This window comes from Chroicocephalus ridibundus, chromosome 8 (assembly GCF_963924245.1).
Source record: "Chroicocephalus ridibundus chromosome 8, bChrRid1.1, whole genome shotgun sequence".
NCBI lineage: Eukaryota > Metazoa > Chordata > Aves > Charadriiformes > Laridae > Chroicocephalus > Chroicocephalus ridibundus.
Genome location: NC_086291.1, coordinates 39,692,624 through 39,818,521, shown reverse-complemented (window position 1 = coordinate 39,818,521; position 125,898 = coordinate 39,692,624). Strand labels below are relative to the sequence as shown.

At 54.2% G+C, this 125,898-nt stretch overlaps 3 protein-coding genes and 1 long non-coding RNA gene across 16 annotated transcripts; 2 read left to right on the top strand and 2 right to left on the bottom strand.

The window, feature by feature from the left end:
• The first annotated feature begins 4,365 nt into the window (after positions 1–4,365).
• Positions 4,366–33,080, top strand: PPL (periplakin). Its single transcript, XM_063344291.1, has 22 exons — positions 4,366–4,509; positions 15,616–15,715; positions 16,284–16,438; positions 16,842–16,965; positions 17,763–17,888; positions 18,154–18,195; positions 18,315–18,476; positions 18,944–19,051; positions 19,559–19,654; positions 20,686–20,808; positions 21,708–21,854; positions 22,678–22,829; positions 23,364–23,461; positions 23,673–23,830; positions 24,749–24,927; positions 25,019–25,157; positions 25,947–26,140; positions 26,481–26,631; positions 26,910–26,993; positions 28,002–28,118; positions 28,902–28,994; positions 29,489–33,080. Exons 1-22 carry the CDS (start codon positions 4,448–4,450, stop codon positions 32,171–32,173), a joined length of 5,295 nt encoding a protein of 1,764 aa, XP_063200361.1. The 5' UTR covers positions 4,366–4,447; the 3' UTR covers positions 32,174–33,080.
• Positions 33,081–33,786: 706 nt separating this feature from the next.
• On the bottom strand, positions 33,787–61,165 carry UBN1 (ubinuclein 1). Of its 7 annotated transcripts, none has more exons than XM_063343759.1 (18): positions 60,112–61,165; positions 59,128–59,557; positions 57,229–57,315; positions 55,631–55,726; positions 54,768–54,902; positions 54,298–54,401; positions 52,704–53,142; positions 49,894–49,964; positions 48,444–48,573; positions 48,101–48,219; positions 47,487–47,615; positions 46,422–46,565; positions 43,109–43,159; positions 41,910–41,952; positions 40,366–41,592; positions 39,143–39,395; positions 38,726–38,815; positions 33,787–36,180 (listed from the first exon to the last, which is right to left on the bottom strand). In XM_063343759.1, exons 2-18 carry the CDS (start codon positions 59,365–59,367, stop codon positions 36,128–36,130), a joined length of 3,411 nt encoding a protein of 1,136 aa, XP_063199829.1. In that variant the 5' UTR covers positions 59,368–59,557; positions 60,112–61,165; the 3' UTR covers positions 33,787–36,127. The 7 variants fall into 7 exon arrangements, with proteins under 7 accessions (XP_063199829.1, XP_063199832.1, XP_063199831.1 ...); XM_063343762.1 differs by lacking the exon at positions 60,112–61,165 and adding an exon at positions 57,458–57,581 and having other exon boundaries at positions 59,128–59,200; XM_063343761.1 differs by lacking the exon at positions 38,726–38,815.
• A 1,399-nt stretch (positions 61,166–62,564) lies between these two features.
• On the bottom strand, positions 62,565–72,824 carry LOC134519452 (nucleoside diphosphate kinase 3-like). 7 transcript variants are annotated; one of them, XM_063343671.1, is made up of 9 exons: positions 72,445–72,824; positions 71,768–71,898; positions 71,040–71,141; positions 70,612–70,724; positions 70,020–70,152; positions 67,306–67,697; positions 66,132–66,516; positions 65,700–65,846; positions 62,565–65,338 (listed from the first exon to the last, which is right to left on the bottom strand). In XM_063343671.1, exons 1-5 carry the CDS (start codon positions 72,488–72,490, stop codon positions 70,035–70,037), a joined length of 510 nt encoding a protein of 169 aa, XP_063199741.1. In that variant the 5' UTR covers positions 72,491–72,824; the 3' UTR covers positions 62,565–65,338; positions 65,700–65,846; positions 66,132–66,516; positions 67,306–67,697; positions 70,020–70,034. The 7 variants fall into 7 exon arrangements, with proteins under 7 accessions (XP_063199741.1, XP_063199744.1, XP_063199740.1 ...); XM_063343674.1 differs by having other exon boundaries at positions 62,588–65,338; positions 66,132–66,315; positions 66,430–66,516; positions 67,306–70,152; positions 72,445–72,821; XM_063343672.1 differs by having other exon boundaries at positions 62,599–65,338; positions 66,132–66,226; positions 66,430–66,516; positions 67,306–70,152; positions 72,445–72,821.
• Positions 72,825–72,994: 170 nt separating this feature from the next.
• LOC134519455 (uncharacterized) lies at positions 72,995–74,145 on the top strand. The gene is made up of 2 exons (XR_010072223.1): positions 72,995–73,122; positions 73,266–74,145. It is a non-coding gene; the product is annotated as an uncharacterized LOC134519455 (long non-coding RNA).
• The last annotated feature ends 51,753 nt before the right edge of the window (positions 74,146–125,898 follow it).

Sequence of the window (125,898 nt, the reverse complement as noted above, 5' to 3'; positions counted from 1 at the left end):
AGCCACCGCATCCCACAAGACCCGTTTAAAGCTACGGGGCCTGGCAGGGGCTGCGGGATGGGGCCGGAGCACCCGGGCTGGCTGCTGATTTTGGAGCAAAAACCAGCCTTAAACGGAGCTGAGTGAAGTTTCACCCGGTGCAGGACCAGTTAGGAACGAGCAGGGCTGCATTCCTGCGCACGTGGGAGCTGGCGAGAAGGAAGCAGCAGGCAGAGGTGTTTCGGTGCCCTGCTTTCCTGTGCCGTGCCGTGCTGACCGGGAACAGGAACTCCCTTCCCACCCCGACAGCCAGCAAACCCCCGGCACGGGAGTAAGTGGTTCAGCCAGCCCCTCTGAGGGCTGTCAAAAAGTCCCACCCGGAAAATAAATGAGGTTTTTGGCCAACCCGCTGTTGGTTTGTGTTCCACCGAGTCTCTCAGGGGCAAAAAAATTTGGAAATTTCTTCCAAAAGCTATTTCCCAATCCAAAGCTAAAATTGGGAAATGCTGCTGAGAAGCCCCCAGGGCTGACCATCCCCTCTGCTGCAACGGGTCCCCAAAACCCCTCGGCACCACAGGACATCGGGGTCTTTTTGGGGAGCATGGGGAGGGGGATGCTGCTGCCGTGATGCTGCCTTGATCCCCCCTGCCAAGCCCCGATGCCTTCCCGAATTGGGATGGGCTTGCGTGGGGTGGGACAGCGGGACGCAGTGGGACGGTGAAGCCTGTCATGGAGGTGTCAGCATGGAGCCAGACACCGGCAGCTGGTGGCCATCCCGCAGCGCTGGGCAGCAGGGCCGGTGGCGGCAGGGAGGGCGCAGGGTGGAGCTTGGCAGGGTGCGGGATGCCAGCCAAGAGCTCGCCGGCGGAACGCGATCTCGTTGCGTAAAACGTGCTCCTCTCCCAACTCCCCTCCCGCGGCAGCGGCTCGAGAGCTTCTCACCCAGGTTAAGTCAATATTGCCACATTGCTGCCTCTGTCGAGGTGCTCACCACCCCACCTCCCCCCAAGAAGGGGCTCGATGGGTGTTTTCAGGGCTGGAGAGGAGTCACGGGAGCGTGGCTGGACTGGGAGTCCTGGTGGGCTCCAGCATGGCTTCTCAGGGTCCCTGTGAGCAGCACCCCTGGGGCTTGACATCTCCCCCACAAGCTCCTGGCTGCCCCACAGAGAGGTCCAGCCCCACTCAGCAGCTCCCCAGGCACAGGAGGGGTTGTTCAGCCTGGAGAAGAGAAGGCTCCGGGGAGACCTTGGAGCCCCTTCCAGTCCCTAAAGGGGCTCCAGGAAAGCTGGGGAGGGACTCTGGAGCAGGGAGGGGAGCCATGGGATGCAGGGGAATGGTTTTACACTGCAAGAGGGGAGACTGAGATGAGATCTGAGGAAGAAATTGTTTGCTGTGAGGGTGGTGAGCCCCTGTCCCAGGTTGCCCAGAGAAGCTGTGGCTGCCCCATCCCTGGAGGTGTTCAAGGGCAGGTTGGAGGGGGCTTGGAGCAACCTGGTGTGGTGGGAGGTGTCCCTGCCCAGGGCAGGGGGTGGCACTGGGTGATCTTCAAGGTCCCTTCAAACCCAAACCGTTCTATGATTCTATAAAACCCTCCCCCCAGCACAGGGACACCCCAACCTCCCGTTGCTCAAGAGACTTCAGAGGAGCCAGTGGCACCGGCTCTGGGTACCAGCATGGGGTGCATCGGGTCCAGCAGTGGGGCACAGAGTGCAGCCAGGACCAGCTGCATCAGTAAAGCTGCTGAAAGGCTCATTTGCAAAAAAAACACTGCAAATAAAACAATCCCTTCCCATCTCTGTGGCTCTGACAGACGCGAGCTGGGGAGGAAACCTCAGCACTGGGGTGTCTGGTGCTTTGGGGAGCACCGGAGCTCCTCTGCGAGCTGCCAACACCCCCAAACCATGGCCCCCCAGGTCCCCAAAAGCACATTTAGTGCAGCACTTCTGATCCCAAGCCAACATAAAGGCAAAAATACCTGGGCAGTTTACATAAGGCATAGCTTTCCACTACGACGGAGTTTCTCACGGCCCGGCGTTTCACCCAGCAGCTGCAATTTTGCAGCTCTCAAGGGCATTCGCACACAAAAATGAGCCACGCCAGAGATGCGGGGAGATTAGAAGGATTAAGGCTGCAGAGCTGGCGCAGGAGAAGATGTAATGCCAAAACCCTCCAGTAGGCAAAGGCATTTCATCCCTATAACCTGGCCTCTGCTCACCTTCGCAAAAGGTTTAAGTAACCAGGGGGGCTCTGGGATGGACAAAACTTAGATGGAAGAGGAGCGACCGGTCCCCTGAGCACCCGGGAAGGCGTTGCTGCTAGGTATTGGGGGGGGAAACAAGAGCACAAAAAGCAGAAAGTGTTTCTAGAGCGAATAAAGGCACGCAGAACTTCACGTGGTAAAATGAGAAGAGGTGGGTTGGGTTTTTCCCTCTTCGCCTCCCCTTGTTTCGGGATCGGAGCCAGCGCACACTGCCCTGGGGCGGGGAAGATGGGGATGCAGGTGCTTCCATGATGAGCAGCCCCTGAATGAACCGCAGCATGGAGCAAATCCTTTCTCCCCCTCGCCAAAAAATAGGGAAAGCCTGGTCTCGTCCTTGGCCCAGGCAGGATCCTGGCCATGGCGGGGGACATGCCAGCCACCCAGCACTGCTGGCCTGCGGGGATTAACTGGTACCAGGGGATAGGATGAACGGTTCTTCCCAAGGGGATTCTCACCAACTGAATCCATTTAGAAGCAAAAATTGAAGCTGGGCGCCCCGAAGACAAAGCTGTAACCACAGTTATAGCTAAACTGGAGTCGTCACGGCTAATAATGGTTAAAGCGCAGAAACTCAGCCCCAGCGAGCACGGGGTCAGGCCAGCAGCCCCAGTTTGGGGTGGGTGTGGGAGGGCTGCCGCTGTGGGGCTGCTCCAGCCTCAACCCGTCGCCCCCAGCCGTGGTCAGGGTATGAGTTTTTGCACGGTTTCACCCCACGGGAGGCTCGATCCCGGCAGGACCCTGCCACCCCTGCCAGGACACAGCACCACCACACCAGGCTTCGGCACAGCAGCCTTGGGCACCTGCGAGCGTGTCAAATATGTCTCTGCTCGCCCAAGGCTTGAAGACGTGTGGGTGGATGGGGCTGTGAATACCCAAAGCATTGCTGTTTTGCAGGGAGGTAGCCCGGCTCTGGATGGGGTCAAGGCTCCGTGGGGCATCGGCTGTGGGTCCCAGCTTCGCAGGCGAGCTGGTTTCTGATGACTAATTCACCCCCGAGAAGCATCTGGCAAAGCTGGGGAGCATGGCTGGACCACCCCAGCACCACGGAGTCTCCACCCACCCCCCTGCTGTGTGCCGATGCGCTCAGCCCCATGAGAAAACCACCTCTCGCCCCCCCAAAAAGCAGCCAGGAGGACAACCCGCGCCAAACCAGGATGGAGAAAACTCTCTTACAAACACATACACACACACTTGCCTTGCGCTGTCGCCGCCGGGACCCGCAGACACCCCGCACCCCAAGCGGGCGAAGCTGGAGCCGCGCAGGAGCGTCTCGCTGGCTGGAGGGCTCTGGGCTCTCTAATGGCGCTGGGGATGAGCCACCCCGGAGCAGAGGCGATCTGATGTACGCAGGGGATCGGGATCAATAGGTCACAGCATGCACTGACTTGCCCCCAAAATGAAAATCAGCAGAGGATTTGGGGCTGGTGGGGAAGCTACAATCAGGCCTTTAATCCCACATGGGCACAAAATCCTGGGATAAAAAGGCCAGAGCTGGTCCTAATTGCTGACTGCTGTGTGCTTGTGTGTGTGTGAGCAAAATCTCTTAGGCTGCAGTGGGCCTGGGGCAGGCATCCCATTGCCTTCTTGCTGCCTGTATGACTGAGAGCCCCCCCAGGAGGAAGAGACACCCCCCTTCCCCCTTTGTTGGGGGGATCTGCCCCAGCCCATGCAAGGGCAGTGCTGCCTCCAGCTTCCCAAGTGGCTGCAGGCCCTGGGGAAGGATGTACCTGCTTGGAGCTGTGATGCTCAGCACACTGCTCCCCCCTAAAGAGATAAAACACCTGGGGGGTGCCGGGGAGGGGGCAGCCCCCTTGGCTGCCCATCCCTGCCTGTACCCCAAGCCATCACCCCTGGCCTGGGGCCCACCCCAGCTGCTCCCCACATCCCCCCTGACCCTGGGGGGGGGGGGGCTGTCACAGTTGACCCTGGGTGGGGGGAAGGGGGGGTCCAGCCCCACCGGAGACTCTTTCAGGCAGGGCTGGAACTGGGAGCGCTGGGCTTCACCAAACCCCCTCCTGGAAGCCGGGGAGCGCCGGGGGAGGATGCTGCGGGGCGGGCCGGGCGGAGGCAGGCAGGAGGCAGGCGGGGGGCGGTGCGGCCCCGTCCCCGCCTCCCCGGCGGGGCCCGGGCGCGGTGGCGGCGCAGAGGCTGCGGGCGGCGGCGGGGGAAGAGCCGGCGGAGCGCGGCGGGAGCCGGGCCGGGGACGCCATGCACTCGCTCTTCAGGAAACGCAACAAAGGGAAATACAGCCCCTCCGTGCAGAAGAAGAGGTGAGTGTCCCGGCCCCGGGTACCCCCCCGCTCCCCATCCCCCGGGACAGGCAGCGCCGCCATCCCGGGCATCCCGTCGCGGAGCATCCCCTCCCGGCGGCGGGGCTGGGCACCCCCCGGGCTGCGGGAACCCGCGGGGTGTCAGCTCCTCTCCGAGCTGGGTCCGCGTCTCTGGTGCCCGGTGAAGGCACCGAGGTGGTTTTTTGCCCCAGTCCCCCTCGCATCGCAGCTCCGGGCAGCAGTTTCCTTTGCTTCCCAGGCGTGCGCCGGATTAGACCTTAAGGAAAAAAGTCTGGCTGTTCCTCAGCCTCCAGCCACTTGTTCCGTCAGGACCAAGTATTCAGTCGCTCGTCTTTTTCTCATCTCTTTCTGATGGGGTGGGGACATGTTTCAGTTGAACTGGTCATAAAAAAAAAAAGTGCAGCATGTTGAATGCGCCCTGTGAAAGGTCACTGTTAAAAGGGAAAAGATGTAAAAGTTTCCCTTCCGAGAAGGCTTGGCCCCTCTCCGGGCTCAGGCCGCATTGCCGCAGGAGGGGGGCTGGAGAGGGGGCAGCCCCTAGCCCTTGCCGGCGCAGGGCGGGTGGCACAGGGGACGTTTTCCCAAAGAGGTGGATGTTCGGGTCGATACGGAAGCATGTCTTGCCTTTCCCGGGAGAGCTGCAGGTGCTCTGGAGCATGGGGAGCAGGATGGCTGGTGGAGATCGGAGCCCATGGCTTGTTCATCCTCCTCCAGAGGCACCTGCCCTGGCCGGGGGGCTCAGAGCAGCCTCCCTGTTCCCAAAAATCCTCCTTTGCAAGGAAACTGGGGACCCTGCACAGAGGCTGCGGTGGCTTCGGGAACCCAGAAAGGGACCAGTCAGCCCAGAAAGCGCCAACACCTTCCAAGCTGGGGGACCCCCTTGCTGCTCCCCACCCGCGGGTGCGGTGCTGTGGCACGTAGGAGGGGTGTTCCCCGAGAGGGGAGGGTGCTGCCCTGGCACGGAGGGTGCTCAGCCTTTGGTATTCCCTGAGCTCCCTCCATTCATGCCGAGCCCTGGGGACGGGCTCTCCCGGCAGCCCGGCTGGCTCAGCAGGGCCACCCAGGCTCCTGCTCCCAAAGCCCGGGGCATGCCCTGCTGCCAGCTCCTGCCCTGGGGAGGGCTGACGGGAGGAGATGGGGCAGCACAGAGCCCTCTGAGGCTCAGCATCTGCCTCCCTGATGGCCCCAGCCCCAGCGTTCCCATGGTCGAAGGACGGTGTAAATACCTGGTGGCATTTCTAGTCTTCGGGGCTGTTAGTGGAAGGCTTGAAAATGAGAAACGCCACACCTGGGTTGACAGCTCAGGACTCTGAGCAGCATCAGGATGCTGGGAGGCAGGAGGAGACGGATCTCCTCCGCACTGGGTACCCCCTCTCTGACCCCCACCCTGGGGCTGTGGCCAGGGCTCCCCCCTGCTGCGCTCCGAGCCCTACCAGCGCCGGGTACCCATCATCCAAGGGCGGATGGGGCTCGGGAAGACGGTCTTCCCTCCGCCGCCCTGCCCGCGAGCCCAGCCGGCTCTGGGCAGGTGCCAAAGCACCTCTGAAGGCTGCGGGCCAGGCTGAAATCTTTATTTTTCTGGCTGGCTGGTGGCAGCTGAGGAAGCAGCACCGGGCTTGTGGCCTCGGGCCACCCTCCCTCCCTGCACCCCGGCTGTCCGTGCACACCTCGGGGAGGGCTGTGCTCATTAGCCCCAATTTGTTAATTCCTGCGTTGGAGTTTACAAACATCTGTGAATCCAGGGAACACTCCCACCGTGTGGAAACAGCCCCACCATCAAGACGGGGAAGCCGGTGCCGGACCGGTTAAGCAACTTGCTGGAGAAGGATTGCGAAGAAGCAGGAGCAGCAGCGAGGAGCTCCTGCCGCCCCGTCCCCTGCTCCAGGCGCTGCCAGGCTCCCAGCCGGCTCCCGCCCAGTTTTGTTGCTAGAAAAACACAGCAACACTGCTAAAATCAACCAACCGCCCCCGCCGTAAACAGGGACGGAGATTTCCACACCACCTACAGCCCGGCCTCATCCTGCGCCTCGGCCAGGCTACGTAGGGGCTGCACCATAGGTGAGGGCTTAGTGCCAAGGTGCCGCTGGTGACCAAACCTTCAAAGCGCAGCGGTGACAGGGCGATAGCCAAGCACCGGTTTGGCAAGCCTGTGAGGGCGCCAGAACGTTTGCTGCTAGGAGCTCAGCTGATTTAGTTAGGGGTTGCCCAGGGAGCGCCATCCTCCAGCAGGTCTTAGCCTGATGAGGAGCCGCTGTGAGCCTTGGTGGCTTCTTCAGCCTTGGGATGAGCCCTTCCTATGATGGGGGAATCTTGATGAGCGGCACCGGAGACTCAAGGTCTCAGTGAGTCTGTGCAGCTCAAGCCAGGCGCTGTAATCTGCTTAACGAGCAACACTCTTTGTCCCCCTGGATGCAGCCAGCCACCCTTCCCCAACCCCAAATTGTCCCTTCAGCCTCCCATCCAAAGCACCTCGAAGCGTATGTGCGTCGAGCATCTCCCCTGCCTCTCCCCGAGCTGCCCGCAGCCTGCCCGGGACCCAGGGGCTGAGAGGTTGGGGTGGGCAGGGACGGGTTTCCCCACTCCGTCCCTGCTGATGGGCCAGGGATGCTGGTCCCCACAGGAGCCGAACCCCTCTCTGAACAAGGAAGGAGACATTTGTGGCAACCACCTCTGCGTCTCAAGGCCGGTCGGCCCCAAACTGGCATTATTAAGGAGGAAAGCCAGCCTGCTTTGAAGCTCTAATAGCGGGGAAAGAACAGGAGTGACATTAAATCCTGCAAAGCCGTGATGGTTGGAAGATGAATTAGCGCCGGGTCCTCTGGCCTGCTGTGGTATGTCTGTCCTTGGCAACACCAGTCGAGTCATGGAGCGCATTGGCCACATGGTGTGGCTTGGCTGGAGGAAACCCATGGCAATGCCCTGTGCCGAGCCCCCTGGACCGCATCTCCCTCCATGCACCTCCTTTCTTTACCCCTAGTGTGGAGGTGATGCTCCTCAATGCCTCCCTGTGGTTGTTTTGGTTTTTTTTTTTCCTGACGCCCAAATTAGCAGGACCAGGGTCCAAGTCTCTCCTTAGGACTATCTGCTGCAGCTGGGGCCTGGGCTTGTGGTCTCCAGGCTCAGCAGCCAGCCCCATCCAACCCTGGGCACGTCAGTAGGTGTGGGGGCATCTCCCTGCCTTGCCTGGGGAATGTGGATGGTGACGACATTTCTTTTGTCTTCGCGGACTTAGTTGCTTTGTGCTCTTCTCGCACACCCCATCCCAGTAGCATAAGGCTCTGGGATTCATCTGGGACTGGCCATGACTACTGTGGTGTTAGCACATCATTCATATATATATATATATATATATGTAAAAAGATATATATATAAAGCGTGTCCCTAGAAGGGAAGGCAGAAGCCTCGAATAGGGACGTAGTATGGGGGAAAAACATCACCCACCTTCCCATTATCTCCAAACCCAGTGGAGGGTTGGTTTCTCTCTTAGAAAGTCTGAGCTTGGGAGGCAGAAAAAGCAGCTCAGCCTTGAGAAGCTGCTGCTGAAACTCACCCTCCTGCCAGCAGGAAAGATGTTCATCCTTGGGTTCCCCTGGGGAGAGCATCCATCCAGGGTGTCACAGGAGACCCACTCCCCATCTAAGAGGGGGTGCAGGCGGCTGGGGCAGAAGCCGGGAGGGCTGGCACCCATTTCCAGAGGCTGTTTGGTAGGGCTGGACTCAGCACGAAGGGCCAGACAGCAGGTGAGTCAGGAGAGCTGCTCTGTATTTACGGTGGAGCAAACCTCGCCATCGCCTGGCCTATTTCTGCTTTAATTTCCATGCCCATTACAATAATATATCACACCATTACGACGAGGGAAGATAAATATAATTGAAACGAGCTGGAGTAAGCGCAGCAGCCCCGCCGTCCAGCTACGCCCTAACGTGGGCAGCTTGACGGCACGCTGCTCCGGAGGTTTGAGCCAGATCTTAATCTCCCCCCAAACCTGAATTACAGTAGCCATAGCCCAGCCCTTGTGTCCTCTGCTCTGCCACGGTTTCATTCTGGTGTCGTTAGACTCATAGAATGTGTTGGGTAGGAAGGGACCTCTAAAGGCCATCTAGTCCAACCCCCCTGCAGCGAGCAGGGACACCTTCAACGAGATCAGGTTGCTCAGAGCCTCATCCAGCCTGGCCTTGGGTGTCGCCAGGGATGGGGCCTCCACCACCTCTCTGGGCACAAAGGAATCTCACGCAGTGCTAGCTGTGGCTTGAGGAGCTTGAAGGGCTTTTATAGTTCTGTGCCTTCTGGTGGATTCGTGCACTTTAAATCCCTCCCAAAGTCCAGTCTCCAGCAGCATCGCTCACATAAGTATGTTTTCTATCCGTATAAATGGAAATTAAATGGAGATGGGATTGAGAGCAGCAGTAGGTGGTCACTGCCTGATGCACCCCCCATGCATCCCCGTATAGGATGTGGTAAGCAGGACCAGGACTCCATCCTCAACCGACTCGCTGGTCCCTGGCTGAGCGGTCCCACCTGCGGAGGAGCTCCTGGTGTGGGAAGGTTTCCCAGCAGGAGAGCAGGGGCACGGCCAGTCGCTGAGCTGGGGGACAGAGCCGGACAGAGCCTGTCCCATTAAACCTCCCAGCAAGTGTCTGGTTCATGGGACAAGCTCCCAGCAGGAGCTTTCCCAGGCACCGCGGTCAGCTGGAGCAGCCAAAACTCCAGGAGTATCTATCCGAACATCCCCACAAGGAGGGATAGCCTCCTTGTTTGGGGAAAAAGGAGATGGAGAAATCAAAGGGATTCCCTACCACCTGCCAGCAAGCGCAAAGCCAAGGTGCCAACCAGCGGGAATCCCGGAGATGCCGCCCTCAGGGAAGCTTGCTCCAATACATGCTCTTAGCAGGAAAGGGAGGGGAGCAAAAAAACCTAGGAATAGAGGGGAAAAAAAGTCCAGTTTTTAGCAGCAAAGTTTCCATGTCACAGTAATTACCATCACATCTGTCTTTTGAGAACCTCTCTTCAAAAAAAAAAAAAAAAAAAAAAAAATCAAAAAACCCCCAAACCCAAAGAAAACCCCCAAACCCAAAGAAACAGAACATCACCTGAAGTCAGGATTGTGGTACATGGGTGAAGTGAAGTCTGCCGCAGAGCAGCTGCCTCCTCCTGCCTCTCCAGCTGGGAGAAACCTGAATAAAACCCTCCCGTTCCTCCTGGGAATAATCTCAGGTCCTTCGCACCAGCCAGGAGATGCTACAGCTGCTCCAGGTGGCGTTGAAAAGAAAGGACGCTTTTAAAAGCCCAGCGCAGCTTTTCATCAGTGATATAATTTTTTCCTTCCAGCTCAGAAAATGTTAAAAGTTCTCCAGAAACGGCAAAGCCAGTTTTTTCCAGGCTTTTATTTATTCTAATTTTTTTTTTTTTCCTTCATCTATTCAAACAAAGACTTATCCATTGTAGCGGGAAAGCCTCGCGTTTCCCTTCCCTCTGCCGCAGCCTCGCGAGGGCTGTGCTCTGGGCATCTTTGCTCCTGCCCTTCCCAGCTGGGCAATGGCCAAATCCTGCCTTTCTCCCTCCCCAGCGCCGCTCTACGCTCCAACCACCGCCCCTGCCCTCCCCAACTCCTGCCTGTTTTTTGGCCCCGGCAGCCCTTTGCCTTACCCTGCCAGCAGCTCCGAAACCCAGATGCACCCACAGCTCTTCCCAGCAGCTTCCCGAAAGAGCCGTCTCTTGCCAATCCCACCCCTCACGCCTTTCCCGGGCCGGCCGAGGATTCCTCACCGCTTCACCCATCACCTTCTGCTTCTCCTGCATCTTCCTCCCCTCGGCAGATGAAGGGCAGGGGGAGGCCCACCTCCTCCATCCCAGAGATTTCGGCCAGGCTTCAGCTTTCCCTCCGGCACCCTGCTTGACATCCAGAAGGATGCAGGGACCGCGCTTGTCCTCGTGGTTTATTAACACGGACCCAACCATGGCGGGGGGGTGTCAGGCAGATAGGGGCGATGATGTCCTATCAGTAATGTCCAAGTTGGTCAATTTAAGGGGCACAGAAGCGATGAGTACGCAGGGGAAAAAAATACAGAAATGAGAGCCATCTTCAAATCTCTCTCCTATTTCTGTATTCATTGCTCCACACTTATTAATTCTGCATTTCGAACAGCAGTGGGGGCGAGCTGGAGCAGGCACCAACCCCCCGGCGTTCAGCAGAGGATGGGGTGCAGAGGATCGGCTCCCCCAAAGCTGCAGTGGCTCTTTTGAGATCCAGCTCCCATGGGAGCTTTTTATTAGATTTCCCTGTCTCAAAACCTCCGCTGGGGACAGCCACCAGCTCCGTGGGTGACTGGCGTAAACTGCAGAGGTGGAGAGAGCAACCAGCTCTCCTTGCGTGCCTCAGGAACGCCGAGGCTGAGCAGCAGAGCCGTGCCCACATTACACCCGAGCATGTCCTTGCTTGCTCCAAGCAACCGCGGCGTCTTCTCTTCCCTGGTCACCCAGATACTGCACATCGAAGCAGTAGGTTCTGAATTACTGAGCAAACTGTCCTCTCTGACACGGGGAAACGCCATCCTGAGGTGTTCCATCTAGAGGGACCGGGACAGGCTGGAGAGGTGGGACTGTGTGAACCTCATGAGGTTCAACAAGGCCAAGTACGGGTCCAGCACCTGGGTTGGAGCAAACCCCAGTAGCCGCACAGGCTGGGGATGGAGGGATGGAGGGCAGCCCTGAGGAGAAGGGCTTGGGGGTGCTGGTGGACGAGAAGCTCAATACAACCCAGCGATGTGCGCTGGCAGCCCAGAACCCCCCTGCAGCCTGGGCTGCATCCCCAGCAGCGTGGGCAGCAGGACGAGGGGGGGATTCTGCCCCTCTGCTCCGCTCTGTGAGACCCCCCTGCAGTGCTGCCTCCAGCTGTGGGGCACCAACAGCAGAAGGACAGGGAGCTGTTGGAGCGGGGCCAGAGGAGGCCCCGGAGATGCTGGGAGGGCTGGAGCCCCTCTGCTGTGAGGACAGGCTGAGAGAGCTGGGGGGGTTCGGCCTGGAGAAGAGAAGGCTCCGGGGAGACCTTGGAGCCCCTTCCAGTCCCTAACGGGGCTCCAGGAAAGCTGGGGAGGGACTCTGGAGCAGGGAGGGGAGCCATGGGATGAGGGGGAATGGTTTTACACTGCAAGAGGGGAGACTGAGATGAGATCTGAGGATGAAATTCTTGGCTGTGAGGGTGGTGAGCCCCTGTCCCAGGTTGCCCAGAGAAGCTGTGGCTGCCCCATCCCTGGAGGTGTTCAAGGCCAGGTTGGACAGGGCTTGGAGCAACCTGGTGTGGTGGGAGGTGTCCCTGCCCAGGGCAGGGGGTGGCACTGGGTGCTCTTTAAGGTCCCTTTCCAACCCGAACTATTCTATGATCCTCTGCCCTCCCTATTTCCCCAGTCCCGAAACCTGCATCTGCTCCCTGCAGCGATGGAGAAGGGTCTGTCACACCCCAGGTAGCACCAGGGCTGGGGGCAGAGGGTGGCTCTGCCCCTGGCACTGGGTGCCCTGAGTCACGGTGAGGGTGGGGAGGAATGTCCAGGGGCAGCGCCACCAGCTTGGGAACCGGCTGGCAGTGCACAAGCAGCCCCACCTCGGTGGCAGGGTGATTAACGGGGGTGATTAGAGCCCATGGCTCAGACCCAGGGGAAGAGCGGGGAGAAGGGGACAAAGGGCACATCCTCACCTGGACACGTCATCCCCATCCCAAACCGGCCTGGCTGTTCCAGCAGCAGCAGCGCGGCCACGGAGGATGCTCCGGGCAAAGCCGGTCCCTGAGTAAGAGGGTCAGGGCCAGGTGTTGCACTCCCTGGTTCCCGGTACTGGAGATGAGTTTTGCTGATGCAGAGGAGCACAAAGGCTGGGCAGAGTCTCCAGGCTCAGCTCTCTCAGATCACATCAGCAGCAACAGCTTGGGAAACCGTGCCTGAAACGCAGCATTGCCACTGATCTCAGATGACCCCCCAGCTTAATTTTATTTCCCCCATACAATCAGTCAAAACCAGAACTGGAAAAGCCCCAGACCTCCTCCTTTTTGGGATGGTTTGTCCGTCCATGCTATAGATCCCCTGGGACCCTGAAGATTCGTCCTTGGGCTTGCTGGAAAACACCAAGACCAAGGTAGGGAACGCGGAGAGGAGCCGGCAAGCCCTTCCAGCTCTTCCCAAGCCCCGCTCAGTGCCCACCCGGCTATCACCCCGAAGCATCCCAAGCTCCCACCTCGATAATGAGCTTCTCCCACCCTCAAAGCTCAGGTGGACTCCAGTTCATGGGTGAGAGTTGAAGAAGGCTCCTTGGTGGTTGTGAACTCTCTCAGGATGCAGGAGATGGGGCCAGCTCTGAGGAACCATCACCTGAAGACACAAAAATGCGTGCAGCACATTTTAGTTGCCCCAGCTTCAAACCAGTTCCTCTCCACTAATTCCATTGCACTTTTCCCTGGTTTACATGGGATGATGCGGATTAGAAGAAACCCCAAAGTGTATTTTGAAGAGCTGCTTCTGCCGTTGCAGCAGGATCCAGCCACCCGCGTCCATCTCCTGGTGACCCCCGTGCCCTCCAGCTGCGATTATTTAAGGGAAAACAAGACTCGCCCTTGCAGTTATTGCAACCAGCCACCCGACTCGCAACAACCACTTCGTTTGCTGCTCTGCTCGGAAATGCCCGCTTGGTTCATTCCTGCTGATGCGAGAGGGCCCTTAATTATGGTAATTCCTCTGCTCATCAGGAGGTGCCAGGCAGACAGCAGCAGCGATGACAGACACAAACCACCAGCCTTGCCGAGTACCGTCCTGATGATGCAGCTTCTATAAAAAGAAAAAAAAAAAAAGTAAAAAAAAAATCAGTGTAAATCCTGCCCACGCCAGAACTTCCCGGGCAGCATGAACTTCAGTGGAGCTGTCAGATGCTACGAGGCTCCTGCAGCCCAGGGCAGGGTTCGAGGTGGGGAGGAACAAGCCCAGAGCTGGGTTTTGGTTGGTTCTGCTCCATTGAAGGCAATAGCAGGCATGGCAGGCAGGAACGTGTCCTGCAGCCCAGCAGCAGTGCCAGGAAGGGGGCTGGCCAGACCCGGGCTGGCCAAGCTCTTCCCCCCTGGTGCCCGCACTGGAAAGGCAGTGAGCTGAGACGTCCCCACTGAGGTGCACAGGGCTGATGAGGCCACGTTCTGCTCTTACCTGCTGGCAGTTGAGCACTGGTACATGTCCAGGGAAGCCACTGCAAAGCCCTGGAAGACGACTGCCTTGGTCAACAAGCCATGTCCACTCTCAGCTTTGGCCCACCATGCTGTGGAAGACAGGAGGACACGCCTCGTGCTGTCCTGGAGAAGCTCACGTGGCTGATTCCTGCCCAGTGATGGACCTCGGTGCTGCAGGACCCCTTGGAGCTGGGCTGACAAAGCTGCTGGATGAGGCTGTCCACCTGGGGACCTCCACACCATGTTTGGGGTGCTGGTGCTCCACCAGACAAGGCTGCACTCCCCCAGCCTGCCCCACTGCCCTTCCGCCTTTGCAGGAGACACACAACTCACCTTCTGGCAGCTATAACAGCAATTAACACCTCCAAGCCCCATATAATGATTAATTCTACCACCATCTGACCTTATAATGAGGTCATTAAGGCTCATTATCCCCGCTCTATGGGTGGTTGGGATTTGGAGTGAGCCAGCCCTTAGCTTAAACCCACATGGGAAAGCGGCACAGCTGGGACAGGAGTCCCAGCCCTGCCACCAGCCTCAGCTCTAGGAACCTTCCAGCTGCAGGGACCGTGGGGGAGCACACCCTGCTTTCTGCCTCCACTCCACAGCAGGAGCCGCGGGCATCGCCTGGCACACGGTCCTCCGGAGCTGGCCCTGGCACGCCGCAACCTCTCCTTGCAGCCAAAGGGACAGCAAGAAGACAAAAATGTTTAAAATAACTCCGGCCATGCAAAAGCTGCGTCACGGGTTGTTCTGGCTCTGCTCTAGCTCAGCCGTCGCTGCAGCTCAGCCTGGAGAAGAGAAGGCTCCGGGGAGACCTTACAGCAGCTTTCCAGTATCTGAAGGGACCTACAAGAAAGCTGGGGAGGGACTTTTTACAAGGGCATGTAGCAATAGGACGAGGGGTAATGGCTTCAAACTGGAAGAGGGGAGATTTAGGTGAGATATTGGGAAGAAATTGTTTGCTGTGAGGGTGGTGAGCCCCTGGCCCAGGTTGCCCAGAGAAGCTGTGGCTGCCCCATCCCTGGAGGTGTTCAAGGGCAGGTTGGAGGGGGCTTGGAGCAACCTGGTGTGGTGGGAGGTGTCCCTGCCCAGGGCAGGGGGGGTTGGAACCTCTTCAAGCTCCCTTCCAACCCAAACCATTCTGTGATTCTATGAATATTTGGGCTGCTCTGCACCCTGCTAGCCTGGCTGCAAACGGAGGGGCTGGGACCAACTTCACCCTGGGACCAGCATCGCCCTGGGCGCAAAAACCAGTGGCTAGCAAGAGACAAAGCGCCGAGAGATAAATGCGACGTGTGCTGTCCCGGCCCTTTATTGTGAATAATTGTGTTTCGATTGTGAATAACTCGTTCCAGAGCAAGGAAGCCCTGACCGTGGCACAGAGGACACGCAGCAGGGGCTCCAAGGCAGGGCTGTGCCCCAAAGTGGGGTGGGCACAGGGCTGCAGGAGGGGCTGCCCAGGGGATGCGACAGCCTCAAACGGGCCATGTCGCCTGCGTGCGTGGGGTCCGGCTCCTCTCTTTTGCTCAGGCCACCCCCCCATTTCTCCTTGTCCCCTGCAAACGGCTCTTTCCTTCCTCGCTCCCGAAGCCAAGGGAGGCGCAGGCTCGCTTATGGCATCGCTCCCATTTCCAGCGTGCGGGAGATAGTGAGTCCCGGCCCCGCCGCCCCCCCTTCCTGGCAGAGCAGCCGAGTATTTTGGAAAGTGTTAGAAAGGCAGCAGTGAGTCAGATGCAGCTGCAGGCCCTGGCAGGCTGGGCTGGCCCCTGGCCACCCCCCGGGTCACGGCACCCCGAGGGCAGCCCCGGCAGCAGCTCCGGGCTGTGGGGTGACGGGTCTCTCTCTCCCTCTCTCTCCCCCCACCCCCGCATCTTTCTCCCCAGCATCTCCAGCAAAGAGCTGACCGAGCTCATAGAACGCTTGCAGAAAAATGCCGACCAGGTGGAGAAAAACATCGTGGAGACCGACTCCCGGATGCAAAATGTGAGTGAGCCGTGCCCTCCCCCCCCCCCACCCCAAGCAGCCATGTCCCCCCACAGCCCTTCCCGCTCTGCTGGGGTCTCACCTCCTCTCCCAGGGCATGGCTGCATGGCTGCCCTGCCCTGCGGCGGGTACCCGGGCTGCGACGATCTCTAAGGGAGGGATGCACAGGTTCCCCGGGGTTGTGGGAAGAAGGCGGGAGGGTGTAAGAGGCGATGGGGCGCCAAAATTCCTCCCTGGGCCTGGTAGCAGTGTGCAGAGCGGGGCTGTGCACCCCTGGACGTGCATCCCAGCAGGCAGCTGGGGTGGAGGAGAAGGGGCCTGAACCACACTCCTCTCCCCAAAGCGTCCCCAAAGGATGCATCCCGAGGCAACGTAGCCCCCCAGCCCTTCCTCGGGGCTAAGATAGGCGAGGGGGAAGCAAAACACATCCCTGGGAGGACAGGGGATGGCAGAGCTCCTGCCCAGCTCTGGTGCGCAGGGGCAGCGCGGCAGGAGGACGTTGCTCAGCCCCCTTGGATACGTTTCTTTTCCCCTGGTGACCCTTCCTCCCCGCTCTCTGCCTGCCCAGGACTTGCACAAGATCAAGGCATGCCAGCTAGCGCAGTACAAGGACCTGACGGCTCAGAAACTCACCGAGTCCGACAAGCTGCTCTACGTGCTCGATGGGGACGCAGCCATCGCCCGGCACATGAAGCACCCCCAGGGTGACATGATCACAGAAGAGTGAGTACGGTGGGGGCGCGGGTGGTGGTGGGGAAAAACTGTCGCCAGAGCCTTGCAGGGGGGGAAGGACGCTTCTCCAGGGGCTCTGCCTGCAGCTGGGGGGTCACCGTGGGCTCCTCTGTATCCCAATTCACATTAAGGTGCATAACCCGCAGCTGGCAGATGCACTGAGCAGCCCTTGGCAGAGGGATGGGTGCAAGGGGGAACCTCTGCCTTCTCCCTCCCCAGCCGATTGCCCAACGCGGCTGCTGCCAGCCTGCCTGGCAGCGCTGGGCTCACCGAGGTCCCCGAAGGACGGTCCCCCCTCCGCAGTGGGGCTGGGAGAGGACCAGTACAGCTACCGATGCTAATGCTGGCCCGTGCCCACATCCTGCATCCCACCCTCCTCTTTTCCTTCCCGCAGCATCCGGCAGCTGAAGGAACGAGTGGCAAACTTGCGTGTGAAACATGACCAGATCTACAACTTCCCCCTGCAGCAGCATATTGAGCCCCAGGTCAACTGGTCAACAGTGATTGAGGAGAAACAGGTACCAAGGGGACCACCAGTGCCACTGCCCAGCCAGCACCACCAGCTGGGGACAGGCAGGACCTCGTGCATCTCCCCACGGAGAAACAGGCTCCTGGAAGCCTTCTTGGCTGCTTGGTACTGGGAGCAGCATGGGAAGGAGGTGGGGAGCTGGAGGGGATGGGACAAGGCCACCTGCTGTGGCACCAGGAATCGGTGCTTGAAGCGTCACCGCTGGCCCCTCCTGGATGAGCTTGGGCAAACTTCTGTCCTTCTCCATGCGAGGATGGAGATCGCACTCCTCCTCCAAGCAACGTGCTCCAGCACCCCACTGTCCTAAGAGTGAAAAAGCTTCTCCTTATACCCAGTCTGTGCTTCCCCCATTTCAATTTACACCTGTCGTCTCTTGCCCTCCTACCGTGCACCACTTCACAGAGCCTTGGATCTGATTTCTCAGCCTGATAGAGGATGATCTTAGGTGCCCCCAAAGCCTTCTCCTCCCCAAGCTGAACAAGCCTCAGCTTCTGCTCTGGGGTCCTTGCCTTGGCATCCCCAGTCAGCACCTGCTTTGGGCTCTACTCCATGGCCCTTACTCTTTATTTTAGCCCACTTCCTGCACTCTTCCAGCCAGAAAAGGGTTAAAACTCCCAAAGTTGCTTTCCCATGGCCACCGTCTGGCATAGCCGATTTCACCCACATGCTGCCAACACCAGAACCCATCCAAGCCCAGCTCGATGTCCACCTCTAAGTGGTGTTTCCCAGGTCTTAGCTGCCACATCCCGTTCCCCCGTCACTAACCTCAACTCCTGTGCGCCGCAGGACACATTGAACTGCAAGGGCTTCGGGACCGACCTGCCGCTGGTCAACAGCCAAGTAGAGGAGCACAACATCTTCCACAACGAGGTCATGGCCATCGGCCCACACATCGTCAAGGAAGGCAACAAGGTCAGCTCTCCCGCCCCTCTCCCTGCTGCCCCACACGGTCGGCCCCATCCCAAGCCACTGATGGTGGTGAGGGCATCCCACCATGTTTGGTGGGTGCCCAGATCTGTGCCTAGCCTTGGAGCCCAGCATCCTACACCAACTCTAGCTTTACAATGAGGCAAATCCTGTGAAACCCTACATCCCCCTCCCTCATCCAGCCCCCATCACACCACCGCTCTCCGGAGACACGCTCCTAACTCTTGCCTCGCTTCTCCTCTGTCACCAGGAATACACGAGCGAGTTCCAAGCCAAATACCAGAAGCTGCTGGTAAGAGACCTCCAAGATTCCAGGGGCAGACCCCTTGGCAGGGGTCCCTCGCTGGGGTGGCCCAAGGAGGCCGGTGGAGAGGAGTTTTGGGCTGAGCTCTCCCCTCCGACCCTTCCCAGGCCGGCTCCCAGCAGCGGCAGCAGGATCTGAACTCCCTGCAGGACTACATGCAGCGCTGCACCAACAAGCTCTACTGGCTGGATCAGCAGGCAAAGGACAGGACCCATTATGACTGGAGCGACCACAACCTGGACTACCCCAGCCGGCGCCGCCAGTACGAGGTCCGTGGGCTCTCACCAGCACCTGGCCCCGTGCCGGTCGGGGGCTTTGTGGCAAGGGAGGTGGGCACGGAGCCAGGGGAACGGGCTGTGGGTCGGATGGGAGGCAGGAATCGTGCCTTCCCCCATGCCTCAGTTTCCCCCACTCCATCATGGAGCGCTTTGAGATGGTACAGATGAGAGCATGGTGGATGGTGAGGTTTAGTCCTTGCCTCCTGCCAGAAACAGAGCAATGAGGAAGCTTGAGAGCTTCCTCATTCTCCTCCCCCTTATCTCAGCATTCACTCGGCGAAAGTCACACCTTTAACAACGTCTGCAAGGGAAGGAAAAGCGAGAGCTGCAGTGGGGGAACATCACACCTTCTGGCTTGTGGAGCTGTTCAGGCCCTTTCAGAGTAGCTCAGTCACAGGACGCAGCCAGGGTTCCCTCTCTTTGCATGGGGGGTCAGTATCTCGCCTCTCTCCATCTAGAACTTCATCCACCGGAAGCTGGAGGAGAAGGAGGAGGCCATCAACAAGCTGCATGCGGATGGAGATCAGCTGCTTGCCCAGAACCACCCTGGGAAGAATGCCATCGAGGTGAGCATCAGGGACGGGCTCCAGCTTCCCCATCTGCCCTCGTGCTCGTGCCCAGTCCTTTCTCCAGCACGGGACGTGGTGCCAACACGACTCTTGACTTTACTTCCCGGGATGCCAAGTGGGAAAAAGCCTCCTTCACCTGCAAGTGTGTAAATACCATTGGAGGAGCTGAGATAAACCTAAGGACCTCTTCCCGCTTCCCTCATTCCTGTGGCCATTACCCTGTGCCTGCCTACAAAGGATGAATTATGGTGGCAGATGCCACCTTTGATGGGAAGGTGGACATAAGGCCGCCGGTTTTACCACCTCCATATAGCCATCCCCACGTTCCCATGGGAGCATCCTAGCTTTGGACTTGCTCTCCAGTATGGCCATCTCTGAGCATCCAGGTGGCTTCAGAGGCAGCCAAGGAGTTGTTTGCTCGAGATGGAAATGGGCACTTTCTGGTGGACAGCCCAGGGTCACCTTTAGCGTGGGGTGTCCTGCTAATGTCCACCTGTGTTGCAGGCTCACATCGAGGCGGTGCACGCCGACTGGAAGGAGTACCTCAACCTGCTGATCTGCGAGGAGAGCCACCTGAAGTTCATGGAGGACTTCCACAAGGTACCAGATCCCTCAGGGGCAGCGAGGCACCGCTTGCTCCGCACTGCCCAGAAAGGAGGTGCTGGGCTGCAGGAGACCCCAGCAAGCATACAGGCTCCTGCTGCTCTGGAAACAGGGTAGAAAAGATTTAGTCCTCTAGTCTACGGGGCTTTTAAGGCTAGGAGAGCCACTTTGAGCTGATAACGCAAGTCATGATTGCTCAAGCGCCAAACGCAGTAATTGCTTGGCCAAAAAACCATAACTTGCAGAAAGCGTCCGCTCCGATGCCGAGGTTCAAGAGCCACAGTCCCACGTCGGCATCCTTGTCCACAGGACAGCAGAGATATCTCACGGAGGGACCTCACCCCATGAGGAGACCTTGCCTTCTCCTCTTGGAAGCAGAACAGGTCTGAGTGGGGAAATTACACCTGCAGAAAGCCGAGCTGCCCCCCACGGGGAGCCCTGTGCCAGGGCTCAGCACCCCAGCTGAGCTCAGCAGACAGATGTCTGCTGGATAAATTGCATCCGACAGCCAGGGAGGCTCTGCAGGGGAGCAGGTCAGGCTGGATTCCTCTCCCACAGCCTGGGCGTGTTGACGACGTGATGAGTCTGTTGCCAAAGCTGAACCACGGTGCCCAGCCCAGGCAGTGCCTTTTGTGGGTATCTGCCAGAATAACTGCCCCGGGGGGTGGTTTGTGTGTGGAAGGGCTTGGCTCTGCCTTCTCCTTGGCGCTGGCAATGGAGACGCCACACATCGTCGTGATGTCCAAGTGACACAAAATTGAGGGCAGGGAAAGGTGGGATTTAACAACTCTGCAGGAGAAGACCATGGAATAAACTGCCCCTTGTTGTCTTTCCCCTAGCTTTGTTGTCCCAAGCATGGGAAATAGCCATTCCTCACCTTCCTCCGTGCACTTCTGAGTGCTCAGCTGCCCATCACAGCTCCTGGGGGCTGTCCCTGCTCTAGGCAGCGCGAAGACCAGGGTGCCAGGTTGGGTCTGCTCCATGTTTCAGCTGGACCCTTTCTCACAAGAAACTTTGCCTTTCTGCAGTTTCAGAAAGACACTAAGGACGCCCAGGAGCTCTTGAAGAAGGTGGATACAGACCTGGACCAAAAATTCAGCCCAGAGTTCAAGGACAGATACCAGCTCGAGTCTCTCCTCCGGGAGCTGGATGTGAGTATTGGTGCAGGGAGGACCAAAAGGGGATGCAGGAGCCAGTGTCCCTACGACACCGCTGGAGGGACATCCCTGCCGGAGCAGGCATCTAGCCCAGCTTTCTCCATAGCGAGCAGCAGGACTGCTGTCTCCCTTTGCTCAGCCTTCATCCGACTCTTCCTTCCCCTCTAGCTAGAGATTGCCTCTCCCATAGCAACGTAATTGCTCACTGGGCTGGTTTTTATTTGTTCTCTCATTGAGTTAGCGTTCATTAAGGGCGGGAGCATAATTAGACCCGCTGCCAGAAGAGGTTGTGGAACTCGCTGTGCTGCCTAGAGCCGGGATGGGAGATCGCCCACTTGGGAAGGGCTGTGCTGAGCCCAGCCACTGGCCCAGCCCAAGCGTGCTGCAGCAGGCCCAGATGATGCACGTGTGCTGGGACAGCTGATCGCTCTTCCAAGAGCTCTCCTCCTCCTGCGTGCTCCATCCCACTCAACACTGTGGGATACCCACCTGCACAGCTAGAATTAGAGCAACTGATAGAGAGCCTTTTCACAGGGCTCTAATTAGAGGCAACAGCTGGGAATGGGGCTGTCCATCAACATGCAGATGTGGACCATACACCAGGGAATGCCTGTTACTGGCCAGTGACTAGTGCCAAGGCCTGGCAACCTCACGGGCACAGTCCCAGTCCTCAGCCTGGCTGCAGAAGCAGGCAGGAGAGTGCAGGAACACTTGGTGTAGGAACACAACCGCTGCCGAGCAGGACCCAGGAGTCGTTTTCACAAGCAGAAGCAAAAGAGAAGCCACAATCTCTATCCTGGCAGCGTTGGTACGAGCTCCTCCCCAGCCAGTGGAGTCTAGGAGCTCGTTCTTCCCACGCTTCCTTACTGGTTTTGGTTGTTACCCTGTGCTAGGACCAGGAGAAGGCCTTGGACAAGTACGAGGAGGTGGTGAAGTCCCTGCAGGAGCGCAGCCAGCACGTCCTGCCCCTGCGGTACCGCCGTGAGACGCCGCCCCAGCCCGTCCCCGTGGAGGCTCTCTGCGAGTACGATGGCGAGCAGGTAACATCTCCCTCGTCCCGTGAGCGATGCCGAGGTGCTGCTGGGAACCGTCTCCTTCGGGGACGCCGGGGATGGAAAAGGTACCTGGGGAAGGAGCAGTTTTTGCCAGCACCTAAGTGGCGATGTCTCCCACAGCGGGGACAAGGCGAAGGTCGCGCTCGCCCCGGTGGGAAAGCAGGTTTTGCAGCTCAGGAGGAGCAGCACAGGAGGGGTCCGGGCGAAACGCAGCCTCTGTCCGCCCTGCGGACAGCGTGCCTATCACACACCCTTCAGGAGGTTGCGACAGCCCGGCTCCGTCACGTTCCCACGCTCCCTGCGCTGGGACGGTGGAGATGCCTATGCACGTTTCTGATCCAAGAAACTCACCCCACTGTCACCGGCACAGTCCTGGCGGGCACATTGGCATCCCCACCGTCAGGGTATCAGTCTGTGCAGGATGGATGGCTGACCGAAGGGATGGGACAGCAAAGCCGGCAGACACCAGGGGCCTGGAATGGAGCGAGCAGCTCCGGCTGACTCAGCTGCCTGCCTCTCCAAAAAGGAAAACCACAGCACAGCCTCGGAAACGCCTTCTCCTCTCTGCCCTAGTGGGAATTTGCTTGCCGGGGCTGTTGCAAGAAGAGGAATGGCTTCATACCTGGAGGCTGAGGGGAGGGAGGAGCAGGCACACGAGATTTCTGCAAAGCGAGAGGGTGCCAAGAGAAGGGATTGGGGTTTATGCTGGCCCTGCCTCCCTGCAAGTGCAGCTCCCCGGGGCTGCCGGCGTGGAGCAGGGCAGGTGGTGTTTCCTGACCTGCTGCTGTGACCGGTTCCTGTCCCCCAGGGCCAGATAAGCCGAGGAGCCCACTACACCCTGCAGAAGAACAGCGGAGACATTTGGGAGGTGGCAGACAGCTCGGGAGACAAGATCAGCGCCCCGGGGGTCTGCTTCATGATCCCCCCGCCTGACCCAGAAGCAATAGCGCTGGCAGACCAGTACGTGTCCCCCCAGCTTGCCATGCCAGCCCCTCCTGCAGCCCCAGCAGCCCTTGCCCTTGCCCTCCCCAGCCCCAGGCCACCCCACCAGCGCTGATATGGGGGGGGCTCCTGCCCCAATTCCTGCAGCGAAGCCGTGCCTGCTTGAAGCCTCAGGCTTCCTCCAGGAGGGATTCCTGCACCCTCCTGCTTGCACCCAAGATGCCTGCTGGCAAAGTGGGACCAGCTCAGAGCCGTCCAGGTCCCCCCTCCTCTGGCGGGCCATTACAGCCGGGGGGGAGCTGCCCATCCCTCCCTTCAGCAGGCAGGTACCTGCCTTTGCTGCCTTTCCCCTGCCCTCACCCCTCCGGTGAAGACATTCCTCCACTCCTTTGCCAGCATGGGGTGAAGGTGCCTCTCCCCCACTTGCTTCATGGCTGCTGTGAGGGGCCAGGTCCCACCTCCTTCCTGGAGCCGCAGCGGGATGGGAGATGGGGCGATGGAGGGGCCGGGGGCCCGACTCTGACCTCGTGCCCATGACGTCCTGTTTTGCAGAATTACCGATCACTACGTGACCGTGAAGGAGAAGACGGCCAACTGCAAGAACATCCTCCAGCAGCGCTACGAGGGGCTGAAGGCAGACAGCATTGGAGGTGAGGCTTTGCCCCTTCCCAGGCACAAAAAGGCAGCTGTAGCCTTCAACTTAAGGTGGTGGCCCACCTTAAGGGGGACGTCACCAAGAGCTTCCCATCTCCTAAGGGTCCAGGGCCAGGGCTTGGGGAGCAGAGGGGGATGCGCATTTTGCACTCCCCAGTGGGACTGAGCCTAGACCTGGCTTTAACTTGATCCCCCCTCACTATCCAGATGCTGCATCGGTTCGGGGGCGCCAGCTTCTGGCAGGGCTGGAGAAAGTGAACAGCGACCTGGACAAGCAGGAGAAAGCAATAACAGCAAACCTCCGTCCGCCGCTGGAGCAGAGTCGGGCCGTGCAGGACAGCACCGAGCGCTCCAAAGACCTCAAGGTATGGGGCTGTGGAAGCAGACCGACGGTGCTGTACAGGGACTGTGCTCCCAGGGGGTGCCTACGGTGGTCCTCAGTATGCTGGGTGCTGCAAGCGCTCCCTGAGCCCAGGGGCATGCGGGCACGGAGCAATGCTTACAGCTGGCTGCTGCTTCCAGTGGAGCAGCCCTTTGAGGAGCCTTGGAAACCAAAGCCTTTTCCCTGCTCTTGGCCCAGCTCAGGCACAGGAAGGTTGAACAGGGAAGAGGTGATGGCTGCAGAGAGGGGAACCCTCAAGTTTTGATCCTGCCCCTATTCTGAGCACAGCAGGGACGTTAACTTTGCCACCACCATCACCAGCTCAGGAAGGAACAGGAAAACACTTCTGGTCCAGGGCCCTGTTTCTCCTTGTGACCCTGCCCTGCTAGGCTCCGGTGCATCCTGCTCTTTTCCTCTCCTTCAGCCCCCTAATTAAGCCAGGCTCCGTGCCACAAACCTCCCTTGGTTTAGGAGGAAGTTCAGGTCCCGGTTACATCACCTGCCGAGGGCTGTGTCAGAATTCAAGTGCCACCACAAGTGAAAGGAAATTGCTCCAACTGCCTGCAGCGCTTTGATGTCCAGGCAAGAATTCATCCATAGGGATGCGGAGCCAAACGGTCAGATGAGTCCAGCACGTTTCTGACAGAGCTAGAGCTGGTGGGAACCGCTCCCCAGCCAGAGTTTCCTTGCTAAGGGCCTACCCCAGAAGAGATACAAGTCAACAGAAAGTCAACAGAAAATATCCTTTTGTCACCTACAGGGCTGAAAGGCATCTGCCATCAAACAAGCCCTCAGCCCTGACCTCCCTTCTCACCCTGGACAGCCAAGGGTCAGCTGCTTTGTAGCCATAAGGTCCTAGTTCAGTTGCTAGAAAGGCTTTGTTGCTTTACTCCTGCTGCAGAACATCACCAATGAAGTCCGTCGCATTGAACCTGAGAAAACAAGGAAGATCCAGGAGTGCGAGGTCTTCATCGAATCCGTGCCGAACACTGGCAGTGCTACCTTGGTAAAGAACAAGGTGGAGAATACCAACAAGAAGTACGACCGTGTGGTCCAGCTGCTCAGTGCTGCCCAAGAGAAGTAAGTCATGGCTTGAGCCTGGCATAACGTAGGATCCTGCAGGAGATAGATGCAGGCGTGCTGAAACACCTTTCCTCTTGTGTCCGTACAGAGTTGAGGTGGCCACAAACCTTGAGAGGAGCCTCCAACAAGGCCGAGACCTGCTGTCTACCTATGAGAACAAACTGGTCATAGATGACACGGTACCGGAGGATTTGCGGGTGGTAGACCGTAAGAAAGAAGAACTGCTGGTGAGCGTTGTCTCCAGCCAGTTTTCTACCCTATTGATATGCTCCACATATAAAACCCCTTTCCAGAAGCTGGGGTGGTTGCTGCTCAACTCACAAGCGTGAATCAGTTGGCAAAGAGATGGCCTCCCCCAGCTGGAGATGAGACTTCATGTTAACTGCAGTGATCCCCACCTGCTTTAAATGCAAATCATTCCCATCCCCAACCCAGAAATCAAATGCCAGTTTGAATACTTGTGATTTCACGGAAGGACTAATGGAGAAGTGAAAGATAAAATGGTCTGGGGAAGGCAACACAGAGGCCTGATACTTGAAAGAGATGGACCTAGCAAGGCTTTGAGAACAGTTATCCCTACCGACCAAAATTAGCAACCCTTCTGCTGTAGAAAGGCCAAGAACTAGCTAGGCCAGAATTTTGTGTCCTTCCTCAGCTTTTCCATCAAGTTCCCAAGTTCAGACTAGCATGCAAAAGCTTTCACGGCTCCTTTTGGAGTTGTTGCACTGGTAGGAGCAGGGTTTAAGGCTTGCATGAGGAGCACCAAATATTTTGCACACAGTATTCTTGCTTTTAAAGATGAATAGGTAGAGAAGGGAGGAAGAGCTTTCCTCCCCATCGGGTTTACCAGGTGGCTCTGCTTACAATGCAGGCCTCTAACTTTTCTCCACAACTCGTAGCACTACTGCAGCTCAGCCGTTCCTTAGCATCCTCTGTAGCTCCAGTGCAGTGGATGGAGTTGATGGGAACAGTGAAAAAAAGCCCAGAGAATCCCTCTCCCCTGTTTTTTTCCACAGGCCATGGGCACCGAGCTCCAGTCCAAAAGGTTCCTGCTCAATGAAGCAGAGCAGAACTTGCTAAGGACGAAGACGTGCTCCAACACCTTGGCCAGCAAGTTCCAGGAGCACTGCCCTGACATCGAACGGCAAGAAGCTGAGCTCTACAAACTCAACCAGCGCTTCAACAACCTCAGCAAGCAAATCGATCACAGGTAAGAGAGAGGACAGGATCTAGCTAGGACTGGGGAGCCGGAGTATTTACTGTGGAGTTGGAACCACGCTGAATCTGGAAGAGGCATAACACCATCATGGGCATGAGCAGTTGCAGAAGGGCTTTGGAGGAAGAGTGAGAGGTTCCTGGCATGAACTGGCTGGGAAGATCTGGGCAGCCCTTAGAGCTCTTGCAACAGATATGGGGGACTTTGGCAAGAGAACAACTCTGGCTCAGATCTGTGTCTTTAGGGAGCAGGGGAAGCAGGGATGGGTTAAGAGGTGTTTGCAGAAGACACAGGAGATGCGATAGTACTGAAGCTGAGCTGATTTCCCCCACAGAACGCAGACCCTGCAGAAAGCGAAAAGTGCCTATTCCAACTACCGCGCCAACTACGACAAAGTCAACCAGTTCCTGTGCAACATACCTAACTACGAGCCGCAGGAGACCGACAACATCCAGCAAGTGGAAATGAAGCTGAAGAACCAAGCGGTAATTATTCTGAGAGCACTCTGGGCTCCATGGGGAGAGAAGGAACAACACTAAAAGATAAGGAATAGAGTTCAGATAGCTCCTCAACATAAACATAAAGACTTATTAGCTTTATTTATTTTTACACTATAAGGTCTCTGTGCCTTGTTTACACGTAGCAGAGCAGCTCGTGAAGGCTGTTATTATCAGCGTTGTAATTTCGGTAGCAGCCCTCACAAAGGCTGAACAATGCGGTTGGATTTTGCGTTCCCTTTGACATGTGTCTCTGTGCATGGCAGGCACTCCTCAGCGACATCGTGAGCAAGGAACAGGAGGTGCAGAAGGTCTCTGCCACAGCTCAGCAATACCAGCAGGCAGTGAAGGTAAGGACTGCAATTTTGCTGGTGGGAGAACTTAAACACAGAATCATAAGAGTAGTTTGGGTTAGAAGGGACCTTTAAAGGCCACCTAGATCAACATCCCCTGCCCTGGGCAGGGACATCTTCAACTAGACCAGATTGCTCAGAGCCCCGTCCAGCCTGACCTTGAATGTTTCCAGGAATGGGGCATTGACCACCTCTCTGGGCAACTTGGGCCAGTGCCCCACCACCCTTACAGGAAATAATTTCTTCCTTATATCTAGTCTGAATCTCCCCTCTTTTAGTTTGAAACCATCACCCCTTGTCCTATCACTACAGGCCCTTGTAGAAAGTCCCTCCCCATCTTTCTTATAAGACTCTTTTGGGGAGGGTGGGGGGGCAGGGCATGGAAAGGCCACAATGAGGTCTCCCCAGCGACTTCTCCAGGCTGAACCCCCCCAACTCTCTCAGCCTGTCCTCACAGCAAAGGGGCTCCAGCCCTCCCAGCATCTCCGGGGCCTCCTCTGGCCTGGCTCCAACAGCTCTGCGTCCTTCTGCTGTTGGTGCCCCAGAGCTGGAGGCAGCACTGCAGGGGGGTCTCCCCAGAGCGGAGCAGAGGGGCAGAACCACCTACATCCTACAGGGAGCCACCTAAAGAAAGCCTAGTGTCCTTGCTCAGTCAACTGGTGAGCTAAAACCAGGTTATAGCTGCTCTGATGTTGACACCATGTGGCCATTAGCATGGCAACTGGCCCAGATCTATTGTTATGAAAGGACACCCCAAGCCCACCATCGATAAGGTAACTGGAAGGTCAGCACATGCCTGCTTATGTGCTGCTATGGTCACAGGGCAGTACCTGACTCAGAACCTGCTGGGAGGTCCTGCAAAAGTGCTCTGGGTCCCACCATCCTCAGCAACTCGCCCAAAACACAGGTCAAGGGAAGAAGTCACTAAAGCCAGGGTTTAGGAAGGACCTGCGCATGAAGGAGAGCCAGTAATCTCACTTCCCTCCTGGGAACTTCTTCCCACAGGACTATGAGTTGGAAGCAGAGAAGCTACGGTCCATCCTCGACCTAGAGAACGGCCGGAACGAGTACACGAGCAAGAAGCCCAGGCTCCAGTCTCCAGCTGCAAAAGTGAAAGAGGAGGTAAATAAGAGGTGGCCTGCAGAGAGCTAAAGCAGATGAAGGTGGGAGGTGTCCCTGCCCAGGGCAGGGGGTTGGAACTAGATGATCTTTAAGGTCCTTTCCAACCCGAACCATTTTGTGATTCTATGAAAGCTTATGGGACCCACAGGGATTTTGCAAACAGTTATATTTACTGTTGGCAACCTTGGTCCCAGAGGGGACTGCTGGGGAGGGCAGAGAATCAGGGGAGGAAGGGATTTTTCATCATTCTTTTGATCACCCATCATTTTTTTTGGGGCTGGGCTGGCCAGAATGAGTGAGGGAAAATGCTGGATTTAGCACTTTCTGAAAGGGCAAAGGAGGGAGAAAAGCCAAAACCCTGAAAGTTTTTCCCCTCTCCAGCCTTTCAAACATTTCACAACCAAAAACTCCCATGCTAGAGAGAAAGCCACAAGCTACTTATTTATGCAGGATCTGTTTGCTGCCTGCCTCAAACTCATCCTGCCTATTGAGGCAGGCAGAAGCGTCCACCCGTGCAGCGTGTCCTCAGTCTGCATCTCTTTTTGCATCTCTTGAGTAGGAAACACACAGCATCACCTCTTGAGTAGGAAACACACAGCATCACCATGAGCGTGTCTGTGTGCACGAGAATCATTCTTCCTACTCCAGAGCTTGGCAGATCACTGCTTTTAGAAGAGCACCCAAGGTCACTTCTTTACGACCTGGCCCTTGTTTCTATTCAGCAAGCCTTGCCCAAGCACCCCTGGTTCCACCAGCCTCACTCAATGCATTTTTGTTCCGCAGGAAGCTGTTCTGGCGGCCAAGTTCACCGAAGTAAATGCTGTGAACAAACAGAGGCTGCAGAATCTGGAGTTTGCGCAGAGCCTCCTGCGGCAGGTAAGCGATCATCAGGAGCAGCGCGATATTGAAAGGAGAGGCGTGTAAATAATATGCATGTGTGCCTTTGCTATTACAAGAAGATGAACTGGAAACAAATCTAGCTAGTGTTTCATGCCCCAAAATCATTCATGAGCGACACTTAAATCAGATAGAAAAACCCCTCAGTGTTTCCCAGTCCCATCTCCCAGTCATCCAAGGAAGCTCCCACATCATTTTTAACACTTCTTTTGCCAAGCCCATGCTAGAATTAGTGTCCCTCGTGGCTAAAAGCTTTGTTCTGACAGCAACAGCCACTGCAGAAAGCATTTCTCAGTCTGGGAATCCACAGAGCAGTTGAAGAGCAGCCTGTTTGCAAATACCCGCTCCCAACAGGCAACCGCCATTAACCAACCTCAGCATCCTCCTGTCGTTTTGTCACAGGAGGCACTGAAGCACCAGAAGTATGATTATTTGGGGGGGGTTTTGACTACACATTCTTTTTTCAACAATAGCAACCAGAGGTTCAACTGACGCAAGACTCTGTCCAGACCAAAACATCCGTAAGGCCCATGGAAGAAGTCTGGAAGTTGAAGAAAGAGCTTGAGGATGAGACTCAGCGTCGGCAACAGCTAGAAGCGGAGATCAAAGCCATTCAGAACAACATTGTCCACCTGCAAAACCAGAAGCCCCAAGAAACTGTTGTTAAGAAAGAACTGCTGAAGAAAGTGCCTGACCCTCAGCTGGAAGAGAGCTTCCACAAACTGCAGCAAAACCTAGCAGAAGAGCAACGCAAGAACCAGGTGCTCCAGGATGAGTTGGAGGCTCTTAAAATCAGGCTGCGCGTTTTGGAGCACGAGAAGAGGGAAGGAGGACAGGAGTACATAGTGAAAGAGGTACTGCGGATTGAACAAGACAAAGCTCAAGCTGATGAAATCCTGAAGCTCAAAGAAGAATTGGAAGAGCTCAGGAGGCAGGAAGGAACCCGAGAGAACGAAGTCAACCTTTTACGCCAACAAATTGCTGTGCTGTCCAGCGAGAAGAACAAAGAGCAGGAGAAGGTAACGGAGAAGGAGGTGCTGAAGCTGCAGAACGATCCCCAGCTGGAGATGGAATTCCGGATGTTGCAAGAGAACAAGCAGAGAGAGAGCGCCCTTCGGCAGAAGCATGAGGAAGAGCTCAGCTTCCTCCAGGACAAGCTCAAACGTCTTGAGAAGGAACGGGCCATCGCCGAGGGCAAAATTACTGTCAAGGAGGTGCTGAAGGTAGAGAAAGACTTAGCCATTGAGAGGGAGGTGAATGAGCTCCGGCGCCAGTATGAAGATGAGAAGTCCAAGGGTCGTTCCAACGAGCGGGAAAAGGCTGAGCTGCTCAGGAAGATCCAGCTGCTGGAGGAAGAGAACGCCAAAGTGGTCGTCCAGGAGAAAGTGCGTGAGATTGTGCGCCCAGATCCCAAGGCTGAAAATGAAGTTGCCAATCTTCGTTTGGAGCTGGTAGAGCAGGAGAGGAGATACCGAGGCGGTGATGAACAGCTGAAGAGCTGCCAGAATGAGTTGGCTGCTCTGAGGAACAGAGGGCCACTGGTAGAAGTCAAAGAAGTCATTAAGGAGGTCATTAAGTACAAGAATGACCCAGAAACTGAAAAGGAGCTACAGCGACTCCGGGAGGAAATCATAGAGAGGACAGGAGCAATTGAAAGAGCTGACCTTGAGATCTACCAGCTGAAACAAGAGATACAAGCTTTGAAAGATACCAAACCTCAAGTGCATATGAAGGAAGTTGTTCAAGAAATTCTGCAGTTTCGGGAAGACCCCAAGACTAGAGAGGAGGTAGAGTCTCTGAGGGTGCAGCTAGCAGATGAACAGATGAAACACGTTGACCTGGAGAGGGAGCGGCTACTCGAAGAAGAGAGAGTAAGACAGAAGGAGGAAGAACTTTCCCAGGTGAAGGAGAAAGTGGTCCAACAGGAAGTAGTGAAGTATGAGCAAGACCCTGCCTTGAAAGCTGAAGTCAACTCCTTCTCTCAGAGCATTGAGAGCGAGCTGAAGCAAATTGACTGCCTCCGTGAAGAACTCCGCAAGCTGCAGAGGAGGCGGTCTGAGCTCGAGCGTCAGCTAGAAGAACTTGAGAAAGAGAGACAGGCCCGCAGAGAGGCTGAACTGGAGGTGCAGAGGCTGAAGATTAGGTTGAACGAGTTGGAAGAACAGGAGAGGGAGACAACAGAACGAGTGACTGTGAAACAGAAAGTGATCCTTCAGCAAGATCCCCAGCAAGAGAAGGAGCACTCCCTCCTCAAGCTGGAGCTAGAAGAAGAGAAGCACCGAAGACAAGTCTTGCAAACTGAATTAGAAGCCCTGAGAAAGAAGCTCCTTTCTTTGGAGAAGATGGAGGTCAAAGAGAAGGTGGTCTTTTCAGAGAGCGTCCAAGTGGACAAAGGAGACACGGAGTACGAGATTCAAAAGCTGAAGAGCAATCTGGAGGAAGAAAGTAGGCGTAAGAGGGAGCTAGATGCAGATATCAACCGCCTCGAAACCAGGCTGTCCGAGGTGGAATTCAACAACTCCAAATCATCCAAGGAGCTAGACTTATTAAGGGAGGAAAACCACAAACTACATCTTGAGAAACAGAACCTGCTGATGGAAACAAGGAGACTGCAGTCAGAGATTGAACTCACAGCAACAGAAGCTCGGGATTTAAGAAACATGACCCACATGGACAGCGGAATAAACCTGGACTCCAGATTCCAAGCTTTGGAAAGGGAGTTAGATGATCTGAAGCAGTTATCCAGAGAAAAAGACGCAGAGATCGAGCAACTCCAGAATCGCCTCAAGACAGTGGCGATCAAGCGGGAACAAAGAGAGAACCACCTGAGGCGCTCCATTGTGGTCATTGACCCCGACACAGGAAAAGAAATGTCTCCAGAGGAAGCTCATGTGCTTGGCCTCATTGAATGGAGCTTGTTTGTCAAACTGAAGAGTCAGGAATGTGACTGGGAGGAGATCTCAATAAAGGGTCCCAATGGGGAATCATCTGTGATCCTCGACAGAAAGTCTGGTAGAGAGTTCTCAATTGAGGATGCTTTGAAGAGCGGAAGGCTAACCATGGCTCAGTACAACAGTTACCTCAACAAGGAAATGTCGATCCAGGAGTTGGCGGTCTTGGTGTCTGGAAGTAATTACACAGCGCTCCCTCCACTTTAGAAACTTTTCTTAAGAGCAGCTAGTCAGAGCTGCACCACTCGTTAGACTACCGGATCACTGCAAATCCTTGCCCTCCTTTGCGTCTTCCAAAATGCTAGAGCCTCTGCCCCAGCCATGCTACGAAGCCACACTGCTTGCTGTCACACACTGCAGAAAAGCACCACCGGTAGTGGAAAACACATTTGTCAGGACTACAGCAAAAACTTCTCCCCCTCTGCATCCCTACCTAATCACTCAACCTAAAAAAACCAAGCCTCAGGACAGTGAAGTACCTGAAGTCCAAAGACTCGGCAGAACCTGCAGTTTCCTCCGCGTATACTCACGTAGTCGCATAAAAAGCTGCATACGGCAGTCATTAGAGAGACTGAAGGTCAAGATGACACCGAGGTGACCAGCAGGAGCTGGTTAGGTCAGCTGCATGTTGGTAAGCCAGACAGTTTCCTCATGGACAACTGAGTAAATGATGGGATCGTCCTCTGAGAAAAACCAGCTCTGTAAAACCAAAGGTGTGCTACACATCTCAATTGGGTGTCACCACGTGAATACCTGAACACCATCGTTTTGTTCACCTACGTGCCTATGCTGCTGGGGAAGAGGGAAGCAGATGGAATTTGATGGCGTCAGCCGTAGATCCAGGAGGAGCATTCCTAAACCACAGAGGTCACCGAGAAGTACATGAAGAGATGGCAGCACTGCCAAACACAAGAGGGTAGTGTAAAGCATGCAACTGTAACCAAGCGCAGAGTGCCTTCCAAACAGTTAGCTTACCTCATGGCTAAAAGCCGTTTGTGCTGGTATTTTACTGGATGGAGTTACATGCAGCTACATGTTTCATTTACTTGTGTAAGGGAATGGGAAATAGAGGGGAATTCTATTTATAGTACAAAATAAAAATGCAGTGGTTCCAATCCGAAGTTGGCTTTTCTTTATTAATTATGGCAGTCTCTTCATCTTTGGCTTTCCAGAAGGATGTCATTTCAGAGTCAAAATTTAAAAAAAAAGATTGTTCATTTTAGCTGTTGACTCTTTTCCAAGAGGGAAATTGCTGGAGCAGCATTAGAGCTAGGACTAATTAGCAGCATTAGATGGGAATGCAACAAATGGGACTGCAGCTACGGGAAAACAGGGAATTACACTGGGATGGTACCAGGGGCTCCCATATCTAGAGTACCTTCATTAACTTTTTCCACAAATTTCAGCTAATACCCAAACCCCAGTAAACTCTGCCATCAATAAAAGCAGCCCCAAGCATTCCCTGCACATCCATCCTGGCTTTGGGGATTAACACCGGTATTTTACCTGTGTGAATGAAAGATCATGCAGGATTCACACTGTTGCTCTGGGGTCCGAACCCCACGTATTCTTTCCAGCAGATGTGAAATTCAAGGATCAGCAGGAGCACATTGATAGAGAACATGCAATTCTACCACCACACTGGCTAGAAACAGAGCTGGAATTTACTTACCACCTAAGAGACTTTAGTTAAAAAGGTAAAGAATTCATTACTCAAGACACAAGATGATCAAGAGGCGATCATTTAAGCTGAAAGATAAATTCTTGAAAACCAAAGTCATGAAACTAGAGGTAAGGAGATGGAAAAAAAAGCATTTTGGAAACTTTGAAACAATTTATTCAGTTGTTCTGTACAAGATTAACAGTTTTCATACCACCCCCGCTATCTTCAGCAAGACAGTCCCAACACACACCAAAAAAAAAAAAAAATAATATAATAGTAAACTGCAGCTCTTACACCCGAAAGGAACTGCCATACTAAGTAAGTGCCACAAAAGCGTTGCAAGTTGCCTCGTCAAGGCAGAGATGCCGGACTCCTGGCTCCCCATCAGCTGTCGGGTCTCGGCGTGGTTCTGCCTTGCTGCGACCCTGCTCCATCCCATTCACTCATTCATTATAGCATGTAAAGGAAAAAAAAAAAATCCCACAGAATTTCCACCAAATAAACATTTCCCTGAGGCAAGAGGCTTCGCTAAATTCCTAGAAGGAGGGCATTCTGCTCTGGCCACACACACGGGGGCTTCCCAGCAGAAGCATTCAAGTGAAAGCAAAGAGAGGGAGTAGAACTAGTACCTCGAGTCACTCGCTGAGAGTCCCTTATCCTGCCAGGTGTTGGAACGCTCTTTCAGCTCCCATGGGAAGTTGAAGGTGCAAAGTACCTCTCAGGATTAGGCCTTCAACGGGAACCATGCGACATCCACTGCTCAGAGTCCATCCACCACTGCTGTGCTTAGTTTTAATAACACAAGTTCTGTCTTTGGCTCTTTTGCTACAACCTAGGTATTTTCTGTAAACAAATTTTAAATCTGAGCTGCATTATTTTTTTTTATTTTTTTTTTTAAATACAAACAATGCACTGATCTTGGGAAATTACGTATCAGCTCAAATTGAAAACAGTCCGTCTTGGACCTTACGAAAAATGGGGAAAACTAAAGCAGATATTTGCTGGTACACTCAGAGTCAGCATCCTTCCCCAAAGCTCAAGAAGGAAGGCTGCAAGCTTTTGTTTGAAATACCAGTAAAGTCTAGACGGATCAGCGCTACTACTGCACGAATCAGATGTGGCTGTGGGGGCCTGAGAAGAGGCAGAACTGGGGGAAGAGCAGAAAATCACAACCCATAAAGCTCAGGTGGAACTGCAGCCTGCCCTTAGCTACGCACAGAACGAAAGGGCGTGCTCAGGAGAAGTATTTAGATCAAAGAGTTAAAAAAATTAAAAAGACACACCCCAATTCTAGATGGTCCCCGTTCCTGCAGCTGTGACAAGCACATGATCCTAGTGCAGAAATCCTCGAAGAGAGCAATATTATTCTCTGGAATTCATTTGACTACTCGTGACCTCGGCTAACCTAGATCATTCCCTCTGCCCACCAAAGAGATGGTAACTGTCGACCCTAGGAAAGAATGGCTTTAGGGGAGGGTCTGGAACCCGCTTGCACAAACTCAGATAAGAACTGGTGCTCTTGCTGGATTTGGTACTGTGTTCACAGTCACCAAGACACCACTGAAGTCCAGACAGTGCAGCTTTTTTTTTTGATGTGCAACCATAAAAAGCTCTATTAAATAAAACAGAATACATTTTAAATACAGAATGATTAAAAAAGGGTTGAGGAGCACACAAAATAGGGCTGAAATGTGTGTCACTAGTCCATTCTTGCTCCACCATAAAAGGCACTGGAATTATGTCTTCCTATACATGTGACATGCTGAGAAGTGTCCCATTCAATCCAATGCATTCGATGGTAATGAGGATAAAACTGAGCAGGAGGAAAAAAATCCGAAATCCAAAAGAAGTAGAATTCTCGAAGTCAATGACTGCATCTAAAAATGTCTCTCTAAAGAGTCTTCCTTCTCCTCCAGAGGGGAACATCAGGCGGCTCATTAGATTCGCCACACAGGAAATGTTAAGTCCTCCAATTAACTGTAGCACAGTTTTATAGTACAATTGAAAAGTTAGTCAAACGTCTTCAGAAAGCACTGGCAGTGCTAGAATTATCCAAGTAAATCCAAAGCAGAAGAAAGAAGCACCTTTCATACCCTCCACTGGGAGCCCATGGAGGTAACTGGACTTGGAGGTACTTGGCAGATACAGACACAGGTGGATGGGGACCTGCTGGGAGAAAGCTGAGCCACCCGTGTCTCCCTGCGAGTTCTAGCTCCTGCCAGTGCCAGGGAATGCGTCAAGGGCAGCAGCAATAAAACAGTGCTACAAAATGCTTCTCTCATTAGGGCATGGCTCAAGGTGGCCCTCTGAGTGGGGCTTAGCTCCAAAAGCCTCTGAGCAAACGCACCAATGAGTTCCTCATCGCAGTTCAGTCTCTCCAGTTGTTGTGAGGAAAAAAAACAAACAAAAAACAACACAACAAAAAAAAGACACAGCCGGTATCCAAAGTTCCTCTTGGTTTTATCCTATGTGTGCTCTAGCTCCCCTCCTTGCAGATGTCACAACTTGCGCTGCTGTGCATTGGACCCTTTGCCATGAAGCTGAGAAGCATCTGAAAGAGAATAAAAGCAAGTGGGAAGGGGGTTCGGCACCAGCTCCACGGAGCTGTGTGCAGCTGAGGCAGCCAGGTCGCCCCGCACAGAAAGACCTACTTTTCCCTTCCAGCACTAAGGAATCAGGGGGTAAGAGGGTGCGCTCCGAGACATCTCACAACTGGGAGCAGCCCAGTTGTGCCTCTGCACATGAGTAAGGGTCAGGGGGAAGCACTGAGGGTCTCCTGCGGCTTCCCAGTAAAACCACCATGCCATAGATTCAGGTTGCTGGTTGACTAGCTAGCCTACGCTCTTCTCTAAAAGCCACCCTACCATGTCTCCCCATCTAGGAAATCAGAAATACATGGTACTTGCTGCCTGGCATCTAAAGGTGGTTTGAAATAACAACGTTAGTACACCTTTGCCATTGCAATAAAGGCTTCAGGTGCCCACTGATAGCAACAGAAACCACAGGAATCTAACCACTGAAGTAAGAGAAAGGAGCAGACGCGGAGGGAAAAGAGAAAAGGCACTGAAGAGAGAAAAAGGAAGGAAGTTTAAGGAAGCAGAAACTTTCCAGGAGCAATTAGAGCTACCATCAGACTACGATGAAGAAATGAGTGTACTGAGATGCGCAGTAAAGCAGCAGCAGCACCGAGCAGCATAGCAACAGCTTCTTCTCCAGGACAAGGACACTTCATTCCATGCAGGAGCCCAGTCCCAGCATGTTGTGTTTCCAAAAGCGAGCAGTTAGAACCATGGCCACAGCACCAGCACGCAGGCACCTCCACTGGCAAACGCAGCAGTGACAACACACAAGCAAGTACTGGATGCGCCTTGCTCAGACGCTTTGTGATGAATGCTGGTATAAGCACTTTTACTTAAGACATCGATGTTTTCTTGCATTTGTAGCAACCTCCCAACACACCAGAGTCCTCGCAGCTTTCAGACAGCAATGCAGCTGCGGCCGTCTGCTTATACAGCCAGCCCCAGTTGATGCCACAAAACAACTTAATACATTTTAAGATTATGGTGCTCACTTAAATATCTACTGTTGTCTTCTACAAAACACCGTAACTGGTACCATTCCCAGGCTCAATCTCCAATCTTTATGTGAAAACACCAAGTGAGGAAGCAGGTCCCTGCTGAAGCTGGTCAGTTTTTCTTCACTTATTCCTAGTCCTCTTTTGTCTGCTCACAGCTTCTGGCACTACGTCCTGCTTAAGAGCAGCAATCCATCAAAACATTCTTTTCTTATAAGCCCTAAAAGCAACAGTGAAGTAACCCGCTCTAAATTCCCTCAAGTAACAGGACAGAGAGCTCCTTCTCAGTGACACAGAATGCATTTCACAACCCATGTTGAAACCGAAATCAATCATCTTGCTCTTCATTAACTGTGAATTTACAAACAGGAAGAGTCTGTCACACCAGCAATCACTGCTAGTACTTTCTTCTTCGGCTCTAACACATTGGGATGGCATAACAGCCCCGCACAGACAAACTTCAGCAAAAGCAGCAAAGACAACAAATTCTTTGAATTTTCACTTTCTGCAGCAAACGAGCACTGTGCTCAACAGCTAAGGGCATTTTACCCCACAACTGCTACAGGAAGCCCCAAGAAGATGTGCAGATAACCTGCTGGAGTAACGGCCTCGGCACCACAACATCAGGGTAGCACATCCTCTCCTAAATCAGGCTCGTATTGCCTAGTATGGCAATGACAACAGGAGCAGGAACTAAGACAGTGACACCGCACCGCACCGAAGTACTAAAGAAAGCAGAAATAACCATTACCAATGGGATGAGGAACTCCCTGAAGCAGAGAAGCCCCATCTGCTGGCCCTGCATTTCAATTTTCTGAATGCTGCATGGATCCCCCTTACTTCTCTCCTTCCTCCACAGCGCTACCATATTTACATACGCTCACAGCCCATCAGGCAGGACTCCATTTACGAGCAGAGAAGGCGTTCTTCAGAAATCTCTTCATTTATGCATTGCTTCTGCCCGCATCAAACTGGGGCAGGAACAGGCTTAACTGCAAAATCATCACGTTGTCAACACCAAGCAAAGCAGTCTCTATTTATCCTACAAACTTGTCGTGAAGGAGATGCAGGCAATTAGCTCAGTGCCCCAGACGCAAGACATTCTGGTTTGACACATTTTATATAGGTCACACCAGTAACAAAACTCCACAGAGCCCAGAATATTCATTCCTGGGCAGTCCTGGTAGACTCTGCATAAACACGCACAGCTTTAATCCTGGCAGGATAATTCTTCACCACGACGCAAGCAGCCAAGCTGAGCACCTCCAGGAACCAACACTTGCTATAAGCACCGAGGGCTCATCATTCCAGAAACGCGCAAGTTTGGCCTGGCTAAACTAAACAGGAAAGGACACAGAGCTACGCCTCGCTTTGTACCTCAGGGAGGCTGCGGGCTGTGGTGATGACCGCACCGGTCAGACAACGTGGACAACCATTTTGCTTTCGCCCCTAGAGGAAGTATCTGCTGAGCTACAGGATGAGTCAGGACGCAGGAGACAAACATGACCGTCTGACAAGTTACCTGGCAAACTTTGCGGTAAATGAGTGGACAGGGCAGAATGTGGGAGTGGCGCTGCATGGTGGGGGCTGGAGTGCAAGCCAGCTAGAAGACCTAGAGAGAAAAACAAAGAAAGGAGAGGGGGGAAAAAAAAAAAAAAGAACAAATACACATCGAAGACAGAAACAAGCAGAGGAGCTGCAGCAGTTAGCCTATAGCTCAGCTTCCAACCATTGGGACTTCTGGGCTGGCTATAGGGATGTGCCCAAGGTTCTCCAAATGCAACTGCTGGAGATATAAATGCATGAACTATAGCACAAAGCAATAGCAAGAGAGATGGGTTGGTCTGCAATGGGTTAACACAGCAGAGCATTGGTGTTCTTGTTATCTGACAGCACAGGCACAAGTAACACACACATGCGTGACCAGGAGGATACTCACTGTGGCCAAGGCCATGGTGGAAAGTTCCTGGAGCAGGTCCCGTAACTATTGCATCCTTTGATACTCCTGCTTTTGGGGAGGAGTCTGAAGTGAAGGAGATGACATGAAGAGGGAAAGAATGAATAGGAGAGATAATACCTAATGGGGTGGTGCTCAGGGCAGCTGGCAGCTTTGGATTGCTGGACTTGTAGGAAGGAGCCAGTACACTTAAGGAGGAAGAATTCGTTAGCAGCACAGCTCCACTAGTTCCTTTCTGAAAAGCAAGAGAAAAGGTCGGTCAGGAGTATGAAAACCAAGGCAGAGCATCATTCATACGTAAAGAAGAACTGCAAAACATGGAGTGCTCAAGAATTCCTCCAGCAAAAAGTGCCCTCCCAGCCAGGGCCCAAGAGCTGCCAACTCCTGAGGTCATCTGGAGGTGCCCAGGACGCTAACAATCCTGCTGCTGGATGCTACACTCTTCTAAATGTGACCGTACTGACTTTCCCTCTGTTGTTCCCTTACCCTGGAACTGTGCCTCCATTAGGCGGAGGAACAGCTTACACCTTGCCTGTCAGTTCCAGGCAGGACGCTTCCTACTCGCTTCTAGCAGCATATCGCTGCTGACAACTCAAGCACTAAGGTTTGCTGCATCCCTGCGCCCAAGAATGTTATTTGAGATCTCTCTCGTGGAGGGAGACACCACTGGGGAATGCTTTTCAGCTCTATGTCTCAGTAACACACAAGGTACAACGGGCTGAAGCAGTACATGTCTTTCAGGCCCGTTTAAATATACTCATTTAATTGCCCAGCTCTTTCCGCATGCCACAAAAGGCAGCAGGTATGAGCAGCCAGCAACAAATTAACACAACAGCGTTAGGAACAATTACTTTTTTGCTAGAGATTACAATTAAGGCCCTTATACCGTTAAGTACAATAGCTGAATAATACAAGTCTGTATAGGTAACCCAGGAGTCCTTCATGAGACGTTATATCCCAATGAACTGTTTTGCTTAGTTGTTACTTTAAGCTGAAAATGAAAGCTTGGATTCTGGAGTGCAAGCCCATGGCAAAAGCCAGGACTTCCTAGCCTAAGCAGCCAAGATCCAGACAGTCATTCAAGAATTTCAGGAAATTCTTTTGAAGTCATCACTTTACAGCAGGTCTGCACTAGTCAGGAGATAGCCTGACACAGTGCTCTGCATTCTCCTGGCTTTAGGGTAGGCCAGCACAGCCCTGCTTACCGGCACAGAGGTAGAAGATGCGGTGCTGCTAACAACAGCTGGCTTTAGGGAGGAGGTCAGCAATTTGGCCACCCCTTGAGTGCCCCCACTAGAATCTCCGTTTGAACCTCCAGGAGGTGCCACCAGAGTCAACTTCTGTGAAACGGGCGTCTTCTTCACCGAGGAGCTTGAGGACGGGCGGCTGGACGCCTGGCCCGAGGAAGGGGTCTGCACACTGGGCAGCAAGCTCCCAGAGGAGCAGCCCTGGTTTGCAGAAGCTCCAGACGAGGAGCTGCTGGAAGAAGCCCCATGTTTGGAGAGGGATCCAGAAACGAAGGGCGATTTGTAAGATTGTCCTGAAGAGCTAGAGCCGCTCGAGTGCTTTCCTGTGTAGCTGAGAGATGACGAGGATGAGCCTGGGCTCTTGTGGGAGCTGCCAGAGTTTTGGGTGCTGCCAGGTGATGCAGAGGAATGGAAGCTCTGAGCTTTGGTTGATGACTTGACCTGCTGGAGGAGGGAGCGTTGGGGCAGTGGGGAGGACGACTTGGGATTCTGCAGTTTGACAAACGGAGCCGGGGAGGAGAAAGTTTTCTGTATCTGGCTGCCTGAGTGAAAGACCTTCACCTGAGAACCCGGTGCTGGGGTGGAGGTCTGAGGCCCATGGCTTGGCCGGACCAGGCCGTGGTGTTTCTGTTTAGCCTGGTGCGTATCAGGAAGGATTTTGCTGGGGGAGGCTTGGCAGGAGAGCTCTTTGTAATTAGAGTTCTCTGTCTTTTTGTCTTGAGAAGGCTGGCCCAATGCCAGGGCCTGCTCAGCCAGGAAATTTAGAGGAGACTGGAGGGAACCAGAGGATGATGTAGGGGAAGGGTTGGACTTTGGAAATGTCCTCTTCTCCTCTGAGGATGCAAGAGTTGGGATCTTCTCTGGTGGAGCTTTTGGAGCTCCAGGAAGAGTAAAGTCAGGGCTCCCTCCTGCTCTGCTGTTCAGCACAGCCAGTTCCTTAGAGACGGCTTCGAGGGAGGAAGTGGGGTTATGAATTAAGTCTTCATCCAAAGAGTCATCCATGAAGGTAGCAGGAGTGCCAGTGCTGCTGGCTGCTTGGGCTGTCCCAAGGGACAAGAGTTCTCTGGTTTGGGCACTGATGCCCAGAGCTCCTCCCTGGGGCTCCGAAGACAGAGCTAAGGTGCTGCTTGAGTGCATCGAAGGAACAGAAACCGACACCTTTTTATCTGGCTTGCAGGAAGATTCCTGGAACAAAAAATCACAGGAGGAGGCAGAGTCAGAACAGAATCAGGGTTTACTGCTGAAAAGGGAAGGTTCTTGATTTGGGCATAAAAGGCAGAATAGGCATGTTCTGTGCCTGCCGACCCTCCGACTGCCACTGCCATCAATTTTAGCTGCTGTTGTAGTTGTTTTTTCAAGCCCAGTACTGACTAGAGCTATTTCACAGTACAACTTCCTTATACCTAATGTATAGATACAAGGCTCAAATATAGGATTTAAAATGGCAGACACTTGACTCTTGGCATATGTCAAACACAAGAAACAGAAAACAATGAACTCACCTTCACTTTCACCTTAGTAGGAGCTATAACTTTCTTCTTCGCCCTGTTTTGAGGGAGACAAAAGAAACATAGCTCACTGAATGCCCACAGGGAAGCATCCAATTAGGGAGCACACTTGGGCCCTGTTAATGATGATCCACTGAGTCTTTTGCAAAGAACTGAGGGAACAGAGGCAGCATCGCAGGTTGCTAGGATTCAAAACTGTATGACATTTGGTTGCTGCTCTAGGAAGCCCCGACTCCCACACAGGGGAATGAATTAGGGAGCGGAGCAGAGTCCTGAAATGGTAGCAGAGCAGTGAAAGCACCAAACAGACACATGCTGCGCTGGCTGCAGGGCCAGGAGCTACAGGAACCCACTACTGACCTAACTACCGCAATACCCAGAGAGAAACTGATACCGAGACTGTTTGGGAGAAAAGTTACACATTTATTTTCCCAGAAGAAGTCAAGGATGCAAAAGCATCTGACAAATTCACTGCAAATAGATCATTTGGTCCAGTCAGATGCAACCTCTGGTACAAGACATCCCTGAACTGCCAGAACGGCTGAGGGAAGGATGACTCTACACTCTGTTTCATATTCTTTCTCGCACTTCCCCTCGCTTATCCAGTGCCAAGATCGGGACTGTCTGTCAAACAGACATCAGCCTAAGTCCATCTGTTATAGACTGCCAGCAAGATCCATGAGACCCTTTGGCATTAAAGCACCTGCCCAGCTGGATTCCGATGGCTCTCTTGGTTTGCCACCCACCAGCCTGTTTCACCCGTCTTCACTAGCCTGAGCTCATTGTACCCCTCCTTTAACCAGGCAACAAGAAAGAGGGAATCCAGAATCCAGTAAGGACCGACTGAACAGGCAGCAATAATCACAGGGCTGGCATTACACTCCATTTTACCTTGATCTGCCTCCCAGGGACTAGCACAGAGGCCTGACTCCAGTCTGTTGAACAAGGCCAGGAGGCAACCTGGAAAAGTTCTTATCTTTGAGCTTGCTGTAAGGCTAAAGCACCTCAGGAAGGCTGTCAGGGGGAGATGTCACACACAAACAACTACTTCTCCCTAGACCTCCCCAAATGAAGCAGCGCCAAACTATCTGATGGGAGCCAAGCAAGCTCAGGAGCTCCTGCACGATCCACCCAGGCCCCAGGGAACGGAGTTCACCAGTTATCACTCCAAAGGAATGCTGCACGATACTCACAGGACTGATGTGAGGTGTCCGTGTACACGCCTGCTCTCCTTAAACAGTGTCCTAAGAAGGGAAGAGAGCAATGAGAAGTGATATCCAGCAAGACCCAGTAGAGCAGCTGGGATCACTGGAGACAGAGCTGCACAGTACAGCAGGGGACTTAGTGAAATTAAAACCACAGAGAGAAAACAAGTATTCATCCCTTTTCCAGGATGTATTCATCCCTTTTCCAAGTATTCATCCCTTTTCCCTGATTCCCCCACACAATTCCCTCTCTGGGGAGCTATGCTTGTAGGCGCTGGAAAGGCCATTAAGGCAGTTGTTGGACAACAACCAAGGAAAAAGCTCTGTCAGCTTAAAAAGCTGACAGCCAACTGGAGAGGCAATACAATCACTCAAGCTGGGCGTTACTGCTGCCACAGATCATCCAAGAGCTGGCAGATCACCCAAGAGCTCTTCACCAACTTCAAGAGAGAAAGGTTACCTTCCCCTGCCTCGACGCAGCAATATGGATGAGGAGCTTCACGCGTTGCATGTCCCTGTTGCCTTTGCATCCCCAGCAAATAGCTGAGGTGACTTCTTAAATCAGCACAACCATTTCTGTAACGGTTGATGAACCACAACCAATAAGTAGAGCTTCATCCAAAACACTTTACTACTGAGGCTACATAAACCAGAATCTCACACAAACACTATTTCACCTAAAACAGCTGCCACTCAGCTGCCTGCTTAGATGTGAGAAGCTTATAAATACACCTTCATGCTACTGGCACATGGAATATGCTTCCCACCTGCTATTAACAGCCTGACAAAGACTTGCCATCCTTTTTCTTTTAAAAAGCAAGGTTAAAATAACCTTATATTCTGTTATGGGAATGGATCTAAACTAGAGATGGGACGATTCAGACTGGACGTTAGGAAGAAGTTCTTCATCATGAGGGTGGTGAGACACTGGAACAGGTTGCCCAGAGAGGTGGTGGAAGCCCCATCCCTGGAAGTTTTTAAGGCCAGGCTGGACAGGGCTCTGAGCAACCTGATATAGTGGGAGGTGTCCCTGCCCACAGCAGGGGGGTTGGAACTAGATGATTTTTAGGGTCCCTTCCAACCCTAACAATTCTATGATTCTGTGATAATCACCATCTAGCTCTAACTGAGAAAACAGAATCATGGTAGGGCCTCTCTGAACTCCTACACAAAGTTGCTACTCTGTCCATCTTCAAGTTCCCCGTAAAGATGAACTTCTGTGATCATGATGACAGTGAATAAGCTGACCTGTCCATAAAATTGTTGACAGTTCTCCTAGTGTTGCCAATCCCTCCCCTCCCCTTCTGTGTAGCTGATAATCAGAGAATATCTCAAGTTGTAAGGGACCCATAAGGATCAAGTCCAACTCCATCAAGTCCCAGCAGGAGAAACCATTGCCCTTGAGCCATTGGAAAGCAACCAGGAAAACTGCTTTTATTCAGTCATTCCATAGTTAACTTGACTGGAAGGCCCTCCTACACTGAGTCTGAAAATCTGTATGCCTAAGAACAGTTTCTCCAACAAACTAGGGGGAAAAGATCTTAATTTCCTTTTATTCAAAGAAAAGGGTTTTCCATCATTCAGCTTCCATACACTAAAACAACACACTACAACCATGCACATCACTGTACTTCACGTGCATGTGCAACTGCAGGAAATAGCCATGGACTTTTCCAAAGGGATCTGTAACGTGCTATTCGTACTTACTGCTCTTAAGAACTGGTACCTACCTCTTCCTTTATCCCCTACGAAACCCAAAAAGCAAATTCAGCAGAGAGAAGACAACAACGCTGCCCAGCTCTTTAAATGCAAGGAGAGAGAGATTCCAGCAGTAAGACTGTACAGTTGTCCTTTCTTTAAAACTATTGAGCAAAACAAAGCAGGCCAGAAGCTGATGACAGTCCCAGCAGAACAACCCTCTGCAATTTGTATGCCTCTCTGCAATTGCCAGCTCAATGGCACGGATGATGGAGGGCGTGAAACAGCAGGAAACAGCAGTGAAGACACCAGTTAGGGTAAAGAAAACCACACCAAATTCCTACTTACTCTGCTCTCTGATGTGTCCTGTGCAAGTCCAAAGCCCCTAAAACTTTCTGCTTTGCTTTCTTTGGGAATACTCTAGGGTCTAGGGAAGAATTCCCAAAGTGTCTGAAAAATGTATCCTTCCTGAGACAGATTACAAAGTGATCCTTTGTAATACAGATTCAAGAAACCACAGGCCAGTCAGAGTCAGCTTCACCTCAGTCCCAGTTCTACCCTGCAACTTATCACAGCCAGTGGCGTCCATCAGAGGTCAATACGGGGGCCAAGACTACTCAGCATTCTCATTTACAACCTGGACTGCGCAGCACGGACTGCGCTCTCAGTAAGTTTGAGGGTGATACAAAAACGGAGGGAAGCAGGAGAATACGTTAGAGGGCAGGGCTGCCATTCACAGGGACCTGGACAGGCTGGAGAAAGGAGCCAACAGAAACCTCATGAAGTTCAACAAAGACAAAATGCAAAGTCCTGCAGCTGGGATGGAATAACCTCACACAGCAACGCAGGCTGGGGGCCAATGGGCTATATGTATGTAGCAGCCTTGCGGAAAAGGACTTGGGGGTCCTGGTGGACAACGTGAACATGAGCCATTGCTGCAAGGGTGTACTGCTGAGAGCTAACCATATACTGGCAGGTATTAGCAAGAGCACAGCCAGCAGTTCAAAGGCTTATTCCCCTCTGTTTAGCATTTGTGAGGTCACATCTGGATAGAGCACCCAGCTTCAGTGTCCCCACAATACAAGAGAGATGTTGACAAACTGGAGACAGTCCAGAGCCACTAAGAGGGCTGAGGAACAGGGACACATGACATACAAGGAGAGGAGGAGGGAACTGGATTTGCTTAGCCTGGAAAATTAGAAGACCAAGAAGGGATCTAATGGCAACTTTCCACTAACTAAAGAGTTGGGGGGGGCGGGGGGGGGGGGAGCAGGAAGCCACGAAGAAGATGGAGCCAGACCTTTCTCAAAGGTGCACAGTAAAAAGCAAAAAGAGGGAACATTCAGTTCAGTGCAGCAAGGGGAATTCTGATTGGATATAAGGAGAAAAGATTTCATGAAGAGTGATTAAGTACCAGAACAGGGGCCCAGAGATGCTGTGGTAATCTCCATCCTTGGAGATGTCCAAAACTCCACAGGACAAGGCCCTGAGCACTCTCAGCTAACTTAGAAGCTGGCCGTTCTTTGAGCAGGGACAGGACTAATGACCTTCCGAGGTCCCTTAGGACAAGGAATCCCTGGAGTACAACTCGATGCTTGCTCACCTGGCCTGCATCCAGCCTTTTGGCCAAAGGGGCTTCACCTCTCCATCTAGGAAGGTCTTCACATAATCCTCTAGAGACTGAGCCTTATTCTTGTCAAGGTCATAACCATCCAACTTAATCTTCACCAAGTGGCAAAGCAGCTCCCTGAAGAACAGGAAGATTTCAAATACAGTTACGTGGATTAACTTTCCTGGTTGGAGGTCATTCTGTTTATCCGGGGATGGATAAATACGCCAAGACACGCCTGGCTCTGTGTAACACCTCGCTAATAAAACTGACCCTGCGCTGCCTCTGCAAGAAAGAGGAAGGGAAAGGCACGTTCCTCGCTCTGTGTGTGCATGCACATGTATGCGCAAGGGGAGAAAAGCCTTGTTACCCCTTCCCATTTCAACTTCCTGACACAGCAGCAGTACTAAACCAGTGCCAGAATTACAGGCATTGTTAACAACTGCAGAACTGAACCTCTCTGCAGACCTTTGTGCCGAGCGGCAACGAGATGGCAGGAAGTAAAGCTTGCTTTGTCCTAAATGAATCAGCTGTCTACGGAGCAGCACCCCAGTTTGATACAGAATAAGATGAAGACAACAGTGTGACTGATTCTCATTTTATCCTTTGTCCCTCTCCCCTTCACCCAGCACTCTCTTTCTCCGTCAGACCCCTGGGTGCCAGGGCCAGCAATCCCCATTTCCTGTAACTGCTTTCACAGCCAGAATCTGGTCTCATTAAGAGCCTAGTCTGCAGGATTTCAGCAATTCAGCCGAGTTCCTCTTTTCCCAAAGATCTGTCCCTCTCTTTTGGCCTCTGCACAGAGGCTTCTTTGCCCTTCTCTCACAGCTGGCCTGTGCCTGAGATCAGCTTAGTTTTGCAATTTATATAAGGGTGAGATTAATAAATGCAATAGTGGCTTCGATAAACAGCAAATTGTGCTGCAATCCTCCAAGCTGACTTTTACTACAGATGATCAGCACTGCTCTGAAAACAAGACACAAATACTGAAATGCTTCACTTCCAACTGTATAGAATAAGACAAGTCACAGGTTCACTTAATTTCTAAATTATGCAAACCTGATTTCATCATTCCACTGAAATTTCTTGCGTGGTCCCATGACGCGCTTCCCTCCCTTTTCTTCATCCTCATCATCATCAGAACAAACTCGATCTCGCTGTTCTTTGTCTTTTTCCTCCTCCAGAATCCTAAAATGGAAGCAGAGATAAGGTGGAAGTTATTGTCATGGAGATTCAATGATAGGATTAAGTATCTCTGAACAACACCGTTCAGAGGTCTCAATAGTCAGTGATAACACACGCATGGCATGAGGAAATCTCTTGCTTTGGGTGCAAGCTGATCTAAGTGCTCAAGATTAAGAAATCTCCCAATATTGTCTGATAGAGACCACAGGACTAATCGAGCCTGACTGTTCTCAGACTGCCATGTTCCTAAACACATGCCCACACAGAAGTGAAACACTTCAGCCAAGTTCTGGTCCCACCAATGCTGCTGTAGTTGGCATCGCCATAGACAGCACAAAGAACACACACAGTTGAATCAGGCCAATTAACGCCTGCCAGCAATTTTTGGCTACAGAACAAAACTAGGTGATAAAAGAGAGCAGTATACAGGTCACAGAGAGCCTGCTGAAAAGAGCTACAGATGCCTAACAAGCAAACAAGGAGCTTACTTGGCAAACTTGGCCTGAGTGTGGACTTGGCATTCATCCTGGTACTTGGCCATCTGCTCTGGCATGGCCTTTCCAATGGCTTCCTTCAGCTTCTGTAGCGGTTCCTTCAATCGGCCACCCTGGAGCACAGCACAGAACAGACTCAAGTTCCACATGGTGTCTTCCAGCTGAGATGCCCAAATCTGTCAGGTCGAGACCTGGCCAGTTCCGAATCCACACCACCAGATGTGGTGCCTGAACCATGCTCAGTGGAGGACACCACCACGTTAGGGACAATACCCGTGCTCTGGAGATCAGGGGTAACATGCACAGGAGACAGGGCTGTGCTGCCAGGTTCACTCACCTGCTCGTAGAGATAAAGCTTACGGGCTCGCTTGACCAGAGTGTCCTTACTGCAGGGGAAGAAAGCAGCCAGGTGGGCGTACACCCCTGACCGCATTTGGTTGTTCAGCTCCCGGGTCTGCAGCTCGATGCTGAGGAACAAGACAAACACAGCGTTGGCCACGGACCTGCCAGGGGTTCTCCAAGCAACATAAACGCAACTCTGATGCCACCCGGGAGCTGGAGGCAGGCAGAGAGGGACAAAGTACCAGCCAAACTACATGATGGTTCTTTAGATTTTTAGAATCAACAGACTCAAGCCCTTTATCCCAAACTACGCCTTTTAATCTAGTTTCAGAATGTCTGGAAAAGGAGAAAAAGGATGTCAGCAGTCCCATTAATTCTGCAGTTCTTCCTGGCAGTTGAAGCGCAGCAGTGTCAGGCAATGAAATGAGAGGTACACACTGCTTACGTCAGAGACTATGGCAGTCAAAGACAGGATAATATAGAATCATACTTTATTCCTTGGGCTTGAACTTGCTTCCCAGTGAGTTGGTTAGAGAGGTCAGTGTGTGCCAAACCCATCTACGCAGTTATATATAACTTAAGAGATCAGCTTTTTAAGCCACATCTCAGTGTCAATAAGAAGTGTAAAAACCCCTAACTGATTCTACAGCAAAGTCATACAAATCTATTTAAATCACTTCTTGACGTGGTTAAAGTTATCAGCTTGACAACAGATTAGCACTGTTTGTGCAGTCAGCACTGGAATACTGAAAGGTGGTAATCACCACTCAAAACGAGAGGAAAACAGACTCCTAAACTTCCCCTCAGCAATTCCCTTCAAGTGCCTTCATAAACCTTAATGAAATTAAAGCCTCTGTGTCAGTATTATTACACTGCGATGATCACAAAGCTGTGTGCATTCATCAGCCTTCTCCAGGCACTTGAAGAAGAATGAAGCCATTATCAACAGCTGTGTGAAGCAACACTGGCATTCAGTAATGGGGGGACTCAAAAACACAGAGCAGTAATGGAGTTCCTCCAGTTTGCAAAGAAAACCAATTGAACACAGCAGCCTTATCCCAGTTATAAAATATTCCATGTAGCATACAACTTAAATAGCAAAGAACACACCTGACATCTCTGACAGGGAAAGACTTACTGTTCTTGTATCAAGCTACAATCATGGGTCAAGTGGCCAAATTTAAGTACACAGGTATCAAGCATCATTTTGAGAACAGGAGGCCTGGACACATCCCTTCCAATCTTATCCTACCTTAGTTATATACATCATATTTCAACTGAAAGGCATTTCTAGGAGACTTTCGTGTTATCCTAGGCATGTTCTGCATTGAGGATCTGTATAAGGACAGCCCCCCTCCAACTCCTGCTAAACCTGCCCCTGAATTCAGCAAAAATGCTCTGCCTAATATTCTCCTTTCCCACTCTTCTCTCCTGGAGGCACTTACTCCAGTATGATGTTGTTGATATCCTGAGTGAAGAATCTCTGTTTGCCTTCTCCCTCTGCAGCTCTGGCAGCCTGGGAATGAGCAAATATCACAAGTCATCATCAGTTCACAGATACAGACCGGCACAAGCAATCAGGTTGTTTTTTTTTTTTTTTAAACCACTTCAGAAATACCCTAAAACAAGGCACAGGTTTATTCCACCAAACTCTGCACCAGCTACCTGCTGTAGACAGGCTAAAAGCTGCCACGATTGACAGAGAGAAGGGAGACTGTGTCCTCTCCTCTTACACATCCTCAGTTCAACTCCAACCCTGCCTTCTGAACTGGTACCATCATGTCCTGCCCACAGACCTTCCCATTCTGGATTCACCTGTCCAGATGTACTAGAGTTACCGCTCTGGAGTGAAGATTCCTCCATTTCACGGGACAGAGGAGATGGCTTGGTGGCAACTGGCTTCTTTGGCATGGGGAGAAGGGACAGTTGTAGGGCATGGTTTTAGCTTCACAGCAGAGCTGTTAGATTGAGCAATATGAGCATAGAGCTTGTCGCTGGAACCAGAAAGGTCATCCTAGTCACATTTAATGAGGGTCAGGGATACTTATCACCAGGCTTTGTAGACCAATCTGGACACTAAACCAAGAAACCAATAGAAAAAGTAGCAGCCACAGGGAATATGTTATTTCCAGTCAACACCGTGGAAACTAAAAAAAATTAAAAAAAAAAAATCCTGTCCAGGAAGCTTCCTGAGCTATGACTACAGCACACACAACACTGCCCAAAAATCACACCCATGAAAAATATGTCCAGCGGGAAAATAATTCCAAGAGATGAACAAGATAGTAGAAAATTGCCAAGAGCTTTCAGTCTCTTCTGAGTGGGGATGTAAACAAAACTGGGACTTACCACAAGGCACCACATCAACTTAGTGATTCCTTGCATGGAAAAGGAGACCAGGAGAGAAAGGCATGATTTTGAAATACCCTGATTTAACACTCCAAGGTTGAGGCGATTAATTTATGCCCAGAAGGTGTACATTCCTCCCTGTCAGCAGCAGGTCACAGACAGCTGGAAATATCAAATAAGGCAGCTCAATGCTAAATAGAATCCTCAACAGGAAAATTCTTTTAGGAAGGAGAGAGCTAAAGTCAGATCTGTTCAAGTAGAAGAGGAAATGCCTGGAGGCTCCATTTAACCCAGGAGATGCTCCACCTGCTGGGATGGAAGAGACCTGGCTCCCAGGCAGAGGTATAGCACCTCTCGATTCCCACCTGCAACAGAGTTCATGTCCCAAAATCCTAACTGACCCAGAGGCTTCAATTTCTTAAATCTTGTATTTCTCCTCCTTGGTTTCTTTTCTTAACGTACACAGTCCAGCAACAAGAGACACAGCAGCAGGAAAATCTAAGCAGGAAAATCTGTGGGGAGTCTGCTATTACAGACTACAGACTACAACAGAGATTGCAGCAACATAACAATTCACTTGGTATCATGGGAGCCTCCATAATAATCTCCTTTACTTCAGATATAGTTCAGAAACAGCTGTTTCAGTGTTTTCTGTTAACAGCCTCAATAGAAAATAGAAACATCCATGAAGAGCCCATTCCTTTTATCAGCTGTAGCAATACTTTCCTCAGCTCCTCCTGCACTTCCATCTGCTCACCATCACTAGACACACTTAAAATTTCTCAGCAGAACAGAGTTATCTTTAACAGCAGCTTATCTTTAGAAACAGGAGTTATTAAGAGATGCTTAAGTAACAGGTGCTCTAAATTGATGCACCCCAGCAGGCAGAACACACATCACTGCAGAAGTCTAAGAACACTGTTTCCAACTTAAAATCAGTGTTTAAAAACAAGACTAGTAGCAGAAACAAAACACCTCAGCATTTACCAACAGGCTGGTGGTGACGGCCCTCAGCCCAGAGGAACCCCACAGCCAGTCTGAGAGCGCATTTCTCTGCCAGGCCAGGAGAGGGATCCTGACCAGCACCTGACACTTTCCCAAGGCATCTCCAGAACAGACCGACCCAAAGCGCATCCCAACATTTGGGAGAAGATGGGCGAGTTCCACAGGAGTCCAGCTGCAGGAGCAGCTACTGCTGAAAAGACCTGCGATCACCCTTCTAGAAATTAATATATTCCGCTCCCTAAATGGTGCCCAACACTGAGATGTTAAAGACAGGTAAAGAAACCAAATCACCAGTGATGCAGCTCCAATGTGGGAGATGCCAAATTGTACCCATGCTTCAGTGAAGGCATCTGCCTGTGTGTGACATGGGAAACCGTTCTAACAAATCCTCAGGCTCCATCTACAGAGCTTTACCTGCCTTCTCACGCTGTAGAACAGGTGATGCTTTCCAGCTTATTTTACACAGTGCATGCCACTTCCCAGATGCTGTCCTTGACCATCACAGCACATTAAAAGGATTATGGTGGAATTTGTCCTTCAGCCTTATTAGTTCACATTTTAAGTTCATTCATCTTAAGTTAACTTTGGAAATCACCTCTTGCATCAGGTCCACACTTTGCCAAGAGAAGTAAAGGAGCCGTACTGACAGGGCTGATACTGAGTGTTACATTCAGCAGGTAACAAGGCCAAGGACTTTGACACTACCTGACATCCGTCCCTTCAAGAAAGCGACTTGGCCATAAGGGAAAACTGGGTGACCCAAAGGGTTGGCCCCACGTGGCACCCCAAAACTCCCCCACTAGAGACTGCTCAGTCTCTGGGAGAAGCCGCACAATCCCTGCAGAGCTGTCCCCCCTCCGGGAATCACACAATCCTCCTGCCCTGCAAGGAACTGCCGTACCTGAGCCAGTTCTTTGATGCGTTTCTCCAAAGGGGCTGGCAGGCCTTCAGGAAGGGATGGTGGCTGCTTGAAATCCTGCTCCAAGCCCATCCCAAGGGGATCACTCCCATCCTCCACCTCAGGAAAGGGACTGCCTTCCGGGGATTCGCTCAGGAGCCGCTCCAGGTCCAGGTCCGTTAATGAGTCCATGGCTGTCGCTGCCTGGAGCAGGTCATTATCACTGGCGTGGCCAAAGAGCGAGAGCAAAGGGTCAGTCATCGCCTCCGCCTCCCGTGGGGCTGGAGCTTCTGACGGTGAAGGAGTCGCTGCTTTCTGCTCTTCATCTTTTTTCTTCTGAGCATCCTTCTCCTTTTGAAACTTCTTCAGCATCTCCTTGACACTAAGAGCTCCAGAGTATTTCTTCTTCTTTTTCTCTTTACTTGCATTTAATGCTGTAAAGCTGTAAACAAAGTACGGAGAAGGAAATGGAACTGGAGTGAATACAAAATGAAGGGGAAGGGAGGAGGATGCCTTCATCCCAGCTCACTTCAGCCATATGCACCAATCCCCTGGAAACTCTTAGTGCTTTCAACAATTGCACCAGGAAAAATATTCTATTGCCTCTCAACGTCCTGCTGCTTCTTCAGCTTGCAGAAGAGAAGGCTGTTCCTCCCTCACTGCAGGGAGATGACAGAGCTTAAACTGTCTCCACCGAGCCATGCTCTTATTTACCTATGTGCATTATTCCAACAAGGAAGACTGGGAAACACACGAAGTGTGGAGACACTGAAACAAGAGAGAGTTTGCGTGACAGCACCTTGACGCTTTTTGCCTATTACAATCAGGAGAGCAAATGCCTCTTCCTTACTTGCTATGATGGAATCATACACTGACAGTACCATGTCAGGCATGTGGTTTGGAATTGCTCAAAAGCAACGCAGGAAAAAGGAAATCCAGAAGAGCACATACAGGAAGAAGGAAAAAAGTAGGAGGAAAAATGTAGGAAAAGAGACAGAGGCAACAGATACATTGAAACAGAGAGGCCAGGCAGTCCAAAGCAAGGACAGAGCAACAGAACAAGAAGAATAACCACCCAGGTTTACAGCCCAAAGGGAGAGAAGCTATAAAAAAACCTGAGCACTCACCCAAGAAATACGTTGGGCAGGAGCACAAACAATTCCCCAGCAAGTTCACTCACAGCCTTCTAACCTCTTCCTCCCTGCCAGCCTGACACTCATACAGCTCTGAGTTCACATCCTTCCTGCCTGCCTTTCCTCCCCCAACTTTGCCCCAAGGGTCGTTATCCTTCTCTTCAGCCTCTCCAATATCTTCCAAACCACCAGTGACTCACCAGAGCACCAAGAAACACCAACATTTCAGCTCGCTCTGCCCCTCTCTGCTCGGACACTCTTGCTGTGGAGCTCTGATCCTGCCCTCATCGTCAGCCACCTTTTTACCTCCCACTTTGGAAGGAACAGGCTTTTACCCGGTGGTGTTTATGCAGCACACTCTCAAGCCACTCCCCACTGCAACAGGTACTACTGCAGCAAAACAAATGCCACCTATAACCCTGAAGCAAGGAGCCGAGCAGTAAGCATTCCCTCCCGCTCCTTACCCAGCTTTTGGGAACTTGGACTTCTTGGATTTCTTTTCCTTGTCGTAAGAATCATCTTTCTTCTTCTTCTTCAGTTTTTCACCTCCATCTTTCAACTTCCGCTTCTGGAGAGGGTTTAAAGCAAGTCAGAATCAAAGCGTCTCCTGCTTACGGACAATGGGAGGTGAAGGGATGCCCAGTGCTCCTGCTCTTTCCCCTTTCAGCTCCCTTTATGAAAATGGACCGTTGGGTGACAAGGGGCTGCTGTCACCTCTACTCGAGGAACAAGGCAGCCCCAGCAGTCTCATCCATGCCAGACGTGCTTCATTTTACTATCAAATACGAGGACAGCACGGGATCTCAAGTGCTCATCCCCATTTTGTCCACACCAATTCACAAATCTCTCCCTACTTTGAATGCCAATACATTTTCCTGCAGCAAACCCCCCGAGCTCTAACAGAGGAAATCATCAAGAAAGCTGCCTTGCTGACCTTGGGACACTTCTTCTTCTTCTCTTTAACATAGTCATCTTCCGATTCAGATGCTTGCCGGAATTGCAGTGTTCCTGAGTTGATGTAAAACCCTCCATACTTTGTAGTAAGAGAAGCTGGAACAAGCTCATCGTACTGGAAATAACAGAGGATACTCTATTGGCACTGTAAGCTTTCTTACTTTAGTCTGTAGCTGAGCTGCCTGGGGAATGGAGTGGGACTTGTGGTCCCCCAAGAACAGACGGGGCTGCGCACTCGCCTGCTAACCAGCCTTCTCCTGCCATGCAGTTCATAGAATGGTTTCAGTTGGAAGGGACCTTGAAGATCAGCTCATTCCACACCCCCTGCCCTGGGCAGGGACACCTCCCACCACACCAGGTTGCTTCAAGCCCCCTCCAACCTGCCCTTGACCACCTCCAGGGATGGGGCAGCCACAGCTTCTCTGGGCAACCTGGGCCAGGGGCTCACCACCCTCACAGCAAAGAACTTCTTCCTCAGATCTCATCTCAATCTCCCCTCTTTCAGTTTAAAACCATTACCCCTCATCCTACCACTACATGCCCTTGTAAAAAGTCCCTCCCCAACTTCCCTGTAGCCCCCTTCAGATACTGGAAGGGGCTCTAAGGTCTCCCCGGAGCCTTCTCTTCTCCAGGCTGAACAACCCAAATGCTCTCAGCCTGTCATCATAGGAAAGGTGCTCCAGCCCTCTGGTCCTCTTTGTGGCCCTAAGGTTGCCCTAGGAGCTCTCGTTCCCCAGCCCTGGTACACTCCTGGCTCACACCCACTTCAGGTGCTCCCCAAGTGCCAGATCAGCCCCCCCGGCAGCTGCCTGCCACCACCCTCACTCCTGCCCCAGTACTCACCGCTTCAGAATTATCGATGAAGGAGTCAGACTCGTCGTATCCATACCCCATGTCAATCAAGTCCTGAATACGGTCCTTTCTACGTCTCTTGCCACCCTAAACAATAGAAGATTGACAGTGTGTTCATCTTTCTTTTCCAGTTACCACGGGGATGGCCCCAATACAGGACACTGACATTGGCTCCACTACAGAAAAGAGAATGAGATCTTTTTTGCTGCTACCAGCAGCAGAACCAAACTAGTGTTAGCTCCCAGCAGACTGTAATCTCAGGATATTGTTTTAAGCCTCGTCACATGGAACCAAAAACGGTGCAGCCAAATGAAACAAAGCGCTGACCTGCCAGACAGGCTGACTTTGTGCCAGTAGATGTTACGTTGAATTGGGTCTGCACCCCTTCAACATTCCTGCCAGTGCAGAGAGGGTTTGTTCTTCCACACCTTCTACACAGTCAGTACAAACTCGGTACTACACACAACAAACATAGATGCAGTGCATTAAGGTGACCCATAGGTGACTTCTATCACAAGACAATACAGCAACTCGCTCTCCGAAAGTGCTAATTGTCAAACATAATGTAGTTTTATTGCCATCTACAGAAGTAAAGTGAAAAGAAGAACAGAAAGGAAATGGGTAAGACAGATCTGCGCCTCTCATGTTAACCCAGCACGTTACCCAATACTGTCCTCAGGGCAGCAGACTCACTACTGCACCGTACTTAGAGACTTGACAGATTACATTGTGCCACAGCCACAAGGCCTAGAAATCAGTTTTTGCTTAAGAAAATTAAATTTTCTAAGTGCTGTGGTTTAACCCCAGCCAGCAACTAGGGGCATGCAGCCGCTCTCTCACTCCCTGCTCCCCCAGCAGGGTGGGGAAAGAAGAAGGAGAAAGGGAGTAAAGGAAAAAACCTTGTGGGTCGAGATACAGACAGCTTAATAGAACAATATCAGAAAAGGAAAATAACAATAATAATAATAATAATAATGGTAAGAGAATATACAAAATAAAGTGATACAACACAAGCCACTCACACCACCCCATGATGGATTGCCCGTCCCATCCCAAGCAGCGATTGTAGATCCCTGCCCCTCAGCAAACCCCCATTTATACACTAAGCGTGATGTGTGCGATACAGAATATTCCGTTGCCCAGCTTGTCACGTCTGTGCTCCCTCTCAGCTTCTACTGGAAGCTGAAAAAGTCCTTGACTAATGTAAACATCACTTAGCAGCAACTAAGCCAATACATGTTATCAGCGTTATTCTCATACTAAATCCAAACCACAGCAGCTACTAGAAAGAAAATTAGCGCTATCCCAGCTGAAACTGGGACAATAAATTACAGTAAGTTATTTGCCACTACAAGTGAGAACGCAATTCACTTTAATGAGACTCATCTGATTTAAGAACGTATCTGAACTATTTTTGTGAACCACAGCCCTGAGACAGAAAAGGAACATTGAAAACAGCACCTTCCAGCCAAGATAAAGGACTGCAGGAGAATAGGAAAATAAGAGCCAATGACCATTAAATACTACTGGTTGAGAGCTGAACAGCATTACCCGTTCTAAGGTATAACATAATATAAAGAAAAACTTACATATTTTTCTTCAAACTTCCTAGCAAGGGCCTCCACTTTATGCCTTTCCTTTTCGTCATCATTAAAGGGATCAGCAGGGTCTCTCTTCTGTAGTAATAAAAGAGACAAAAACATCAGAATCAATTTTTCACGTTGCCACCAAACCCCCACGCATGAAACCTATCAGGACAGGCAGAAGCTCAGAGGAATCAACCTTTAGTACAGCATTTAGTACAGTGCTGTTCAATACCTTCATCAATGACACAGGCAGTGGGATCAAGGGTACCCTCAGCAAGTCTGTGGATGATACCAAGCTGAATGGTGCAGTTGACACACCTGAGGGATGGGATGTCATCCAGAGGGACCTGGACAGGCTGGAGAAGTGGGTCTGAGTGAACTTCATGAGGTTCAACAAGGCCAAGTGCAGGATTCTACTCCTGGGTCATGTCAACCCCTGGTCCCAGCACAGGCTGGGGATGAAGGGATGGAGAGCAGCCCTGAGGAGAAGGGGTTGGGGGTGTTGGTGGACGAGAAGCTCAACACGAGCTGGCAATGCGCGCTGGCAGCCCAGAAACCCCCCGCAGCCTGGGCTGCATCCCCAGCAGCGTGGGCAGCAGGGTGAGGGGGGGATTCTGCCCCTCTGCTCCGCTCTGGGAGACCCCCCTGCAGTGCTGCCTCCAGCTGTGGGGCACCAACAGCAGAAGGACAGGGAGCTGTTGGAGCGGGGCCAGAGGAGGCCCCGGAGATGCTGGGAGGGCTGGAGCCCCTCTGCTGTGAAGACAAGCTGAGAGAGTTGGGGGGGTTCAGCCTGGAGAAGAGAAGGCTCCGGGGAGACTTTATTGTGCCTTTTCAATACTTAAAGGGGCCTTATAAGAAAGATGGGGAGGAACTTTTTAGGAGGGCCTCTTGCAGGCCCCCAGGACAAGGGGGAAGGGTTCTAAATTAAAAGAGGGGAGATTTAGATTAGATATAAGGAAGAAACTGTTTACGCTGAGGGGAGTGAAACACTGGCCCAGGTTGTCCACAAAGATGTTGGATGCTCCATCCCTGGACACATTCAAGATCAGGTTGAATAGGGCTCTGAGCAACCTGGTCTAGTTGAAGATGTCCCTTCCCATGGCAGGGGACGTTGGTCTGGATGGCCTTTAAAGGTCCCTTCCAACCCAAACCATTCTGTGATTCTGAGATTGTCTCTAGGTTTTGGGTGCTCTCGCAGCTAGTTCTGGACCTGTCTCTGCTTCTCCCAACTCTCAAAACAAAAAACACCAAACCCCAAAAAGCAGCATGAACTGCTAAACAGTTCTAGAGAGCAACAGGAAAAATGAGAATAATCCAATCAACTTTCTTTTCATAGAAAAACACCCATAATACAAAGTCTAGATGCTACACAAGTTTGAATGCCATTTTATCCTGAGAAATGGCTTTCAACAGGTAAACAGAATTGCCAGGCAACACCTGGAAGTACACAAGAAGTATCCCAAGCACTAAGGTGGAAATAGTCACCTGCAGTAGAGCAGGGTCCCCAAAAAGATGCAGCCACATATCGTAGAAGCATCCCTCCTTTTGATGCTCTTTGGAAAAGAGCTGCTCGCAGCTGCTAGCCTAAGCCAGGGACCAGAAATCCCTTTAGATCAAGCAATTCAGAACTAAACAGGCATTACATCCTACATTCTGCCACCAAAAGAGTGGCACATCACCCTTCTGACGTGAAATTCAAGCCAAGGCAAAGGAGTGCAACAGTGTGGTCCAACAACCAGAACCCCTGCCTGGATGACTGTTCTCCTGCCTGCGGGACGCCTGACCACGCTCCTTCCGCCCCTCGACAACTCACAGCAAACACAGAGCCACCTCTCAAAACAGCAACACTGAAAAAGCCTTTGAAATCTTCAGATACGACACAGGCCACGAGAACACGCTTACCTTGTCTCCGGAAGAACCACCTTTTACTTTCCCTCGACAGCTCTTCAGAAGATCTGGGTAGAAAAATTCTGGACAACGTTTGTGATCTGGCTCGAAGAGAGTGAGTGTGATTCGAACAGCTGTGGCAGCTGGTTCAGAGTCCTGGGGCTGTTCTCCATCGTCTTTCCGAGACCTTTTCAAGAAGCTGCTGCTCAGTGGACCATGGAGAGTGGTGAACGAAACCCTGTGGGGCTCGGTCATGGCGACGGCCAAGTCTTACCAGTCCTCATGGCATAGTTCCCATTGCATCAGAAGAGGTCTGCCCCAGCAGCACAGATTTCACCAGCTGGTTAAGGAGAACCGAGGACGTTGGCAGTGGAACAAGTCATTTGATTCTGAAGTTTTCCTGGGAAATGACAAAGGCCTGTGCTGCTAGCACTCGCTGCAATCACTAAAGAAAGACAAAAAGAAGTCAATCCTTGAGACAGAATTCCCTCCAACCTTGGCAGCTTCCCCCCAGTTTCACTTCTGCCAACCCCCAGGTCTCCATCTTCACCCCACACCACCCCATTCCTAACGGCTGAAAGAAACGCCGCCGGCGAGGACACCAAACGGCTGCACCAGACCTGCTGCTTGCAGCTTCCCCGCTGCAGGGAGGCCCGGACACCCCCGTCCCTGTGAGAGCCACCCGGCACCCACGGGGGGCTGAGGGGAGCCCGGGGGCTGGCTGCGCCGCCGGAGGGACCGCAGAGCTGAGGGGGGACCGATCCAGCGGGGCTCGGGGGGGGAACCCAGGCCCTGGGGCTGAGGGGGGGCGGTGGCCGACGGGGCTGAGCGGGAACGGGCCGCGGGGCTGAGGGAACCGGGGCGCCTGCACTAAGGGGGAGCGGGCCGCGGGGTTGAGGGGAGACCGGGGCCCTGGTGCCGCGGGAGGCCACCAGGCGCGCGGGGGCGGCAGCAGAGCGGCGGAGCCGTGGGGGGAGCGGGCCGGACCCCCGCACTCACCACCGCCGCCGCCGCCGCCGCGGCGGGACGCGGCCACCGCCGCCGCCGACTGACTCCCGGGCCCGACTCCGAGCCCCGCTCCCGAGTCACGTGCCGGGGGCGCTGCCCTCGCGCTGAAGCCGCGCACCCCACACCCAATCGGCGGCCACTATCGCGGTCACGCCTCGGAGGAACGGCGCCCTGACAGCTGGACCCACCCACGTGACGAGGGCGGACCTATTCCCGCCGCCGGTACCGCCCCGTCCCAGCAGGCCCCGCGCGGCGGCGAGAAGACGGACGAAGATGGTGGAGGCTACCGGCGGCCGGGCTGCGCCTGGGGAGAGCGGCGGAGGCTCTGCCGAGTCACGGCCGCCTGAGTGCCAGCGAAGCTCGGCGCGCCGGGCCCTGGGGCTCGTTTCCCGGCGCCGCTGTCCCTCGGGGCGCGGCGGGGAGGAGGTGGGAGGGCTGTGTGAGCCGTGGGCCGGGCCGGGGGTTTGAGGGGCGGTACCGGCTGTCCTGGGGCGCTCGGATCCGCTGCCCGGCGTCCCCATCACTTGGGAAGCAGCGCTGGGTAGAGCCTGGGGAAAATCAGCGAGGGGAAGGCTCCTGCCGCGGGGAAGCTGCATTGATCCTGCCCCTCTAGGGCCCGGGAGCGTTTAAAGCAGCTCCGATTTATTGTTAGAACTAAATACAACTTAAGGAACAGGGTGACTATAAGTGGCGACAGAGCAGGGAAGCAGTGGGAGTTGTGACTGAGGCTGTGAGCACTGGGAACCTCGGAGCCCGGGCTGTAGGAGCGTGGAAGGGGGATGATGAACTCTCAGCCTGAGCCCGTTGGGGACCAGTGGGATCCATCCCAGGGCACCGGGAGCTGGCCCATGTCACTGCAGGACACCTTGCCATCATTCGGAGAGTTTGGAGAGGTCCCTTTCGACTGGGAGCTGGCAAACGTCCCAGTTCCCGAGCCGGGTAGGAAGGAAGACTCTGGTCATTACGGGCCAGTTGGTCTTACTTCAGCGCCCATTGAAATCACGGAGGAGGTTGTTTGGGAGTTACTGAAAAACACTTGAGAGACAAGGCAGTCATTGGTCACAGCCAGCATGGGTTAGGAAGGGGAAAGTCCTGCTTAGCCAGCTTAATTTCCTTTTATGACAAGGTATCCTGGGTTGAGAGACACAGGATTAACTTCTCCTTCTCACCGTGGAAGACTGCATAGAAGACTCTAGTGTCTGAATTTGTGAAAATATTTACCTTATAACCAGCTAGGCTAGGTGTTTTCAAGAATGCCAGCTGCAGGGATGAGGAGGAGCGAGACCCAGGCTCTCGACCCGAGCTGCCAACAGGACTATTTCATACCATGAACAGCACATTCAATATAAATCAGGAAGTTTGCTGAGGAGTTCTCTCTCTCTTCCTTGCTGGCTGCCATCCTGAGCACTCCTTGCCCCAGTGCTGGAGCCCTGAGCCCTTCCCTTCCTCCTGAAGCCGCAGCGCTTGCAGTGTCCCACATTTGCTGTCCCCTGCAGGGAGTGCGCAGCTTCCTGTGATGGAATGGGCTGAGGATAATCCTTGTATATCTTATATTAGTATCAGGACCAGTACTGGTTCTTCAGTATTACTATTAATTATTTAGTCTTATCCTATTAAATCTATTTATATTTCAACCCCCATGTTTCCTTGTTTTCCTGGGTGGGGAGGGGTCATCGGGTGATAGAATAATTGTCTAAACAACGATAAATTGTTATGGGTTTTCTCAAACCATAACACAAGGTCACCCATTGAGCTGACCAAGGGAAGCCAGCAGGTGTCATGGGTTTGGGTTTTAGCAAAGCTTTTGATACTCCAGGATCCCAGTATCCTCCTGGATAAATTGCCCAGCACACAGCGAGACAAGTCCATCGCATGCTGGGTGAGCAATTGGCTGACAGGTTGGGCTCAAAGGGTTACAGTAGATGGGGGTGACATCAGGCTGGTGGCTGGTCACCAGTGGGGTTCCCCAGGGCTCGATTTTAGGGCCAGCGCTCTTTAGTGCTTTTATAAATGATCTGGATGCTGACAATACCAAACTAGGAGGAGCTGTGGGCTCCCTGGAGGGTAGAGAGGCCTTGCAGAGAGATCTGGAGAGACTTGAGAGCTGGGCAATCACCAAACATATGAAATTTAACAAGGGCACGCACTAAATTCTGCACCTGGGATGGGGTTCTCCTGGTTATTTGTACAACTTGGGGGAGGAGAGGCTGGAGAGCAGCCCTGCAGAATGAGCTCGGGGGGTTTGGGTTGGTGGCAAGTTGAACAGGAGTCAGCAGCGTGCCCTGGTGGCCCAAAGGGCCAGTCGTGTCCTAGAGGCATCAAGCACAGCATCAGGAGCTGGGCGAAGGAGGGGATCGTCCCACCTCAGGCGCTGTGCTAAAGGAGAAGCTGCTGCCTGAGCGTTCACACACCATTCCTGGTGTCACAGACGCTTACTCCAGGTGCGCTTCCTCCTCCTCAACCCCAGGTTTCCCGTAGCAGAGTCTCAGGCATCGGATTTTATAAAATAATTAATGTAATTGGAAGGTACAGCAGCAAGGACAGCCCAGGCTGGGTGCCTCCAAAGAGAGGGACCCCGAACGAAGAAATCCCTGGGCAATGGTACCCTTGTGATCCACACACTGTCCACGCGTCTTTTAGTCCAGTGATGATTTTTGGTCTGGGGTCTTCTGACATCTTATTGGATTCTTTTTCCGTGTCCAGGCAGGCGCTTATCTTGTTGATTTGCAGTTTCAGCCAAGTTGGAGCCTCTGTGTCTTCTGGTTTATGTTCCTTGTGTGCCTGCCCTCGCTGGCAGAACATGGACAACTGAAGAGTTCCAAACTTGGGAAAAACACTAGCAAAATATCAGTGTGATATCAACACCTTTCACACACTAAAAGATGAAACCCAGCACTGTACCCGTTTTTTTCCTTTTCCTTTCCCCTCCTTTTCTCCCTCTTCTCCCAACCCTTCTCGCATGGGGAAGGCGAGAATTGAGCGAGCGGCTGTGTGGTGCTCGCTGACGGCTGGGGTTAAACCACGACACATAAGCACCTGTGGTTTTTGAGGAATGTGAGCATCCCGTGCCACGTGTCCAAATGCACTCCGATGATGGAGCCTTGGCCAAACCTTGAAGAGAAGTTTGTTTTGTCTCCCTTGTGATGCAGTAGTCCTTAAACAACAAAAACTGGCATTGAGTGGAAAGCCTGCTTTCCATGAATTCATCCCACCTCCCGCACTGCGAGTTCCCACTGGTACAGCCCCGCTCAGTGCCTAAAAAAATCCTTCCAGTGCCTGATCCCGGCCCTCCCACCCCAGAGTGGGCAAAGAAAAGGGAAAAGCTGAGGTTTTGCAATGCCAGAGCGCAGGTAGTGGCATGGAAACCCCCAGTCAGTGACGTGCAACTGGCAGCTGGGCACCCTGGAGGGTCACACACCGGTTCTAAGGGGTCTGCAAAAGGCAGGCAAGGGGAGCTGCTCCGAGAGCTGCATGCTACAGGCAGCCGCTCCGCCCAGGAAGAAGGGCACAAGCTTAGTGTCTTTTCAAGCAACAAAACACAACTAAGACTCCACCTCTGGCTCTCCCCTCCTCTTCTTGGCACAGTCCAAAACACCCAGAGGTTTTGGTGAAGCAAAGTCAAAGGTTTCAGGCCGGAGTTGAAGGCTCTCGGCTCCAATTTCCTTTCCTAAAGTGATGGGGCCCAGCTGAACTGCTGGAGAAGGTGCTTGCATGCTCAAAGAGCACTGGACATTTCTGCCTGCCCGTAAGCGACTCTGTCCCATGTACCATGTCTGTGCCATAGACCGGGGAGGTCATCTTGATCTCCCAGAAGTGCTGCCTGTCCGCCAGCTCTTTGTTCCCTGGATGGCGGCGGTGCTGCAGCTGTGCTTCATGTTCACCTTGCGGTTGTCACAGGTCAGCAGGGTGGCCGTTGACTTATTCAGGTCATCCCACACCCAGTCGGAAGAAGGAAGCCTACAATAAGTGGAAGAAGGGACTGACCCCTTGGGAGGATTACAAGAGTGCTGCCAGAGCGTGCAGGGATGAAACAAGGAAAGCCAAGGCTGCCCTGGCCAGGGATGTCAAGCTCAACAGGAAGGGCTTCTACAAGTATATTGGAAGCAAAAGGAAGACCAGAGAAGTTGTGGGCCCACTGCTGAATGAGACAGGAGCCTTGGTGACAGAGGATGCGGAGAACGTGGAGTTACTGAATGCCTTCTTTGCTTCGGTCTTTACTGCTCAGCCCAGCCCTCAGGAGTCCCAGGCATTGGGGGAAGTAACGGGGAAAGAAGAAGACTTCCCTTGGGTAGAGGAGGATCGAGTGAGGGATCAATTAGATCAATTAGATATTCACAAGTCCATGGGCCCCAATGGGATGCACCCGAGAGTGCTGAGGGAGCTGGTGGAAGTCGTTGCTGGGCCGCTCTCCATCATCTTTGAAAGGTCCTGGAGAACAGGTGAGGTGCCTGAGGACTGGAGGAAAGCCAAGGTCACTCCAGTCTTCAAAAAGGGCAAGAAGGAGGAGCCGGGGAACTACAGGCCGGTCAGCCTCATCTCCATCCCTGGAAAGATGATGGAACAGCTCATTCTGGGCATCATCTCAAGGCATGTGGAGGAAAAGAAAGCTATCTGAAGTACTCAACATGGATTCACCAAGGGGAAATCATGTTTGACTAATCTGATAGCCTTCTATGATGGCACGACTGGATGGATAGATGAGGGGAGGGCGGTAGATGTGGTCTACCTTGACTTAAGCAGGGCATTTGACATGGTCTCCCACAGCATCCTCATAGGGAAACTTAGGAAGAGTGGGCTTGATGAATGGACAGTAAGGTGGATAGATAACTGGTTGAAAGACAGAGCTCAGAGGGTGGTGATTAGGGGCACAGAGTCTAGTTGGAGGTCAGTGATGAGTGGTGTTCCCCAGGGGTCAGTACTGGGTCCAGTCCTCTTCAATGTCAGCCACCTTTTTACCTCCCACTTTGGAAGGAACAGGCTTTTACCCGGTGGTGTTTATGCAGCACACTCTCAAGCCACTCCCCACTGCAACAGGTACTACTGCAGCAAAACAAATGCCACCTATAACCCTGAAGCAAGGAGCCGAGCAGTAAGCATTCCCTCCCGCTCCTTACCCAGCTTTTGGGAACTTGGACTTCTTGGATTTCTTTTCCTTGTCGTAAGAATCATCTTTCTTCTTCTTCTTCAGTTTTTCACCTCCATCTTTCAACTTCCGCTTCTGGAGAGGGTTTAAAGCAAGTCAGAATCAAAGCGTCTCCTGCTTACGGACAATGGGAGGTGAAGGGATGCCCAGTGCTCCTGCTCTTTCCCCTTTCAGCTCCCTTTATGAAAATGGACCGTCTCCAACAGACATTGCCACTGAAGAGGAACACTGGTTTCTCCATCCCCATAATGCTAAGTGACTTTCCAGGGTGACAAGGGGCTGCAATACGAGGACAGCAAGGGATCTCAAGTGCTCATCCCCATTTTGTCCACACCAATTCACAAATCTCTCCCTACTTTGAATGCCAATACACTTTCCTGCAGCAAACCCTCTGAGCTCTAACAGAGGAAGTCATCAAGAAAGCTGCCTTGCTGACCTTGGGACACTTCTTCTTGTGTTTCTTCCTCTTCTCTTTAACAATGTCATCTTCCGATTCAGATGCTTGCCGGAATTGCAGTGTTCCTGAATTGATGTAAAACCCTCCATACTCCGTAGTAAGAGAAGCTGGAAGAAACTCATCGTACTGGAAATAACAGAGGACAATCTATTGGCACTGTAAGCTTTCTTACTTTAGTCTGTAGCTGAGCTGCCTGGGGAATGGAGTGGGACTTGTGGTCCCCCAAGAACAGACGGGGCTGCGCACTCGCCTGCTAACCAGCCTTCTCCTGCCGCACAGTTGCCCCAGGAGCTCTCGTTCCCCAGCCCTGGCACACTCCTGGCTCACACCCACTTCAGGTGCTCCCCAAGTGCTAGATCAGCCCCCCCGGCAGCTGCCTGCCACCACCCTCACTCCTGCCCCAGTACTCACTGCTTCAGAATTATCGATGAAGGAGTCAGACTCGTCGTATCCATACCCATGTCAATCAAGTCCTGAATACGGTCCTTCCTACATCTCTTGCCACCCTAAACAATAAAAGATTGACAGTGTGTTCATCTTTCTTTTCCAGTTACCACGGGGATGGCCCCAATACAGGACACTGATGTTGGCTCCACTACAGAAAAGAGAACGAGATCTTTTTTGAGAACAAAACCAGTCTTAACTGGCTGACAGCTGAAAAGTATTGCCAATTCTGAGGAATAACATAATATGAAGATGAAAAACATACATATTTTTCTTCAATCTTCCTAGCAAGAGCCTCCACTTCTTGCCTTTCCTTTTCGTCATCATCTAAGGGATCAGCAGGGCCTGACTTCTGTAGAAATGAGAGACAAAAACCTCAATATCAATCCTGTCACAATGCCACCAAAAGCCCATGCATTAAACCCATCAGGGCTAGAGCAACAAGGCAGAGAAGTTCAGACAAATTAACCTTTAGTACAGTAGTCTGAGAGTGTCTCTAGGTTTTGGGTGCTCTCTCAGCTAGTTCTGGACCTGTCTCTGCTTCTCCCAACTCTCAAAACAAAACCACAAAAAAGTGTCATGAACCACCAACTGACTGCTAAACAGATCTGAAGAGCAATAGGAAAAAAGAGGAGAATCCAATCAAGCAATGCCAAACACTAAGGTGGAAATAGTCACCTGCAGTAGAGTAGGGTCCCGAAAAAGATGCAGCCACGTATCGTAGAAGCATCCCTCCTTTTGATGCTCTTTGGAAAAGAGCTGCTCGCAGCTGCTAGCCTAAGCCAGGGACCAGAAATCCCTTTAGATCAAGCAATTCAGAACTAAACAGGCATTACATCCTACATTCTGCCACCAACACATCACCCTTCTGATGTGAAATTTCAGCCAAGGCAAAGTGGCCACTTGGCGACAGTGTGGCCCAACAACCAGGATGTTGTCCTGGCCATGTCCAGGATGGCCCCTGCCTGGATGACTGTTCTCCTGCCTGCGGGACGCCTGACCACGCTCCTTCCGCCCCTCGACAACTCACAGCAAACACAGAGCCACCTCTCAAAACAGCCCCAAGACAGCAACACTGAAAAAGCCTTTGAAATCTTCAGATACAACACAGGTTCCCCACAGGCCACGAGGACACACTTACCTCGTCTCCGGAAGAACCACCTTCTACGGTCTCTTGACAACTCTCCAGAAGAGCTGGGTAGAAAAATTCTGGACAACGTTTGTGATCTGGCTCAAAGGGATTGAGTGTGATTCAAACAGTTTTTGCAGGTGGTTCAGTGTCCTGGGGCTGTTCTCCATTGTCTTTCCGAGACCTTTTCAAGAAGCTGCTGCTCAGTGGACCATGGAGAGTTGTGAACGAAACCCTGTGGGCTCAGTCATGGCTATAGCCAAGTCCTACCAGTCTCCCCCAGCGGCATGGATGTGGATTTCACCAGCTGGTTAAGGAGAACTGAGGACGCTGGCAGTGGAACAAGTTTGAAGTTTTCCTGGGAAATGACAAAGGCCTGTGCTGCTAGCGCTCGCTGCAATCACTAAAGAGAAAGACAGAAAGAAGTCATTCCTCAAGCCAGAATTCCCTCCAATGTTGGCACACCCCCCCTGGCCGGTTTCACTTCTGCCAACCCCCAGGTCTCCATCTTCACCCCACACCGCCCCATTCCTAACGGCTGAAGGAAACACCGCTGTCAAGGAAACCAAACGGCCCCATCAGACTTGCTGGGACACGACTAGGCAGCCCTGGACAGAAACACCAGCCTGGGCTTCGTCACCCCAGGCCAGGAGGCAACTCCCCTGCTGCAGAGGCCTGGACACCCCTGTCCCTGGGAGAGCCACCCAGTCCCCAGCACCTGCGGGGGCGCTGAGCAGAGAGCCTGGTGCTGAGGAGAGATGAGCCGGCTGCGCCGAGGGAGAGCAGGCCATAGGGCTATAGGGTGAGTGGGGAGTTTGTGCTGAGGGGGAGTTGGCTGGGGGAGCAGGCCATGGGGCTGGGGGGCACCGGGGCCCTGGACCACACGGGGACCGCGGGAGGCCGCCGGGCGGAGCCAGGCCAGGACCCTCCACTCACCGCTGCCGACTGAGTGCGGGAGCGCTGCCCTCGCGCCAAAGCCAGCCGGTGTCACAAAGGCACACGCCCCACGCCCAGTCGACGCTGGCCCAGCCCCGCCCACGTGACGAGGGCGGGCCTATTGCCACCACCGCCCTCACACCTGCGGCGGGGACAAGATGGCGGCAGCGGGCCAAGTTTGACAGCATCACTCGGTCACAGGCCCCCTCAGGGCACCCGGGTGCCGGCCACCACCCACCCTCACAGCCCCTGGGGAAAATAACCAGCAGGCGAGACAGGGGAGTTTATTATTAAAAAAAGCAAATGGATGATTTATGGGAACAAACAGAATCTGCCACATATTTAGAGCTGTAAAGAGGCGCCTGGAGAGGGCCCTGAAAGCAGGAGGAGCTCAGGCTGCAGCTGAGGAAAACCTTGTCACTGGGGAGAGTGACTCCGTCCCCTCAGTGCTCGTCCCTGTGCCACTGCTGGCACTTCCCAGCTCAGCCCCAGCACCCTGGGGGCCAGCGCAGAGAGACATGCGTTCCATCCCCAGCAGGGACAGAGCTGGGGGTCCAGGGAGAGACAGGCTTTTGGGGCACGGGCAAAACGCCTCACCCCACACACAGCAAAGGACCTTGTTCCCTGGCCATCACTCCACCCTGTTCCACAGCAGGGTGCAACATCGCTGTCCCTGCCCTTAGGCCCCAGCAAGGCTGCGCAGGGAACTCAGACAACAGTTCAGAGGAGTACGATGTTCCAGGCAGAGCTCACAACAGGGTCAAGGTGTTGTCCAACTGTTCCAGAAACCTTCCCAGCAGGGAAGCTCCACCATCAGACAAGGATGATCGCAGGACCTCCCAGAGCTCAGTGCCAGGACTCCGCAGCCTGCACTGTGCAGGACAGAGGACTAAATAGTGCTCCTAGTCCTTCCTGAGCCCAAATCTACAGATCCATCCCCACCTCACTCTCACGCTTCTGTTCTCGTGATTTGCACAGGGCTGCTGTGTCAGTTGCCATGGATTGAGAACGACGGCGCTGGGCCAGGCCAGGGATGCAGCCAGCAGTGGAGGCCCACTGAGAACCAGGGCAGAGCTAGCAAAGCTGCTTTCTCACTCCCAGCACCCGCAGCCAGGAATCAAAGCCAGAGAAACTGTGCGTTTAACAGCATTTGGTGAATTGTCCTTCCATGGACTCAATAATCATGTCTGAAGTCAGGTGAACTTGCACCAGCTCTGGCACACAGCACTCCCACCAAGGGAGAGAGAGCAGTTTGTCCTGTCCTTCATTCCTTATCTTGGCATGAGCTCTTACCCCATGGGGAGGCTTCCCCCTTATCCTATAGTAGCCAAATTCTTTAAAAGCCTTTGGTGAAAAACCCTACAGAAATGCAGGTAGATTACATCAGTTGCACCACGTTGTAGTGACCAGAGCACCCCTCCCAGCAGCAAGAAGCACAACATTCTCCAGTGCCAGGCAGGTCTGAGAACACTCAGGAAAGGGCCCAGGGCCCAGTTTTCACTTCAATAAATCACCTTGAGTGACTCAGGATTTAAGACGCTGCAGCAAACAAAGCAACAATACCAACTACTTACTATAGCAGAGAGATAAAATAAAGAAACAGCTTCTCCTGCAGGGAGCTGAGCCACAGAGTTACACACAGAGACCAGCTCCAGGACCCCTCCACCCATGCGCAGAACAGAAACCCCCACCACAGCACGCGATGCCGCAGCAGGATCCAGAGCCAACCCAAGTAGCTGCGATGAAATGGATGAAAACGTCCCGTGCCCGGTCAGGAAGGCATACTTCCCCTTGGGCTGCTCTTCTCACGCGTAGATCCAGTGCTCGGCCGTGTCCTCCCAGCAAGTCAGCTCCTCCAGGCGGAACCAGAGGGAGATCTCCTGATGGGCACTCTCAACTGAGTCGCTGCCGTGGATCACATTCCTGTGGGGAAAACGAAAAGGATCAGCCGGCACTAAGCAGGGAAAGGTGGGAAAGGGAAGCTGCAGTTTGGAAAGTTTCACCTTGACCAATTTAATTAAACCAATTGAGCCAGTGACTTCCTACAACATTCTTTCCTGCCCCGCAGCCCTGCTCCTTCCAGCTCATTCGTGGTTAGGCTGATCATGGCTTAGGTCACGGACATGCAGGAGCTGCCAGTTCCCAGCACTCCCTCCTACGATGAGGAACATTTGTTTGGTACCAGAGGAGCTCCAAGTGGCTGTTTACCTGGGGCTTGCCTTGTTTTTATGTTAATAATTCAAGTTTTGCCTCCAGATTTCCCCCCCTTCCTCTGTCAAAGTGGGTCCACTGAAGCAGGTTTGGTATCAGACCCCACAGAACAGAAACCTAATCCAGCAGCGTTCAACAAAAGCTGAGGGAACAAAAAGCCAAAGCTCTCACTTGCTGACTTCAACGCAGAAGTCTCCTCGGATGGTGCCAGGCCTGGATTCGGCTGGGTTAGTCTCCCCAATCATTGTGCGAACTGTCTTGACCACATCCAGGCCCTGCCAGACCTACAGGGCAGCAAAACAAGAATCACCTTCCACAGTTCATCTTGGCTGTCCTCTAAATTCCCCGCCTGATCCACCTGGGAGAGAGACAAGAAAGGGTCTCTCTGTAAACAGTCTTCAAAAGTTCATTTTGGAAAATAATCAGAATTGTCTGTGGATTTGATTTACCACACAAAATGCCCCTGCAGTTCAGTACAGCTTCGAGAGGCCCTCTGAAGAGAGAGGCTGCCTTGTTTCCATCGTACCACAAGCCACTGCTGCTTATACTTTGTGCTTACTTTCTGTTCCTTGGTTCAGGAGAACCCGGCCAGCACTCACCATGGCCACCACGGGCCCGGAGCTCATGTACTTCACCAGCTGGCTGTAGAAGGGACGGTCGCGGAGGGCGATGTAGTGCTCCTTCAACAGCTCCTCCGAGGCCTGAGCACAAAGAGCACAAAGCTTAGTCTGCTGCGAGCAGGGGGGAAACGGGCAAGGTCTGCAACTCAGAGGTGGAGCTGAAGCTGCACAGTGTGTGTTGTAACTAAGCTCCCGCATGGATGCTCGCTTCCAGGGGTAAAATGGTTTTACTTTGCTGAAGCCTGAGCATCATGGACCAACTCCTCCAGCTCCGGGGTTCACAGGCCCAGGCTGGCATCTCGGGAAAACGGGCTCCAAACTTCTCCAGGCCTTGTTGCCAAAGCAGAAGGGCAGCACTTCAGCCCCAGAGGGCTCTGGGGGCATCTCTTTATAGAAGCCCCCATGGAGGGGGCAAGCTTCTAGGTCAGAGGAGCAACACCGGCCCATTTACAACAGCCACGTACGAGAGCACGGACAGAACAAAGGGCTACCACACTCCCCATAGCAGCCATCACCCCTCCAGCAGCAGTTTCGGCACCTGGGAGCCACCCTCTCTGCAACCCGTGAGGATGTGCTGCCCAAAGGACAACAGCAGGCTGTTCCCCAGCAGGAACTCCCCAGGATTCACGGGCGGAGCCGGGGCCCTGCTCCGGCCTGGGCCCCTCGGCACCAGGGACGCCCCCTGCCAGGCCGGGCCATTCACTCACCTGCAGGAGCTTCATCCCCACCAGCTGCAGCCCCTTCCTCTCGAACCGCCGGATGATCTCCCCGACCAGGTGCCGCTGGACCCCGTCCGGTTTGATGGCCACGAAGGTGCGCTCGCTGGCCCCGCCGAAGGCTGCAGGGAGAGGGCGGAGGCGTGAGGGGGCGGGGGGGAAGGAGACCAGCCCGGGCCCCTCAGCCGCGGGGGCACAGGGGGGACCCGGCCTGGGGGCAGAGGAGAAGCGGGGGCCCGGCCTGGGGGCAGAGGAGAAGCGGGGGCCCGGCCCGGTCCCGGGTAGGGACACAGAGGGGGGCCCGGCCCCGGGGTGGGCACAGAGGGAGAGCGGGGTCCCAACCCCGGGGGCATAGGGGGGGGTCCCAGCCCGGTCCCGCCGGGGGGAATGCAGGGTGGGGGGTCCGGCCCGGCCCCGGGGGTGGGACACAAGGGGGAACCGGGGCCCGGCCCGGTCGGGAACGGTGTGGGGGAACCGGCCCAGTCCCGGAGTGGGGGGCACAGAGGTGGGGAGAAGCCGGCCTGGTGCCGGGGACGGGGGGACCCAGCCCCGGGGGTAGAAGGGGGGCGGAGGGCCCGCGCCGGCACGGGGCGGGGAGGGGGGCTAGTCCCGGCGGTAGAAGGGACCCAGCGATAGAGGGGAGATCGAGATCCAGTCCCATCCCGCACCGCTCTGGAAGAGGCCGGCGAAGAGCCCCAGCACCAGGCAGATCATGGCGGCGCCGCTCTTAAAGGGGCCGAGCCCCCGCCCCGACACCCGCCCCCCCGCGGAACGATCGTGCCGGGGCCCAGGAGCCGGCGGGGCCCGTTAGAGGGTGGTGCTGTCCCCGTTCCCATGGCAACGGGCCGGGCCTGGCGCCTCCTGCCGGCTCTCGGTAACGGCCGGCGCCTGGCCGGACTCCGAGTCGGAGCCCGAGAGCCGGCCCGGGCCCGGCCGGCCGAGGCGGCGGAGGGCCCCCGGGGAGGCTGCAGCCGGGAGGAGCAGGAGGCGCTGGAGAAGCGGCAGCAGCGGCCGGAGTGGTGCCGGCGGCTGACGGAGGTGTGCGCCCACCCGGGCATGGGGGTTTCGGGGCGGAGCCGGGGAGGCCGAGCCCGCTGGGGCGGCCCGTGGGGGGCTCCGGGGAGGCCTGTGCGGGGTGGGACACCCGGGGCCTGGGGCCCACGCAGCCCCTGGGTGTTTATTAGGCTCTTTTGGTTCCGTATCTCCGTTGTGACCGCAGCAGTTAAACTGCGTGGGCAGCTGCTGTGGTCCCCACCTCGTTCCTGAGCATCATGGAGAGAGGACTGTGTGAGCCGAGACGGGCAGGATGCAGGAACAACCACAAAAACACAGATGAAATGCAAAGAGTAAATTTAATCTCGATACCTTGTGAACTGGGGGATATCTGAAGCAGCAAGCGGGAATGCAGGCACCGCGGGGCTCAGTCCTTGCTAGCGAGAGCCCTTGCTAGCGAGAGAGTTTGAACCTGCTGTTCTTGCCTGTATTTCAGGGGTTGAAGCAGGCATATTGCGCTTTGATCTTCTCGGACAGCAGGGCAGGAGTCTCAGGCATGTTCGATAAGGCGCTCCTGAGTCCATCACAGGCCTGCGTTATCTAAGTGTGGATGTTCTGCTTGTCAAGCACATAAGACTAAACAATGATTAGTGTGATATATGTGTTTTCCAACACCCCAGGTGCAAGTCATGGGAGCGTATTTACAATCCTCCTCACCAATCTTCTGTTACTTTCCCAGAAGGACCAACCCCTCCAGCTCCGGGGCTGACTGACCCAGGTTGTCACCTCTTGAACATGGGCTCTTAACTTCTCCGGGCCTTGTTGCCAAAGCCAAAGGGCAGCGCTTCAGCCCCAGAGGGCTCTGGGAGCATGTCCTTATAAAGCCCATGTTTCTGATCTAGTTCTGGGTCAGCGAGCTCCTGCAAGAAAAATCTAAGTATTGTTTTTGCAGGGGAACAACTTGGCCAGTCTGCAATGACATAGCTGGAGAAAAGAAAGCTCATCCTTTAGACAAAGGAGAAACCAGTCTATGCTGGATCGGTAGTTTAACGGGAGGATGAATTTTTAACTGAGACCAGCAACCGTGGGCAATAACAACAAAAAAAGGAAGAAATAAACAGGTGAAATAAGAGGTTTAGGAAGGGTGATGGGGAGAAGTAAACAGAGGCAGAGCGAACGGAAGTAGTTTTAGGCGATCGGACAGGCTGTAAACCCTGGAGTACCTAGCCAATGGGGAAACGAGGGAGGGAAACTTCGGCCAGGAATAGGGAATAAAAAGAAGTTATTTCGGGAACTCTGGTGTGCCTACCTGCTAGGTCACACCTAGGTCACACTGTTCTTGCAAGAGTGTTTAAATAAAATGTGCTTCATATCGATCACTGCCTGAGCCGTGGTTATTGGATAAGGAGCGTTTCTCACAATTTTGGGGGCTCCTCCAAGATCCGAAGTCATCCCGTCCAGGAGTCCTTGTCACCAAAGGACAGGAAGACACGTCCGGTTGATTTCAACGGTCTTGTGTACCGTCACCTGGAGCTCCAAAGGGATTGACCAGGATCCCAAGACTCGTTAAGCCGCAGACCATATAAACCACAAGGTGGCAAAGTAGGCACAGAGAGTATGACCAGGCAACTCTGTGCATGGAGCAAGGTAAGAAAGTTCGATTGTCTGAGTATTACCTTGGTGGTCGGGGACATTCTAAGAGACTTGATGTGTGTGAGTGACTGAGACGTACTGCGGTACGAAGCGAGTGTGGAGTCTGGATCTGCGGTTCTGTAGTCCCACGAGGGCCGCAGCCAGAGAAGGACAAAGTGAAAGGAAGAGGTGTAAGAAAAGTCTCTGTTTAGAATGGGAAATAAGAATTCTAGGCCTAGGGATGAGAAAGGGGATAATAAGAAAGACCCCGGGAACATTCCCCCAGACAGTCCTTTTGGGAGAATGTTGAGGTTTTGGAATGATTCTTCCTGTACAAGTGATAAAAAGAAAATAAATGATACCTTATTGTTGTTTTGTTTGGACTGCATCTTGGGGGGGGGGGGGGTGGCCAGGGCCCGGGAAGGGGGGGGGAGGGGGGCGTGGACATTCTGGGAGGGATCCCAGGGGTGTCCTAAGGGGACCTGTGTCTGTCTTAGAGGATCGCAGGGATGTCCTGGAGGTCTCGTGTCCATCACGGGGGATCTTTGGGGTGTCGCAGGGGGACATGTTTGCATTTGCATTTGAATTTGTTTGGACCAAAGAACCCATAAGACCTCCTAGTGTATTTTGGCCCAAATTTGGATCTGATGAAGATTAGGTCTGTCAGACTTTAAACATGTATGTGAATAATAAGGAACCACCCTCATTAGAGGAGAGTGAATATGCTTTTTGCTGGGTCGAGATGAATAGATTCAGGATTCGGGGATGCCCAAATCCATCTTATATGTTCCCAGCCCAGACTGTCGCTGGTGTTTCAACCAACAAAGAAGTTGAAGCCTCTAAGTGGGACCCCTTAGACTGTTACTTGGGGGCGGGGAAGAGGGGTGAATAACAGGGGAAGAGAATGGGGAAGAGGACTACCCTGGCCACTCCTACCAGCAGCTCAAGGTTCACTGGTAAGGTATTACTATTGTGGGATTTACAGAATCCCCTAACATGTTTGGGCAAGTATTAGAGCAAGTGTTTGAGCAATTCAAACCTCCATCGGGAGTAGCCCTGCTTCAGTATGTGAATGACTTATTGGTGTCCAGGGAGGAAGAAGGCAGGATAAAAGAAGCCACAAATGAGTTACTGAACTTTTTAGGACAGCAAGGTTTGAGGGTCTCAAAAATGAAATTGCAACATGTAGAAACAGAAGTGAAGTACTTGGGACATCTAGTTAGTGAAGGGAGTCGAAAAATAAATCCTGGGAGGATCAAAGGAACAGTAGACTTACCTCTGCCAGAGACCAAGAGGGAACTCAGAAAATTTTGGGCGCTGACTGGGTACTGTAGGCTGTGGATAGAGGGGTGTGCTCAAAAGACTAAAGGACTATATTCCAAACTGTTAGCTGAAGAACCAAAGGGATTGGTTTGGACAGAAGAGAAGAATTTAGTGGAAGATTTAAAACAGAGCCTAATTAGAGGTCCAGCTTTAGCCTTACCTTCTTTGCAGAAACCTTTTCAACTGTTTGTAACTGTAGACAAAGGGGCTGCATTAGGAATATTAACTCCAGAGTGGGGGGATAAACGACAGCCAGTAGCATATTTGTCAAAGCTCCTAGACCCAGTTTCTCCAGGATGGCCTGAATGTGTGCAGGCACTGGCTGCAACTGCTTTTTTAGTAGAAGAAAGCAGGAAGCTTAACTTTGGGGGAATGATAGAAGTTAGCACCCCACACCAAGTCAAAACCATTTTAGCCCAAACTGTGGGAAAATGTCTAACAGATTCAAGAATACTGAAGTATGAAGCAATTTTAATTGAAAAGGATGATTTGATTTTAACTACCAGCTCTTGCCTTAACCCAGCGAGCTTTTTGTGGAAAGGAAACGTAGAGGCAAAGGATGAAGAACTTACACACGAATGCTTAGATGTAATTGAGTACCAGACTAAGATATGACCTGACTTAAGGGGTATCCCCCTATCTGGGCATCTTCTTTTGTTTGTAGGCGGTTCTTCAAGAGTGATAGAAGGAAAGAGTTGTAATGGATATGCGGTGGTGGATGGAGTGAGACAAGTAAAAGCATCTGAGAAATTACCTAGTGCATGGTCTGCTCAAATGTGTGAGATGTATGCCTTAAACCAGGCACTAAAATTAATTGGAGAAGGGGAAGGAACAATATATACAGACTCTCGTTATGCCTTTGGGGTAGTGCATACCTTTGATAAAATTTGGGAAGAATGAGGACTAATAAATAGCAAAGGGAAAGAACTTGTACATGAAGAACTTGTAAAACAGGTGTTAGCAAATATATTAATAGCAAGTGAAATAGCGGTTGTACATGTTAAAGGCCACCAGAGAGGCAATTCAATTACCGCAGGGGGAAATAGATCAGCAGACAAGGTGGCAAAAGAGGCAGCTTTGGCGCAAGGGACAATCAAGATTTATAATCTTGTTCTTAAGTACCAACAGTAACGACCCCATTGATATTCACGGAAAAAGAAAAGGAAGCAATGACAGAAGCAGGGGCAGTGGAGAAAGATGGTAAATGGATTCTGCCTGATGAAAAGGAAATGGTTAACTAACAAACAAACTATGAGAGAAATAATGGCAGTGTTACATCAGGGAAGCCATTGGGGAATGCAAGCAATGTGCGATATAGTTTTGTGGAAGTGTGGATGTTTTGGCATTTACACAGTAGCAAAGCAAATCTGCGAAAGGTGTATTATTTGTAAGAAAATAAATAAGAAGACCCTTAGAGAACAATCCCCAGGAGGATGGGAACCAGGGTATAAGGCCATTTCAAAGTATGCAAGTCGATTTTACTGAACTGCCACCAGTCGGCAGATTTAAGTACCTCTTAGTCCTGGTAGATCACCTTACTGGATGGGTGGAAGCTTATCCCTTAGTCTCTGCAACAGCTTCAGGAGTGATGAGCAAATAATTCCTAGGTATGGAATAGTGGAAAATGTGGATTGAGATCAAGGAAGCCATTTTACCTCCAAGGTGGTACAGGGAGTGATGGAAAGTTTAGGGATAACATGTGATTATCACACTCCCTGGCACCCCCCATCATCTGGAAAGGTTGAAAGAATGAATCAAACCATTAAGAGGCAACTATGTGAATTAGTTCTTGAGACAAAATTACCATGGATTGTTTACCAATAGCACTGTTGAGAATCCAGACCTCCCCTAGAAAGGATACTGGTCTCTTGCCTTATGAAATGCTTTTTGGACTACCTTACACTGGAAGTAGAGAAAGTGTGCCCATATTTGAAACCAAGGACAAGTTCCTTAAGAAATATATACTGGAGCTGTCATCTTCTCTCTCTTTCCTTAGAACTAAAGGCCGCCTTGCTCAAACTCTGCTGTTGGAATTTGTTGTCCATCCGTATAAACCAGGGGACTGGGTACTAGTCAAATCCTGGAAGGAGAGTAAGCTCCAACCGGAGTGGGAAGGACCATTCCAAGTACTCCTCACTACTGAAATGGCAGTAAGGACAGTGGGAAAAGGTTGGACTCATTACACTCAGCTAAAAGGACCAGTTGAACCCCCACCGACAGATCCGGTAGAACAGTGACATTCTACTGACAGCCTGCTGCGAGTAACCCTAAAAAGACATTAAGCTGTGGGTTGAGGCAGGATGATCCAGTTGGGAGCTATAAATCTGTGTACGCCATGAATTTTAAGAGGCATTTTGCGATGATACTGGTCGTAGGGGCGGTGTTGTGCTTCCCACTAGGAAACTGGAGTGTATGCCCAGATCATCTACCAAGTGCACACCCAGATTACTCGGTTAGGCTTATCATAAACATCACTAAAGGAGATACCCCACAGACCGTACGCTTGGATGCCTGTCAAGTACTGAAGTGTGGGGAAGTAGAGGCCCAAAGACAGTTGAGTAGCGAAAACAAGTACCCGTGCCCAGAAATTTGGAGGGTCACAGGGTCCCAAGGCTGCACCTTGTGAACAATGGAGTGAAGTGTGGTGGACCACCCAAATTGGAGGGTGGACCATGGATGACCCAGGCAGATGTTATGGCTAACCTAATACATGGAATAGGAGCAGATGTGTCTGGAAGAGATCCAAAGGGAAGATTTAGAATAGCCGTACTAGAAAATAGCTGTCAAGTGGAAGGGACAACTATGACTACTAAACTCCCAGTAATACAACAGTAGGAACCACTGAATGATCCAGCTTTGGGAACGGTTACCGAGATTAAACATTTTAGACAAACATTTGAGACTGAAACAGGGTACGGTGAGATGAATGCTCGGGTAGAATGGGTGAAATATACCATTAATAGTTTGAACCAAAGCAATTGCTGTGCTTCTGCCTCAGGAAGGCCCACAGCACAGATCGTCCCTTTTCCCTTAGGGTGGACAAAAGATTCCGTAGGGATGTGGTGTATGATAGCATTATACCAAGAAAAGACTGTCTGGGAAAATGAGCCTTGTCATTCACGTTCCTTGCTGTTTCCTACCTTGGAGTCCAGAGATGTTAATGTGCCACCAGTGTTTTCCACAGCAATTGGTAACCGTACAGCGTGCTTCTCACGGCAGGCTGTGAATGCTACCAAACCTGTGGGGGAATTCACCCACGCACTGAAACTCTGAATGTGACCAAGGAGGTAAGGGGAAACTACTCAGCGTTACGAGTGCCTCGGGTGGATCTCTGGTGGTATTGTGGATGGAAGACCTTGCGATCTGTGTTGCCGGCTAACTAGAAAAGTACGTGTGGAATAATACAATCAGCAATACCTAGCCAATGGGGAAACGAGGGAGGGAAACTTCGGCCAGGAATAGGGAATAAAAAGAAGTTATTTCGGGAACTCTGGTGTGCCTACCTGCTAGGTCACCCATTCTTGCAAGAGTGTTTAAATAAAATGTGCTTCGTATCCATCACTGCCAGAGCCGTGGTTATTGGATAAGGAGTGTTTCTCACAGTCACTGAGCACCAGCCTCCTGTCCGGCTTCCCAGCAGGTGGCACAGGAGTCACTGCAGAAGCCTCCTGTCTGGCAGTGGCCACTGATGGGATGTGGGAAGAGCTGGAGGAAGGGAAGGGAGTTGCGGGAGAGCAGTGTCCTCTTACTGAGCCACCCCCTTTTGTGACCAGCCGGAAGGGGCAGATGAACTGGTAACCAACTGATCCCTTTGGCATTTTCCATATCTACAGCCAATACGAACCCAGCCTGCCACGTGGGGCCAATCAGTGGCCCATCAGAGACTGGCAGCACTCCCGACGTATGAGGGTGAAGACCATTGTGGCAAGAAGGCGGGTTCTACTGGTGGTCAGGCACAGCTTTGCCATGGTGCCTGTGGGCCGTGCCCCAAGGCCAAGCAGCCCCAGGCTCGAGGCCCCTCTTCCCCCCTTCCAGCCCTCCCTCCCCTCTGAACACAGAGAGGTGTCAGTCGAGGAAATATTCTCATGACTTACTGCTCCCAATGAACTGATGATCCCTTTGGCGTTTCCCATATCTACAGCCAATACGAACCAAAAATCAACAGGACCACCTGTTTCCACTCCGATATTATTTCCGACCAACAAACCTCTTGTTTGGAGTGTTACCGTAAGCCGGCGATTAAGGACTCTCTAAGACTCAATTTTGGAGTGTTAGAAAGCAGGCATTCTTTACTGCGGCGCTGGGCGCGCAGGGGATCGCTCTGCCCAGTGTGTGTGCTGAGTTGCTCCACTACAAAGGTCGTGAGCAATCAGAATGTACGTATTCATCACATTTCCCAGAAGTGATTACCATATTCATATTATCACCTAGAACTCATTAATACATGTAAATGTCCTTGACGCATGCGCATCCATGTCCATTGGTGGTCTGCCAGAGTCCTCTGCTGGTCGTCGATAGTCTTCCTCACCGTGTCCGCTGGCTGAACTCAGTCTTTGTGCAGACTCAGTTCGTCTTTCGGCTCTAGTTTGCAACTCCTGTTCTCACCAAAGTAGCTTGTTCTAGCACCTCTCCCTACCTATTCTACCCAAGCATACAATGTCTCAAGACTCCCTTGTATCCAACTAAACCCAGCAGATGCCTAACCCATCCGCTTACAGAGCATTTCAAACTTGGCTACAGTCTTGCAGCAAGGAGGGAACCAGATGTTCTTTGCCCCTTTTTCTGGATGCTCTGCTTCCATGTCTTTCATGCCGCCCCGGTGAACGCTCGGCCCCTCCCTGCCCAGGTGGCGGGTCACAGCGGGGCCCTTTGTGACCTCATTTTGTGACATGCCACGGCTCGGCATGTGGTCAGCGTGGCTGCAGGCCCCCACCCGCAGTGTCCGGCAGGACGGCGACGAGACAGGGCAGGAGCACGGAGCCGGCGAGCAGCCCCCGAGCGCAGCCCACGTCTTTCCCCGCCGCCCCCGGCAGCCCCACGGTGCCGAGGCGTTTTGCCAAAGCTTCCTCCTTCCCCACCCCTTTCCTCCGTCCTGCAGGATGGCAGAGAGACCCCCCAGCCGCCCCTGGGTGGCCTGGGAGAAGATGGAGGCTCCCGAGAGGCGCAGCCCTCCACCGCAGCCCTATGAGGTGACCGAGGTCCAGGCGCTGCAGATAGGTGAGGGGGGGGCCCTGTTGGTCTGGGCAGGGCTGGGGCCAGTGAGCGCACCCTGCTCAACGCCGGGATCACGTTTTCCTGGCACGCTGGCAGTGGGCGTCCCATGGGTGCTGGGCATGATGCTGCCTGAAGGCCGGGGCTGCTCAGGGCTGGGAGCTGGCCCCAGCACAGCCTCTCCCAAGGAAGACGAGAGCAGGGGGGACCCAGCTCCTGCTTCGGTGCACGGGCAGCCAGAGGCCGCTGGGCAGGCAGGAGGCAGTGATGCTGCGGGACGGGGACGTTTCCTGACCATCAGCAAGGGAGTTCCTCAGCCCGGGGCACTGGGGGCTTTCCCTGCTGCGCCGTGCTCCAACATGGCAGCCCGTCTGCCGGGCACTCTCTGGCCCTGACATGCAAGGGAAGAACGCGCCAGGGGAGAGGGCACGGGGCCGGACGGAGGGCAGACCTCCGTCCTCTGCTCTCCTGCCACCAGCCCCTCTCCACAGCCTCCCTGCTCTCCTCCTTTATTAGATGCCACATGGTTATGCGTGTACAAGGAGGAAAAGGAAAACGTGGATTTCATCCAGGCCTTTGTCAACTGCCCAGAGCAGGTAAGTGCGGCCATTTCAACTGCAGCTGTGCCGGCATCTCCTAACTGGAGCTCTGCTGCCGGGCTGCTGGAGGTGTGCTGGCTGGGCAGGGCTGCTTCTCCCAGCTCTCCCCCACAGCACTGCACCCCCAGCGCTCGGGTCCTGCTGGCCACGTGGCCCCCCTCTCACGCTCCATTTGTCTCTCTGTCCCCACACCTGCCAGGACGATGACCGGAAGATGGAGTTTCTTGACAGCATCTGCATGCTGTGCACAACAGCCAAGTCCCGTGGCTTGTTACGGGGCCTCGATGTCTTCTGCCACACATACGAGCTGGCAGAGAATGTCAAGGTGAGAGCACGCCAGGTGGCTCTGGAGAAGGGGGCAAGACCCCCAGCACCCTGTGAGGAGAGCACTTGGGCAGGGCGAGAGTCTGGTGGCAACCATCCCGGTTGTGCTCTGCAGGTGCTGCTGGAAAAGGAGCCCCGGGACAATCTGATCACAGCAGTGCGGTGGAAAGCCATCCTTGCCATCACCGAACTGGGGTACCTGCCCATCCCTGCCCCAGAGCCCGTGTCCACCTGCGCGAGGCCTCGAGGCACTGCTCCCAGCACCAGTGTCCGACTGGCCCCTCTCTCTCTTTGCAGCTCAGTCGAGAGAGTGCTGGAGGGCAGAGAGAAAGGCCTCCTAGAAGCCTGCTTCGCGAGTATTTTGGCCCTTCCACCAGAAGCGGAAATGCAGGACCTGGACATTCCACTCTACCTCTGGGTAAGTGCTGGGTGAGCTCCAGGAGCCCCAGTCCTTCCTGGCTCCTCCCTGGCCACCCCATGCTGTGATACGACCAGAGATCCAAGGCAGGGCAGAGTCTCGGCTTTGCTTTCCCAACCTCATCCCTTTGTCCCTTCCCTTAGGCCTGGCCACGTCCAGTGCGGCAGGCTGCTCTGCCCGCAGCAGGTTGTCTGCCCTTGGGTCTCTCCCGGGCACCGCGAGGCAGCGCGGGAGTCCTCCCTTGGCTCTGGGAGTTCAGATCAGTCTTCTGGGGGTGAGAGGGACAGCAGAATCACTGGTACAACTCTTTGCCCTCCTTGCAGACCCTGAAAGACATGGACATCATGCTGCAGAAGTTGGTGCTCAGCTGTTCGGTCCCCAGAGTCAGCGAGATGCTGCAGATAATCTTCCAGGTCTGGCATGCACAAGGGCTGTTCTTCACCCGGGAGGCAAGGGGGTGTCCACTCTTGAGTGGATGGTCCTCACCCCAGTGCCATGCAGAGACAACATCCTGCAGGGAGGGTGCCCACCTCCCTTGGGCAACCAGGGGCTGCCCAACAGGCTCTTCTGGAGCACAGTGGCCGCAGAGGGTGGCATCTGCCTTCCTGCCGGGCCACGGGGTTGGCCCGGGAGATTTGTCCCAATCCTGCAAGCCCGCCAGCTCCCCTAGGGCAGGAACCCCACTACAGCCTTTCCTCAAGATCAGAGGGAGCCTTAAGGGGCTGTGCGAGTCCAGCCCAGGAGTTCAGCAGGGCTGCTTCTGCTGGAGCAGGTGTCTGCTGCCAGGGCACACCAGCAGCTTCTCTCTCCCCAGCTGCTACTGAACTACACCGAATCCAAGACAGTAGCCGTGCAGGTGAGGGCCCTGGAGAGAATTAAGATGCTGAGCATTTTTCTGGCCAACCATCCCACCCTGGAGGTAAGGAGCCAGGCACCCTCCAGCCAGGCCATCTCCCCCTCCCTGCGCACCAGAGCAACCTGCAGCTCTCCCACGCAGGGCTCCTCCCAAGCTGCCTGCTTTGGGAGCCGTGCACGGCGCGGCCCTGCAAAGCCCTGACTCACCAGGGATCCAGCCCTGGGCACACTCTTGGGTTCAGCACCAGCTGCCTGCCCTCAGCCCTTCTGCTCTTCTGCCTCCCTCGCCCAGGCCTGGCACCACTTGGAAAAATACACGTACGGCCCCGTCTGCCATGGAGATGTCCAGATCCCAATCCTGGGACAGCTGCTGGGACGTCTCCTTCTCTTCTATTCTTCCAAGGAAGAGACAAGCTGGCGAGCTTTCGACGCTCTTTTTGCCCTCAAGAGATTCGTCCGTAAACAAAAAAGTAAGCGAACCAATCCACACAGTGGGCTCCATCCCTCCACACACAGGCATCTCCTGATAGCTCTGCTTCTCTTCCTCACCTCCTTTGCCCCTCACAGCTGCTTCCCATAGCATCCCAGCTGTCGTTTTGCTGCAGAAGCTGAGTGATCTCCTGATGGCCAGGATCTGTTCTCTGCTGCTCTCCTTCCTCCTCCTCCCTTTCAGCATCTTGAACCCCGCTCGCTGTTTTGTGCTCCCAACAGCCAAAGCTGCCATTTGATTATCATGGCCCAAAGCCACATTTTTCCTGACAGTGACAAGCAGATCCATCTGTGCATCGCCCCGGCTGGTCTCTCCAGTGCCTGCAGCAAGAAGCTATTCCTGACGCCTTCCAGAAATCTCCTTGACCGCTTGTGTCCTGACATCTTCCAAGTAGATCTCAGGGCACCTTGGTAAGCTTGCTGGCAAAGCTGCTGTGTCTTACTGACGCTTCTGTGTTTTCCCCGCTATTTAGCCAGGTCACCGACAAAGGATAAAGTGCAACGGCTCCATTGGAAACTTGAGAGACCCACCTTGCTGCATTTCCCCACCCCCAGAGACTTTGCCATGGTAATGAGCCCCCTCTCCCCTTGCTGGGACTCTTGTCTGTGGCATCAAGAGAGGACTTGGGTGAGCAAAGGCGTCCGGAAACATGGGCTGCCATGGCCTCTCTGTCCCCGGTGAGAGGGTTCCTGCTGTCCCCATGCAGGGACGATGCGAGGGCGGCGCTCCAGTGTCCCAGCAGCAGCTCCAGCCCTCCTGGCCACCAGCGAGCCCCGCTCCCCTGTAGGGCCAGCACGCTGTGCCCGTGAGCCCAAGTCTCCTCCCTCACCCTGGGGACCCTCTGCTCTCACCCTCTGCCCTGCAGAGCCTGCAGCCCCTGCTGACAGCTTTCCTGAGGGCGCTGCTGACAGCACTGCCGCGCATCTCTCGCCAGGGCTGCTCACTCTGCCCAGCTAAGCAGCACCATCAGGGGACTCGGTGTGACATGTCTTCGCTCCCTTCCTTCCTCCCATAGGAGTTTGCACAACACCTGACACCTTATGAGGCGACAAGCATCGTCCTTGTGACCATCGAGGCCATGAGAGACTCCAGCATGTTTGACAGGGAGGCGGCAAGAAACATTGTGGACCTGTTCACGAGATACCCCGACTTCTGGCTGGAGGATGTAAGTGACCTGTGCCTGGATTGCCCTGCCCTCGAGGCCTGTCAGGCCTTGTTCCCCCCAGAGAGGGATGGAAAGGGCAGCTGAGGAAATGGCTGCGCTCCAGTGGCAGCACCATCCTCACCTGTGCCTCACCTCCAGGTGCCAAAGATCATGAGCTGCATCCACAAGAACCTGGAATGCATCAACACGGAGTCAGCTCTGCGGAGCGTGGAGTCACTTCTTGTCGCGCTGACTGACTGGGACCCCACCAAAGTGGTCCTGAGCCTGTTGAAGTTCTCTCCAACAGGAGAGAGGTACTGGCCCCAGAAGCCACGTGGGCTCGTTGCCTCTGGGGAGAGGCACGCAGAGACTCTGGCTGCCAGAGCCGAGGAATCCCCCAGGAGCAGGGCCCTCCATCCCACCACGCTTCCCAGACCCAGTGGGTCAGCCAGGCCCGCAGCAGCCAGAGCTGGCCAAGCCAGAGCCCCACCGCCACGCTCCTCCCTGTCCAATGAGGAACACCACCTTAGCCTTCTGCTGCCCAGGGCACCCCAACCGAGGGGCAGGGCCTGTGTTACGCGGGGCTGTCCCCGGCCATGCTGCCTGCGGCCGAGGCAGCCCTGCTGACAGAGTGCTCTGGCTTGCAGCAGTGGCATGGCGATGTGGGATGTGATACTTACCACCCCTCAGACTTTGGAGAAGATCTTAAAGGAGCTCCTCAGCAAACAGAGCCTAGTCCCTTCGGACGCAGAGAAGGCCTGCATCACTCACTTGGCTGTGAGTTATCTGGAGAAAAGTGAAAAGACCTTGGTCGCCTTCAGCGCGCCCTGCAGGCTCTGCCGGTATCTCACTGCTGTGTTTGTTTCAGCTGGCGGCCTCCATTGAGTTGCAGTCCGAGGATTTTAGTGACATGTATCAGAGCCATATAAGCCTGGTGACAGTCTCCCTGTTTCTCAGACGCCTCATCGAGCTGTCGGAGAGACCTGACATGGTGAGCGGGGCAGCGTCAAGGGGAGGCATGTTGGCAGCCGGGGCAGTGGGTGAGGTGGTGCTTTGGCCGTGGCTGGGCGACAGAGAGTGGGGTGGCTGCTCCAAATGCCCTCCCTGCCATGGTGGGGCCTGGCGGCTGCCGGGGACACTTTCCAGGCACGAATGGCTACCAAGCCGTCTGCCCCTTTGGGCCTGTGGGAAAAGGGGGCGGCTGAGCAGGGGACGGGGAGTCTTTGCTTTCCTGCTCTCCCTGCCCTACCCCTGCTCTCCCGCGTCCCCCTCACTGTGCCCATGGCCACCACCTAGCAGGAGGCTGCTGCAGAGATTCCTGTGCCACCACCTGCCAGGATGCCAGGCAGGAGGCTGGTGCTCAGTGACCAGCGCATTTTTGCCAGGGTGGTCTTTGACCGTTTCACAAAAAAGAAACTGTCTTTCATACAGGCAAGAAAAATGCTGGTCATCCTGCCATGCATCAGGGAGTTGCTCGAGGATGGCCACTCCAATATCAAGACGGATGTCCTGGTCATCTTTAGAAATGTGATGCGTCACCTGGAGAGGAAGGAGGCCAGCGCCATTGCTGTGCAGCTTGCAGAGAAGCTCCTGCCCCTCTTTGACGCTGTAAGGCTGATGGGGGAGACTGAGCCCTGCAGATGGGCACTCTGCAATGAGAGATGCCCTTCAGCCCAGCCCCGTGGGCAGCACTCGGAGCAGGGTCTGCTCCCCTGGGCTCTGCCGGGAAGGCTTCTGGGCTTTGCAGCCCAGCACGGCTTCTCCCTCCTGCAGAATCTGACCCCGGAGCATCTCCCCTCACATCTGCCGTGCTCACGCCCGTGGGCTAATGCTCACAGTAAGCAGGGAGCGGCTCTTTCTCAAGTCCCCCTCTCCTTCTCCCTACCAGGAGTCCAGCCGGCTGCAAGAGCTCTCCATCAGCCTCTTCAGAGACCTGGTGGAGGCTGTGGTGGGGAATGACAGGAAGAGTATGAAGGAGGAAGTGCAAAGGGGCGTGCTCCCGCTCTTCTTTCACACACAGGACAAGACGGACAGCGTGTCCAAGGTACAGATTTCAAAGCGGGCCAGTGACACAGGGAAGGGTGTGCTGACCCCCTGGGCATTGGGGGCAAGAGCTCCCAGCTCCCCAAGGGCAGGATGACGCCAGGAACAAAGCCAAGAGGAGGGGGGCTGCCAGGGCTCCTTCCCCAGACTGTGGTGCCATCTCCCGGCTTTTGCCGCTCTGCAGGCCTCCAGGGAAGCCCTCTGTGCTGCAGCAGATCTCCTCAAGTGGAAAAAACTCAAAGACCTGGTGCAGCCACAGCAGACATGGAGGACTGTCGAGCGCTCGGTGAGGACAACGCCCAAGCCCCGGGGCCCAGGCTGGACGAGGGTGCCCCCTGGGTCTGGAGCGTCGGCTGTGTAGCTGTGCCTCGGCTGCCCTGCTCCAGCCCGGAGCCCACAGCTTGCAGCTGCACCCTTCTTGCCTGTCCTCAAGAACAGAGCCCCCAGGGGCTCTTCTCCAGGCCTTTCTGCCCTTCCTGCACCCACCAGGAGGGAGGGGTCCCAGCAACAGGGGTGCTGGGAGGAGAGACGTGTCCGGATAACTGGGGAGACACGGTGACATGCCCATACCATTGCTCTCTCCAGCTGGTGTGGGACAGGAGGAGGGCCGAAGAATACATGGAGCAGAGCCTGCCATACCTGAACAATGCCCAGGCCATCTTGCGAGAGGCAGCCGTCAGGTTCATCGGTGAGCACCGGGGTCCCTCTTCTGCCAGCGTGGCCCCAGTCCCCGCTGCTGCACTGGCAGTGAGGGGCAGCCCTGTGGCTGCCAGAGCCCAGCTGATTCATGCAGGGCCTTGGCGTCCCTCTCCCAGCCCTGCCCACGCAGGTGGGCTCGCTGGGAGCCTTGCTCGGTCCCACTGCCCTCGGGGACTGTCCTTCCCTGGGGTCAGCCCTGCTGAGGGGCGGCAGGAGGGTGTGCAGCCAGGCTGGCAGGGCCAGGGGCCGTGCTGCCGGGCTGCGCTGGGGAGCAGGGGGTCTGACGAAGCTCTGTGCCTAGGGATCACTGCGCGGCACCTGGGCGACCGAAATGAGAAGCTGCAGGATATCTGCGACGGTGAGCAGGGGCAGTGCTGTGCTGGCTGGGGCTGGTGCAGCAGGGGACAGAGAGCCTGGGCAGGGGGCTGCCGTCCCTGGCCCTGCTCCAGGAAAACACTTCAGGGGCAGAGGCACATGTCACAGGCACATGGGGCATTCCTGAGCAGCAGCTTCCGGCTGGTCTCTTGGTCTCACCTGCTCCTCCTGGCCAGAGAAAGAGACGGACGGGGCTGGCATGGGAGGGTCTCTGCAGACAGCGCGGTTTCACCACTGCTCTGTTTCTTTCTGTCACAGCCCTCCAGCCTTTGGTGAACGACGCTGAACCCTCAGTCCGGTCCCTGGCATCTCAGACCTTGATGACCCTGGGAACACGAAGGAAGCAGCCAAAATCACGGTGGTCCCTACGAACACTGTGCTGCTGGCTCTGCAGAGACAGGGAGAGGTGAAATAAGCCTCTGGAAAACGGCTGTGTTTGAATAATTCTTCCGTTTTAATAAAGCTGGAACAAGCAGCCCACTGCCACGGCGTCCTTCCCATGGGGACCACCGCCCTGAGTGTGCCGAGCAGACAGTGTCACTCCTGGCCTCTGCCGCTGCCTGCAGGACAGCTCATCCCACAGCACACCCTGGCCCCAGTCTTGGTTGACAACAAGTTGACCCCTTCTTTGGGCTTTCCCCTCAAAGAAGCCGTGTTTGTTCATCCCCTGTGCAAGTCTTTTCTTTGGGGAGGCAGAGGGCAAAGGGGCAATGGCGGACCCTGGAGAAAGCGGGCTCGCCTGCACAGCTGCCCATCGCCCCCACTTCCCAGTAGCCCATGGCAGCACAGCACGCACTGATGCAGGGTGTCCTCGCACCAAAGCCCCAGCAGCGCTGCTGGACCACAAAACCCAGAGGGGAGCAGGAGGAGGGAAGCTGTACCTCACCCTTCCCCTCCTGACACATGCCAGGGCATGAAAAGGCACCCACGCTTGGCCACGCTGCCGAGTCGCCATTTGTCCCGGTGTTGGGAAGTGGCCACCTCTGGCGTGCTCCTGGGGTGAAGGACTCCAGCCCCCAGCACTCTGCGGGGATGTGCCAGCTCTGCTCAAGCTGTCGGCTGGAAGAGCGAAAGCCACCAGGAGGAGTCGCACCCTGCGCCACCTGCAGCCAGAAATCGGCAGAGGAAAATGGTGAGGTGAAGGCCAGGGCCAGGAGCAGAGGGCGGGAATCGCTCTTCTCAGGAGCCTCTTCTGCTTGTACCAAAACCAGCCCTCTTCTCCCCACTCCTTGGAGGCCTCTCTTCCCCTTGGGCTGCTGAGAGATGACCTGTGCTGTGGAGGCTTCCAGCGGAGCAGGCATGCTCTTAACGCAAACTGCATCGACACCGCTGAAACTTGCCTTTTGCTTGGCAAGTACAGGGCAGCAGAGGCTTGTCACAAGCACTGCTCTGGGAGACACAGCCCGTTGGCATCTGCTCCGGACACAGAGCCGGTCAGCACAAACAGGGCAGGTCCAGACCTTCCCTTTACAGCTTCAGTGGGGTCTGAAGTGGTTTTCAAAACAGAGATGTGAACCAAGGAAACGCTTACTTGTGTGACCTGTTTCTTCTAATGAACAGGTTTGCCAGTCCCTTGGGCATTTTTGCTATCTACGCGGTGGGAGAGAGCCGTAGAAGGTAGGGGGGTGCACGAGAGCTGGTTAATATTCAAGCACCACTTCCTCCAAGATCAAGATCGGTGCATCCCTAGGAGCAAGAAATCAGGCAAAGGAGGCAGGAAACCCGCATGGAGGAGCAAGGAGCTTTTAGAAAAACTCAGGTTGAAGAAAGAAGTTTACACAGTGTGGAAAAAGGAACTGGCCACTTGGGAGGAATATAGGAACGCTGTCAGAGTAGGCAGGGATGCAACGAGGAAGGCTAAGGCCCACTTGGAATTAAACCTGGCAAGGGATGTCAAGGACAATGAGAAGGGCTTCTTCCAGTACCTCAGTAGTAAAAGGAAGACTAGGGAAAATGTGGGCCCACCGCTGAATGAGGTGGGGGCCCTGGTGATGGAGGATGCAGAGAAGGCGGAGTTGTGAAGAAGAAGTGCCGCCTTCGCTTCGGCCTTTACTGCTAAGGCCGGCCCTCCGGAATCCTACACCCTGGAGGTAAGAGAGAGAGCCTGGAGTAAGGAAGACTCTTCCTTAATTGAGGAGGATCGGGTTAGAGATCATTTAGGCCAACGCGACACCCACAGATCCGTGGGCCCTGATGGGATGCACCCACGAGTGCTGAGGGAGATGGCAGATGTTATTGCGAAGCTGCTCTCCATCATCTTGGCAAAGTCATGGAGAACAGGAGAGGTGCCTGAGGACTGGAGGAAAGCAAACATCACGCCAGTCTTCAAAAAGGGCAAGAAGGAGGACCCGGGAAACTACAGGCCAGTCAGCCTGAGCTCCATCCCTGGAAAGGTGATGGAAGAGCTCGTTCTGGATGTCACCTCTAAGCATGTAGAGGAAAACGAGGGTACTGGGAGGGGTCAACATGGATTCACCAAGGGGAAATCCTGCTTGACCAATCTGACACCCTTCTACGATGGCACGACTGGCTGGGCGGATGGGCGGAGAGCACTGGACGTCGTCTACCTCGACTTCAGCAAGGCTTTTGATGCTGTCTCCCCTTTATTTTGCTTCAATTATTAAGCGGTTATTACCTCAACCCACCAGAATGCCCACACAGCCCATTCGGCCCGTGCCTTTGGCCTCCAACCCTCACATTGCTCACTCCAGCCAGGAGAGGTGCTGTGTGGTAACAAAGCCAGCTCAGGCTGCAACCAAGAGGTTCCCCTCCTTTTCAGGGCCCAAGGCACCATTGTTCGCATCTAGCCCATGCCTTCCATGCCCAAAGACGCCTTTTCTCGGACAAAATCCTCACCTTGAGGGCCCCCACCCGCCTTCCCTGCCCCAACGGCCTTCCCTCAGGGCTCACAGGCCCTGGGGCGGGTCCAACCCCTGGAGGCGGAGCCAGTTGCCTGGCAGCACCCGCCCAGGAGGAGAGGTGGCAGCCTGGGACAGCCAATCGCCTCAGGGGAGGCGGGGCAAGGCATGCAATTGACTGGAAGCAGGCAGCCAATCAGAGGAAACATCCCCAGAGGGCAGGGCGGGCACTGGTGTGCGAGAGGGGAGCGACGCCTCAGGCAGCCAATAAGAGAGAGCATCACCTCAGGGGAGGGTGGGCCCAGTGGGCCCAAAACCAGGGCACAGTGACAGCCCAGGTGGCCAATCAGAGATGAAGGGCAGGCACTGCAGCCTGCCACCTGGGGCCAATCAGCAGCAGCATCGCCTCAGGGGAGGAGACTGACAGCGCTATGAGGGTGAAGACCTGGGTCAGGGCAATCCCAGGCACAAGTGCAGGTTGCCCGGGGAGGTCGTGGCTGCCCCATGCCTGGAACTGTGTTCAAGGCCAGGTTGGACGGGGCTTTGAGCAGCCTGGTCTAGTGAGAGGTGCCCCTGCCCAGGGCAGGGGCTTGGAACTAGATGATCTTTAAGGTCCCTTCCAGCCCGAGCCATTCTGTGATTCTGTGTGGGACACTTTCTCCTGGCAAGAGGAGGCCCCTTGGCCAGGACAGGGTCCCCGGGTCCCTGGTGTTGCCTGCCAGGGCTGGGGCAAGGGGCCCTGCCAGTTGCTACTTGCTGGGACTTGGTCTCCTCCGTTTAGGGTACGTTCCTCTGCAGACGTGGAATGCAGAATGTATCAATGCTACGGAAATGGATGGCCTTTCATTTTGCAAGTAAAGGGAAGAGCGGGGCTTGGCACAGCTGCTGGTCTCAGAGACACAGCCAATTTTCTCTGCTCTGAACACCGGAGGAGTCTTAGCCCATCAGTACAAACAGGACGAATGCAGACCTTCCCTTTGCAACTTCAGTGTGGTCGGGAGTTGTTCTGAACACAGAGAGGTGTCAGTCAAGGAAATATTCTCATGACTTACTGCTCCCAATGAACTGATGATCCCTTTGGCGTTTCCCAAATCTACAGCCAATACGAACCAAAAATCAACAGGACCACCTGTTTCCACTCCGATATTATCCGACCAACAAACCTCTTGTTTGGAGTGTTACCTCTTGTTTGGAGTGTTTGTAGAGGAGAGTGAATATGCTTTTTGCTGGGTCGAGATGAATAGATTCAGGATTCGGGGATGCCCAAATCCATCTTATATGTTCCCAGCCCAGACTGTCGCTGGTGTTTCAACCAACAAAGAAGTTGAAGCCTCTAAGTGGGACCCCTTAGACTGTTACTTGGGGGCGGGGAAGAGGGGTGAATAACAGGGGAAGAGAATGGGGAAGAGGACTACCCTGGCCACTCCTACCAGCAGCTCAAGGTTCACTGGTAAGGTATTACTATTGTGGGATTTACAGAATCCCCTAACATGTTTGGGCAAGTATTAGAGCAAGTGTTTGAGCAATTCAAACCTCCATCGGGAGTAGCCCTGCTTCAGTATGTGAATGACTTATTGGTGTCCAGGGAGGAAGAAGGCAGGATAAAAGAAGCCACAAATGAGTTACTGAACTTTTTAGGACAGCAAGGTTTGAGGGTCTCAAAAATGAAATTGCAACATGTAGAAACAGAAGTGAAGTACTTGGGACATCTAGTTAGTGAAGGGAGTCGAAAAATAAATCCTGGGAGGATCAAAGGAACAGTAGACTTACCTCTGCCAGAGACCAAGAGGGAACTCAGAAAATTTTGGGCGCTGACTGGGTACTGTAGGCTGTGGATAGAGGGGTGTGCTCAAAAGACTAAAGGACTATATTCCAAACTGTTAGCTGAAGAACCAAAGGGATTGGTTTGGACAGAAGAGAAGAATTTAGTGGAAGATTTAAAACAGAGCCTAATTAGAGGTCCAGCTTTAGCCTTACCTTCTTTGCAGAAACCTTTTCAACTGTTTGTAACTGTAGACAAAGGGGCTGCATTAGGAATATTAACTCCAGAGTGGGGGGATAAACGACAGCCAGTAGCATATTTGTCAAAGCTCCTAGACCCAGTTTCTCCAGGATGGCCTGAATGTGTGCAGGCACTGGCTGCAACTGCTTTTTTAGTAGAAGAAAGCAGGAAGCTTAACTTTGGGGGAATGATAGAAGTTAGCACCCCACACCAAGTCAAAACCATTTTAGCCCAAACTGTGGGAAAATGTCTAACAGATTCAAGAATACTGAAGTATGAAGCAATTTTAATTGAAAAGGATGATTTGATTTTAACTACCAGCTCTTGCCTTAACCCAGCGAGCTTTTTGTGGAAAGGAAACGTAGAGGCAAAGGATGAAGAACTTACACACGAATGCTTAGATGTAATTGAGTACCAGACTAAGATATGACCTGACTTAAGGGGCATCCCCCTATCTGGGCATCTTCTTTTGTTTGTAGGCGGTTCTTCAAGAGTGATAGAAGGAAAGAGTTGTAATGGATATGCGGTGGTGGATGGAGTGAGACAAGTAAAAGCATCTGAGAAATTACCTAGTGCATGGTCTGCTCAAATGTGTGAGATGTATGCCTTAAACCAGGCACTAAAATTAATTGGAGAAGGGGAAGGAACAATATATACAGACTCTCGTTATGCCTTTGGGGTAGTGCATACCTTTGATAAAATTTGGGAAGAATGAGGACTAATAAATAGCAAAGGGAAAGAACTTGTACATGAAGAACTTGTAAAACAGGTGTTAGCAAATATATTAATAGCAAGTGAAATAGCGGTTGTACATGTTAAAGGCCACCAGAGAGGCAATTCAATTACCGCAGGGGGAAATAGATCAGCAGACAAGGTGGCAAAAGAGGCAGCTTTGGCGCAAGGGACAATCAAGATTTATAATCTTGTTCTTAAGTACCAACAGTAACGACCCCATTGATATTCACGGAAAAAGAAAAGGAAGCAATGACAGAAGCAGGGGCAGTGGAGAAAGATGGTAAATGGATTCTGCCTGATGAAAAGGAAATGGTTAACTAACAAACAAACTATGAGAGAAATAATGGCAGTGTTACATCAGGGAAGCCATTGGGGAATGCAAGCAATGTGCGATATAGTTTTGTGGAAGTGTGGATGTTTTGGCATTTACACAGTAGCAAAGCAAATCTGCGAAAGGTGTATTATTTGTAAGAAAATAAATAAGAAGACCCTTAGAGAACAATCCCCAGGAGGATGGGAACCAGGGTATAAGGCCATTTCAAAGTATGCAAGTCGATTTTACTGAACTGCCACCAGTCGGCAGATTTAAGTACCTCTTAGTCCTGGTAGATCACCTTACTGGATGGGTGGAAGCTTATCCCTTAGTCTCTGCAACAGCTTCAGGAGTGATGAGCAAATAATTCCTAGGTATGGAATAGTGGAAAATGTGGATTGAGATCAAGGAAGCCATTTTACCTCCAAGGTGGTACAGGGAGTGATGGAAAGTTTAGGGATAACATGTGATTATCACACTCCCTGGCACCCCCCATCATCTGGAAAGGTTGAAAGAATGAATCAAACCATTAAGAGGCAACTATGTGAATTAGTTCTTGAGACAAAATTACCATGGATTGTTTACCAATAGCACTGTTGAGAATCCAGACCTCCCCTAGAAAGGATACTGGTCTCTTGCCTTATGAAATGCTTTTTGGACTACCTTACACTGGAAGTAGAGAAAGTGTGCCCATATTTGAAACCAAGGACAAGTTCCTTAAGAAATATATACTGGAGCTGTCATCTTCTCTCTCTTTCCTTAGAACTAAAGGCCGCCTTGCTCAAACTCTGCTGTTGGAATTTGTTGTCCATCCGTATAAACCAGGGGACTGGGTACTAGTCAAATCCTGGAAGGAGAGTAAGCTCCAACCGGAGTGGGAAGGACCATTCCAAGTACTCCTCACTACTGAAATGGCAGTAAGGACAGTGGGAAAAGGTTGGACTCATTACACTCAGCTAAAAGGACCAGTTGAACCCCCACCGACAGATCCGGTAGAACAGTGACATTCTACTGACAGCCTGCTGCGAGTAACCCTAAAAAGACAGTAAGCTGTGGGTTGAGGCAGGATGATCCAGTTGGGAGCTATAAATCTGTGTACGCCATGAATTTTAAGAGGCATTTTGCGATGATACTGGTCGTAGGGGCGGTGTTGTGCTTCCCACTAGGAAACTGGAGTGTATGCCCAGATCATCTACCAAGTGCACACCCAGATTACTCGGTTAGGCTTATCATAAACATCACTAAAGGAGATACCCCACAGGCCGTACGCTTGGATGCCTGTCAAGTACTGAAGTGTGGGGAAGTAGAGGCCCAAAGACAGTTGAGTAGCGAAAACAAGTACCCGTGCCCAGAAATTTGGAGGGTCACAGGGTCCCAAGGCTGCACCTTGTGAACAATGGAGTGAAGTGTGGTGGACCACCCAAATTGGAGGGTGGACCATGGATGACCCAGGCGGATGTTATGGCTAACCTAATACATGGAATAGGAGCAGATGTGTCTGGAAGAGATCCAAAGGGAAGATTTAGAATAGCCGTACTAGAAAATAGCTGTCAAGTGGAAGGGACAACTATGACTACTAAACTCCCAGTAATACAACAGTAGGAACCACTGAATGATCCAGCTTTGGGAACGGTTACCGAGATTAAACATTTTAGACAAACATTTGAGACTGAAACAGGGTACGGTGAGATGAATGCTCGGGTAGAATGGGTGAAATATACCATTAATAGTTTGAACCAAAGCAATTGCTGTGCTTCTGCCTCAGGAAGGCCCACAGCACAGATCGTCCCTTTTCCCTTAGGGTGGACAAAAGATTCCGTAGGGATGTGGTGTATGATAGCATTATACCAAGAAAAGACTGTCTGGGAAAATGAGCCTTGTCATTCACGTTCCTTGCTGTTTCCTACCTTGGAGTCCAGAGATGTTAATGTGCCACCAGTGTTTTCCACAGCAATTGGTAACCGTACAGCGTGCTTCTCACGGCAGGCTGTGAATGCTACCAAACCTGTGGGGGAATTCACCCACGCACTGAAACTCTGAATGTGACCAAGGAGGTAAGGGGAAACTACTCAGCGTTACGAGTGCCTCGGGTGGATCTCTGGTGGTATTGTGGATGGAAGACCTTGCGATCTGTGTTGCCGGCTAACTAGAAAAGTACGTGTGGAATAATACAATCAGCAATACCTAGCCAATGGGGAAACGAGGGAGGGAAACTTCGGCCAGGAATAGGGAATAAAAAGAAGTTATTTCGGGAACTCTGGTGTGCCTACCTGCTAGGTCACCCATTCTTGCAAGAGTGTTTAAATAAAATGTGCTTCGTATCCATCACTGCCAGAGCCGTGGTTATTGGATAAGGAGTGTTTCTCACAGTCACTGAGCACCAGCCTCCTGTCCGGCTTCCCAGCAGGTGGCACAGGAGTCACTGCAGAAGCCTCCTGTCTGGCAGTGGCCACTGATGGGATGTGGGAAGAGCTGGAGGAAGGGAAGGGAGTTGCGGGAGAGCAGTGTCCTCTTACTGAGCCACCCCCTTTTGTGACCAGCCGGAAGGGGCAGATGAACTGGTAACCAACTGATCCCTTTGGCATTTTCCATATCTACAGCCAATACGAACCCAGCCTGCCACGTGGGGCCAATCAGTGGCCCATCAGAGACTGGCAGCACTCCCGACGTATGAGGGTGAAGACCATTGTGGCAAGAAGGCGGGTTCTACTGGTGGTCAGGCACAGCTTTGCCATGGTGCCTGTGGGCCGTGCCCCAAGGCCAAGCAGCCCCAGGCTCGAGGCCCCTCTTCCCCCCTTCCAGCCCTCCCTCCCCTCTGAACACAGAGAGGTGTCAGTCGAGGAAATATTCTCATGACTTACTGCTCCCAATGAACTGATGATCCCTTTGGCGTTTCCCATATCTACAGCCAATACGAACCAAAAATCAACAGGACCACCTGTTTCCACTCCGATATTATTTCCGACCAACAAACCTCTTGTTTGGAGTGTTACCGTAAGCCGGCGATTAAGGACTCTCTAAGACTCAATTTTGGAGTGTTAGGAAGCAGGCATTCTTTACTGCGGCGCTGGGCGCGCAGGGGATCGCTCTGCCCAGTGTGTGTGCTGAGTTGCTCCACTACAAAGGTCGTGAGCAATCAGAATGTACGTATTCATCACATTTCCCAGAAGTGATTACCATATTCATATTATCACCTAGAACTCATTAATACATGTAAATGTCCTTGACGCATGCGCATCCATGTCCATTGGTGGTCTGCCAGAGTCCTCTGCTGGTCGTCGATAGTCTTCCTCACCGTGTCCGCTGGCTGAACTCAGTCTTCGTGCAGACTCAGTTCGTCTTTCGGCTCTAGTTTGCAACTCCTGTTCTCACCAAAGTAGCTTGTTCTAGCACCTCTCCCTACCTATTCTACCCAAGCATACAATGTCTCAAGACTCCCTTGTATCCAACTAAACCCAGCAGATGCCTAACCCATCCGCTTACAGAGCATTTCAAACTTGGCTACAGTCTTGCAGCAAGGAGGGAACCAGATGTTCTTTGCCCCTTTTTCTGGATGCTCTGCTTCCATGTCTTTCATGCCGCCCCGGTGAACGCTCGGCCCCTCCCTGCCCAGGTGGCGGGTCACAGCGGGGCCCTTTGTGACCTCATTTTGTGACATGCCACGGCTCGGCATGTGGTCAGCGTGGCTGCAGGCCCCCACCCGCAGTGTCCGGCAGGACGGCGACGAGACAGGGCAGGAGCACGGAGCCGGCGAGCAGCCCCCGAGCGCAGCCCACGTCTTTCCCCGCCGCCCCCGGCAGCCCCACGGTGCCGAGGCGTTTTGCCAAAGCTTCCTCCTTCCCCACCCCTTTCCTCCGTCCTGCGGGATGGCAGAGAGACCCCCCAGCCGCCCCTGGGTGGCCTGGGAGAAGATGGAGGCTCCCGAGAGGCGCAGCCCTCCACCGCAGCCCTATGAGGTGACCGAGGTCCAGGCGCTGCAGATAGGTGAGGGGGGGGCCCTGTTGGTCTGGGCAGGGCTGGGGCCAGTGAGCGCACCCTGCTCAACGCCGGGATCACGTTTTCCTGGCACGCTGGCAGTGGGCGTCCCATGGGTGCTGGGCATGATGCTGCCTGAAGGCCGGGGCTGCTCAGGGCTGGGAGCTGGCCCCAGCACAGCCTCTCCCAAGGAAGACGAGAGCAGGGGGGACCCAGCTCCTGCTTCGGTGCACGGGCAGCCAGAGGCCGCTGGGCAGGCAGGAGGCAGTGATGCTGCGGGACGGGGACGTTTCCTGACCATCAGCAAGGGAGTTCCTCAGCCCGGGGCACTGGGGGCTTTCCCTGCTGCGCCGTGCTCCAACATGGCAGCCCGTCTGCCGGGCACTCTCTGGCCCTGACATGCAAGGGAAGAACGCGCCAGGGGAGAGGGCACGGGGCCGGACGGAGGGCAGACCTCCGTCCTCTGCTCTCCTGCCACCAGCCCCTCTCCACAGCCTCCCTGCTCTCCTCCTTTATTAGATGCCACATGGTTATGCGTGTACAAGGAGGAAAAGGAAAACGTGGATTTCATCCAGGCCTTTGTCAACTGCCCAGAGCAGGTAAGTGCGGCCATTTCAACTGCAGCTGTGCCGGCATCTCCTAACTGGAGCTCTGCTGCCGGGCTGCTGGAGGTGTGCTGGCTGGGCAGGGCTGCTTCTCCCAGCTCTCCCCCACAGCACTGCACCCCCAGCGCTCGGGTCCTGCTGGCCACGTGGCCCCCCTCTCACGCTCCATTTGTCTCTCTGTCCCCACACCTGCCAGGACGATGACCGGAAGATGGAGTTTCTTGACAGCATCTGCATGCTGTGCACAACAGCCAAGTCCCGTGGCTTGTTACGGGGCCTCGATGTCTTCTGCCACACATACGAGCTGGCAGAGAATGTCAAGGTGAGAGCACGCCAGGTGGCTCTGGAGAAGGGGGCAAGACCCCCAGCACCCTGTGAGGAGAGCACTTGGGCAGGGCGAGAGTCTGGTGGCAACCATCCCGGTTGTGCTCTGCAGGTGCTGCTGGAAAAGGAGCCCCGGGACAATCTGATCACAGCAGTGCGGTGGAAAGCCATCCTTGCCATCACCGAACTGGGGTACCTGCCCATCCCTGCCCCAGAGCCCGTGTCCACCTGCGCGAGGCCTCGAGGCACTGCTCCCAGCACCAGTGTCCGACTCGCCCCTCTCTCTCTTTGCAGCTCAGTCGAGAGAGTGCTGGAGGGCAGAGAGAAAGGCCTCCTAGAAGCCTGCTTCGCGAGTATTTTGGCCCTTCCACCAGAAGCGGAAATGCAGGACCTGGACATTCCACTCTACCTCTGGGTAAGTGCTGGGTGAGCTCCAGGAGCCCCAGTCCTTCCTGGCTCCTCCCTGGCCACCCCATGCTGTGATACGACCAGAGATCCAAGGCAGGGCAGAGTCTCGGCTTTGCTTTCCCAACCTCATCCCTTTGTCCCTTCCCTTAGGCCTGGCCACGTCCAGTGCGGCAGGCTGCTCTGCCCGCAGCAGGTTGTCTGCCCTTGGGTCTCTCCCGGGCACCGCGAGGCAGCGCGGGAGTCCTCCCTTGGCTCTGGGAGTTCAGATCAGTCTTCTGGGGGTGAGAGGGACAGCAGAATCACTGGTACAACTCTTTGCCCTCCTTGCAGACCCTGAAAGACATGGACATCATGCTGCAGAAGTTGGTGCTCAGCTGTTCGGTCCCCAGAGTCAGCGAGATGCTGCAGATAATCTTCCAGGTCTGGCATGCACAAGGGCTGTTCTTCACCCGGGAGGCAAGGGGGTGTCCACTCTTGAGTGGATGGTCCTCACCCCAGTGCCATGCAGAGACAACATCCTGCAGGGAGGGTGCCCACCTCCCTTGGGCAACCAGGGGCTGCCCAACAGGCTCTTCTGGAGCACAGTGGCCGCAGAGGGTGGCATCTGCCTTCCTGCCGGGCCACGGGGTTGGCCCGGGAGATTTGTCCCAATCCTGCAAGCCCGCCAGCTCCCCTAGGGCAGGAACCCCACTACAGCCTTTCCTCAAGATCAGAGGGAGCCTTAAGGGGCTGTGCGAGTCCAGCCCAGGAGTTCAGCAGGGCTGCTTCTGCTGGAGCAGGTGTCTGCTGCCAGGGCACACCAGCAGCTTCTCTCTCCCCAGCTGCTACTGAACTACACCGAATCCAAGACAGTAGCCGTGCAGGTGAGGGCCCTGGAGAGAATTAAGATGCTGAGCATTTTTCTGGCCAACCATCCCACCCTGGAGGTAAGGAGCCAGGCACCCTCCAGCCAGGCCATCTCCCCCTCCCTGCGCACCAGAGCAACCTGCAGCTCTCCCACGCAGGGCTCCTCCCAAGCTGGCTGCTTTGGGAGCCGTGCACGGCGCGGCCCTGCAAAGCCCTGACTCACCAGGGATCCAGCCCTGGGCACACTCTTGGGTTCAGCACCAGCTGCCTGCCCTCAGCCCTTCTGCTCTTCTGCCTCCCTCGCCCAGGCCTGGCACCACTTGGAAAAATACACGTACGGCCCCGTCTGCCATGGAGATGTCCAGATCCCAATCCTGGGACAGCTGCTGGGACGTCTCCTTCTCTTCTATTCTTCCAAGGAAGAGACAAGCTGGCGAGCTTTCGACGCTCTTTTTGCCCTCAAGAGATTCGTCCGTAAACAAAAAAGTAAGCGAACCAATCCACACAGTGGGCTCCATCCCTCCACACACAGGCATCTCCTGATAGCTCTGCTTCTCTTCCTCACCTCCTTTGCCCCTCACAGCTGCTTCCCATAGCATCCCAGCTGTCGTTTTGCTGCAGAAGCTGAGTGATCTCCTGATGGCCAGGATCTGTTCTCTGCTGCTCTCCTTCCTCCTCCTCCCTTTCAGCATCTTGAACCCCGCTCGCTGTTTTGTGCTCCCAACAGCCAAAGCTGCCATTTGATTATCATGGCCCAAAGCCACATTTTTCCTGACAGTGACGAGCAGATCCATCTGTGCATCGCCCCGGCTGGTCTCTCCAGTGCCTGCAGCAAGAAGCTATTCCTGACGCCTTCCAGAAATCTCCTTGACCGCTTGTGTCCTGACATCTTCCAAGTAGATCTCAGGGCACCTTGGTAAGCTTGCTGGCAAAGCTGCTGTGTCTTACTGACGCTTCTGTGTTTTCCCCGCTATTTAGCCAGGTCACCGACAAAGGATAAAGTGCAACGGCTCCATTGGAAACTTGAGAGACCCACCTTGCTGCATTTCCCCACCCCCAGAGACTTTGCCATGGTAATGAGCCCCCTCTCCCCTTGCTGGGACTCTTGTCTGTGGCATCAAGAGAGGACTTGGGTGAGCAAAGGCATCTGGAATCAGTGGGGCTGCCATGGCCTCTCTGTCCCCGGTGAGAGGGTTCCTGCTGTCCCCATGCAGGGACGATGCGAGGGCGGCGCTCCAGTGTCCCAGCAGCAGCTCCAGCCCTCCTGGCCACCAGCGAGCCCCGCTCCTCTGTAGGGCCAGCACGCTGTGCCCGTGAGCCCAAGTCTCCTCCCTCACCCTGGGGACCCTCTGCTCTCACCCTCTGCCCTGCAGAGCCTGCAGCCCCTGCTGACAGCTTTCCTGAGGGCGCTGCTGACAGCACTGCCGCGCATCTCTCGCCAGGGCTGCTCACTCTGCCCAGCTAAGCAGCACCATCAGGGGACTCGGTGTGACATGTCTTCGCTCCCTTCCTTCCTCCCATAGGAGTTTGCACAACACCTGACACCTTATGAGGCGACAAGCATCGTCCTTGTGACCATCGAGGCCATGAGAGACTCCAGCATGTTTGACAGGGAGGCGGCAAGAAACATTGTGGACCTGTTCACGAGATACCCCGACTTCTGGCTGGAGGATGTAAGTGACCTGTGCCTGGATTGCCCTGCCCTCGAGCCCTGTCAGGCCTTGTTCCCCCCAGAGAGGGATGGAAAGGGCAGCTGAGGAAATGGCTGCGCTCCAGTGGCAGCACCATCCTCACCTGTGCCTCACCTCCAGGTGCCAAAGATCATGAGCTGCATCCACAAGAACCTGGAATGCATCAACACGGAGTCAGCTCTGCGGAGCGTGGAGTCACTTCTTGTCGCGCTGACTGACTGGGACCCCACCAAAGTGGTCCTGAGCCTGTTGAAGTTCTCTCCAACAGGAGAGAGGTACTGGCCCCAGAAGCCACGTGGGCTCGTTGCCTCTGGGGAGAGGCACGCAGAGACTCTGGCTGCCAGAGCCGAGGAATCCCCCAGGAGCAGGGCCCTCCATCCCACCACGCTTCCCAGACCCAGTGGGTCAGCCAGACCCGCAGCAGCCAGAGCTGGCCAAGCCAGAGCCCCACCGCCACGCTCCTCCCTGTCCAATGAGGAACACCACCTTAGCCTTCTGCTGCCCAGGGCACCCCAACCGAGGGGCAGGGCCTGCGTTACGCGGGGCTGTCCCCGGCCATGCTGCCTGCGGCCGAGGCAGCCCTGCTGACAGAGTGCTCTGGCTTGCAGCAGTGGCATGGCGATGTGGGATGTGATACTTACCACCCCTCAGACTTTGGAGAAGATCTTAAAGGAGCTCCTCAGCAAACAGAGCCTAGTCCCTTCGGACGCAGAGAAGGCCTGCATCACTCACTTGGCTGTGAGTTATCTGGAGAAAAGTGAAAAGACCTTGGTCGCCTTCAGCGCGCCCTGCAGGCTCTGCCGGTATCTCACTGCTGTGTTTGTTTCAGCTGGCGGCCTCCATTGAGTTGCAGTCCGAGGATTTTAGTGACATGTATCAGAGCCATATAAGCCTGGTGACAGTCTCCCTGTTTCTCAGACGCCTCATCGAGCTGTCGGAGAGACCTGACATGGTGAGCGGGGCAGCGTCAAGGGGAGGCATGTTGGCAGCCGGGGCAGTGGGTGAGGTGGTGCTTTGGCCGTGGCTGGGCGACAGAGAGTGGGGTGGCTGCTCCAAATGCCCTCCCTGCCATGGTGGGGCCTGGCGGCTGCCGGGGACACTTTCCAGGCACGAATGGCTACCAAGCCGTCTGCCCCTTTGGGCCTGTGGGAAAAGGGGGCGGCTGAGCAGGGGACGGGGAGTCTTTGCTTTCCTGCTCTCCCTGCCCTACCCCTGCTCTCCCGCGTCCCCCTCACTGTGCCCATGGCCACCACCTAGCAGGAGGCTGCTGCAGAGATTCCTGTGCCACCACCTGCCAGGATGCCTAGCAGGAGGCTGCTGCAGAGATTCCTGTGCCACCACCTGCCAGGATGCCAGGCAGGAGGCTGGTGCTCAGTGACCAGCGCATTTTTGTCAGGGTGGTCTTTGACCGTTTCACAAAAAAGAAACTGTCTTTCATACAGGCAAGAAAAATGCTGGTCATCCTGCCATGCATCAGGGAGTTGCTCGAGGATGGCCACTCCAATATCAAGACGGATGTCCTGGTCATCTTTAGAAATGTGATGCGTCACCTGGAGAGGAAGGAGGCCAGCGCCATTGCTGTGCAGCTTGCAGAGAAGCTCCTGCCCCTCTTTGACGCTGTAAGGCTGATGGGGGAGACTGAGCCCTGCAGATGGGCACTCTGCAATGAGAGCTGCCCTTCAGCCCAGCCCCGTGGGCAGCACTCGGAGCAGGGTCTGCTCCCCTGGGCTCTGCCGGGAAGGCTTCTGGGCTTTGCAGCCCAGCACGGCTTCTCCCTCCTGCAGAATCTGACCCCGGAGCATCTCCCCTCACATCTGCCATGCTCACGCCCGTGGGCTAATGCTCACAGTAAGCAGGGAGCGGCTCTTTCTCAAGTCCCCCTCTCCTTCTCCCTACCAGGAGTCCAGCCGGCTGCAAGAGCTCTCCATCAGCCTCTTCAGAGACCTGGTGGAGTCTGTGGTGGGGAATGACAGGAAGAGTATGAAGGAGGAAGTGCAAAGGGGCGTGCTCCCGCTCTTCTTTCACACACAGGACAAGACGGACAGCGTGTCCAAGGTACAGATTTCAAAGCGGGCCAGTGACACAGGGAAGGGTGTGCTGACCCCCTGGGCATTGGGGGCAAGAGCTCCCAGCTCCCCAAGGGCAGGATGACGCCAGGAACAAAGCCAAGAGGAGGGGGGCTGCCAGGGCTCCTTCCCCAGACTGTGGTGCCATCTCCCGGCTTTTGCCGCTCTGCAGGCCTCCAGGGAAGCCCTCTGTGCTGCAGCAGATCTCCTCAAGTGGAAAAAACTCAAAGACCTGGTGCAGCCACAGCAGACATGGAGGACTGTCGAGCGCTCGGTGAGGACAACGCCCAAGCCCCGGGGCCCAGGCTGGACGAGGGTGCCCCCTGGGTCTGGAGCGTCGGCTGTGTAGCTGTGCCTCGGCTGCCCTGCTCCAGCCCGGAGCCCACAGCTTGCAGCTGCACCCTTCTTGCCTGTCCTCAAGAACAGAGCCCCCAGGGGCTCTTCTCCAGGCCTTTCTGCCCTTCCTGCACCCACCAGGAGGGAGGGGTCCCAGCAACAGGGGTGCTGGGAGGAGAGACGTGTCCGGATAACTGGGGAGACACGGTGACATGCCCATACCATTGCTCTCTCCAGCTGGTGTGGGACAGGAGGAGGGCCGAAGAATACATGGAGCAGAGCCTGCCATACCTGAACAATGCCCAGGCCATCTTGCGAGAGGCAGCCGTCAGGTTCATCGGTGAGCACCGGGGTCCCTCTTCTGCCAGCGTGGCCCCAGTCCCCGCTGCTGCACTGGCAGTGAGGGGCAGCCCTGTGGCTGCCAGAGCCCAGCTGATTCATGCAGGGCCTTGGCGTCCCTCTCCCAGCCCTGCCCACGCAGGTGGGCTCGCTGGGAGCCTTGCTCGGTCCCACTGCCCTCGGGGACTGTCCTTCCCTGGGGTCAGCCCTGCTGAGGGGCGGCAGGAGGGTGTGCAGCCAGGCTGGCAGGGCCAGGGGCCGTGCTGCCGGGCTGCGCTGGGGAGCAGGGGGTCTGACGAAGCTCTGTGCCTAGGGATCACTGCGCGGCACCTGGGCGACCGAAATGAGAAGCTGCAGGATATCTGCGACGGTGAGCAGGGGCAGTGCTGTGCTGGCTGGGGCTGGTGCAGCAGGGGACAGAGAGCCTGGGCAGGGGGCTGCCGTCCCTGGCCCTGCTCCAGGAAAACACTTCAGGGGCAGAGGCACATGTCACAGGCACATGGGGCATTCCTGAGCAGCAGCTTCCGGCTGGTCTCTTGGTCTCACCTGCTCCTCCTGGCCAGAGAAAGAGACGGACGGGGCTGGCATGGGAGGGTCTCTGCAGACAGCGCGGTTTCACCACTGCTCTGTTTCTTTCTGTCACAGCCCTCCAGCCTTTGGTGAACGACACTGAACCCTCAGTCCGGTCCCTGGCATCTCAGACCTTGATGGCCCTGGGAACACAAAGGAAGCAGCCAAAATCACGGTGGTCCCTACGAACACTGTGCTGCTGGCTCTGCAGAGACAGGGAGAGGTGAAATAAGCCTCTGGAAAACGGCTGTGTTTGAATAATTCTTCCGTTTTAATAAAGCTGGAACAAGCAGCCCACTGCCACGGCGTCCTTCCCATGGGGACCACCGCCCTGAGTGTGCCGAGCAGACAGTGTCACTCCTGGCCTCTGCCGCTGCCTGCAGGACAGCTCATCCCACAGCACACCCTGGCCCCAGTCTTGGTTGACAACAAGTTGACCCCTTCTTTGGGCTTTCCCCTCAAAGAAGCCGTGTTTGTTCATCCCCTGTGCAAGTCTTTTCTTTGGGGAGGCAGAGGGCAAAGGGGCAATGGCGGACCCTGGAGAAAGCGGGCTCGCCTGCACAGCTGCCCATCACCCCCACTTCCCAGTAGCCCATGGCAGCACAGCACGCACTGATGCAGGGTGTCCTCGCACCAAAGCCCCAGCAGCGCTGCTGGACCACAAAACCCAGAGGGGAGCAGGAGGAGGGAAGCTGTACCTCACCCTTCCCCTCCTGACACATGCCAGGGCATGAAAAGGCACCCACGCTTGGCCACGCTGCCGAGTCGCCATTTGTCCCGGTGTTGGGAAGTGGCCACCTCTGGCGTGCTCCTGGGGTGAAGGACTCCAGCCCCCAGCACTCTGCGGGGATGTGCCAGCTCTGCTCAAGCTGTCGGCTGGAAGAGCGAAAGCCACCAGGAGGAGTCGCACCCTGCGCCACCTGCAGCCAGAAATCGGCAGAGGAAAATGGTGAGGTGAAGGCCAGGGCCAGGAGCAGAGGGCGGGAATCGCTCTTCTCAGGAGCCTCTTCTGCTTGTACCAAAACCAGCCCTCTTCTCCCCACTCCTTGGAGGCCTCTCTTCCCCTTGGGCTGCTGAGAGATGACCTGTGCTGTGGAGGCTTCCAGCGGAGCAGGCATGCTCTTAACGCAAACTGCATCGACACCGCTGAAACTTGCCTTTTGCTTGGCAAGTACAGGGCAGCAGAGGCTTGTCACAAGCACTGCTCTGGGAGACACAGCCCGTTGGCATCTGCTCCGGACACAGAGCCGGTCAGCACAAACAGGGCAGGTCCAGACCTTCCCTTTACAGCTTCAGTGGGGTCTGAAGTGGTTTTCAAAACAGAGATGTGAACCAAGGAAACGCTTACTTGTGCGACCTGTTTCTTCTAATGAACAGGTTTGCCAGTCCCTTGGGCATTTTTGCTATCTACGCGGTGGGAGAGAGCCGTAGAAGGTAGGGGGGTGCACGAGAGCTGGTTAATATTCAAGCACCACTTCCTCCAAGATCAAGATCGGTGCATCCCTAGGAGCAAGAAATCAGGCAAAGGAGGCAGGAAACCCGCATGGAGGAGCAAGGAGCTTTTAGAAAAACTCAGGTTGAAGAAAGAAGTTTACACAGTGTGGAAAAAGGAACTGGCCACTTGGGAGGAATATAGGAACGCTGTCAGAGTAGGCAGGGATGCAACGAGGAAGGCTAAGGCCCACTTGGAATTAAACCTGGCAAGGGATGTCAAGGACAATGAGAAGGGCTTCTTCCAGTACCTCAGTAGTAAAAGGAAGACTAGGGAAAATGTGGGCCCACCGCTGAATGAGGTGGGGGCCCTGGTGATGGAGGATGCAGAGAAGGCGGAGTTGTGAAGAAGAAGTGCCGCCTTCGCTTCGGCCTTTACTGCTAAGGCCGGCCCTCCGGAATCCTACACCCTGGAGGTAAGAGAGAGAGCCTGGAGTAAGGAAGACTCTTCCTTAATTGAGGAGGATCGGGTTAGAGATCATTTAGGCCAACACGACACCCACAGATCCGTGGGCCCTGATGGGATGCACCCACGAGTGCTGAGGGAGATGGCAGATGTTATTGCGAAGCTGCTCTCCATCATCTTGGCAAAGTCATGGAGAACAGGAGAGGTGCCTGAGGACTGGAGGAAAGCAAACATCACGCCAGTCTTCAAAAAGGGCAAGAAGGAGGACCCGGGAAACTACAGGCCAGTCAGCCTGAGCTCCATCCCTGGAAAGGTGATGGAAGAGCTCGTTCTGGATGTCATCTCTAAGCATGTAGAGGAAAACGAGGGTACTGGGAGGGGTCAACATGGATTCACCAAGGGGAAATCCTGCTTGACCAATCTGACACCCTTCTACGATGGCACGACTGGCTGGGCAGACGGGCGGAGAGCACTGGACGTCGTCTACCTCGACTTCAGCAAGGCTTTTGATGCTGTCTCCCCTTTATTTTGCTTCAATTATTAAGCGGTTATTACCTCAACCCACCAGAATGCCCACACAGCCCATTCGGCCCGTGCCTTTGGCCTCCAACCCTCACATTGCTCACTCCAGCCAGGAGAGGTGCTGTGTGGTAACAAAGCCAGCTCAGGCTGCAACCAAGAGGTTCCCCTCCTTTTCAGGGCCCAAGGCACCATTGTTCGCATCTAGCCCATGCCTTCCATGCCCAAAGACGCCTTTTCTCGGACAAAATCCTCACCTTGAGGGCCCCCACCCGCCTTCCCTGCCCCAACGGCCTTCCCTCAGGGCTCACAGGCCCTGGGGCGGGTCCAACCCCTGGAGGCGGAGCCAGTTGCCTGGCAGCACCCGCCCAGGAGGAGAGGTGGCAGCCTGGGACAGCCAATCGCCTCAGGGGAGGCGGGGCAAGGCATGCAATTGACTGGAAGCAGGCAGCCAATCAGAGGAAACATCCCCAGAGGGCAGGGCGGGCACTGGTGTGCGAGAGGGGAGCGACGCCTCAGGCAGCCAATAAGAGAGAGCATCACCTCAGGGGAGGGTGGGCCCAGTGGGCCCAAAACCAGGGCACAGTGACAGCCCAGGTGGCCAATCAGAGATGAAGGGCAGGCACTGCAGCCTGCCACCTGGGGCCAATCAGCAGCAGCATCGCCTCAGGGGAGGAGACTGACAGCGCTATGAGGGTGAAGACCTGGGTCAGGGCAATCCCAGGCACAAGTGCAGGTTGCCCGGGGAGGTCGTGGCTGCCCCATGCCTGGAACTGTGTTCAAGGCCAGGTTGGACGGGGCTTTGAGCAGCCTGGTCTAGTGAGAGGTGCCCCTGCCCAGGGCAGGGGCTTGGAACTAGATGATCTTTAAGGTCCCTTCCAGCCCGAGCCATTCTGTGATTCTGTGTGGGACACTTTCTCCTGGCAAGAGGAGGCCCCTTGGCCAGGACAGGGTCCCCGGGTCCCTGGTGTTGCCTGCCAGGGCTGGGGCAAGGGGCCCTGCCAGTTGCTACCTGCTGGGACTTGGTCTCCTCCAGTTAGGGTACGTTCCTCTGCAGACGTGGAATGCAGAATGTATCAATGCTACGGAAATGGATGGCCTTTCATTTTGCAAGTAAAGGGAAGAGTGGGGCTTGGCACAGCTGCTGGTCTCAGAGACACAGCCAATTTTCTCTGCTCTGAACACCGGAGGAGTCTTAGCCCATCAGTACAAACAGGACGAATGCAGACCTTCCCTTTGCAACTTCAGTGTGGTCGGGAGTTGTTCTGAACACAGAGAGGTGTCAGTCCAGGAAATATTCTCATGACTTACTGCTCCCAATGAACTGATCCCTTTGGCGTTTCCCATATCTACAGCCAAAACGAACCAAAAATCAACAGGACCACCTGTTTCCACTCCGATATTATTTCCGACCAACAAACCTCTTGTTTGGAGTGTTACCGTAAGCCGGCGATTAAGGACTCTCTAAGACTCAATTTTGGAGTGTTAGGAAGCAGGCATTCTTTACTGCGGCGCTGGGCGCGCAGGGGATCGCTCTGCCCAGTGTGTGTGCTGAGTTGCTCCACTACAAAGGTCGTGAGCAATCAGAATGTACGTATTCATCACATTTCCCAGAAGTGATTACCATATTCATATTATCACCTAGAACTCATTAATACATGTAAATGTCCTTGACGCATGCGCATCCATGTCCATTGGTGGTCTGCCAGGGTCCTCTGCTGGTCGTCGATAGTCTTCCTCACCGTGTCCGCTGGCTGAACTCAGTCTTTGTGCAGACTCAGTTCGTCTTTCGGCTCTAGTTTGCAACTCCTGTTCTCACCAAAGTAGCTTGTTCTAGCACCTCTCCCTACCTATTCTACCCAAGCATACAATGTCTCAAGACTCCCTTGTATCCAACTAAACCCAGCAGATGCCTAACCCATCCGCTTACAGAGCATTTCAAACTTGGCTACAGTCTTGCAGCAAGGAGGGAACCAGATGTTCTTTGCCCCTTTTTCTGGATGCTCTGCTTCCATGTCTTTCATGCCGCCCCGGGGAACGCCCGGCCCCTCCCTGCCCAGGTGGCAGGTCACAGCGGGGCCCTTTGTGACCTCACCTTGTGACACGCCACGGCTCGGCATGTGGTCAGCGTGGCTGCAGGCCCCCACCCGCAGTGTCCGGCAGGACGGCGACGGGACAGGGCAGGAGCACGGAGCCGGCGAGCAGCCCCCGAGCGCAGCCCACGTCTTTCCCCGCCGCCCCCGGCAGCCCCACGGTGCCGAGGCGTTTTGCCAAAGCTTCCTCCTTCCCCACCCCTTTCCTCCGTCCTGCGGGATGGCAGAGAGACCCCCCAGCCGCCCCAGGGTGGCCTGGGAGAAGATGGAGGCTCCTGAGAGGCGCAGCCCTCCACCGCAGCCCTATGAGGTGACCGAGGTCCAGGCGCTGCAGATAGGTGAGGGGGGGGCCCTGTTGGTCTGGGCAGGGCTGGGGCCAGCGAGCGCACCCTGCTCAACGCCGGGATCACGTTTCCCTGGCACGCTGGCAGTGGGCGTCCCATCGGTGCTGGGCATGATGCTGCCTGAAGGCCGGGGCTGCTCAGGGCTGGGAGCTGGCCCCAGCACAGCCTCTCCCAAGGAAGACGAGAGCAGGGGGGACCCAGCTCCTGCTTCAGGACACGGGCAGCCAGAGGCCGCTGGGCAGGCAGGAGGCAGTGATGCTGCGGGACGGGGACCTTTCCTGACCATCAGCAAGGGAGTTCCTCAGCCCGGGGCACTGGGGGCTTTCCCTGCTGCGCCGTGCTCCAACATGGCAGCCCGTCTGCCGGGCACTCTGCGGCCCTGACATGCAAGGGAAGAACGCGCCAGGGGAGAGGGCACGGGGCCGGACGGAGGGCAGACCTCCGTCCTCTGCTCTCCTGCCACCAGCCCCTCTCCACAGCCTCCCTGCTCTCCTCCTTTATTAGATGCCACATGGTTATGCGTGTACAAAGAGGAAAAGGAAAACGTGGATTTCATCCGGGCCTTTGTCAACTGCCCAGAGCAGGTAAGTGCGGCCATTTCAACTGCAGCTGTGCCGGCATCTCCTGACTGGAGCTCTGCTGCCGGGCTGCTGGAGGTGTGCTGGCTGGGCAGGGCTGCTTCTCCCAGCTCTCCCCCACAGCACTGCACCCCCAGCGCTCGGGTCCCGCTGGCCACATGGCCCCCCTCTCACGCTCCATTTGTCTCTCTGTCCCCACACCTGCCAGGACGACGACCGGAAGATGGAGTTTCTTGACAGCATCTGCATGCTGTGCACAACAGCCAAGTCCCGTGGCTTGTCACGGGGCCTCGATGTCTTCTGCCACACATACGAGCTGGCAGAGAATGTCAAGGTGAGAGCACACCGGGCGGCTCTGGAGAAGGGGGCAAGGCCCCCCAGCACCCTCTGAGGAGAGCACTTGGGCAGGGCGAGGGTCTGGTGGCAACCATCCCGGTTGTGCTCTGCAGGTGCTGCTGGAAAAGGAGCCCCGGGACAATCTGATCACAGCAGTGCGGTGGAAAGCCATCCTTGCCATCACTGAACTGGGGTACCTGCCCATCCCTGCCCCAGAGCCCGTGTCCACCTGCGCGAGGCCTCGAGGCACTGCTCCCAGCACCAGTGTCCGACTGGCCCCTCTCTCTCTTTGCAGCTCAGTCGAGAGAGTGCTGGAGGGCAGAGAGAAAGGCCTCCTAGAAGCCTGCTTCGCGAGTATTTTGGCCCTTCCACCAGAAGCGGAAATGCAGGACTTGGACATTCCACTCTACCTCTGGGTAAGTGCTGGGTGAGCTCCAGGAGCCCCAGTCCTTCCTGGCTCCTCCCTGGCCACCCCATGCTGTGATACGACCAGAGATCCAAGGCAGGGCAGGGTCTCGGCTTTGCTTTCCCAACCTCATCCCTTTGTCCCTTCCCTTAGGCCTGGCCACGTCCAGTGCGGCAGGCTGCTCTGCCCGCAGCAGGTTGTCTGCCCTTGGGTCTCTCCCGGGCACCGCGAGGCAGCGCGGGAGTCCTCCCTTGGCTCTGGGAGTTCAGATCAGTCTTCTGGGGGTGAGAGGGACAGCAGAATCACTGGTACAACTCTTTGCCCTCCTTGCAGACCCTGAAAGACATGGACATCATGCTGCAGAAGTTGGTGCTCAGCTGTTCGGTCCCCAGAGTCAGCGAGATGCTGCAGATAATCTTCCAGGTCTGGCATGCACAAGGGCTGTTCTTCACCCGGGAGGCAAGGGGGTGTCCACTCTTGAGTGGATGGTCCTCACCCCAGTGCCATGCAGAGACAACATCCTGCAGGGAGGGTGCCCACCTCCCTTGGGCAACCAGGGGCTGCCCAACAGGCTCTTCTGGAGCACAGTGGCTGCAGAGGGTGGCATCTGCCTTCCTGCCGGGCCACGGGGTTGGCCCGGGAGATTTGTCCCAATCCTGCAAGCCCGCCAGCTCCCCTAGGGCAGGAACCCCACTACAGCCTTTCCTCAAGATCAGAGGGAGCCTTAAGGGGCTGTGCGAGTCCAGCCCAGGAGTTCAGCAGGGCTGCTTCTGCTGGAGCAGGTGTCTGCTGCCAGGGCACACCAGCAGCTTCTCTCTCCCCAGCTGCTACTGAACTACACCGAATCCAAGACAGTAGCCGTGCAGGTGAGGGCCCTGGAGAGAATTAAGATGCTGAGCATTTTTCTGGCCAACCATCCCACCCTGGAGGTAAGGAGCCAGGCACCCTCCAGCCAGGCCATCTCCCCCTCCCTGCGCACCAGAGCAACCTGCAGCTCCCCCACGCAGGGCTCCTCCCAAGCTGGCTGCTTTGGGAGCCGTGCACGGCGCGGCCCTGCAAAGCCCTGACTCACCAGGGATCCAGCCCTGGGCACACTCTTGGGTTCAGCACCAGCTGCCTGCCCTCAGCCCTTCTGCTCTTCTGCCTCCCTCGCCCAGGCCTGGCACCACTTGGAAAAATACACGTACGGCCCCGTCTGCCATGGAGATGTCCAGATCCCAATCCTGGGACAGCTGCTGGGACGTCTCCTTCTCTTCTATTCTTCCAAGGAAGAGACAAGCTGGCGAGCTTTCGACGCTCTTTTTGCCCTCAAGAGATTCGTCCGTAAACAAAAAAGTAAGCGAACCAATCCACACAGTGGGCTCCATCCCTCCGCACACAGGCATCTCCTGATAGCTCTGCTTCTCTTCCTCACCTCCTTTGCCCCTCACAGCTGCTTCCCATAGCATCCCAGCTGTCGTATTGCTGCAGAAGCTGAGTGATCTCCTGATGGCCAGGATCTGTTCTCTGCTGCTCTCCTTCCTCCTCCTCCCATTCAGCATCTTGAACCCCGCTCGCTGTTTTGTGCTCCCAACAGCCAAAGCTGCCATTTGATTATCATGGCCCAAAGCCACATTTTTCCTGACAGTGACGAGCAGATCCATCTGTGCATCGCCCCGGCTGGTCTCTCCAGTGCCTGCAGCAAGAAGCTATTCCTGACGCCTTCCAGAAATCTCCTTGACCGCTTGTGTCCTGACATCTTGCAAGCAGATCTCAGGGCACCTTGGTAAGCTTGCTGGCAAAGCTGCTGTGTCTTACTGACGCTTCTGCGTTTTCCCCGCTATTTAGCCAGGTCACCGACAAAGGATAAAGTGCAACGGCTCCATTGGAAACTTGAGAGACCCACCTTGCTGCATTTCCCCACCACCAGAGACTTTGCCATGGTAATGAGCCCCCTCTCCCCTTGCTGGGACTCTTGTCTGTGGCATCAAGAGAGGACTTGGGTGAGCAAAGGCATCCGGAATCAGTGGGGCTGCCATGGCCTCTCTGTCCCCGGTGAGAGGGTTCCTGCTGTCCCCATGCAGGGACGATGCGAGGGCGGCGCTCCAGTGTCCCAGCAGCAGCTCCAGCCCTCCTGGCCACCAGCGAGCCCCGTTCCTCTGTAGGGCCAGCACGCTGTGCCCGTGAGCCCAAGTCTCCTCCCTCACCCTGGGGACCCTCTGCTCTCACCCTCTGCCCTGCAGAGCCTGCAGCCCCTGCTGACAGCTTTCCTGAGGGCGCTGCTGACAGCACTGCCAGGCATCTCTCGCCAGGACTGCTCACTCTGCCCAGTTAAGCAGCACCATCAGGGGACTCGGTGTGACATGTCTTCGCTCCCTTCCTTCCTCCCATAGGAGTTTGCACAACACCTGACACCTTATGAGGCGACAAGCATCGTCCTTGTGACCATCGAGGCCATGAGAGACTCCAGCATGTTTGACAGGGAGGCGGCAAGAAACATTGTGGACCTGTTCACGAGATACCCCGACTTCTGGCTGGAGGATGTAAGTGACCTGTGCCTGGATTGCCCTGCCCTCGAGCCCTGTCAGGCCTTGTTCCCCCCAGAGAGGGATGGAAAGGGCAGCTGAGGAAATGGCTGCGCTCCAGTGGCAGCACCATCCTCACCTGTGCCTCACCTCCAGGTGCCAAAGATCATGAGCTGCATCCACAAGAACCTGGAATGCATCAACACGGAGTCAGCTCTGCAGAGCGTGGAGTCACTTCTTGTCGCGCTGACTGACTGGGACCCCACCAAAGTGGTCCTGAGCCTGTTGAAGTTCTCTCCAACAGGAGAGAGGTACTGGCCCCAGAAGCCACGTGGGCTCGTTGCCTGCGGGGAGAGGCACGCAGAGACTCTGGCTGCCAGAGCCGAGGAATCCCCCAGGAGCAGGGCCCTCCATCCCACCATGCTTCCCAGACCCAGTGGGTCAGCCAGGCCCACAGCAGCCAGAGCTGGCCAAGCCAAAGCCCCACCGCCACGCTCCCCCCTGTCCAATGAGGAACACCACCTTAGCCTTCTGCTGCCCAGGGCACCCCAACCGAGGGGCAGGGCCTGTGTTACGCGGGGCTGTCCCCGGCCATGCTGCCTGCGGCCGAGGCAGCCCTGCTGACAGAGTGCTCTGGCTTGCAGCAGTGGCATGGCGATGTGGGATGTGATACTTACCACCCCTCAGACTTTGGAGAAGATCTTAAAGGAGCTCCTCAGCAAACAGAGCCTAGTCCCTTCGGACGCAGAGAAGGCCTGCATCACTCACTTGGCTGTGAGTTATCTGGAGAAAAGTGAAAAGACCTTGGTCGCTTTCAGCGCGCCCTGCAGGCTCTGCCGGTATCTCACTGCTGTGTTTGTTTCAGCTGGCGGCCTCCATTGAGTTGCAGTCCGAGGATTTTAGTGACATGTATCAGAGCCATATAAGCCTGGTGACAGTCTCCCTGTTTCTCAGACGCCTCATCGAGCTGTCGGAGAGACCTGACATGGTGAGCGGGGCAGCGTCAAGGGGAGGCATGTTGGCAGCCGGGGCAGTGGGTGAGGTGGTGCTTTGGCCGTGGCTGGGCGACAGAGAGTGGGGTGGCTGCTCCAAATGCCCTCCCTGCCATGGTGGGGCCTGGCGGCTGCCGGGGACACTTTCCAGGCACGAATGGCTACCAAGCCGTCTGCCCCTTTGGGCCTGTGGGAAAAGGGGGCGGCTGAGCAGGGGACGGGGAGTCTTTGCTTTCCTGCTCTCCCTGCCCTACCCCTGCTCTCCCACGTCCCCCTCACTGTGCCCATGGCCACCACCTAGCAGGAGGCTGCTGCAGAGATTCCTGTGCCACCACCTGCCAGGATGCCAGGCAGGAGGCCGGTGCTCAGTGACCAGCGCATTTTTGCCAGGGTGGTCTTTGACCGTTTCACAAAAAAGAAACTGTCTTTCATACAGGCAAGAAAAATGCTGGTCATCCTGCCATGCATCAGGGAGTTGCTCGAGGATGGCCACTCCAATATCAAGACAGAGGTCCTGGTCATCTTTAGAAATGTGATGCGTCACCTGGAGAGGAAGGAGGCCAGCGCCATTGCTGTGCAGCTTGCAGAGAAGCTCCTGCCCCTCTTTGACGCTGTAAGGCTGATGGGGGAGACTGAGCCCTGCAGATGGGCACTCTGCAATGAGAGCTGCCCTTCAGCCCAGCCCCGTGGGCAGCACTCGGAGCAGGGTCTGCTCCCCCGGGCTCTGCCGGGAAGGCTTCTGGGCTTTGCAGCCCAGCACGGCTTCTCCCTCCTGCAGAATCTGACCCCGGAGCATCTCCCCTCACATCTGCCGTGCTCACGCCCGTGGGCTAATGCTCACAGTAAGCAGGGAGCGGCTCTTTCTCAGGTCCCCCTCTCCTTCTCCCTACCAGGAGTCCAGCCGGCTGCAAGAGCTCTCCATCAGCCTCTTCAGAGACCTGGTGGAGGCTGTGGTGGGGAATGACAGGAAGAGTATGAAGAAGGAAGTGCAAAGGGGCGTGCTCCCGCTCTTCTTTCACACACAGGACAAGACGGACAGCGTGTCCAAGGTACAGATTTCAAAGCGGGCCAGTGACACAGGGAAGGGTGTGCTGACCCCCTGGGCATTGGGGGCAAGAGCTCCCAGCTCCCCAAGGGCAGGATGACGCCAGGAACAAAGCCAAGAGGAGGGGGGCTGCCAGGGCTCCTTCCCCAGACTGTGGTGCCATCTCCCGGCTTTTGCCGCTCTGCAGGCCTCCAGGGAAGCCCTCTGTGCTGCAGCAGATCTCCTCAAGTGGAAAAAACTCAAAGACCTGGTGCAGCCACAGCAGACATGGAGGACTGTCGAGCGCTCGGTGAGGACAACGCCCAAGCCCCCGGCCCCAGGCTGGACGAGGGCTGCCCCCTGGGTCTGGAGCGTCGGCTGTGTAGCTGTGCCTCGGCTGCCCTGCTCCAGCCCGGAGCCCACAGCCTGCAGCTGCACCCTTCTTGCCTGTCCTCAAGAACAGAGCCCCCAGGGGCTCTTCTCCAGGCCTTTCTGCCCTTCCTGCACCCACCAGGAGGGAGGGGTCCCAGCAACAGGGGTGCTGGGGGGAGAGACGTGTCCGGATAACTGGGGAGACACGGTGACATGCCCATACCATTGCTCTCTCCAGCTGGTGCGGGACAGGAGGAGGGCCGAAGAATACATGGAGCAGAGCCTGCCATACCTGAACAATGCCCAGGCCATCTTGCGAGAGGCAGCCGTCAGGTTCATCGGTGAGCACCGGGGTCCCTCTTCTGCCAGCGTGGCCCCAGTCCCCGCTGCTGCACTGGCAGTGAGGGGCAGCCCTGTGGCTGCCAGAGCCCAGCTGATTCATGCAGGGCCTTGGCGTCCCTCTCCCAGCCCTGCCCACGCAGGTGGGCTAGCTGGGAGCCTTGCTCCGTCCCACTGCCCTCGGGGACTGTCCTTCCCTGGGGTCAGCCCTGCTGAGGGGCGGCAGGAGGGTGTGCAGCCAGGCTGGCAGGGCCAGGGGCCGTGCTGCCGGGCTGCGCTGGGGAGCAGGGGTTCTGACGAAGCTCTGTGCCTAGGAATCACTGCGCGGCACCTGGGGAACCGAAATGAGAAGCTGCAGGATATCTGCGACGGTGAGCAGGGGCAGTGCTGTGCTGGCTGGGGCTGGTGCAGCAGGGGACAGAGAGCCTGGGCAGGGGGCTGCCGTCCCTGGCCCTGCTCCAGGAAAACACTTCAGGGGCAGAGGCACATGTCACAGGCACATGGGGCATTCCTGAGCAGCAGCTTCCGGCTGGTCTCTTGGTCTCACCTGCTCCTCCTGGCCAGAGAAAGAGACGGACGGGGCTGGCATGGGAGGGTCTCTGCAGACAGCGCGGTTTCACCACTGCTCTGTTTCTTTCTGTCACAGCCCTCCAGCCTTTGGTGAACGACACTGAACCCTCAGTCCGGTCCCTGGCATCTCAGACCTTGATGGCCCTGGGAACACGAAGGAAGCAGCCAACATCATGGTGGTCCCTACGAACACTGTGCTGCTGTCTCTGCAGAGACAGGGAGAGGTGAAATAAGCCTCTGGAAAACGGCTGTGTTTGAATAATTCTTCCGTTTTAATAAAGCTGGAACAAGCAGCCCACTGCCACGGCGTCATTCCCATGGGGACCACCCTGAATGTGCCGAGCAGACAGTGTCACTCCTGGCCTCTGCCGCTGCCTGCAGGACAGCTCATCCCACAGCACACCCTGGCCCCAGTCTTGGTTGACAACAAGTTGACCCCTTCTTTGGGCTTTCCCCCTAAAGAAGCCGTGTTTGTTCGTTCCCTGTGCAAGTCTTTTCTTTGGGGAGGCAGAGGGCAAAGGGGCAATGGCGGACCCTGGAGAAAGCGAGCTCGCCTGCACAGCTGCCCATCGCCCCCACTTCCCAGTAGCCCATGGCAGCACAGCACGCACTGATGCAGGGTGTCCTCGCACCAAAGCCCCAGCAGCGCTGCTGGACCACAAAACCCAGAGGGGAGCAGGAGGAGGGAAGCTGTACCTCACCCTTCCCCTCCTGACACATGCCAGGACCTGAAAATGCACCCATGCTCGGCCACGCTGCCGAGTTGCCATTTGTCCCGGTGTTGGGAAGTGGCCACCTCTGGCGTGCTACTGGGGTGAAGGACTCCAGCCCCCAGCACTCTGCGGGGATGTGCCAGCTCTGCTCAAGCTGTTGGCTGGAAGAGCGAAAGCCACCAGGAGGAGTCGCACCCTGCGCCACCTGCAGCCAGAAATCGGCAGAGGAAAATGGTGAGGTGAAGGCCAGGGCCAGGAGCAGAGGGCGGGAATCGCTCTTCTCAGGAGCCTCTTCTGCTTGTACCAAAACCAGCCCTCTTCTCCCCACTCCTTGGAGGCCTCTCTTCCCCTTGGGCTGCTGAGAGACGACCTGTGCTGTGGAGGCTTCCAGCGGAGCAGGCATGCTCTTAATGCAAACTGCATCGACACCGCTGAAACTTGCCTTTTGCTCGGCAAGTACAGGGCAGCAGAGGCTTGTCACAAGCACTGCTCTGGGAGACACAGCCCGTTGGCATCTGCTCCAAACACAGAGCCGGTCAGCACAAACAGGGCAGGTCCAGACCTTCCCTTTACAGCTTCAGTGGGGTCTGAAGTGGTTTTCAAAACAGAGATGTGAACCAAGGAAACGCTTACTTGTGCGACCTGTTTCTTCTAATGAACAGGTTTGCCAATCCCTTGGGCATTTTTACTATCTATGCGGTGGGAGAGAGCCGTAGAAGGTAGGGGGGTGCACGAGAGCTGATTAATATTCAAGCACCACTTCCTCCAAGATCAAGATCGGTGCATCCCTAGGAGCAAGAAATCAGGCAAAGGAGGCAGGAAACCCGCATGGAGGAGCAAGGAGCTTTTAGAAAAACTCAGGTTGAAGAATGAAGTTTACACAGTGTGGAAAAAGGAACTGGCCACTTGGGAGGAATATAGGAACGCTGTCAGAGTAGGCAGGGATGCAACGAGGAAGGCTAAGGCCCACTTGGAATTAAACCTGGCAAGGGATGTCAAGGACAATGAGAAGGGCTTCTTCCAGTACCCCAGTAGTAAAAGGAAGACTAGGGAAAATGTGGGCCCACCGCTGAATGAGGTGGGGGCCCTGGTGATGGAGGATGCAGAGAAGGCGGCGTTACTGAGTGCCGCCTTCGCTTTGGCCTTTACTGCTAAGGCCGGCCCTCCGGAATCCTACACCCTGGAGGTAAGAGAGAGAGCCTGGAGTAAGGAAGACTCTTCCTTAATTGAGGAGGATCGGGTTAGAGATCATTTAGGCCAATGCGACACCCACAGATCCGTGGGCCCTGATGGGATGCACCCACGAGTGCTGAGGGAGATGGCAGGTGCTATTGCGAAGCTGCTCTCCATCATCTTGGCAAAGTCACGGAGAACAGGAGAGGTGCCTGAGGACTGGAGGAAAGCAAACATCACGCCAGTCTTCAAAAAGGGCAAGAAGGAGGACCCGGGAAACTACAGGCCAGTCAGCCTGAGCTCCATCCCTGGAAAGGTGATGGAAGAGCTCGTTCTGGATGTCATCTCTAAGCGTGTAGAGGAAAACGAGGGTACTGGGAGGGGTCAACATGGATTCACCAAGGGGAAATCCTGCTTGACCAATCTGACACCCTTCTACGATGGCACGACTGGCTGGGCGGATGGGCGGAGAGCACTGGACGTCGTCTACCTCGACTTCAGCAAGGCTTTTGATGCTGTCTCCCCTTTATTTTGCTTCAATTATTAAGCGGTTATTACCTCAACCCACCAGAATGCCCACACAGCCCATTTGGCCCGTGCCTTTGGCCTCCAACCCTCACATTGCTCACTCCAGCCAGGAGAGGTGCTGTGTGGTAACAAAGCCAGCTCAGGCTGCAACCAAGACGTTCCCCTCCTTTTCAGGGCCCAAGGCGCCATTGTTCGCATCTAGCCCATGCCTTCCATGCCCAAAGATGCCTTTTCTCGGACAAAATCCTCACCTTGAGGGCCCCCACCCGCCTTCCCTGCCCCAACGGCCTTCCCTCAGGGCTCACAGGCCCTGGGGCGGGTCCAACCCCTGGAGGCGGAGCCAGTTGCCTGGCAGCACCCGCCCAGGAGGAGAGGTGGCAGCCTGGGACAGCCAATCGCCTCAGGGGAGGCGGGGCAAGGCATGCAATTGACTGGAAGCAGGCAGCCAATCAGAGGAAACATCCCCAGAGGGCAGGGCGGGCACTGGTGTGCGAGAGGGGAGCGACGCCTCAGGCAGCCAATAAGAGAGAGCATCACCTCAGGGGAGGGTGGGCCCAGTGGGCCCAAAACCAGGGCACAGTGACAGCCCAGGTGGCCAATCAGAGATGAAGGGCAGGCACTGCAGCCTGCCACCTGGGGCCAATCAGCAGCAGCATCGCCTCAGGGGAGGAGACTGACAGCGCTATGAGGGTGAAGACCTGGGTCAGGGCAATCCCAGGCACAAGTGCAGGTTGCCCGGGGAGGTCGTGGCTGCCCCATGCCTGGAACTGTGTTCAAGGCCAGGTTGGACGGGGCTTTGAGCAGCCTGGTCTAGTGAGAGGTGCCCCTGCCCAGGGCAGGGGCTTGGAACTAGATGATCTTTAAGGTCCCTTCCAGCCCGAGCCATTCTGTGATTCTGTGTGGGACGCTTTCTCCTGGCAAGAGGAGGCCCCTTGGCCAGGACAGGGTCCCCGGGTCCCTGGTGTTGCCTGCCAGGGCTGGGGCAAGGGGCCCTGCCGCGATTGAGAGCCGGGACGCTGCTTGATGCAAGCAAGATGTCAGTTTATTAGACGCGTCGGAAAGCTTTTATACAGCTACTTAACAGTTACATAAATTACACAAATTCTATCATTTCTAATTGGCTTAGCTCTAAATGTTTCATTACAATAATCCCTCCTACCTGCGGTTTCGCTACATGCTAGAAGCTACAGTTTTGGAATGTGCTAAAAGCTACAGTGATAACTTGTTGCCTACTCCCTACTTCTTCAAGGTTATTTATCTCAGACCTGCAAGGCCAGTTGTTCCCTGGCTCCTCAGATTTATTTGTCTCAGGTCTGCAAGGTCGGCATACCCTCGAATTTCTTGCATCCTTGTACTTTTCTGCTAGCCGCCCCCAACATCTCCCCCTTTTTTGTTTCTTTAAAGGCAGAACTGAGGCGCGGGTTTAAAGGTCATCATACTCAGTGAGCTGGACAGAACTAACACTAGCGTAAATCTTCGGAATATCGCCGTTTTGAATAAACCATGTATGTCGAACAACTTTAGTCACCATAGACCTAACACGGGAAAGAGCGCAGCTTAGAATCAAAAGGCCTACCAATATAATAACTAATATGAGTACAGCAGATTGTACCAGGCTCCTAAGCCAGCCCTTTAGCCCAAACCAACCACCCAAAGTACCCGAATCCGAAGAAGTCCGTATCAGATTGCACCTTTTGTGAATGCGCGAGGAGTTGTGTAATTTGCTTATGTATCGAAGAAGAGTGGTCCTCTAAGTGCATGCAGCACATTCCGTCAAAATCCTCCCAGCCATGTCCATGGGCTAGTAGCAAGAAGTCAATAGCGGCTCTGTTTTGTAGGACTGCATGTTGTACCGTAGACAAGTCTTCAGCCATCTCAGATAGTATGCGGCTGGTAGCATTTGCTTGCTTAACAACCCAACAGGCAATTGCATCTAAGTTTCTGTGGGCTCTCGCTGCTGCCACCCCAGGGGTAAATAGCGAGGCGAAAAAATCCTCCCAGCGATTCCATAGCTTAACATTATCGTCACAGGTTTTTTCTAATGCTTGTATTGTGTCACGAGTAAAACGTAACCGCTGTTTTGGGCTTGGATGATAGTGAGGAGTGCCAAGACTAAGCTGTCCAATAGTACACGGGCCTCCTCTAGGGTTAGAAGGGATCCCAGACCAAGCTCTATTTCCACAAATAAAAAAGAACCCCAAGGGGAGCCGCCTAGGGAGCATGGTACCGGGGGCTGAGTGAGTGGCGTCTCGAGCAATGCTCAAACACCATTGTTGTTGCCAGAGGGTAGCATTACCAATAGGTGAGATGACGGTCGGTGGAGAATCCTTTACTAAGCGCCCCTCTTTTCGGGCCCCCGACCATGACCTAAGGCCAAGAAACAAACAGTGAGAAGCATTAAGAGAATCTACTAAGTCAATTTCCTGCGGCTCGGGCCCTATTGGTAATTTATCATCCCAATTATCGTATTTTTCAAAAAGGTCCTTAAGATTTTTCCATGAAAAAGGAAGCCTTCCAGAAATATTGTACTGCTTCCGTAAGGTTGTCATAGAGTTATTAAACAGTAAAAAGGTCGAGTTATTCAGTGGTACCCCTACTAAGCAGGTGGTGAAGGGCGAGCTGGGCGTAGCAAGACTGGCACAAAAGCTAGTTGTATTGAGCGACCTGGCCAGAGTAACCCAGACATTTTGACGGGGGTCAAAAAGGTGAGGGTGATACCCTGGCAAAGGATTGGCATGTGTCCAGGCCGCACATATACAAAAAAGTGTTAACAGGATCATAATGTTTGACGGACTCTTCCCCCCACCCCCTTTTTTTTTTTTTTTTTTTTTTTGCAATGCTAAATTCTTACAATGCTAACTTCATATATTAGGCAACTGTCACACCATCTATTGGCCAATGTTAACCATCGCTACCATCTCTTACCACAGCGATAGCAGTCACATAAAACCTAAGGGTCACAATTACCACAGGCAACGCAATGAATATGTTCTACTGGAGTCTCTGCTCTATTGTCCATAAAAGCACTGCATCAGTCCTCCGAATGTTCTTCGGTATGCTGTTCAGGGGAATGATCTAGCTGTGGATTGGTGTTGTGGCCGTCCGATTGTGGTAGGGGTTCACGGAAAGGTCGCACGCTCTTCGCTGGGATCCACCTGGGGCCTCGTTCTGTGGAAACACAAGCATAGCCTCTGCCCCATGTGACAAGGGGGTATGGCCCCAAGACCTCACCTGTCTCAGGGTCGCGGATCAGGACTGGAGCTTTTACGCTGGCTTCGAAAGAAGTGTTTGTGTTAAAGTGGCGAACGATCGGAGGGTTGTTATCTATTAAAGAACAATTTAAAAAGTTAAAAACATACAAGGCTTTCTGTAGATGTTCTTCAGGGGTGGCTGTCCCTACTCCCCCTTTCTGTTGTTGTAACAAGCGCTTTAAAGACTGATGAGAGCGTTCAATCAAGGACTGGCCCGTAGGGGAATGCGGGATCCCAGTGATGTGAGTGATCCCCCAAGAGATAAAAAAGGTTTTAAGTGCAGCCGAGATATAAGCAGGGCCATTGTCTGTTTTGATTTGTGCAGGGATGCCTAAGGTAGCAAAAGCACGCAGCAGATGCCTGCGAACATCTTTCGCCGCCTCCCCCACATGGCAGGAGGCAAATAGAGCGCCTGAAAAGGTGTCAATAGAGGAATGGACGTATTTTAATCTCCCAAATTCTGGATAGTGTGTGACATCCGTCTGCCATAATTGCAGGCTTTGTAAGCCTCTGGGATTAACCCCACCTGGTGCCGTAGGAAAAGAATGTTTTTGACAATCAGGGCAGACAGCGATAATGTTCGCCGCTTGCTGAGAAGTGAGGCCAAACTGACATTTGAGGCCCCCTGCATTCTGATGGAAAAAGGAATGACTAAGCTTAGCTTGTGCAATACGGTCAGGTAAAACTTGTACCGGCAGAGTGAGCATATCGGCCCGTCGATTGCCTTCTGCAATAAACCCAGGTAAAGAGGTGTGCGATCTAACATGTAAAATAAAATAGGGATGTGTTCGAGAGGTTAAAAGGAAAACAAGTTCCTGCAACAAAGCAAACAAATCAGCATGCGAAGTATGACGCAGCACCGAGGCCTCTGCCCGTTCGACGACACCTGCAACATAAGCAGAATCAGTAATAAGATTCAGTGGTTTAGACCACTTACGAAAAGCTCGAACAACAGCGGCAAGCTCTACGATTTGAGGGGACCCGGAGACTGTCTCAACGTCCGACTCCCATTGTTGAGAGCGGTCATCCCACCAGACAATCACCGACTTGTGTGTTTTTCCAGACCCATCGGTGAACACAGTAAGGCCTTGGAGGGGCTGGTGACATCTCTTTGGTATGGATATTAAGTTAAAATGAGCATGTAGAAGCTTGTGGGACGGAGGATGTGAGGTTAGTTGACCCGTATAATCTGTTAAGGCAAACACGAAAGCATCAGACTGTTGGAATAACCATTGTAGGTACATATTAGTTACAGGTAAACAGATAGAAGCAAAGTCCATCCCTGACAGGGCAAGCAAGCGCTGCCGTGCTTTAATTATCAAGGAAGCAAACATTTCATGTTGTGTCCAAATTGTTTTAGTGGGCTGGTTGGGTAAAAAGACCCACTCAATGATTAATAAGGGATCAGGGTTGTTAGGGTCCCATTGAAAAATCAAAGCATATGGCTGACGTGCAGGGTTCAAAATAATTAAATTGAAGGGCAATTCAGGCGCACAGCGGTGTGCTTGCCGTAAGGCGATGGCTTCCGCTACTTTTTGTAATGAGGCAGCGGCTTCAGGACCAAGTCGACGAGGGGAGCGTAAATCGGAATCTCCCTTGAGGAGTTCAAACAAAGGGCTTAAGTCTGAATTGGATATTCCTAGCAAGGGTCGGACCCAAGTAATGGTCCCTAATAATTTTTGAACATCGTGCAAATTTTTAATGTCTGCCTGTACATACACAGGTTGGGGAACTATCGTCTGGGTCCTGATGCGCCAACCCAAGTAGGTCCAAGGGGGCATTTTCTGGACTTTTTTGGGCGCAATACAGAGGCCTGCCGAATTGACAGCGGCCGTGACAAGGACTACGGCCTTTTCCATGAGCTCAAGGTGAGGCGCAGCCATCAAGATATCATCCATATAATGATATAACAGAACTTGAGGCAACGCAACCCTGACAGGGCTAAGGACCTTAGCGACATACCATTGACAAATTGTCGGGCTATTTTTCATCCCCTGTGGCAGTACAACCCACTGATATCGTTGCACAGGATCTTGCATATTGACACTTGGGACTGAAAAAGCAAATTTGGCAGCGTCATCAGGGTGTAGTGGAATGTTAAAAAAGCAGTCCTTAAGGTCAATAACGGTGAGATGCCAATTGCAGGGGATCATAGTTGGAGAAGGGAGCCCTGGCTGCAGAGCTCCCATATCTACCATAGCATCATTGATTTTTCTGAGATCATGGAGCAGGCGCCACTTGCCAGATTGCTTCTTAATAACAAAGACAGGTGAATTCCAAGGACTAGTAGTAGGTACTATATGTCCTTTTGCTAATTGTTCCGTAACCAGTTCTTGGAGAGCGCGAAGCTTTTCGAGTGGTAGGGGCCATTGATCTACCCAAATGGGTGTCTGAGTTTTCCAAGTCAGTTTCAGGGTGTCGCGCACCTCAATGGCCCCCCCTAAAAACGCGACTGAATGGAAGTTCCCCATTGTGATAGCACATCACGTCCCCATAAGACCATAGGAACAGGCAGCACAAAAGGCTTGACGGAAGCCACTCGTCCTTCTGGGCCTTTGATTTGGATCAATTCCGAGGATTGGTGGCTTCTACCAACTCCTCCGATTCCGGCTAGTGCCTGAGGCACAGCTGCCAAAGGCCATTGTGGAGGCCACTTCGCCTGTGAAATTACGGTAACATCGGCCCCTGTGTCAATAATCCCATTTAGGATTACTTGCTGAGTGCCGTGAATAAGAGTACATTGACAAAGTGGTCGCTTCTGGGAAATGGACTGTACCCAGAGAATCTGTGGATCCCCAGTAGATCCAAAACCTCCTTGTCTTTGCTGCGGAGGTGGGTGAGGCGAAAGAGAGCTTGCGTTCTGCGGGATCAGTAGTAATTGTGCAATGCGGCTTCCTTTGGGTACTGTGCAAGGGGGAAATGGGGTCCAGGCCATGATTTTAATTTCCCCAACGGTATCCGCATCAATTACTCCAGGCAATACAAAAAGTCCAGCTAAGGTAACCGATGATCTCCCTAATAGTAGCCCTTGTGTTTTCGGGGGTAAAGGACCTGAAACATTAGTTGCTAATAAATGAACAGAGGAATCAAGCAACGTTACTGCGTGTGAGGTTGCCAGGTCCAATCCGGCGCTACCGGCTGTTGCTGGGCGAAGACTTGTGGCGAGGTCACACCCATCTGCATGGCTCGATCCACCGGCGACGATACTTGTGTCTGTGCACGTCGCTGCCCCGCGCTCCGCAAGCGGTTTCCCTGTATCGGCTGCCCTTGAAAATTATACTTAGAACGACATTGATTAGCATAATGACG

What these genes read in the sequence shown, in the direction of transcription:
- PPL (XM_063344291.1), top strand. Translation starts at nt 4,448, where the DNA reads ATGCACTCGCTCTTCAGGAAACGCAACAAAGGGAAATACAGCCCCTCC. An exon ending in CCCTCCGTGCAGAAGAAGAG is followed by an intron (nt 4,510 to 15,615) that starts GTGAGTGTCCCG and finishes CTTTCTCCCCAG; the next exon opens with CATCTCCAGCAAAGAGCTGA. An exon ending in AGCGCTCCAAAGACCTCAAG is followed by an intron (nt 23,831 to 24,748) that starts GTATGGGGCTGT and finishes CTCCTGCTGCAG; the next exon opens with AACATCACCAATGAAGTCCG.
- UBN1 (XM_063343759.1), bottom strand. Translation starts at nt 59,367, where the DNA reads ATGACCGAGCCCCACAGGGTTTCGTTCACCACTCTCCATGGTCCACTG. An exon ending in GTGGTTCTTCCGGAGACAAG is followed by an intron (nt 57,316 to 59,127) that starts GTAAGCGTGTTC and finishes TTATTACTACAG; the next exon opens with AAGAGAGACCCTGCTGATCC. An exon ending in TCCAAGTTCCCAAAAGCTGG is followed by an intron (nt 53,143 to 54,297) that starts GTAAGGAGCGGG and finishes CTTTGTTTACAG; the next exon opens with CTTTACAGCATTAAATGCAA.
- LOC134519452 (XM_063343671.1), bottom strand. Translation starts at nt 72,490, where the DNA reads ATGATCTGCCTGGTGCTGGGGCTCTTCGCCGGCCTCTTCCAGAGCG. An exon ending in TGGGGATGAAGCTCCTGCAG is followed by an intron (nt 71,142 to 71,767) that starts GTGAGTGAATGG and finishes CTTTGTGCTCAG; the next exon opens with GCCTCGGAGGAGCTGTTGAA. An exon ending in TTCTGCGTTGAAGTCAGCAA is followed by an intron (nt 70,153 to 70,611) that starts GTGAGAGCTTTG and finishes TTTTCCCCACAG; the next exon opens with GAATGTGATCCACGGCAGCG.